At 41.2% G+C, this 144179-nt stretch overlaps 2 protein-coding genes across 3 annotated transcripts; both read right to left on the bottom strand.

The window, feature by feature from the left end:
- Positions 1 to 70404: 70404 nt before the first annotated feature.
- On the bottom strand, positions 70405 to 89657 carry SNRNP48 (small nuclear ribonucleoprotein U11/U12 subunit 48). Of its 2 annotated transcripts, XM_003417868.4 has the most exons (9): positions 89460 to 89657; positions 85323 to 85436; positions 84824 to 84884; positions 83916 to 83990; positions 78828 to 79016; positions 78098 to 78219; positions 74216 to 74304; positions 73343 to 73507; positions 70405 to 70602 (listed from the first exon to the last, which is right to left on the bottom strand). In XM_003417868.4, exons 1-9 carry the CDS (start codon positions 89613 to 89615, stop codon positions 70554 to 70556), a joined length of 1020 nt encoding a protein of 339 aa, XP_003417916.1. In that variant the 5' UTR covers positions 89616 to 89657; the 3' UTR covers positions 70405 to 70553. The 2 variants fall into 2 exon arrangements, with proteins under 2 accessions (XP_003417916.1, XP_023413445.1); XM_023557677.2 differs by lacking the exon at positions 85323 to 85436.
- An 8890-nt stretch (positions 89658 to 98547) lies between these two features.
- DSP (desmoplakin) lies at positions 98548 to 142007 on the bottom strand. The gene is made up of 24 exons (XM_003417867.3): positions 141698 to 142007; positions 130023 to 130125; positions 127926 to 128074; positions 126867 to 127041; positions 123000 to 123128; positions 121991 to 122041; positions 120572 to 120733; positions 119940 to 120044; positions 119084 to 119179; positions 118419 to 118544; positions 117642 to 117794; positions 116639 to 116793; positions 115387 to 115513; positions 114110 to 114311; positions 113381 to 113607; positions 112058 to 112224; positions 111478 to 111616; positions 110727 to 110920; positions 109318 to 109480; positions 108741 to 108824; positions 108210 to 108317; positions 106840 to 106938; positions 103447 to 105741; positions 98548 to 102461 (listed from the first exon to the last, which is right to left on the bottom strand). The coding sequence occupies exons 1-24, from the start codon at positions 141901 to 141903 to the stop codon at positions 99225 to 99227; spliced, it is 8652 nt and encodes a 2883-aa protein (XP_003417915.2). The 5' UTR covers positions 141904 to 142007; the 3' UTR covers positions 98548 to 99224.
- Between the last annotated feature and the right edge of the window lie 2172 nt (positions 142008 to 144179).

The raw sequence follows: 144179 nt of genomic DNA, 5'->3' as shown, positions 1-144179 counted from the left end.
GAGCTGATGCCCTGAATTTGGACCTTTAGCTTACTTTACTGTGAGAAAATAAACTTCTCTTTGTTAAAGCCATCCACTTGTGGTATCTCTGTTATAGCAGCACTAGATAACTAAGACAGTGGCTTAAATAAATAAAGAATTTGATTGACACAACAAGAAGTCAGAGGTAGGCTACCCAAGGTTGGTAGTGGCTCCATAAGGCCACCAGAAGCTCCGTCCTTAGTGCATGACTTTCATGTTCACAGTTACCAAATGACAACTACATTTCTAGCCATCACATTTGTAATCTAGTCAGGAAGAAAAGGGAAGGAGCAAGAAATCTGATGGGGTACTCTGGTCTAGTTTGCACCTTTAAAACTCTTTCTTGAAAGTCCAATCAGTGATATTAACTTACATGTCATGGACCAGGACTGAGTCACATGGTTAGCTACAAGGCAATCTGGGAAAGTGAATGTTTTTGCTTTCAAATCTCTACAGTTGAGGAAGGCAAGGGGAGATGTAAGTGACATTGGGTTTGCCAATAGTAGCTATATAAAGCATGTCATTGCTCTGTTCAGGGCACTAGTGTTAATACACCTCCCATGTTTCTCCCTCCCCTCCCCCACCCACTCAATGCATCTTTATGTGAACAAATAAATACTACGTTCATTGTGTCTTAGAGTAAAACTCTCAGACTCTGTTAGAGTAAAAACAAAGAGATTTATTGAAAGCATAAGAAACACTCAAATGGGGAGATGTTAGCCCACACAGAGTGAAGACCAATAAACTCAAGAGGCGGCTGCTTCACAGGGGTAGTTATTGGGCAAAATCAGGGAACTTCCAGCAAGATTCTCATTGTTTGGCCCTCCCTGGACTTGCCCAGACTTGTCTAAGCATAGCCTGGGCTTGCTTGGAATTGTCTAAAGACAGCCATATTGTCTGTTGGTCCTGCCCAGCCAGAGGCCCAAGTTCATATGTATATGAATATGAAGAAATCAAAGTTACATTCTCAGGAATGCAGAAGCAGGAGCTTGTAACAAAAATGGAGTTGGGTTTACTCCTAGGCCAGCCAACCTAAATATGCCAGGCATCTTTGTTCTGAAGCTTTTTTTCATTCCCTCCTTTTGATCAAGAAAGAATTTCCAGGAAATTCTTTAATCACATTATCAACCACCATTTTGGGGAGACTGCTTTCTTCTGCATGGACTTGGATTTATATTTCCCAGTAGGATAGCATTTTTAGAATAAGTTGGAAGAAAAAACTTTATTTTGTTGCTATCCTTCAGAAGTTCTTATAGATGGCTGCTTACTATAGTAAGCATTTAAGACCTCAGATGCTACTTACAAGTTGCTGGGCACCATTTAAAATCTTCACCATGCCATAGCTAGAGCCCCTATTTCTGCAGTGTTAAACTTGGGATGATGTATAGAGCAAGTTGGCTTTAAAGGGGCTTGTTTAAGGAGTGAGTTCGAGTCCATCTGAAATATGAATACTCTTAATGTACATAATTCTTTTCATAATCTTTAAATTGGTATCTTGAGTAACAGCATTAGTTATACATTTCATACAACGTTGTCTTGAAGAACAATTAAAATAATTGCTATTCTTTGGAATCTGTTTCCCAAAACAGACTGAATTCTTCAAAAGAGCACAACACCCAGAGCAAAATGGTCTTCTAGTTTATCTGGACTGTTGTTTGACTCAAAAGTGGTTTCAGTTATGTTTTCAAGGTTCAAGGTTTAAAAGGATGCCTAAGGGCAGTGGCCTGTATGAGTTGCCTTAACTTCCATGATAGTCAGAAATCTGGATGATGAACTAGGAGGTAGAACAGAGACATTAATAACAATATTAGGCCAATTGTCTGAAATAACCCATGACACTATAACATGACAGTCACATGATGTTGTGATCATTTCCTTGATGAGATTTGTTATAATGTGATGGGATTTGCTGTGAGTAGCCAAATAATTGAAAGGGAGTTTCTGTGGGTGTGTGGCCTGCATTGAATATAAGTGGAGATTCTGGCAAGGTTCATGGGCTTTTGCTTGTTCTGGATCCTGCAGCTGGCTCCTGTTCATCTAATCTCTGGTTCTTGGGACTTCAACTAGCAGCTTACCTGCTATCTTGCCTGCCAATCTTGGGAATCACTGATCTTCACAGCCTGTGAGTAAGAGCCCTGCTCTCTGACCTGCCAATCTTGTGTTCAACAGCCCCTGCGCCACATGATCCAGGAGAACTCTCTATCCTGACCCATGTCCTTGGGAGGCTCCAGCCTTTACAACCCTAAGGCCTTTGAACCAAAGAAACCAGTCCCATGATGCACTCGTTTATATATAAGTAGCATCAGTAACTGCTTTCCATGTTCCTCAGCAGCAAGGACATTCTGTAAAACCTCAGATTGCACATTAATATAAACACAGCAACATTCACCTATTAAAGCACTAACTGTTCCTTGGGAGACTAACAAGAAATCTAATATCATTCTTTTTTGTAAAGTCCTAGCTCCAGCTTCAGACACTTCTCTGGTTATGGTATTTACAACTTTGTTAAGTTTATCAACAGAAATTTCTAAATTGAAAGTTACAATATCTAAGTCTGATTATTTCCTTTCACTAACTAATAGCACTGTGCTGACTATAAAATATTCCATGGTAAGAACTTTTCAGAAAATAGAACATTAATACATCAGCAGAGGAGGCAGAGCCAAGATGGCGGACTAGGCAGATGCTACCTCGGATCCTTCTTACAACAAAGACACGGAAAAACAAGTGAATCGATCACATACATAACAATCTACGAACCCTGAACAACAAACACAGATTTAGAGACGGAGAACGAACTAATACGGGGAAGCAGCGATTGTTTTCAGAGCCTGAAGCCAGCGTACCAGTCAGGTACGGCACAAGCACAGAGAGCTGCTCCACCCCCCTGAACTAACCCCGGGAGGGGGACCAGCCGGTTCCGCGGGCGGCGTGGGATGCAGCTGGTAGGAGAAGTCCCCGGGAGGCAGTGACTGGTCTTGGAACGGGGAGAGCAGCGTCCCAGCTGGGGAACCGTCCCGCTGGGATTTGGACTGGACGCAGGTACGCCATAAACACGGAGAGCTGCTCCACCCCCATGAACTAACCCCAGAAGGGGGTCCAGCTGGTTCGGGAGGGCGGCGTGGGACGCAGCCGGTAGGAGAAGTCCCCGGGAGGCAGCGACTGGTATTGGAGAGGGGAGAACAGCGTCCCAGCCGGGACACTGGGTCACGGCACAAGCACGGGGAGCTGCTCCACCCACCTGAACTAACCCCGGGAGGGGGCCCAACCGGTTCTCAGGGGCGGCACGGCAACGCGGCTGGAGGGATGAGAAGTCCCCAGGAGGCAGCGACTGATTTTGGAGTCGAGAGTGCACCGTCCCAGCAGGGGAGCCGTGACGCTGGGCGTGGGGCTGGAAGCGGAGCATCTGACCATGACTCCAGCGGGCCAGACCCCCCGGGGGCAATCTCCACACAGCCAGCACACATAGGCGATGCGCCCGGCGGAAATCTCAGATATAATAGTCATTCCAAGCAAGACAAGCAACTCTGGCTATATTCTGAGGTGCTACTCTCCTATCTCTCTGTTCCCTCCCCCACCCTCCCCAGGCGGCTTCATTAACATCCGAATAGACTGAGCCAGAGGGAGAAATCTGATAGGGATCTGACTGCATTTTTTTTTAGCAGATTTTCTGGAAAAACTAGTTTCCCAGTGATGATGGCTCGGAGACAACAATCCATATCAAACCACTTAAAGAAGCAGACCATGACAGCTTCTCCAACCCCCCAAACAAAAGAATCAAAATCTTCCCCAAATGAAGATACAATCCTGGAATTATCAGATACAGAATATAAAAAACTAATTTACAGAATGCTTCAAGACATCACAAATGAAATAAGGCAAACTGCAGAAAAAGCCAAGGAACACACTGATGAAACTGTTGAAGAACTCAAAAAGATTATTCAAGAACATAGTGGAAAAATTAATAAGTTGCAAGAATCCATAGAGAGACAGCATGTAGAAATCCAAAAGATTAACAATAAAATTACAGAATTAGACAACGCAATAGGAAGTCAGAGGAGCAGACTCGAGCAATTAGAATGCAGACTGGGACATCTGGAGGACCAGGGAATCAACACCAACATCGCTAAAAAAAAATCAGATAAAAGAATTAAAAAAAATGAAGAAACCCTAAGAATCATGTGGGACTCTATAAAGAAGGATAACTTGCGAGTGATTGGAGTCCCAGAACAGGGAGGTGGGACAGAAAACACAGAGAAAATAGCTGAAGAACTCCTGACACAAAACTTCCCTGACATCATGAAAGACGAAAGGATATCTATCCAAGATGCTCATCGAACCCCATTTAAGATTGATCCAAAAAGAAAAACTCCAAGACATATTATCATCAAACTCGCCAAAACCAAAGATAAACAGAAAATTTTAAAAGCAGCCAGGGAGAAAAGAAAGGTTTCCTTCAAGGGAGAATCAATAAGAATAAGTTCAGACTACTCAGCAGAAACCATGCAGGCAAGAAGGGAATGGGACGACATATACAGAACACTGAAGGAGAAAAACTGCCAGCCAAGGATCATATATCCAGCAAAACTCTCTCTGAAATATGAAGGTGAAATTAAGATATTTTCAGATAAACACAAGTTTAGAGAATTTGCAAAAACCAAACCAAAGCTACAAGAAATACTAAAGGATATTGTTTGGTCAGAGAACCAATAATATCAGATATCAGCACAACACAAGGTCACAAAACAGAACGTCCTGATATCAACTCAAATAGGGAAATCACAAAAACAAACAAATTAAGATTAATTAAAAAAAAAATACACATAACAGGGAATCATGGAAGTCAATAGGTAAAAGATCACAATAATCAAAAAGAGGGACTAAATACAGGAGGCATTGAACTGCCATATGGAGAGAGATACAAGGCAATATAGAACAATACAAGTTAGGTTTTTACTTAGAAAAATAGGGGTAAATAATAAGGTAACCATAAAAAGGTATAACAACTCTATAACTCAAGATAAAAACCAAGAAAAACGTAACGACTCATCTAACATAAAGTCAAACACTATGAAAATGAGGATCTCACAATTCACTAAGAAAAACACCTCAGCACAAAAAAGTATGTGGAAAAATGACATTGTCAACAACACACATAAAAAGGCATCAAAATGACAGCACTAAAAACTTATTTATCTATAATTACCCTGAATGTAAATGGACTAAATGCACCAATAAAGAGACAGAGAGTCACAGACTGGATAAAGAAACACGATCCATCTATATGCTGCCTACAAGAGACACACCTTAGACTTAGAGACACAAACAAACTAAAACTCAAAGGATGGAAAAAAAGTATATCAAGCAAACAATAAGCAAAAAAGAAGAGGAGTAGCAATATTAATTTCTGACAAAATAGACTTTAGACTTAAATCCACCACAAAGGATAAAGAAGGACACTATATAATGATAAAAGGGACAACTGATCAGGAAGACATAACCATATTAAATATTTATGCACCCAATGACAGGGCTGCAAGATACATAAATCAAATTTTAACAGAACTGAAAAGTGAGATAGATACCTCCACAATTATAGTAGGAGACTTCAACACACCACTTTCGGAGAAGGAGAGGACATCCAGTAAGAAGCTCAATAGAGACACGGAAGATCTAATTACAAAAATCAACCAACTTGACCTCATTGACTTGTACAGAACTCTCCACCCAACTGCTGCAAAATATACTTTTTTTTCTAGCGCACATGGAACATTCTCTAGAATAGACCACATATTAGGTCATACAACAAACCTTTGCAGAGTCCAAAACATCGAAATATTACAAAGCATCTTCTCAGACCACAAGGCAATAAAACTAGAGATCAATAACAGAAAAACTAGGGAAAAGAAATCAAACACTTGGAAAATAAACAATACCCTCCTGAAAAAAGACTGGGTTATAGAAGACATCAAGGAGGGAATAAGGAAATTCATAGAAAGCAACGAGAATGAAAATACTTCCTATCAAAACCTCTGGGACACAGCAAAAGCAGTGCTCAGAGGCCAATTTATATCAATAAATGCACACATACAAAAAGAAGAAAGAGCCAAAATCAGAGAACTGTCCTGACAACTTGAACAAATAGAAACTGAGCAACAAAAGAATCCATCAGGCACCAGAAGAAAACAAATAATAAAAATTAGAGCTGAACTAAATGAATTAGAGAACAGAAAAACAATTGAAAGAATTAACAAAGCCAAAAGCTGGTTCTTTGAAAAAATTAACAAAATTGATAAACCATTGGCTAGACTGACTAAAGAAATACAGAAAAGGAAACAAATAACCCGAATAAGAAATGAGAAGGACCACATCACAACAGAACCAAATGAAATTAAAAGAATCATTTCAGATTATTATGAAAAACTGTACTCTAACAAATTTGCAAACCTAGAAGAAATGGATGAATTCCTGGAAAAACACTACCTACCTAAACTAACACATTCAGAAGCAGAACAACTAAATAGACCCATAACAAAAAAAAGAGATTGAAACGGTAATCAAAAAACTCCCCAAAAAAAAAAAGCCCTGGCCCGGACGGCTTCGCTGCAGAGTTCTACCAAACTTTCAAAGAAGAGTTAACACCACTACTTCTGAAGGTATTCCAAAGCATAGAAAATGACGGAATACTACCCAACTCGTTCTATGACGCCACCATCTCCCTGATACCAAAACCAGGTAGACATTACAAAAAAAGAAAATTATAGACCTATATCCCTCATGAACATAGATGCAAAAATCCTCAACAAAATTCTAGCCAATAGAATCCAACAACACATCAAAAAAATAATTCACCATGATCAAGTGGGACTTATACCAGGTATGCAAGGCTGGTTTAATATCAGAAAAACCATTAATGTAATCCATGACATAAATAAAACAAAAGACAAAAACCACATGATCTTATCAATTGATGCAGAAAAGGCATTTGACAAAGTCCAACACCCATTCATGATAAAAACTCTTACCAAAATAGGAATTGAAGGAAAATTCCTCAACATAATAAAGGGCATCTATGCAAAGCCAACAGTCAATATCACTCTAAATGGAGAGAACCTGAAAGCATTTCCTTTGAGAACGGGAACCAGACAAGGATGCCCTTTATCACCGCTCTTATTCAACATCGTGCTGGAAGTCCTAGCCAGGGCAATTAGGCTAGACAAAGAAATAAAAGGTATCCGGATTGGCAAGGAGGAAGTAAAGTTATCACTATTTGCAGATGACATGATTATATACACAGAAAACCCTAAGGAATCCTCCAGAAAACTACTGAAACTAATAGAAGAGTTTGGCAGAGTCTCAGGTTATAAAATAAACATACAAAAATCACTTGGATTCCTCTACATCAACAAAAAGAACACCGAAGAGGAAATAACCAAATCAATACCATTCACAGTAGCCCCCAAGAAGATAAGATACTTAGGAATAAATCTTACCAAGGATGTAAAAGACCTATACAAAGAAAACTACAAAGCTCTACTACAAGAAATTCAAAAGGACATACGTAAGTGGAAAAACATACCTTGTTCATGGATAGGAAGACTTAACATAGTAAAAATGTCTATTCTACCAAAAGCCATCTATACATTTAACGCACTTCCGATCCAAATTCCAATGTCATATTTTAAGGGGATAGAGAAACAAATCACCAATTTCATATGGAAGGGAAAGAAGTCCCGGATAAGCAAAGCACTACTGAAAAAGAAGAAGAAAGTGGGAGGCCTCACTCTACCTGATTTCAGAACCTATTATAAAGCCACAGTAGTCAAAACAGCCTGGTACTGGTACAACAACAGGCACATAGACCAATGGAACAGAATTGAGAACCCAGACATAGATCCATCCACGTATGAGCAGCTGATATTTGACAAAGGACCAGTGTCAATTAATTGGGGAAAACAAATGGTGCTGGCATAATTGGATATCCATTTGCAAAAAAATGAAACAGGACCCATACCTTACACCATGCACAAAAACTAACTCCAAGTGGATCAAAGACCTGAACATAAAGACTAAAACGATAAAGATCATGGAAGAAAAAATAGGGACAACCTTAGGAGCCCTAATACAAGGCATAAACAGAATACAAAACATTACCAAAAATGATGAAGAAAAACCCGATAACTGGGAGCTCCTAAAAATCAAACACCTATGCTCATCTAAAGACTTCACCAAAAGAGTAAAAAGACCACCTACAGACTGGGAAAGAATTTTCAGCTATGACATCTCCGACCAGCGCCTGATCTCTAAAATCTACATGATTCTGTCAAAACTCAACCACAAAAAGACAAACAACCCAATCAAGAAGTGGGCAAAGGATATGAACACACACTTCACTAAAGAAGATATTCAGGCAGCCAACAGATACATGAGAAAATGCTCTCGATCATTAGCCATTAGAGAAATGCAAATTAAAACTACGATGAGATTCCATCTCACACCAGCAAGGCTGGCATTAATCCAAAAAACACAAAATAATAAATGTTGGAGAGGCTGCGGAGAGATTGGAACTCTTATACACTGCTGGTGGGAATGTAAAATGGTACAACCACTTTGGAAATCTATCTGGCGTTATCTTAAACAGTTAGAAATAGAACTACCATACAACCCAGAAATCCCACTCCTCGGAATATACCCTAGAGATACAAGAGCCTTCACACAAACAGATATATGCACATCCATGTTTATTGCAGCTCTGTTTACAATAGCAAAAAGTTGGAAGCAACCAAGGTGTCCATCAATGGATGAATGGGTAAATAAATTGTGGTATATTCACACAATGGAATACTACGCATCGATAAAGAACAGTGACGAATCTCTGAAACATTTCATAACATGGAGGAACCTGGAAGGCATTATGCTGAGCGAAATTAGTCAGAGGCAAAAGGACAAATATTGTATAAGACCACTATTATAAGATCTCTTGAGAAATAGTAAACCTGAGAAGAACACATACTTTTGTGGTTACGAGGGGGGGAGGGAGGGAGGGTGGGAGAGGGTTTTTTATTGATTAATCAGTAGATAAGAACTGCTTTAGGTGAAGGGAAAGACAACACTCAATACATGGAAGGTCAGCTCAATTGGACTGGACCAAAAGCAAAGAAGTTTCCGGGATAAAATGAATGCTTCAAAGGTCAGCGGAGCAAGGGCAGGGGTCTGGGGAACATGGTTTAAGGGGACTTCTAAGTCAATTGGCAAAATAATTCTATTATGAAATCATTCTGCATCCCACTTTGAAATGTGGCGTCTGGGGTCTTAAATGCTAACAAGCGGCCATCTAAGATGCATCAATTGGTCTCAACCCACCTGGAGCAAAGGAAAATGAAGTACACCAAGGCCACACGACAACTAAGAGCCCAAGAGACAGAAAGGGCCACATGAACCAGAGACCTACATCATCCTGAGACCAGAAGAACTAGTTGGTGCCCGGCCACAATAGATGACTGCCCTGACAGGGAGCACAGCAGAGGACCCCTGAGGGAGCAGGAGATCAGTGGGATACAGACCCCAAATTCTCATAAAAAGACGAAACTTAATGGTCTGACTGAGACTAGAGGAATCCCGGCGGCCATGGTCCCCAGACCTTCTGTTGGCACAGGACAGGAACCATCCCCGAAGACAACTCATCAGACATGAAAGGGACTGGTCAGCGGGTGGGAGAGAGATGCTGATGAAGAGTGAGCTAATTACATCAGGTGAATACTTGAGATTGTGTTGGCAACTCTTGTCTGGAGGGGGGATGGGAGGATAGAGAGAGAGGGAAGCCGGCAAAATTGTCACGAAATGAGAGACTGAAAGGGCTGACTCAAGAGGGGGAGAGCAAGTGGGAGTAGGGAGTGAGATGTATGTAAACTTATATGTGACAGACTGATTGGATTTGTAAACGTTCACTTGAAGCTTAATAAAAGTTAATTAAAAAAAAAAAAAATCAGCAATATTCTTACAGAAAACCCATCGTATGTTATTAGTCTACTCAGTCTTATGTAGTTAATTTCTGTTCCACGGGATCCTGGATCAGCTACAGCTTATTCAGTCTATTGGTATCCACATTAAAAAATCAGTCCTTTTAATAAGTCCAATACAATCCATGTTTTGTTGAAATATTTTGTTAAAGCATTTTCAGCAAGTCAGCAAAGTAAAACTTACCTGCAGATGACAAAACTTAATATTGTCATGATTATCTTATAATAATTCTTCTTAAAAATGGAAGACCTAATAGAAGTTAATTACAAAAGCAAAACAAAGCCAAATAAAATAAATTTTAAAAAATTTAGACAAAAATATCTCTAAACATAATAATTAACTTTATTTTCAAAGAGCTTCAGATATAACACATGATAATCTTGAGGCATAATACCATATATCAGGATATACCAATAATATACCAAGATTGTTAAGTCTAAATATCTGAATGGTACAAAAAAAACAAACTCCATTGGGGAATGATGTGAACTCCTGGTTAAAGCCATTAGCTTTGATGACGCTGGATTCAAAAAAAATCAAGTTGCAAATTAGGAATTAAAAAATAATAGTTTTGACAAATAATATATACTTGTTGTCTAATGTCAAGCAAAAACATAAGAGGAAACGCTAACAAAATTTTTTAACCCAAAGAAAATCAAGCACTTCTCTTGATTTGTCAACGTTTCATGTAACTCATAACACATTAAATAAATCTTTTAAGTATTTTTCCTTTTATAAAGCAGAAACAAATCTTTTGTGGATTTCCATGAAGTTTCAGAGTTGTCAGGAGTTTATCATAGATCGCCAAGAAACAATACCTCTGTTAAGTTTACCAAAGATCTTAAAGGTAAAAACCTTAGCTTCCCTCTTTTTTTTTTTTTTTCAATGCCATGCAGCTTGGGTTTTGACTCAGGAATTTTTATTCTAATAAGAGGTCGAACATTGCCTTCAAGGCTGATAACAAAAAGAATAAATTAACTCTTCAACCCAGTAATTAAAGAAAATTTTGTTGTTTTAACAGTGACAAACCTAGTTCTTTGTTATATGTTATTCGATACTGAAAGTTCTTAAAAATCTCATAAATTAACCCATCAAATTTTAGCCAGATAGATAAAAAGTTCAAACATACCAAATAAATTCCCCTTTAGTAAACCTTTCAAACATTGTCTTGTTGCATATTTCTTTTAATATAATCATTTAAGTGGCAAAAATGAACACACTCATTAGCAGACCTGAATTTCTCTGTGGCATAAAAAGCAGAAATATATAAACTTAAATTATATGAAAAAACCAAAAACCAAACCCACTGCCATCAAGTCGATTCCAACCCATAGTGACCCTATAGGACAGAGTAGAACTGACTGATAGAGTTTCCAAGGAGCACCTGGAGGATTCGAACTGCCAACCTCTTGGTTACCAGCTGTAGCATTTAACCACTACGCCACCAAATTATATGAATATCTATTAGCTCAGTTTAATATCCTAAGGACCTTGGAAGTTATTTTAAGCCTGTATACCATAAAACATAACTACTACTGAAATAAAGTTTGTTTCCATTCAGAATTTTACCATTTCCCATATAGTCCTGAATCTAACTTTAGCTCTTCGAGATTTTATCAATTGGTTTTGGAAATCACAAAGTCTCAGCTCAACCCAACCAATTCATTGGTATGAATATAACCTTAAGTCTCTGGCTAGGGGTGGAAATATTTTCCTAGGCCATTTCAAGTGTCTCATTGTGATTTCTATCTGTCAGCTTCTTAGAACTCCTGCACGATAAAGAGACATGTTTACAGTTCTTTTATGATGCGGATCCACCTGATTTCCTATGAGTGATAACTATAGTAAGGCAGTATTTTTATTATTTTCTTTTGTCTTAAAAGATCTCCACCTAGTTGGAAGGGGTCCTTCAAAAGCATCCCTGGAGCTATATGACCTCAGAGGCTAGAGGCTGAAGAGGCCTGATTGTGCCTTGCCCTCCCTGTATTTTGGCTCATGGTTGAAGAAGTCATCCCAATCAATTTACGTATGTTCAAGTTGGTCTAGATATTTTGAAAGACAAAAGATAATCAAATTCTTTTCCTTTTATTATTCTCATGGTGAGCAGTTTTACCTTCTTTTAGCACTTTTTTTTTTTAATCTACCCAGTAAATACCAAAGCTTTTTAGCAATTTTGTAAAGGAATACATCCTTTCTTGGCTAGTCACTTTTTTTTTTTCCTCTTCCTAGGTTTGTCCTATGCCTTTTTGCATTTTGAAACTAATTTTACCTTGAGACAAAATTATCTCCTTCCAGAAGACATGCTGTAAGGCTGGAGCTGCTGAAGCCATCTTGCCACCAAGAGAGAAGAACTTGCCCAAGAATGAGGCTGAGAGAATGGACACCACATGAGACATAGTGAGAGGGCAACAGAGCCCTGGTTTCTGTGGTAGAGCCCTGGTTTCATGCAGCCAGAGCATGTCTACTCCTGCCTTTTTCAGTTACAGAAGGCAATATAATGTGATAGGAAAGCATTGGATCGCTTGGGTTCAAACTCAGGCTTTACCATTTACTAACTGTATGGCCTTGGGCATGTCACTTAACCTCCTCCTCATCTATAAAATGGGGGTAATAATAGTACTTACCTCATAGGATCAAATGAGGTAATATTTATAATAAACATACACATATCTGCATATTTATATCTATGTATAAGAATAGATGAATATATCTTAACATACATACATATTTGGAAACCCTGGTGGCGTAGTGGTTAAGTACTACAGCTGCTAACCAAAGGGTCGGCAGTTCAAATCTGCCAGGTGCTCCTTGGAAACTCTATGGGGCAGTTCTGCTCTGTTCTATATGGTTGCTATAAGTCAGAATCAACTCGAAGGCATTGGATTTGGTTTTGGTTTTTTTGGACAATTATATTTATATATTAAAAGCTAGTTTACATTTATTTATATCCTTAAGGAATAATGAATAAGTCTTAAAAAAATTTACCCCTTTCCCTTTAAATAAACACAATTCTTATAATATCTCTTTTAAATTATATAGAAAGTTTTACTTTTAAGATTGACATACTAAAGAACATAAAAATCTTTGTCAGAATGAATTCACTTTAATTAATTTCTGGCAATATTTAGACTATTAAATTTATACAATCACTTGTTTATCATTAAACCAATCAGAGTAAGTTCCCTGAAGAAATCTAATTTAATAATACCATCCAGGGGTAGGAAATTATTATATTTTCATAACCTCATCCTTGCATGTTTTATAGGATCTATTAGAGAAGAAATTTAGAATAATTTGTCTTTTTTAAGGCTTTGTTATACTGATTAAAATAAATGATTACTAAAAGTTCAAATCATATGGCAGACACAAGAAGCACTCTTTTGTGGAGGATAAAGGAACTGAGATTTAAACAACCCATTGAAAAACACTAGCCATGGCCTTTAACCTAATACAAGACAGAAATCTAAACATAAATGCTCTAGACTAGTGGCAAGCTCTCAGAATAAAATGAAACTAACAAACAAAAAACATAAACTCACCAGTCTGTGTGGCTAGGTCAAAAACCAGGCTTATACAATATCACAAAAGACGAACATGGCAAAACTACATTTTTAAAGTACATGTAGAAATTTTTTCTAAGGTCAACTCAATTCAATGGAAAAAACAATTTCTAGATAAAAGCTATTAACTTGCCAGAGCCTCAGATGGAGGACTCTCAGACACTCTGACAAACCTAAGCACCAAATGAAAGTTCCCCAAAGAAGAAAGAGAAGACAATACAAATGGAAGCTCATTTTTTCAAAGTGGAAGGAAGAAAAAAAAATAGAGAAGATGGGAATTCATTTTCCCAAAGTGGCCACTGAAATTTCAAATTACTTCTGGTATATTGACCTTATAGTGTTTTTAAATATGAACCTCCAAGGCAGCATCCCAGTGGGGGGGTGGGGGGAAGGGGGAGGGAATTCAGTTGCATTCATCAAAGATGTTAAGCTCTAAGGTTGAAGCTTTTGTTTTCCTTGTTTCTGAACTTAATTTGTTCCACTGACTAGAGACATAGTCTCTTATTTTAGACCTTAGATATACTAGTTCCTCCAGCAGGAAACCACTTTGAAGAGGCTATTGACTTTTTAAAAATTCTTTTCAAAGTTCTTGATATACTAATTAAAATAGGCAGAAAACTAATTCTTGACTAGTAACCCCCATAATTTTAGAAGTTTTTGTACTATGGGGTAGCAGTTTTTCTAAACATGTGGGGTTTATCACAGAGAGGGTGGCACTAGGGTCAATTAAAAGTTTATAGTTGTTGTTAGGTGCCATAAAGTCAGTTCTGACTCATAGTGACCATATGTACAACACAACAAAATGCTACCCGGTCCTGCACCATCCTCACAATTGTTACGTCTGAGCCATTGTTGCAGCCACTGTGCTGATCCATCTCGTTGAGGGTCTTCCTCTTTTTCGCTGACCCTCTTTTATTTTTCTACTGTACCAAGCTTGATGTTCCTTACTTGATGTCCTTTTCCAGGGACTGATACTCCTGAAATTCCCATTCTGGAATTCCCCTATTCTGGAATCCCATTCTTTGCAATGTTATCCGTAATTCATTATGATCCACAGTCGAATGCCTTTGCCTAGTCAATAAAACATAGGTAAACATCTGTCATGGATAGAATTGTGTCCTCCCAAAACATCTGACAGCTTGGCTAGGTCATGATTCCCAGTATTGTATGATCATCTACCATTTTGTCCTCTGATGTGATTTCCCTGTGTGTTGTAAATCCTATCACTATGATGTAGTGAGATGAATAAGTGGCGGTTATATTGATGAGATCTACGAGATTAGATTGTGTCTTAAGCCAATCTCTTTTGAGATATAAAAGAACCAAGCAGAGAGACAGGGGACCTCATACCACCAAGGAGCAGAGCTCGTCCTTTGGAACTGAGGTGCCTGCACTGAGATCCTCCCAGACTGAGGGAAAACTGGTGACAAGGACCTTCCTCCAGAGCTGAGAGAGAAAGAAAACATTCCTCTGCAGCTGGTGCCACAAATTGAGACTTCTCGCCTACTGGCCTGTGAGAGAATAAAATTCTCTTTGTTAAAGCCATCCACTTGTGGTATTTCTGTTACAGTAGCACTGGATAACAAAGACAACATCTTTCTGGTATTCTCTGATTTCAGCCAGGATCCCTCTGACATCAGCAATGATATCCCTGGTTCCAGGTCCTCTTCTGAATTCAGCTTGAATTTCTGGCAGTTCCCTGTCGATGTATTGCTACAGACACTTTTGAAAGATCTTCTGCAAAATTTTACTTGCATGTGATATTAATGATATTGTTTGATAATTTCCACATTCTGTTGGATCACCTTTCTTGATAGTGGGCATAAATATGGACCTTTTCCGGTCAGTTGGGCAGGTAGCTGTCTTCCAAATTTCTTGGCATAGATAATTGAGCATTTCTAGCACTGCATCCATTTGTTGAAACACCTCAATTGGTATTTGGTCAATTTCTGTAGCCTTGTTTTATGCCAATGCCTTCAGTGCAGCTTGGACCTCTTCTTTCCGTACCATTGGTTCCTGATCATATGTTACCTCTTGAAATGGTTGAATTTCAAGCAATTATTTTTGGTATAGTGATTTTGTGTACTCCTTTCATCTTCTTTTGATGCTTCATGCATCCTTTAATATTTCCTCCATAGAATCCTTCAGTCATTTGTGTCAAATCTGTTCTTGAGATGGCCTTTAAATTCAGGTGGAATATACTTAAAATCGTACTTTGGCTCTCGTGGATTTGTTCTAATTTTCTATAGCTTCAGCTGGAACTTGCATATGAGCAATTGATGGTCAGTTGTATGGTTGGTCCCTGGCCTTGTTCTGACTGATGATATTGAGCTTTTCCATTGTCTCTTTCCACAGATGTAGTCAATTTGACTCCTGTGTATTCATTCCATCTGGTGATGTTCATGTGTATAGTCACCGTTTATGTTGTTGAAAAAGATATTTGCAATGAAGAAGTCATTGGTCTTGCAAAAATTCTGTCATGTGATCTCTGGCATCATTTCTATCACCAAGGCCATATTTTTCAACTACTGATCCTTCTTCTTTGTTTCCAACTTTCACATTCCAATCACCAGTAATCATCAATTGCATGTTCAATCAATTTCAGACTGCAGAAGTTGGTAAGAATCTTCAGTTTCTTCATCTTCGGCTTTAGTGGTTGGTGCGTAAATTTGAATAATAGTCATATTAACTTGTCTTCCTTGTACGTGTATGGCTATTATCCTATCACTGATAGCATTGTACTTCAGGACAGGTCTTGAAATGTCTGTCAATTTGTTGTATGGTTGTAGCTTGAGTGTTGCTGTGATGCTGGAAGCTATGCCACTGGTATTCAAATACCAGCAGGGTCACCCATGGCAGACAGGTTTCAAGTGAGTTTCCAGACTCAGACTAGAAAGAAGGACCTGGTGGTCTACTTCTGAAACCCTTATGAATAGCAGGGGAACATTGTCTTACATAGTGCTGAAAGATGAACCCCTCAGCTTGGAAGGCACTCAAAAGATGACTGGGGAAGAGCTGACTCCTCAAAGTAGAGTCGACCTTAATGACGTGGATAGAGTCAAGTTTTGTGACTTTCATTTACTGTTGCGGCAGGACTCAAAACAAGAATAAACAGCTGCAAACATTCATTAATAATCAGAATGTAGAATGTATGGTGTATGAATCTAAAAAAATTGGAAATCATCAGAAATGAAATGGAACACATAAACATCAATATCCTAGGCATTAGTGAGCTGAAATGGACTAAGACTGGACATTTTGAACTGGACAATCATATGGTCTACATACCAGGAATGAAAACCTGAAGAGGAATGCCAATGTACTCATCATCAAAAAGAAAGCTTACGGGGTTCTCCATTAATATGGATAATTTTCTGGTTCTGAATTTAAAGCCGCTGTTGGAAAAGCCTCTAAGTTATTCTTCATAGCTCCCCCATTCAGTCTTATTAGAAGGACTGTTAAAGGGTGAGGTGCCCATTATTATTTTTAATTTTATGCAATCTTTTATAAAATGTCCAGGTTTTTTGCAATAGAAACAAAAAGCAGACTGCAGGTTCTTTGGTTTAGGCCCTGTATAAGCTCTAAATTTATTGTGGTTAAGAGGTTGCAACTGTTGTCGTTGCAAAGCCATTAATTTATCTGTGGCAAATTAGGTAGACCTGGATGATAAGTGACTGTTAAAATCTTAAATTCTTCAGTAAATTTGTAGGGATCTCCACACAGGTTGGGGAAATCTTTTACAATGGCATAAAGTTTAGCTCCGAATCAGGGAGTAAAGGTAATTGTAAAACATCTGTCAGCAGGAGTGTAAGAATGGAAGGGTGTGCAAAGGGGTATAACTATGGGAGAAGGATCGGTAATTGGAAAATATGGCCTTGGTGATAGAAATGATGCCAGAGATCACATGATAGAATTTTGCAAGATCAATGACTTACTCATTGCAAATACCCTTTTTCACCAACATAAATGGCGACTATATAGGTAGACCTCATCAGATGGAATACACAGGAATCAAATGGACTACATCTGTGGAAAAAGACAGTGGAAAAGCTCAATATCATCATGAGTTTGAACAAGGCCAGAGGCCAACTTTGGGGACAGACCATCAATTACTCATATGCAAGTTCAAGTTGAAACTGAAGAAAATTAGAACAAGTTCATCAGAGCCAAAGTAAAAACTTGAGTATATTCCACCTGAATTTAGAGACTATCTCAGTAATGGACTTGATGCATTGAATATCAGTGACCGAAGACCAGACTAGCTGTGGAATGACATCAAGGACATCATATATGAAGAAAGCCAAGAGGTCATCAAAAAGACAGGAAAGAAAGGAAAGACCAAAATGGATGTCAGAAGAGACTCTGAAAGTGGCTTTTGAACATCAAGCAGCTAAAGCAAAAGGAAGAAATGACAATGTACAAGAACTGGACAGAAGATTTCAAAGGGTAGCTCGAGAAGACAAAGTAAAGTATTATAATGACTTGTGCAAAGACCTGGAGATATAAAACCAAAAGGGAAGAACACGCTTGGCATTTCTCAAGCTGAAAGAACTGAAAAAAAAATTCAACCCTCGAGTTGCAATAGTGAAGGATTCTATGGGGAAAATATTAAACAATGCAGGAAGCATCAAAAGAAGATAGAAAGAATACACAGAGTCATTATACCAAAAAGAACTGGTCAATGTTCAACCACTTCAAGAGGTAGCATATGATCAGGAACCGAAGATGCTAAAGGAAGAAGTCAAAGCTGCACTGAAGGCGTTGGCAAAAAAACAACACCCCAGTAATGACCACATATCAATTAAGGTGTTTCAACAAACGGATGCAGTGCTAGAAGTGCTCAATTGTCTATGCCAAGAAATCTGGAAGACAGCTACCTAACCAACTGACCGGAAAAGGTCCATATTTATGCCTGTTCCCAAGAAAGGCAATCCAACAGAATGTGGAAATTATCAAACAATATCATTAATATCACATGCAAGCAAAATTTTGCTGAAGATCATTCCAAAGCAGCTATAGCAGTATAGTGACAGGGAACGGCCAGAAATTCAGTCCAGATTCAGAAGAGGATGTGGAACCAGAGATATTATTACTGATGTCAGAGGGATCCAGGCTGAAAGCAGAGAATACCAGATGTTTACCTGTGTTTTATTGAGTAGGCAAAGGCATTCAGCTCTGTGGATCATAATAAATTATGGATAACATTGCAAAGAATGGGAATTCCAGAACACTTAATTGTGCTCATAAGGAAACTGTGCATAGATCAAGAGGCAGTTGTTCAAACAGAATGAGGGGATACTGCATAGTTTAAAGTCAGGAAAGGTGTCCATCAGGGTTGTATCCTTTCACCATACCTATTCAATCTGTATGCTGAGCAAATAATCTGAGAAGCTGGACTATATGAAGAAGAATGAGGCATCAGGATTGGAGGAAGACTCATTACCAACCTTCCATATGCAAATGACACAACCTTGCTTGCTGAAAACGAAGAGGATTTGAAGCACTTACTGATAAAGATCAAAGCCACAGCCTTCGAGTCAAAATTCACCTCAACATAAAGAAAACAAAAATTCTCACAACTGGACCAATAAGCAACATCATGATAAATGGCAAAAAGATTGAAGTTGTCAAGGATTTCATTTTACTTGGATCCACAATCAACACCCATGGAAGCAGCAGTCAAGAAATCAAATGACACATTGTATTGAGCAAATACACTGCAAAGGACCTCTTTAAAGTGTTGAACAGCAAAAAACATCACCTTGAAGACTAAAGTGCACCTGATCCAAGTCATGCTGTTGTGAATTGCATCATATGCATGTGAAAGCTGGACAATGAATAAGGAAGTCCAAAGAATTGATGTCTTTGAATTGTGGTGTTGGCAAAGAACATTGAATATACCATGGACTGCCAAGAGAACAAACAAATCCGTCTTGGGAGAAGTACAAACCAGAATGCTCCTTAGAAGCAAAGATGGCAAGGCTGCATCTTACTTGCTTTGGACATGTTGTTAGAAGGGATCAGTCCCTGGAGGACATCATGCTCAGTAAAGCAGAGGGTGAGCAGAAAAGAGAAAGACCCTCAACGAGATGGACTGACACAGTGGCTGCAACAATGAGCTCAAGCATAACAATGATTGTGAAGATGTTGAAGAACCAGGCAGTGTTTCGTTCTGTGGTACATAGGGTCCCTATGGGTCAGAACCAACTTGACAGCACCTAACAACTACAACAAATATAGGAGAAGCAGAAGAGACAGAAGGATCAGAGATGGGTCAGACAGCGGAGTGGGAGTAATGGCCAAAGAAGTTATAGAGCTCTAACGTTGCAATTTTTTAACTTATTTGAAATGCTTAGAAACAGTGCCTTGTAAGCATGCAAATTTACTGGGCTGATGCCTTATAGAGACTTCTCAATACCAATTAAACTACACTTCCCACACTGGCTGTTTTATGCAGAAATTTTAGGTTACAATTTGCTGCACAGAAAAGTTAATTCACCTAGATTAAATGAGTTCCATGATGGCCATTGGTCCTCCAAATTTCCTGTAGTATGCATATGCCAACGATCAATGTACAAAACTGTACCAGGGACTTGGATATGGCAATTCCCATTCTTACTAAATAATCTGCATATGCAAACAGTCTGAAGGAGCACCAGTAGCCTAATGTGCCCTGGAAAAATAGAGTTTGGACTGTTTCTAAACCCAAGTTCTGATAATGTTCTGCCACTACACTGCAGTCTGAAAAAAATCATCAGCGGGGGCAGAACCAAGATGGTGGAGTAGTCAGAGACTTCTGGTGGTCCCTCTTACAACAAAGACCCCCCAAAAACAAGTGAAACAATTATATATATGATAAGCTAGGAGCCCTGAACATCCAAGGCAAAGTTAGAAAATTGGACTGAGCAGCAGGGGGAGGGAGAGACATTTCAGAAGCAGCGAGGAGTTGCTGGACCTGACATGGCAGGAACCAGAGCCCCTCAGGTACAATTCCCTGGAGTGACTGCGGTGGGGCTGGCAGTAGCATTCTAGATGCAGTTTCCTCAAGGAGAGGTAGCAAACCTCACAGTCTACTCATACCTCCAGAACCAGAGAAGAACAGCACTCTCAGAAAAAGCGGACTACTTCCAATTATTTTACCATGCCCCCAGCCCCCAAGTTGGCTTCAGTGGCTGTTGATTTCCCTGGGCCTGAAATAGGTCCTGCTGTGCATCCTGAGCCATTCTCCTGGCCTTGGAGAAGGAATAAATTATCAACTGGGAGAAAAGATAATCTGCCAGCTCCACTAAGCTGGGGAGCTCAGGACAGAAGCAGCTCCTGTCCAGGTACAAATAGTCCATGGATTTGAATACCCCTACATGGACCTGTGTGGGCCCATCTCAGGAGATTCAGCCCTTGTTGGCAGACCGCAATGGTGTATGTGCTTCGGATCTGACTTCAGCTGTGTGATGGATAGATGGGTTTTTGATGTTTGACACCACTTTGCCTATTAAGCAGGGTCCTCACCTACCCACATCAGGGGCCTGAGGACTGGTGGCTGCACCCACATCACCTACCCACCTGCCTCAGAGGTCTGAGAATATGTGGTGCCTCCCAGTCCTTACAACCAAAAGCATTGGGTGTCCATGGTCTAGCCACAGAACCCACCCACTTGTTAGCTGTAGGAAACAGGGACACACTTTCCTCACAGAAACTCAGGGGACAGGTATCAGCGCCCTGCCTTGTTCAAAGTGTGCCCCCTGATGAAACCAGGTACCTGCGTCTACACCAGTCACCCCTGCCCAAGACTGTAGGACAGAGCCTATACCACAGACTTGATGACCAACTACCTGGACACCTAAGCAGAACGCATACATGAAAAGTGAATGGATTCCTGGGCTCATATACCTGGTAACAGCTCTAGCCATCTGGTAACAGGACGTTAGAGCTTCAAAGGTGAAAATAATCAAGGTAGGTCACTCAAGCAACGCATTTGCGCATATCAAAACAAAACAAAGCAAGAAGCTAGGATACAGTAAGCAAACATAAAAAACTAATACAATAACTTAAAGATGGCTCAAAGACAACAGTCAATATCAAATCACATAAAGAAGCAGACCATGATCGCCTCAACAAGCTCTCAAAACAAAGAATCAAGGAATCTTCCAGATTAAGGTGTCTTCCTGGGAATTACCAGATGCAGAATACAAAAGATTAATATACAGAACTCTTTACGAGATCAGGCAAAATGCAGAACAAGCCAAGGAACACACAAATAAAGCAGTTGAAGAAATTTAAAGGGTTACTCAAGAACATAAAGGAAAAATTTAATAAGCTGCAAGAATCCATAGAGAGACAGCAATCAGAAATTCAGAAGATTAACAGTAAAATTACGGAATTAGACAACTCGATAGAAAGTCAGAGGAGCAGAATTGAGGAAGTGGGAGGCATAATTAGTGAGATTGAAGATAAAAGAATTGGCAATGATATATTCGAAGAAAAATCAGATAAAAGAATTTTTTAAAAATGAAGAAACCCTAAGAATCATGTGGGACTCTATCAAGAGAAATAACGTATGAGTGATTGGAGTACCAGAACAGAGAGGGATAACAGAAAACACAGAGAGAATTGCTGAAGATTTGTTGGCAGAAAACTTCCCTGCTATCATGAAAGATGAGAAGATATCTATCCAAGATGCTCATTGAACCCCACATAAGGTAGATCTCAAAAGAAAGTCACCAAGTCATATTAATCAAATTTGTCAAAACCAAAGATGAAGAGAGAATTTTAAGAGCAGCTAGGGATAATCAAAAAGTCACTGTCATAGACTGAATTTTCTCCCCCCAAAAATGTGTGTATCAATTTGGCTAGGCCATGATTCCTAGTATTGTGTGGTTGTCCTCCATTCTGTGATTGCAATTTTATGTTGAGAGGATTAGGGTGGGATTCGAACACCACCCTTACTCTAGTCACCTCCCTGATGCAAGGTAAAGGGAGTTTCCCTGGGGTGTGACCTGCACCACCTTCAGATATAAAAGGAAAGGAAAGCAAGCAGAGATTTGGGGACCTCATACCACCAAGAAAGCAGTGCCAGGAGCAGAGTGTGTTCTTTGGATGTGGGGCTCCTGTGCAAAGAAGCTCCTAGTCCAGGGGAAGATTGATGAGAAGGCTGACAGAGAGAGAAAGCCTTCCTCTGGGAGCTGACACCCTGAATTTGGACTTTTAGCCTTCTTTACTGTGAGAAAATAAACTTCCCTTTGTTAAAGCCATTCACTTGTGGTGTTTCTGTTACAGCAGCACTAGATAACTAAGGCAGTCACCTACAAAGCAGAGTCAATAAGAATAAGCTTCGACTACTTGGAAAAACCATGCAGGCAAGAAGGCAATAGGGTGACTTATACAAAGCATTGAAGCAAAAAAGTTGCAGGACAAGAATCATATATCCAGCAAAACTGTCTCTCATATATGAAAGTGAAATTAGGACATTTCCAGATAGAAGTTTAGGGAATTTGTAAAAACCAAACCAAAACTACAAGAAATACTAAAAGGAGTTCTCTGGTTAGAAAATCAATAATATCAGGTATCAACCCAAGACTAAAACACAGGGCAGAGCAACCAGATATCAACCCACATAGGGAAATCACAAAAATAAATCAAGATTTAAAAAATGCTCAAAACAGGGAAACAATGATGTCATTATGTAAAAGATGACAACATTAAAACAATAAAGAGGGACTAAAAAATGTAGTCATAGATCTTTCATATGGAGAGGGAGTCAAGGCAATATAGAAAAATAAAAGTTAGGTTTAAACTTAGAAAAATAGAGGTAAATATTAAGGTAACCACAAAGGAGACTAACAACCTGAAACATCAAAATAAAATACAAGAAAAACATAAAGACTCAGCAAAAACAAAATCAACAACAACGAATAAGAAGAAAAGACAACATATAAAGATAAACTACTCAGCACAAAAAATTAAGTGAAAAAAGGAACTGTCAACAACACACAAATAAAGACATCAAAATGACAGCACTAAACTCATCCCAGTGAAAAACCCAGTGCCGTCGAGTCAATTCTGACTCATAGTGACCCTACAGGACAGAGCAGAACTGCCCCATAGAGTTTCCAAGGAGTGCATGGCAGAAACTAAACTCATACCTATCCATAATTATGCTGAATGTAAATGGACTAAATGCACCAATAAAGACACAGAGAGTGGTAGAATGGATTAAAAAACAAGTCCTGTCTATATGCTACCTACAAGAGACACACCTTAGACTTAGAGACACAAACTAAAACTCAAAGGATGGAAAAAATATACCAAGCAAACAACAATCAAAAAAAAGCAGGAGTCGCAATATTAATTTCTGACAAAATAGGCTTTAAAGTTAAATCCACCACAAAGGATAAGGAAGGATGCTATATAATGATTAAAGGGACAATATACCAGGAGGATATAATATCAATATTTACGTACCCAATGACAAGGCTGCAAGATACATAAAACAAACTCTAACAGCACTGGAAAGTGAGATAGACACCTCCACAATAATAGTATGAGTCTTCAACAGACCACTTTTGCAGAAGGACAGAACATTCAGAAAGAAGCTCAGTAAAGACATGGAAGATCTGAATGCCACAATCAACCAACTTGACCTCATAGATGTATACAGAACACTCCACCCAACAGCAGCCAAGTATACTTTCTTTTCTAATGCACATGGAACATCTCAAGAATAGACCACATATTAGGTCATAAAGCAAGCCTTAGCAGAATCCAAAACATCAAAATATTACAAACCATCTTCTCTGACCATAAAACCATAAAAGTAGAAATCAATAACAGAAAAAGCAGGGAAAAGAAGTCAAACACTTGGAAACTGAACAACACCCTGCTCAAAAACGACTGGGTTATAGGAGACATTCAGGATGGAATAAAGAAATTCATAGAATCCATGAGAATGAAAACACTTCCTATCAGAACCTTTGGGACATAGCTAAAGCAGTGCTCAGAGGTCTATTTATAGTGATAAATGTATACATCCAAAAAGAAGAAAGAGCCAAAATCAAAGAATTATTCCTATAACTTGAACAAATAGAAAGAGAGCAACAAAAGGAACCCTCAGGCACCAGAAGAAAGCAAATGATAAAAACTACAGCAGAATTAAAAGAAATAGAAAACAGAAAAACAATTGAAAGAGCTAACAAGACTAAAAGCTTTTTCTATGAAAAAATTAACAAAATTGATAAAGTTCATTGGCCAAACTGAAAAAAGAAAAACAAGAAGCAAATAACCTGAATAAAAAAATGAGATGGGTGATATCTAAACAGACCCAAATGAAATTAAAAGAATCATATCAGATTACTACAAGAAATTGCACTCTAACAAATTCGAAAACCTAGAAGAAATGGATGAATTTTTTAGAAACACACTACCTACCTAGACTAACACAAACAGAGGTAGAACAACTAAATAAACTGATCCCAAAAGAAGAAATTGACAAGGTAATTTAAAAACTCCCAACGAAAAAAAGCCCTGGCCCGGAGGGCTTCACTGGAGAGGTCTACCAAGCTTTCAGAGAAGAGTTAACACCACTACTACTAAAGGTATTTCAGAGCATCGAAAAGGATAGAATACTCCCAAACTCATCCTATGAAGCCAGCATATCCCTGATGCCAAAACCAGGTAAAGACACCACAAAAAAAAAAAAAAAAAAAAAAAAAAGAAAGAAAATTGCAGACCTATATCCCTCATGAACTTAGATGCAAAAATCCTCGACAAAATTCTAGCCAATAGAATTCAACATGTCAAAAAAATAATTCACCATGACCAAGAGGGATTCATACCAGGTATGCAGGGATGGTTCAAGATTAGAAAAACAAGCATAGCCTGGGCTTGCCTGGATTTGTCTAAGCACAGTCACATTGTCTGTTGGTCCCACCCAGCCAGTGGCCCAAGTCTATATGCATATGAATAGGAAGAGGTCAAAGTTACATTCTCAGAAGTGCAGAAGCAGGAGCTTAAAACAAAAATGGAGTACAGCCTGATCCTAAGCCAGCCACCCTACATATGCCAGGCATCTCTGTTCTGAAGCTCATAAGAGCACTGTGGTACAGCTGACTGGTTAGAATATTACAATTAGGAACAGGTCTTTCATAAATGGTGGATGTGAGGATGCGGCAGATGATAAATATCCCTATTTCCTCTCTCAACTCATGATGAAGCTACAATGAACTCTGTAGAGGAGGAGAGCTTGAGGAATAGAACTGAGAGATGCACTCCCCACCCAACCATCTCACTGGGCCTCTTCTCCAACCACTGATGTTTCCCTGCCTGCTGCTTTCTATACATACCCTGGTAAAACTTGTAAATAATCATTGAGTTTTTTTTTTTTATAAACTAAGCTATTAATACACCAGGTCAGAAGTGCCTGCAATCCTTAGTGTTTAGTTTGTACATTTTAAAAATTATACACAAAAAGGAATAAAAATTTAACAATTCCAAGATCTATAGAATGAAGTCTCTGTACATCAGCAACCTGCTATCACCTGTCTCCAAACACATGTCCCTTCAAAGAAGCAACCACTATTTTTTTTTATAATTTTTACTGTGCTTTAAGTGAAAGATTACAAATCAAGTCAGTCTCTCACACAAAAACCCATATACACCTTGCTACACACTCCCAATTACTCTCCCCCTAATGAGACAGCCTGCTCTCTCCCTCCGCTCTCTCTTTTCGTGTCCGTTTCACCAGCTTCTAACCCCCTCCACCCTCTCATCGCCCCTCCAGGCAGGAGATGCCAATATAGTCTCAAGTGTCCACCTGATCCAAGAAGCTCACTCCTCAGCAGCATCCCTCTCCAACCCATTGTCCAGTCCAATCCATGTCTGAAGAGTTGGCTTTGGGAATGGTTCCTGTCCTGGGCCAACAGAAGGTCTGGGGGCCATGGCCACTGGGGTCCTTCTAGTCTCAGTCAGACCATTAAGCCTGGTCTTATGAGAATTTGGGGTCTGCATCCCACTGCTCTCCTGCTCCCTCATGGGTTCTCTGTTGTGTTCCCTGTCAGAGCAGTTATCTGTTGTAGCCAGGCACCATCTAGTTCTTCTGGTCTCAGGATGATGTAGTCTCTGGTTCATGTGGCCCTTTCTGTCTTTTGGGCAACGGGCTCATAACCGCCTTGTGTCCTTGGTGTTCTTCATTCTCCTTTGATCCAGGTGGGTTGAGAACAATTGATGTATCTTAGATGGCTGCTTGCTAGCGTTTAAGACCCCAGACGCCGCTCTTCAAAGTGGGATGCAAAATATTTTCTAAATAGATTTTATTATGCCAACTGACTTAGATGTCCCCTGAAACCATGTTCCCCAGACCCCTGCCCCCTGCTATGCTGGCCTTCAAAGAGTTCAGTTTATTCAGGAAACTTCTTTGCTTTTGGTTTAGTCCAACTGTGCTGACCTCCCCTGTATAGTATGCTGTCTTTCCCTTCACCTAAAGTAGTTCTTATCTACTATCTAATTAGTGAATACCCCTCTCCCACCCTCTCTCCCTCCCCCCCTCTCGTAACCACAAAAGAATGTTTTTTTCTCAGTTTAAACTATTTCTCAAGTTCTTATAATAGTGGTCTTATACAATATTTGTCCTTTTGCATCTGACTAATTTCACTCAGCATAATGCCTTCCAGGTTCCTCCATGTTATGAAATGTTTCACAGTTTCCTCACTGTTCTTTATCGATGCATAGTATTCCATTGTGTGAATATACCGTAATTTATTTATCCATTCATCCATTGATGGGCACCTTGGTTGCTTCCATCTTTTTGCTATTGTAAACAGTGCTGCAATAAACATGGGTGTGCATATATCTGTTCCTGTAAAGGCTCTTATTTCTCTAGGATATATTCCAAGGAGTGGGATGGCTGGATCATATGGTAGTCCTATTTCTAGCTTTTTAAGGAAGCGCCAGATTGATTTCCAAAGTGGTTGTACCATTTTACATTCCCACCAGCAGTGTATAGGTGTTCCAATCTCTCCACAGCCTCTCCAACATTTATTACCTTATGTTTTTTGGATTAATGCCAGCCTTGTTGGAGTGAGATGAAATCTCATTGTAATTTTGACCTGCATTTCTCTAAAGGCTAACGATCGTGAACATTTCCTCATATATCTGTTAGCTACCTGAATGTCTTCTTTAGTGAAGTGTCTATTCATATCTTTTGCCCATTTTTTAATTGGGTTATTTGTCTTTTTGCAGTATCATGTAGATTTTAGAGATCAGGCACCGATCAGAAATGTCATAGCTAAAAACTTTTTCCCAGCCTGTAAGTAGTCTTTTTACTCTTTTGGTAAAGTCTTTGGATGAGCATAGGTGTTTGATTTTTAGGAGCTCCCAGTTATCTAGTTTTTGTTCTACATTCTTTATAATGTTTTGTATACTGTTTATGGCATGTATTAGTGCTCCTAAAGTCCCTATTTTTTCTTCCATGATCTTTTTCGTTTTAGATTTTATATTTAGGTCTTTGATCCATTTTGAGTTAGTTTTTGTGCATGGAGTGAGGTATGGGTCTTGTTTCATTTTGTTGCAGATGGATATCCAGTTATGCCAGCAACATTTGTTAAAAGGACTGTCTTTTCCCCATTTAACTGTTTTGGGGCCTTTGTCAAATATCTACTGCTCATATGTGGATGGATTCATGTCTGGATTCTCAGTTCTGTTCCATTGGTCCATGTATCTGTTGTTGTACCAGTACCAGGCTGTTTTGACTACTGTGGCAGCGTAATAGGTTCTAAAATCAGGTAAAGTAAGGCCTCCCACTTTGTTCTTTTTCAGTAATGCCTTATTTATCCGGGGCCTCTTTCCCTTCCATATGAAGTTGGTGATTTGTTTCTCCATCTCATTAAAGAATGTCATTGGGCTTTGGATCGGAATTGCATTAAATGTATAGATCGCTTTTGGTAGAATAGACATTTTTATAATGTTAGGTCTTGTTCTTCCACTTAAGTAAGTCTGTTTTGGTTTCTTGTAGAAGTGTACTGTAGTTTTCTTTGTATAAGTCTTTTACATCTCTGGTAAGATTTATTCCTAAGTATTTTATCTTCTTGGGGGCTACTGTAAATGGCATTGATTTGGTGATTTCCTCTTTGATATTCTTTTCGTTGGCGTACAGGAATCCAACTGATTTGTGTATGTTTACCTTGTATCCCGATACTCTGCTGAACTCTTCTATTAGTTTCAGTAGTTTTCTGGAGGATTCCTTAGGGTTTTCTGCATATAAGATCATCTCATCTGCAAATAGAGATACTTTTACTTCTTCCTTGCCAATCTGGATGCCCTTTATTTCTTTATCTAGCCTATTGCTCTGGCTAGGACTTCCAGCACAATGTTGAATAAGAGTGGTGATAAAGGGCATCCTTGTCTGGTTCCCGATCTCAATGGGAATGTTTTCAGGCTCTCTCCATTTAGGATGATGTTGGCTGTTGGCTTTGTATAAATGCCCTTTATTATGTTGAGGAATTTTCCTTCTATTCCTATTTTGCTGAGAGTTTTTGTCATGAATGGGTGTTGAACTTTGTCAAACGCCTTTTCTGCATCAATTGATAAAATCATGTGATTCTTGTCTTTTGTTTTACTTACGTGGTGGATTACATTAATTGTTTTTCTAATGTTGAACCATCCCTGCATACCTGATATGAATCCCACTTGGTCATGGTGAATTATTTTTTTGATATGTTGTTGAATTCTATTGGCTAGAATTTTGTTGAGGATTTTTGCATCTACATTCATGAGGGATATAGGTCTATAATTTTCTCTTCTTGTGGTGTCTTTACTGGTTTTGGTATCAGGGATATGGTGGAGAAGCAACCACTATTAATAGTTCGTGTGTTTCTTCTGCTTTCCCCACATGCATGCATTTATACACACATACACACACACATATAGTTTGTATATTTTGTAAATGGAATTACATTGCCCATCCCATTTGTTTCATTTTACAATATGTCCTGGTATTGTTACCAATCGCCTATCTGACACAAAGGGTCCTTGTCTTTTCCTGAGTAAGAATACACGCAAAAGACAAACTTTATTTTGCTTGAGTCAAGCAAAAGGAGTCAGTGGGGATCTAAGCCTCTCCAAAAGACCAACTCGAAAAGGGAAGCAAAGCTAGGGCTTATATGGGTTCAGTGGAGACAACAGAGTAATGAATATTTAGTGGGCTTCTTTCAAGTGGCGGGTACTTCTCAGAATGGTGGTGCATGTTAATTAGGTTGCAGGCACATCTGGAACCCAAGATGGAGCCCGCTGATATTCAAGATGGAGTCCTTTGGCAGCCCTTGGCATCACTTATTATGGGATATAGCGCAAGCACACTGATTTGAGGCACTACATCACCATCTTCGGAGGGCTAAAGAAGGTTAATCAGCAGTCATACTTTGTTCTTCTGCACATGCCTGTAAAGGGGGAAAGGACTAGAAAAACACTAAGAAGGAGATAGTAATTCATGGGTCCTTTCAGGCTTATCTCATGTTGACAGGGTGTGGTTCCTGTTTACCCAGCTTCCAGATGGTAATCTTTTAACAGTTCTTTCGTTCTACCAGCACAGTTAACCCTATCTGTTTCAGTATTCCTTGTAAGCATTTTCTGATTTATTTAACCAATCATATATTTTTTATACTAAAAGGCTATTAGGCCAGATAACAAGTGGTATAGAGCAGAGACTTGCACCAGACTCCCTGGGTTCTTATCACAATTTTGCCTCCTGTTAGCTGTGTGACCTTGAATAAATTGCTTCCCCATTTTGTGCCTCAGGTCCTTCATCTGTGTAATGGGGATAATAAAAGTACTTAGGGTTGTCATCGAGGATTAAATAAGTTCATTTACTCAAAGTATTTACAAAAGTGCCGGCCCAGAGAGACCTTATGTAAGTGTTGCAGTTCTTTTGTTGTAAGCTGCCATCACAACTGGACCAATAAGCAACATCATGATAAACGGAGAAAAGATTGAAGTTCCAGGCATTTCATTTTACTTGGATCCACTATCAACATACATGGAAGCAGCAGTCAAGAAATCAAAGGATGCACTGCATTAGGCAAATCTGTGCAAAAGACCTCTTTGAAGTGTTAAAAAGCAAAGATGTCACTTTAAGGACTAAGGTGTGCCTGACCCAAGCCATGGTGTTTTTAATCACATCATACGCATGTGAAAGCTGGGCAATGAATAAGGAAGACTGAAGAAGAACTGACGCCTTTGAATTATGGTGTTGGCAAAGAATATTGAATACACCATGGACTGCCAAAAGAATGAACAAATCTGTCTTGGAAGAAGTACAGCCAGAATGCTCCTTAGAAGCAAGGATGGCAACACTTTGCCCCACATACTTGGGACATGTTATCAGGAGAGATCAGTCTCTAGAGAAGGTCAATGAAAAGAGGAAGCCCCTCAATAACATGGATTGACACAGCGGCTGCAACAATGGGCTCAAACGACTGTGAGGATGGTGCACGACCGGGCAGTGCTTCGCTCCGTTGTACGTAGGGTCTCTTTGAGCCAGAACCTACTTGATGGCACCTAACAACAACAGGCTGCCATCGAGTCAGCCCCCAACTCATGGCAACCCTATACACGATGGAAAAAAACACTGCCTGGTCCTGCACTATCTCCATGACTGGCTGCAAATCAGATCGTTGTGCTCCATAGGGTTTTCAAGGGCTAATTTTTGGAGGTAGATTGCGAGGCCTACCTTCCTAGCACATCTCAATCTGGAAGGTCTGCTAAAACCTGTTCGGCATCATAGCAATAGGCAAGCCTCCGCTGACAGACAGGTGGTGGCTGCCCGTGAGATCCATTTGTCTGGAATCGAACCCAGGTCTCCTGCATGAAAGGCAAGAATTCTGCCACTGAACCACTACCGCCCCCTATTTTAAGTGTTACCTGTTATTAATAGTATTACCACTATTTCCAATTTTTAGGATTATAATCCTTTTTTTTTAAATTGTGCTTTAGTTTCTCATTCAAAAATTTATACACAAGTTGTTTTGTGTATAAATTGGTTGCAATCCCCACAAGGCATCAACACTCTCTCCCTATCCACCCCGGGTTCCCATGTCCACTTTTCCTGTCTCTTCTGCCTTCTCATTTTTGGATTTGGTCTCATATACTTGGTTGTCCTAAGAAGCACGTTCCTCGCGTGTGTTATTGTTTGTTTTATAAGCTGTTTAATCTTTGTCGGAAAGGTGGATTTCAGGAGTGGCTTCAGTTCTCTGCAGGGTGACCAGGGGCCAGTCTTGGGGGTTCTTCCAATCTCTATCAGACCAGTAAGTGTGGTCTTTTTGTGTGAATTTGAATTTTGTTTTACATTTTTCTCCCACTCTGTCCGGGACCCTCTTTTATGATCCCTGTCAGAGCGGTCAGTGGTGGTAGCTGGGCACCATCTAGTCCTTCCGGGCTCAGGTTGGTGGAGGCTATAGTTCACATGTTCAATTAGTCCTTTGGACTAATGTTTTCTTTGTGTCTTTTTTTTTTTTTTTCATTCTCTTTTTTTCCAGGCAGAACATGACCAATAGATGTATCTTAGATGGCCGCTTGCAAGCTTTGAAGACCCCAGACGCTGCTCACCAAAGTAGGATGCAGAATATTTTCTTCATGAACTATGTTATACCAAATAACCTAGGTGTCCCCCAAGATAATGGTCTCTAGCCCTTGGCCCCAGTAACTTGGTCCCTCAAGGTGTTTAGATGTGTCTAGGAAGTTTCTATGACTTTCCTTGTCAGGTTGTGCTGATTTCCTCTATATTGTATATTGTCCTTCCTCTTACCAAAGTCATCACTTGTCCACTATCTAGTTAGTGATTTTCTTTCCCTACCACTTCCCTCCCTCATAACCATCAAAGATTGTTTTTTTCTGTGTGTAAACCTTTTCTTGAATTTTTATAATAATGATATCATACAATATTTGTCCTCTTATAATTGACTTTTTTCACTCAGCATACAGCTTTCCAGTTTCATCCATGTTATGAGATGTTTTGCAGATTCATCATTGTTCTATATCATTGCATAGTATTCCATCCTGTGTATGTACCAGAATTTGTTTATCCATTCATCTGTTGATGGCACTGAGGTTGTTTCCATCTTTTTGCTATTGTGAATAACACTGCAATGAACATGGATGTGCATATGTCTATTCCTGTGATGGCTCTTGTTGCTGTAGGATGTATTCCTGCTAGCGGGATTGCTGGATCTTATGATATTTCTATTTCTTTCTTTTTAGGGAGAGGCCATAAAGTTTGCCATAACGGTTGTATCATTTTACATTTCCATCACCAGTACATAAGAGCTCCAATCACCCCACAACCTCTCCAACCTTTGTTATTTTCTGTTTTTTAATTAGTGCCAGTAATGGTGGGGTAAGATGCTATCTCATTGCAGTTTTGATTTGCATTTCTCTAATGGCTAATGACTGTGAGCATTTCCTCTTGTGTCTGTTAGTCTCCTGAACATCTTATTTGGTGAAGTGTCTGTTTATATCCTTTGCCCATTTTTAAATTGGGTTATATGTCTTTTTCATTGTTGAGGTGTTGAAGTAGTTTATAGATTTTAGAGATTAGGCCCTTGTCATATATGTCATAGCCAATTTTTTTTTCCCAGTCTCTAGGGTCTCTTTTTATTCTTTTGTTGAAGTCTTTTGATGAGCATAAGTGTTTAATTTTTAGGAGCTCCCAGTTATCTAGATAATCTTCTGCTGCTTTTTGCATTGTTAGTTATAGCATGTATTGTATTTATGCCATGTATTAGGGCCCCTAGTGTTGTCCCTATTTTTTCTTCCTTGATCTTTATCATTTTACAATAGGTCTTTGATCCATTTTGAGTCAGTTTTTGTGTATGATGTGAGGTATTCTTCCTGTTTCATTTTTTTTACAGATGGACATTCAGTTTTGCCAGCTCTGTTTGTTAAAAAGACTGTTTTTTTTTTCCTATTTAATGGATTTGGTGCCTTTGTCAAAGATCAGCTGACTTAAAATTTTTTTTTTTCTCGATTCTGTTCCACTGGTCTATGTGTCTGTTGTTGTACCAGTACCAGGCTGTTTTGTCTACTGTGGCTGTATGGTAGGTTCTGAGGTCAGGTACTGTGAGGTCTCCTACTTTGTTCTTTTTCTTCAATAATGCTTTACTTATCTGCGACCTCTTTCCTTTCCATACAAAGTTAATGATTAATTTTTCCAACTCATTAAAGAATGCTGGTGGTATTTGGATCAGAAATGTGTTTTATCTGTAGATCACTTTGGGTAGAGTTGACATTTTCACAATGTTGAGTCTTCCTGTTCATGAGAACGGTATGTTTTTCCATTTATGTAGGTCTCTTTTGGTTTCTTGCAGTGGTGTTTTGTAGTTTTCTTTGTGTAGGTCTTTTACAGCTCTGGTTAGATTTATTCCTAAGTATTTTATCTCTCTAGGGGTTATTATAAATGGTATAGTTTCCTGATTTCCTTTTTGAAGTTCTCTATATTGTTGTACAGGAGTCCAACTGAGTTTCGTATAGTGATCTTCTATCCTGCTACTCTGCTGAATCTTTCTATTAGTTCCAGTAGTTTTCTTGTGGAATCTTTGGGGTTCTCTTTGTATAGGATCATATCATCTGTAAATAGGAATAGTTTTACTTCTTCTTTTCCAATTTGGATACCTTTGTTTCTTTTTTCTTGCCTTATTGCTCTAGCTAGGACTTCCAGCACAATGGTGATGAATGGCATCCTTGTCTCGTTACATTCCAAGGGGGAATGCTTTCAGCCTCTCTCCACTGAGAATGATGTTCGCTGTTGGTTTTGTACAGATGTCCTTAATATGTTGAGGAATTTCCCTTTTATTCATATTTTATTGAGAATTTTTATCAGGAACAGGTATTGGACTTTACCAAATGGCTATTCTTCACCAATTGAGATGATCATGTGATCTTTTGTTCTATTTATGTGGGAATTAACATTGGTTGATTTTCTAATGTTGAACCACCCTTGCATACCTGGTATGAATCCCACTTGGTCATGGTGTGTTTTTTTTGTTGTTGTTTGTTTGTTTTTCTTTTATATTGCTGAATTCTATTGGCTAGAATTTTGCTGAGAATTTTTGAATCTACATTGATGGAAGATATTGTTCTGTAATTTTCTTTTTCTGTGGTGTCTTTGCCTAGCTTTGGTATCAGGGTTATCCTGGCCTCATAGGATGAATTCAGGAATATTCCTTCCTTTTTCTATGCACTGAAATAGTTTGAGTACTGCTGGTGTGAGCTTTTCTCTGAATGTTTGGTGCAATTCTCCAGTGAAGCCATACAGGCCAGGACTTTTTTTGTTGTCGTTGGAGTTTGTTTATAACCTCTTCAATGTCTTCTTTTGTTATGAGTCTGTACAGATTTTATCTCTTAGTTTGTGTTAGTTTAGGTAGGTAATGTGTTTCCAGAAGTTTGTCCATTTCCTCTAGTTTCCCAAGTTTGTTGGAGTACAAATTTTCATACAATTCTGTTATGATCTTTTTTATTTCAGTTGGATCTGTTGTAATTTCCCCGATCTCATTTCTTATTTGGGTTTTTTGATTCCTCTCCTATTTTTCTTTTGTCATTTTGGCCAATGGTTTGTCAATTTTGTTGATCTTTTTCAAAGAACAAGCTTTTGATCTTGTTGATTCTTTTTATTGTTTTTCGGTTCTCTATTTATTTCTGCTCTAATCTTTTATTTATTTCTGCTCTAATCTTTATTATTTCCTTTCTTCTGGTGCCTGTGGGTTTCTTTTGCTGTTCTAATTCTATTCGTTTGAGTCGTTGGGCTGTTTTGATTTTGGCCTGTTCTTCTTTGATATGTGCATTTGTTGCTATAAATTGACCTCTGAGCACCACCTTTTCTGTGTCCCAAAGGTTTTGGCATAATGTGTTTTCATTCTTATTTGATTCTAGGAATTTTATTCCCTTTCTGATTTCTTCTATTACCTAGTTGCTTTTAAGCAAGGTGTTATTAAGTTTCCATGTATTTGATTTTTTTCCTTGCTCTTCCTGCTACTGATTTCTACTTTTATGGTATCGTGAACAGAGAGAATGCTTTGTATTATTTCAGTGATTTGAATTTTATTGAGGGTTGCTTTGTGGCCTAAAATGTGGTCTACTCTGGATAATGTCCCATGTGAATTGGAAATATTTTGTAGACTTCACTGCTGTTGGGTGGAGTGTTCTATATATGTCTATGAGGTCAAGTTGGTTGATTGTGCCCTTATATCTTCTGTATCTTAGTTGAATTTCCTTCTAGATGTTCTGCCCTTTACCAAGAGTGGTGTGTTAAAGTGTTCTTCTATTATTGTGGAACTGTCCATTTCTCTTGTCAGTGCTGTTAAATTTTGTTTTATGTATTTTGAAGCCCTGTCATTGGGTGTGTAGATACTTATTAAGGTTATGTCTTCTTGGTGGACTGTCCTTTTAATCATTATATAATGTCCTTTTCTTTTACTGTGAATTTTGTCTTAAAGTCAATTTATCTGAAATTAGTATTGCCACTCCCACTCTTTTTTCATTAATATTTGCTAGATATATTTCTCATCCTTTATTTTTAATATATTTATGTCATTGTGTCTAAGGTGTGTCCTTGTAGACAGCATATTGATGCATCATATTTTTTTTAATCTATCCTGTCACTCTCTGTCTCTTTACAGGTGCATTTAAGCCATTACATTCAGAGTAATTATCGATTTTTTTTTTATGAGTTTATTGCTGTCTTATTGTTGTACCTTTTTGTGTGTGTGTGTGGCGCTGACATTTTCTCTGTTCTTGTTACTTTTCTGTCCTGAGTTCCTTTTGTTTGTGGTTTTCTTTTCAATACTTTTGTCATCAGAGATTTTGTGTTCCCTAAGCCTTTTTTTTTTTAAGCCTTTATGTTTTTCTTTTTTGTTTTGATGAGGTTTGCTAACTTTCTTTGTAGTTACCTTGAAATTTACCCTCATCTTCCTAAATTTGAACCAGTCTTTTATTACTTACTATCACCTTGACTTCCTCTCCATTTGAAAGTTCTATACCTATACCAAGGAGCCCTGGTGGTGCAGTGGTTAAAACTCTCGACTGCTTACTGAAAGGTTGGAGGTTCGAAACACCAGCAGCTCCATGGGAGAAATATGTGGCTGACTGATTCTGTAAAAATTTACAGCCTTGGAAACCCTATGGGGACATTATGAGTTAGAATCAACTCAACGGTAGTGGGTATTTACCTATACCATTAATTCCCCCTTTTATTGTTTTCATGTTGTTGTCATTTACAGATCGATGTCTCAGTTTTCTGTTTTAAGATTTTTAGCTATGTTTTACTATTGAGAGTTCTTTGCCTAGGTTGGAATCTGGCTAATGGTGTCCTGTGTGCTAGACTCTGGTTGTTGTCTGATGTTGCTGGTTCTCTAACCAAAGGACTCCCTTTAACATTTCTTGTTAGTTTCGTTTTTACAATTCCCTTAATTTCCGTTTATCTGGAAATGTCCTGATTTCACCATCGTATCTGAGAGAAAATTTTGCAGGATATATTATTCTTGGCCGGCAGTTTTTTTTCTTTCAAGGTTTTATATATGTCATCCCATTGCCTCTTGCCTGAATAGCTTCTGCTGGGTAATCAGAGATTATTGTTTCCCCTTTGTAAGTGACTTTTCATCTTTCTCTAGCTCCTCTCAGGATTTTCTTTTTCTTCAGTTTTGGCAAGTGTGATTATGATATGCTTTAGTGATTTTTTTTGTGTGGGGGCGGGGAGGGGACGGCTCTGTCCTGTATGGAATTCATTGAGCTTCTTGAATAGTCAGCTTTTCTTCCTTCATGGTATTTGGAAAGTTTTCTACCAACAAATCTTCAACAATCTTCTCTATGTTTTCCATTTTCTCCCCCTGTTCTGGAACTCCAATCACACTCAAATTTTTCCTTTCAATTTTGTCTCGTGTAATTTTTTACTTTTATTCAATATTTTCTCTGATTTTTCCTCAAATAAAGTGGTGTCCATGGATTTGTCTTCAACCTCACTGATTCTGTCTTCCATTGTTTTAAACTTGCTCCTGAAACCTTCTTTTGAGTTGCCCGTTTTTGAAATTTTCTTGTTTATATTTTGGGTTGCTAGTTACTGTTTTTGTATGATTTCTAATTGTTTATTTACTTTGACATTTTGTTCTTGTATTATTTTCCTGAATTCTTCTATTGCTTTGTCTGTGTTTTCCTTTATTTTGGCTATGTTTGCATTGGTTTTGGCTGTGTTTTCCATGATTTTGTCTATTTTTCCTTAGTTTAGTCTGGGTTTTCCTTGATCTCTTTCCTACTCTCTTGGAGATCCCTAAATATTAATCTGTTAAATTCCATATCAGGTAGCTTCAATGCCTTTGCTTTTACTGAAAGGTTATCGGATTCTTTATTTTTGTTGCTTGCTGAAGTTTTCTTGTTCTGCTTTTTAATATATTTTGATGTTGTCTACTGTCTCTGAGACATTAAGGTATACTTTCTTTATTTCTTGATTGTATGATCATTTGTTTTGTCCTGTTTTTTGTTTTGTTTTGATATGGCAAGGCAGTGGGCCAGGTGTGCTTTGCTGCTTGCTTCTCTATGAGCATGATAACCCTCACAACCTTGTCTGGTTGGGCAGGGAGGGGAACAGCAGGCAGGGCAAGTCCATTTCACTGCATAATGGTTTGGCTAGGTGGCTAAGGGCAGACCAGGCAGGCACTGTCTGCCTTCTTTTATCAGTCCAGCGTGTGGGAGCATTCAAAGCCCCTCCTCAGATGTGCAGAGGTATCGGGCAGGGAATGGCATGGGCTTGCTCTCACCATTCTGTCATTTGTTGAGTGGCAGGAAGGAAGGGACAGTGCAGTCCTGGTACAATGGCAGGTCTGAGCACTGGGGCACTCTAGCCACAGTGGGACAGTGGGGGCCAGCATGAAGGGGGGTGGTGTACAGGGCTAGGTGGGAGGGAGAAAGAAAATAAAGAAAAAAAGAAAGAAAAACACAGCAGCACAGCAGGAGCCCATAGCTGGGTGTGGGGCAGACCTGGGGTGGTGGCTGACCAGTGGCTCTCTAGCTGCAGCAGTGTGGTGGGGACGTGGGTAGGGGGGAGGTAGTATGTGGGGTTAGGTGGGAGGGAGAAAGAAAAGGAAGAAAGAGCAAAAAAAAAAATGGCACCATGGTTGTGGCTGGAGAGTGGGGACAGTGTGGACCTGGGGGCCAGTGGGGAGAGGAGGTGGCATACGGGGCTAGTTGGGAGGGAGAAAGAAAAGAAAGAAAAAAATGGTGTCATGGCAGGAGCTGGTATGTAGAGGTGGGGTGAACCCGGGGTGGCAACAGGCTGGTGGCTCTCTAGCTGTGGCAGCACAGTGAGGGCTGGTAGGAAGGGGGCACGTGGCATATGGGGATAGGTGGGAGAGAGAAAGAAAACGAAGAAAAAAACTGCAGAGCGGTATGGGCCAGCGAGTGGGGGCAGGGCAGACCCAAAGGCCAGTGGAGAGGGGAGGTAGTGTACTGGGACAGGTGGGAGGGAGAAAGAAAAGAAAATGAAAAAAAAAAAAAGGCTTCAAGGTGAGGGGGGTGGGACCCAAGGGGCTAGGGGGAGGGCTCATATTGTGGACCCCGGTGGTGGGGGCTATCGGGATTGGGGGGTGTTGCTTCTACTTACTAGAAGCGTGAGGGGTGAGAAATCATGTTTCTTTGGTTATCAGATGCTGTGTCTCCTGTTGGGAGCTCTGTGAAGTTGCCTTCTCGTAATCCCTGTCTAGGTCATTGCTGGTTGTGCTTCAAGACGGCGAAGCTGTGCCATATTAGTTGGTAGGGGACCTCCACTCTGTATCTCTCCTTGTTCTCTGTTTTCTGTCAGTTTCTTCTTCCATTTGGTGTTTGATCTAGTCCTTTATCCCTTCGTTTGATGCTCAGGTTTCTAGGATTGACGTTTGTCTCTGTTTCCTTAGTTTTCAGGTCTTTGCTGCAGAGGGATGGCATGGTGCTTCTGTGTAGGGCACCATGTTGGCTCCATCCCTAAGATTGTAATCTTTCAATAAACAACTTGGAAATAGTTCTGTAGGAGCTTGTATGAGTATTTCTAGGGGATACATTCCTATTCCTAGAAGTGGAATTGCTACATCAAAGGGCATACACATTTAAAATTTTTTTTTTTTGTAGTTGTTGGTAGGTACCGTCGAGCAGATTTCAACTCATAACAACCCACATGACAGAGTAGAACTTCTCCATAGGATTTTCTAGGTTATAATCTTTACAGAAGCAGAACACCAGGTCTGTCTCCCATGAAGGCACTGGGTGGGTTCGAACCACCAGCCTTTCAGTTAGCAGCCAGGCACTTAACCATTGTACCACCAGAGCTCCTTTTTAAATTTGCTAAAACCAAAAAACCAGACTCATTGCCATCGAGTTGATTCCGACTTATAGTGACCCTATAGGTCAGAGTAGAACTGCCCCATAGAGTTTCCAAGGAGCACCTGGTGGGCTCAAACTGCTGACATTTTGGTTTGGAAACCGTAGCTCTTAACCACTGTGCCACCAGGGTTTCCTTAAATTTGCTATACACTGCTCAATTGTGTCTCCAAAAGGGCAAAAGTGTGTACGACAGTGGATTTATTTGCACCCAAACAAGTACTGGATGTTATCTCCAAGTCTTTGTCAAGCTGTGGGTTGAAACGGTGTTTTCATGTTTTACTTACATTTCTCTGATTACTGCTAAGGGTGGATATTCCTTCATATGTTTGCCAGCCATTCCCATCCCTACTCCTCTTTTTCTTCTTCTGTAAATGGCCAATCAGAGTTCTTGTCAATTTTGCCACTTGATCACTTTTTTTATTATTATTGATTTGTAGAGTAGTTATTAACTTCTGGTGATTATATATGGTACAAGTATCTTTACCCAGTAAATTGTTTATTATTAGTTTGTTATGCAAAAGTGTCAAAACTTTAGGTGGTCAATTCTGCCAGCCTTTTCCTTCTGCAGTTTGTGTATTGCTTGGATTGGAAAGATTTTTCCACCCCAACGTTATTGAAAACAATAACTGGTATCAAGGAAAGCCCATTTAAAGTGAACTCAATTAAAAGGGGGAACAGATTTTCATAACCAAAAACATGAAAAAATGTTTAGGGTGAAATTTTATCTTAAAAACAAAATTTTAATAGTGTTTATTTTCTTACCAAAACGCATTGCTGTCAAGTTGCGTCCTACTCATAGTGACCCTTAGGACAGAGTAGAAGTGCCCTATAGGGTTTCTAAGGAGTGGTTGGTGGATTTGAACTGCTGACCTTGTGGTTAGCAGCCGAGTTCTTAACCACTGTGCTGCCAAGGTTCCATTTATTATCTTCTGCCTAACTAAATTTCCATTATAATTTCAACTGTAAGCTAATTTTTTAATAAATGAGAAATAAATCAAGCTTTTTTGGAGGGCAATCATTTTTGTGATAAAATTCTATGGCTGCACAATACAGTCGCCTTCATTTTTTTACAAAAATATTCGCAAGCTTCCTCGTTTCTCCAAAGGTCTCTCTTAATCCTTTGATAGTCATATCATCCCCTTTGAAGAACCTGTCCTGATTTTTCCTGTCAACTTTCTCTGCTGCATTCCTTAGCTGATCTCACACCTCCAGAGCCTCGTATGTGGATGGCTTTGCACGAGAGCTGAGCAATTCTCTTCCATCATTTTCATCAACTTCATGAAAAGTCCTCCTGCTTTTGCTAGACTCCATTGTCATTCTGTGGTCCATTTGTTTTGGCAGCAGGTCACTGAGTATTTGTAAGTCCAGACTGTAATCAGAGATACTTGGTGTATCTGACAGACGTTTGAGTGGAGGAAAATTTTACATGTGGTTAGCATACTAGTTAACGTTGTCATGCTGTGTGCATATTTTAACTTTTCTGTGCAAGTCTAGAACTCCAGAAGTCAGATGAAGAGTACTGGGATAATGAGGACTCCTTGGACTTACCATTCCATTTAATTCATCTAATATTAAGGACCCATACTGAGCACTATTCTAGGCACAAAAAGGAAAGCACCTGTGGCAGGCAGCCCCCTTCACCTGCAGTGCATACACACTGAACAACTTGCTTCCCTAGCCCCACCCTGCATCCCCCACCAACAGCCTAGTTCCTCCTAATCATGCTCATGATAACCTTGAAAGGCGACACCCAAAAGCACTGGGGACAAACCCAAACTTCACACTTGTGGAAGTAAAATCCTAGTCAGGGCAATAGGAAGGTATAGAAGTGAACTGCCTAAGAAACAAAAGGGCCTCATTCTCACACCTGAAAAACTGGTGGGTGGCCGTCGAGTTGGGAAGAAGACCAACTCCAGTTCTCTATGGCTCAGCATCTGGCTGTCCTGAGTCAGGGACTGACTCACATTAGATCAAGTTCCCAAACATATGGCATGAAACAGCTGTGACTGAGCCTCTGTTGATATGGGAACGATGATGAAGGAGGAAAGATGAAAATGCCGTGGTTCAAGCTCTCAAGGATCTTACAGTATAGCTGCAAAGGTAATGAGTAACATTACAGCCAAATGTAGTGAGAGTCATTTATGACATGTTAGGGAGAAGCAGCGGAGGGCGGGGTGCCATGGAGAATTCTGTGAAACTACCATGAAAAGGACTAGCTCTAGGCTGCCCCCCACCTGCCCAAACTTCCACTGTAGCAACTGCTTTTATCATGACTATACATTAGGTTTTATTGAAGATGTTATTGGAAGAAAAGATTTTGGTTTTTAAAATTAAAAATCCATGATCTAGAGCATGGGTCAGCAAATTATGGTGTGCGGACCAAATGTGTCCCACGACCAGCTTCTGTAAATAAAGTTTTATTGGAACACAGCCATCCTCATTAGTTTACATATTCTCTATGGCTGCTTTCTCGATGGAACAACAGAGCTGAGTAGTTTCGAAAGAGCCCATATGGCCTGAAAAGCCTAAAATATTTACTCTCCGGCCTTTTACAGAAAAAGATTATTAACCTCTGATTTAGAGGAATGGCACCTGGAATTGGATAAGCTCAAATATTTGTGAGTCCATAGAGGTAATAAGTCATGATTCAAAGGGGCAGGAGCAGCTCCAATGGCTGAGAACTTCCTCCCAATGAATACTCAACTTTTGTCACTAAAGTTTCATTCTTCCAGCCATCTGTTAAAATGTGCACAAGTCTATCATCTCCAGGAATGATGAGGAAGTAGCCTCTATCCTCTTTCTGACCTACCTGTGCTCTTTCCCACAGATAGATTTTACTGAAAGGTAATGAAGTTCAATGAGGCATTGGAGGTACGTAGCAGAATTCTCACCTTCCATGCAGGAGACCCAGGACTGATTCCCAGCAAATGCACCCCATGCACAACAAACACCTGTCCCTCAGTGGAGGTGTGCATGTTGCTATGACATTGAACAGATTTAGCAGAGCTTCCAGGCTAGGAAGAAAGGCCTGGCAATCTATTTTCAAATATCAGCCAATGAAAACCCTATGGATCACAATGGTCTGATCCAAAATTTATCATGGGAATGACACAGGACCAGGCAGTGTTTCATTTGGTTGTGCATGGGATCTGAGTCCAGCGTGACTCAACAGCAGCTAACAACAACAATGAAGCTTAAGCTCAGAGTCTCTCACTTGTGTGGATCCCTTTCAAGGCCTTGTACCTAATTTTGTATTTTTTTCTTAAGCATAGTTCCCCCAAAACAGGACCTGCCCCCAGTTCTATTTACTGTGCTCAAGGTAGTACCCGGAATTGTGTAGCATGGCCTTTTGTCTTTCACTCCTTTAGGCCTCCTGAGTTCAAGGTCAACGAGCTTTCCATGTCCAGCCTCCATAGGTAACCCTATCCTGTCATATAGGGCCTCTTGTTGGGGAGGCGGCTTGTCCACACAGGTTCCATTTGGGGACAGGTGTGGGGGTTCAGCTGCATTCTCCAATCTGGCACTGTAGGGCCAGCCCCTTTGAGGGTCGTGGGGCCCTGGTCTTGTTGCCATTACTAAGCTTAATACTCCATCTCCACTTGGACTCCTTATCTGTTCCTTGCTAGTCAGAGAGGGAAGAAGGATAAGCAGTTGGAAGACTGGCCGTAAACATTTATCCAGCAGGTTTCACAACAGATTACACAAAGGTGTAAATGACAGCAGCCTACAGTGTTCCTTTTCCTGGAGATACCTAAATTTTAAAGGGGAACAAATTTTACTGGTTTTCCTTCTTTATACTTTTGTGGGTATTCCTTAAATTCTTCAATTCACAGCTATTATTTTCGTATTGGAAAAAATAAAATTTAGATATAAATGTACGGTGTTTCACCACTCCCTCCCCCCAAAGAATTAGTGTTATTTTCCCCTTGTGTTTGATATTGAGTCACCAAGCATTCCATTCTAAAGCTAGAGATGAGCCTTCTTATTTCTGCAGGTTCATTTATTCGTATACTGATTCATTCAACACGTTTTTACTAGCATCCTCTGTGCTTTTGTGCTGGGTGCTGTGGGGCCTGATGGTCTGAGTTTCTATCCCAGTTCTGCCCCTAACTGGTTATGTGAACTCAGTCAACTTACTTAATCTCTCAGCCTTGGTTTTCTTTTAAGTAAACAGAGACAACAAAGCACTGAGGACAACAGCTGGCTCTAGCAAGCTCTCAATAAGGATCAGCTATTGTTATTACAGGTGCAGATAAGGGAAGAGTTTTGGTGGCAGAGGCTGAAGGAGTTTCTGTTTGTTGGTTTTTATTTTCAGTGAAGGGAAAAATGGTCAGGCTGCCAGTTCAAGGAAAATGAAGATGTGAAGAAAGGGGGATGCTGACGTGGTGGGAAGGGTGGTGTGATTTTCTGCAGTGGTACAGAGCTACAAACAGAGAGAGACAGTTGGGTAAGTCCAGGCTGGGTGCTACATGGATGGTGTGATGGAAGGCCATTGGAACATTTAGGCATTTAGGGTATGGACAGGAGAATGGCTGGTGTGACAGGCTGAGGAGGAAGTTGACACAAGAGTGCCTCCGCTCCCTTGCATCTGTGGGAAGCCCCAGGTTGTGACGTCACCAGGAGGAACCACCCCACCAGCTTAGGGTACAAGGAAGGCAGCAGCACTTTATTTTTCAAGTTGGAACCGGCTCAGACTACAACAAGCCAGACTAGCAGGAAGCTAAGTATCTCCCACCTGGCGCTTCCCACTAACGTCCATATGCTTATTTGGGTCTCAAAGGCTAGTCCAGTCTAGTCACTGGAAGCAAAACCCAGACATATGCCCTTGAGGCTGAAGGAAACCACAGCGACCACCAGAACCCAGCTGCCCCAGGTTGAGCTGCCTTGCCAGGAGTGTCATGACAGCTACAACTGAGGCCTCATTTCATCTGATTCAAAGAAATAATGGTGGTATTTTGGGTTCGAGGACACAGCGATTCTGCAGGCTTTAAAATCCCACTCTCCCCATATCTCTACCCAGGAAGCTCCATATCCAAAAGCCTTTCAGTCCCTACTCACAAGCACACATTGAACCAGGTAGGTAGGTACCCACCCCAACACTACCTCAGAACATCTTTACCCCATGACAACCCAGACCGCCCATTGAGCCCAGGTTGCCTGGCCAGACTGCCCCCTCCCTCATGGTCATCAGTGGTTCCTTCTGTCTGCAGACTTACCTCAGCAAGAGCCATTTCAACCCATCAGAGGTTCCATTCAACCTCAAAATGAAAGGACTGGGGTTTCCATTTGTTCCTCACAGGAAGTTCTTTACTTTCCTATACTTCTGCTTGTCTTCCTCTTGGTGAACAGAGGGATGGACTGGCAGCCTTTATCAAAGTCACAAAAAAGCCCTGTCCCATCCCCCGGCAAATGCTTGCCTACTTGCCTTGCATTTATACAATCAAGCACTCCCCAGATTCTTCCCAGAACAAAGAAAATCTCATTTGTTGTTTCCACCTGGACAGAGAAACGGCTAGCAACTAAAACAATTATTTAATTAAAAATACCATTGCCGTTACTTTACTCAAGCTGAAGTGAACTGGTTTTTTGAAATTGGATTACCTCAGACACTGGTCCTCATTTACTCATTAACAAATACTTATTGAGCGCCCACAATCTGCCAGCCACTGTTCAAGGCACTGGGAATAGAGCAGTGATCCAAAAAACAAGGTTCCCTGCTCTTGTGAAACTTCCATTCTGGCAAGCTACCTCAGGTAATCAAGTGCTGTAGAAAATAGTAGAGTAGGGGCAAAGGAGGGGAAGATGCAATTTTAGATAGAATGGTCTAGCAATGCCTCTCTGATAAGATGACCTTGGAGTAAAGAGCTGGAGGATGTGAAGGCTGGGCTTTTCAGGCAGAGGGAGAGGTGAGAGCAAAGGTCCAGAGGTGGGAATGTGCCTAGTGTGTGTGAGGACAAGCAAGGAGGGCCCCAAAGGGGGAGTGAGGGAGATGGGGGGAGGGGTCAGAGAACTGGGGGTGGGAATGGAGCAGACCATATAGGGCCTTGAAGGTCCTGGCAATAACTTTGTAACTGACTGCAGAAGATGGAGAGCAGCTGTGGGGACTTGAGCAGAGGAAAGACAAGATCTCACTTTATTTTAAAAGGATCATGCTGGCTCCCGGCTCCTGTGTGGACTATGAGAGACAAGGTGGAAGCAGGGTGGCCTCTTAGGAAGCTTGTCCAGTAGTCTGAGAAGGATGCTGGCTTGGGCTAGGCTGGTAATAGTGGTAGTGATAAGAAAACACTAGATAAATTTTCCAGATAAAGCCCATAGAATTTGTCAGTGGATTGGATGTTAGCATAAGAAGAGTGAAGATGAGCCATTGGAAGAATCAAATTGCAATGTACTGAGATAAGGAAAACCAGAAAAGGGCTGATTAGGATAAGCGGTTGGGAAGAAATTAAGAGTGTGCCTTTGAATACGTTTGGTTTGAGGTATTCAAGTAGGGATGTCAATTCTGAGATTCAAGGTAAAAGGTGGAGATAAACAATTTGAGTAGTCAGCATATAAGCAGTTGCTGTTGAGTCGATTCCGACTTATGGCAACCCCATGTGTACAGGGTAGAACGGCTCCATAGGGGTTTCAAGGCTGTGACCTTTTGGAAGCAGATGTCAGGCCTATCTTCTGAGGAAACTAACCGGGTTCTAACCCCAACATTTTCATTGGTAGCCCAGTCAGCATATGTTGTTGTTAGGTGCCGTTGAATCAGTTCTGACTCATAGCGACCCTCTGTACAACAGAACAAAACCCTGCCCAGTCCTGCTCCATCTTCACAATTGTTGTTACACTTGAGCCCATAGTTGCAGCCACTGTGTCAATCCATTTCATTGAGGGTCTTCCACTTTTTCACTGACCCTCTACTTTACCAAGCATGGTGGCCTTCTCCAGGGACTGATCCCTTCTGATAATATGCCCAAAGTACGTGATACGTAGTCTTGACATCCTTGTTTCTAAGGAGAATTCTGGCTGTACTTCTTCCAAGACGGATACGTTCATTGTTTTGGCAGTCAATGGTATAATCAATGTTCTTCACCACCAACATAATTCAAAGGCGTCTATTCTTCTTTGGTCTCCTCTTCCATTGTCCAGCTTTTGCATGCTTATGAGGTGATTGAAAACACCATAACTTGAGTCTTTTGCAGCAGGTTTGCCCAATGCAATGTGTCACTTGGTTTCTTGACTGCTGCTTCCATGGGTGTTGATTGTGGATCCAACTAAAATGAAGTCATTGAAAACTTCAATCTTTTCCCTATTTACTATGATGTTGCTTATTGGTCCAGTTAACCTAACTGAGGATTTTTGTTTTCTTTATGTTGAGGAGTAATCAATACTGAAGAACGTAGTCTTTGATCTTCATCAGTAAGTGCTTCAAGTTCCTCACTTTCAGCAACCAAGGTTGTGTCATCTGCATAACGCAGGTTGTTAATGACACTTCCCCCAATCCTGATGCCCCATTCTTCTTCATGTAGTCCAGCTTCTCAGATTATTTGCTCAGGATACTGACACACACCTTTCCTGACTTAAAACCACGAAGTATCCTCTTGTTTTATTCGAACAACTCCCTCTTGCTTTAAGTACAGGTTCCTCATGAGCACAGCTATATGTCCCGGAATTTCCATTCTTCACAATGGTATCCATAACTTGTAATGATCCACACAGTCAAATGCCTTTGCATAGTCAATAAAACACAGGTAAACATCTTTCTGGTGTTCTCTGCTTTCAGCCAGGATCCATCTGACATCAGCAGTGATATCCCTGGCTCCATGTCCTCTTCTGAATCCAGCTTGAATTTCTAGCAGTTCCCTGTCAATGTACTGCTGCAGCCACTTTCGAATGATCTTTGGTAAAATTTTACTTGAGTGTGATTTTCATGATATTGTTCAATAATTTCCACATTTGGTTGGATCACCTTTCTTTGGAATAGGCATAAATATGGCTCTCTTCCAGTTGGTTGGCCAGGTAGCTGTCTTCCAAATTTCTTGGCATAGATGAGTGAGCACTTCCAGCTCTGTGTCTGTTTGTTGAAACATCTCAATTGGTATTCAGTCAATTCCTGGAGCCTTATTTTTCACCAATGTCTTCGGTGCAGCTTGGACTTCTTCCTTCAGTACCATTGGTTCCTGATCATATGCTAACTCCTGAAATGGTTGGATGCTGACCAATTCTTTTTGGTATAGTGACTCTGTGTATTCCTTCCATCTTTTTTGAGGTTCCCTGGGTCATTTAATATTTTCCCCGTAGAATCCTTCAATATTGCAACTTGAAGCATGAATATTTTCTTCAGTTCTTTCAGCTTGAGAAATGCCAACTGTGTTCTTTACTTTTGGTTTTCTAACTCCAGGTCCTCGCATATTTCATTTTAATACTTTACTTTGTCTTCTCAAACCACCCTTTGAAATCTTCTGTTCACCTCTTTTACTTCATCATTTCTTCTTTTGCTTTAGCTGCTTGACGTTCAAGAGCAGCTTTCAGAGTCTCTTCTGACATCCATTTCGGTCTTTTCTTTTTTCCTGCCTTTTTAATGACCTCTTGCTTTCTTCACATATGATGTCCTTGATGTCATTCCACAACTCATCCGGCCTTCGGTCATTAGTCCACATATAAATGGTCCTTAAATGGAAGGGATGGGATAAGCTGGCCTAGAAAGGGAGTGCAGATAGAGAAGAGAAGACTGAGCTCCTTAGCATTCCAATGTTGAAAGCTCTGGGATAGAGAAGGAGCCAGCAGCTGATCCAGAGAAGGGATAGCCTGGGAAGTGCAAGAGAGAAACAGAAGCAAGTAGTCTTGGGAGTGAGCAAAGTGCTTTGAAGAGGAGGGAGTCAGCAACAATGTCAACTACAGTTGAGTCAAGATGTGGACTGAGATTCGAACGATGAATTTAACAATATAAAAGTCATTTTGGCCTTCAAGCAATTTGGGCACAGTGTTAGGAACAAAAATCTGATTGAGAATAGGTTTAAAAATCTGATAAGGACGTGAGGACAGCAAGTACAAAAGACTCTTTGGAAGAGGTTTGCCATAAGGGAGAGCAGAGAGACAGATGGTAACTAAAGATAAATGCAGGGTTGCAGTAACGTGTTTGTTGTTGTTGCTGATGATGTTTGTTTTGTTTTAGGATGGATGATATGGATCAGAGGGTTTGAGTGCTGATGGGAATGAGTCAATAGGGAAAGGAAAAATGATGATACAAAAATCTTCTTAAAACCAAATAGTAGTTTAACCAGTAAAAAATGTCTGCCTTGAGTATTATGCCCTTTTAAGAACTATCTATATGGGAGCCAATCAACAATAGCAGCTTGAATGATTAGGGGGCAGCAAGTTTATTTTAATGAGGGAGGAACAACTCAAAAAAGGGGGGTAAGAATGACTGTACAACTCAAAGAACGTGATCAGTGTCACTGAATTGTACATGTAGAAACTGTTGAATTGGGGTGTGTTCTGCTGTGTATATTCTCAACAACAAAATAAGTAAAATTTAGGGGGAAAAAAACAGAGGGAAATAGTATGGGCCAAGTCTGTGAGTAGGTGAGAGAGGACAAATTTCAATGCGTGGAAGTGGTGTTTTTCTTAGACAAAGCACAGAACGATTCATCCATTGTAACAGGAGAAGTGAACTGGAAGATGGGATCAGGCTTTTAGAAGTCAGCTGAAATTTTATGGGCCAAAGTTTCTTTTCAACCTCTTGCCGTGAGGTGGCAGTAGACTGCTTCATATAAATCAAACAACCCTTAAAGGACACCCCCGGGAAAACAGCAAGTTGCTTTTGAATACTTTTTTTAAGACTGGACGAGTGTTCCAAAAGACCAAAAGACCATACTGCTGCCTCTTCCTCCTTTTGGTCTCATCTTCACCAACATCTCAGAGAGTCACCCCTTCCCTGTCCAGTCTAAGTAGGTCCATAAGGTTTTCTTGAGGACATGATACCTGAGCAGGCTCTTAAAGGATATGTGCTACTATCCAGGGGAAGAACACCAGGCTAGAGGAAGAGGACAGTTCAGGCAACTACTTAGGAAACGATATAGCTCGGATGATTTGAGAACCAGGCTAAAGGCAGACAGGACAATTAGGAGGAGATGGTTGCAGTAGTCTAGGCAAGAGATGCTTGTCTCCTGAACTAGACCAGGTTGGTATACGTGGAAAGGACAAAACCAGTGGTCTTCCAGTAGACTCTAACTCAAGCTGACCCCATGTGTGTCAGAGTAGAACTTTGCTCCATAGGGTTTTCAGTGGCTGGTTTTTCAAAAGTAGATCACTAGGCTTTTCTTCTGGGGCATCTCTGCATAGACTCAAACCTCCAATCTTTCAGTTAACAGCTGACCGTATTAACCATTTGGACCACCCAGGGACTCAGTGGAAAGGATAGAATGCACTTAATGTTTAGAGGTAATACACAGAAAAAAAGTATCTTAGGCTGGACCCTCTAGAGAAGTAAAACCAGTAAAACGTATAAATATATATGTAGAGAGATTTATATCAAGGAAACGGCTTGCACCGATTGTAGAGGCTGGAACGTCCCAAGCCCATGGATCAGGATAGAGGCTTCTCTCGATTCACGTCGTCACAGGAGCTGGTGAACCCAAGATCTGCAGGTCAGAGAGCAAGGCTCCCACTCTCAGGCTGTGAAGATCGACGAATCCCAAGATCTGCAGATAAGCTGACAGCTCAAGTTCCCAGAGCCAGAGGTCAGATGAACAGGAGGCAGCGGCAGGATCCAGAGTTAGCAAAAAGATACAGGCCACACCCCCAAGGAAACTCTCTTTCAACTGATTGGCTACTCACAGCAGATTCCATCATGGGAATGATCACATACAAAGACTGAGAATCATGGCCCAGCCAAGTTAACACACGATATTAACCAACACAAAAAGGAAAGGGAGAAATCCAGAATGACTCTGAGGTCTCTAAAGCTAAAATGAACAGGACCATGGTCAAGTAAACAGAATAGCAGAAGAAAGAATGTAGGAGGCAGAAGTAGTTTGGGGGACAAGGTGATGACTACAGTTTTGGGCTGTGGATTCTGAAGTATGTGGCTAACATTTTAGGGCGAGGTGTGCGATTTGACAGATAAACATGGTGCTGGGAGAAGTCTAGGCTGAAGTCATAGATTTGCTCATTGTCCACAATGAGTAGGTGACATCTGCTGGGCAGAGCATATAGAATACAGAAGGACATCAACCCTGAGACTCACCAGTATTTAAAGAATGGGCAAAGGACAGGGTGCCTGTCCAGAACAAACAGTCGAAGAAGTGTGGAGAGAACCGTGAGGTGGAGCCGTGGGAGGCCACACAGTAGCAAATTTCAAAAAGAAAGGTTTGATGGAGTCAAACACAGCACTGAGGCCCCGGAATTTAAAGGTGGAAAGTCCTTTAGATTTGGTAATGCAGAAATCATTGATTGTCTCAGTGGTGCTTGCTGAAGCCAGAGAGCAGTGAGTTATGGGAAACTCTTGAATGGAAACAGATACTCTCTGGAGAAATTTGGATAAATGCATATGCATAGAGAGTTTCCAAGTAAAAAACAGAAACAGTTGCTGTCCATTCCGACTCATAGCAACCCTAGCACGTGTCAGAGGAAAACTGTGCTCCACAGGATTTCTAATGGCTCATTCTTCAGAAGTGGATGGCCAGGCCTTTCTTCCAAGGCACTTCTGGGTAGATCTGAACCTACAACCTTTCAATTAGCAGCCAACCACATGAACCATTTGCACCACCCAGACTTTAGAAGAGTAGTTATTAAGGTATAAAGATATTTGGTATGAAAAATTGAAATGTTTTAAATATTAGTAAGATGATCTCTATGGCACAATAAATTCATATATCAAGTACTTTTCAGTGCCAGACAAATTAATTTAATCCTCACAACAAATCGATGAAGTAGAATTTATCATCCTCATTACTGAGTTAAGGAGCTAAGATTCTGGGGTGTAAGTAATTTGCCCCAGGTGCCACTGCTGCAGATAGCCCTGCGGACAGTCAGCCTCATAGCTGTCTGCTCTTAATCACTTCATTATACTGTCTCTTTTTAAAGTAGATAGTCATCAAATTACAGACAGATTATTTACTGAAAGTTTTTATGTAAGTAATTTGCTTGGATCCTGAAATACATTTTCCTATAGAAATGTGATCAGTGGTGACTGGGTTTCCAAACCACCCCACAAAAGCATGTTTAAAGTATAATGTATGAGCAAGCGATTTATGTACAACCAAACAAAGAAAAACCCAAGGCTTCTGCCATACTAGTGATTAAATAAAACGGCAAAACAATAATATCATCGAGCAGGAGGTTTCTCAAAATTATCTTAATGGCTAAGGCTTGATTAAATGTAGCTAAGGCAGTAAGTAGGGGATGGATAGGCTCTAGGCATTTTCAGAAACATTCGAGTTTCAAACCCTTGCTTTTTTGTCCTGTCCAATTTACTTCAAACATATGGCTTCCCCATCCCCTCTTGATTCAAATCATTCATTGGCCATGATCAGGGAGTTTCTTGACTCATAAATGTATTTTGAGATGAACAGAATATTTTCTTTAAATTTAGTTAAGATATATAAACACTTAGAACTGTGTCTGGCATACAGTAATTAGTTTATATGTGCTGTGTACTCTTCTAGGCTTTTTGAATATGTTAATTCTTTCAATCCTTATAACCTTATTGTTGCCCCTGGTTTATATGGGGGAAATGGAGGCCTAGAAAGTTAAGCAACTTTCTCAAGCTAGCACAGCTAGTCAACGACAGAGCCAGAGTCTGAACCCATACTTTTAACCTCATTAAATGGGAGAACAGGAGCTAATGAAGATATGTGCATTCATGTGATAAAGGATGGCCCACATTCAGCCATAACGCTGTGAAGGTGAAAGACAGATGCAAAAGGAAAAGCTTAGTACATGCCCCTCTAACTATGAAGCGGGGCAGTGATAGTTCAGTGGTAGAATTCTTGCCTTCCACATGGAAGACCCTGGTTTGATTCCCGGACAGTGCAACTCTTGTGCAGCCACCACTCATCTGTCGGTGGAGGCTTGTGGACTGCTATGATGCTCAACAGGTCTCAGTGGAGCTTCCAGACTAAGACTGGCTAGGATGAAAAGCCTGGAGATCTACTTCCAAAAATCAGTCAGTAAAAACCCTATGGATCACGACAGTTTGATTCACAATCCATCCTGGCGATGGCACAGTGTTTCGTTCTGTTGTGCATGGGGTAGCCATGAGCTGGGGCTGACTTGATGATGGCTAGCAACGACAACAAGGAGGGGAGGATACAGTGGGGAAGGAAGGCTGGTTCCTGTTGTACTTCCCGCCAAAACCAAAAACCAAACCCACTGCTGTCGAGTCGATTCCGACTCATAGCTACCCTATAACACTTAATAGGGTTGGACCTAGACAGTGGAGGGCGAAGGACTGAGCTGGGCAGAATGCTGCCACCTAGAGGCTGAGTAGGAAAGAAGAGGAAGAGAGGCCAGAGATGGGAAGGGGGGGTGGGGGGAACCAAGTGATGTCATCCTGGAAGCCAAGAGAAGAGTGAGTTGCCAAGAAGGAAAGATGGATCTGCTGTGAGGAATGCTGCTGAATGATTACATGGGATGGGGACTGACTATGCTGGATTTGGCAAATGGAGGTCATAGGTGCCATAGCCATAAGCAGTTTGAATGGAGTCAGATATTTGAGCTAATGACACCCAGGCCCCAGGAAAGTCACTTTGACCAGTGGGGTGCCAATGCCCAAATCCACAGTGATGGGCAGAGATATCTCAGTGGCTGCCCTCCAAGACGGTATTGCAAGCACAATTCATAATCATTGCCATGAAAGTGGAAACGAATGACTAGCCACCTGCAATATACTATACATCCTCATCCCATTGCTCCTACCTTTTCCTTCTTCCCACGTTTTCTCAATGTCTGAACGTGAGTCTAGCCCCTGCTCTTTCTCTGTTGCATGAAGAAGCTAAAAGACGTATCTGTAGGAGAAAAATGCCCAAAACCCCAGTCTGCATTGCCATCAGAGATGACCCCCTTCTGGGTGTGGCTTCCCTGTTTTCACTCTCCCATGAGCCTCTTCTCTTTGAACTAAGAATGCTCGTGGATTCTGGGTGAGCACTTTGAAGGCAAATTATAAGACTACAGGGTTTCCTGAAAAGTCACCGCCTTTCCCAAACAGAATGTGAGCAGATGCTTACCCCTTTTTCATTTGGTATCAAAGGTTTCTAAGAGTTTCGTGCGTTTGTTTTTCCCTAAAATGTGAGTTAGGGGGCAGTGGTGGTTCAGTGGTAGAATACTCACCTTCCATATAGGAGACCTGGGTTTGATTCCCGGCCAATGCACCTCATGTGCAGCCACCACTGGTCTGTCAGACGAGGCTTACATGCTGCTGTGATGCTGGACAGGTTTCAGCAGAGCTTCCTGACTAAGACAGGCTAGGAAGAAAGCCTTGGCCATCTATTTCTGAAAGTCAGCCAGTGAAAACCCTATGGATCACAAGGATCTGATCCACAACAGATCATGGGGATTGTGCAGTACCAGGCAGTGCTTTGTTCCACTGTACATGGAGTTGCCGTGAGTCAGGAGCCAACTCAATAGTAGCTAACAAAAAAAAAGTTATTATTAACCATGTTACAAATATTACTCTTTATTGGCAGGATAACTTTTACAGTATTAATTTACATTTTCCTTCCTTGTAGGTTTCCCTTGTCTTCTCCAATTCAAGTAGCTAACAGGTTTTTGGGTGGAAAGTAGAAATTATCTGTCTCCAAAAGATTTTATTCCTCAGTTTTGGTTTACAAACCTCTTTGAGAACTGAGTTCTAGTTCCCAGAGATGGTAAAACCCCAGGGAGGAATAGGGGCAGAATGGGCAGAATGAGGGATCCTCAGCCTTGCCAAACATTCCTTGCCCCAAGACTCTCATGAAAGTATCAAGAGTGCTTGACATGTGGAACTACTTAGACCAACAGGGACCTGCTGTCCTAACTCCTCCAAGATTGGCAGAAATGTCTGAATGATGCTGAGCTCATGGGCTGAAAAAAGACATATGTTAGCAGCTGGCATCAGCATCCTCTCACAGGGAAGGTGTAGAGGGGTTTCCTCTCAGCTCCCACTGCACTTGGTCTGTATTTTTAACATGGCACTTGTTATGGACTGAGTTGTGTCTCTCCAAAAGAGGCTAAAATCCTAACCCCTGTACCTGTGAATGTGACCTTGTTTGGGAATAGGGTCTTTGAAGATGTTATCAGCTAACATGAGGTCATACTGGAGTAGGGTGGGTCCTGATATGTAGAAATGGAGCCTACCATTAATCTCACACTTCTTTTCCTCCTTTATGCCTTTTCTTTTTTATTTTTACTAAGCTACAGCAAGCTATTATTTTCTCCTGTTCTCCGTCCCTCTTGTTGCAAGTGAAAAATGAAATACAACCACTCCGGAAAACAGTTTGGCAATTTCTTATAAGGCTAAATATACACTTAACACTTGACCCAGCAAACCACCTGATATTTCCCCAAAAAGAAATTAAAATACATGTCCACCCAAAGGCTTATAGTGGAATAGTCACAACAACTTTATTCATAAGAGACAGAAACTGGAAACAACCCAGATGTCCAGCTGGTAAATGGAAACTAAATTTGGTATACCCATACAATGGAACACTACTTAGCAAATTAAAGAAATAAATTGATATGTACATTAACACAACAAAGAAAAGGCATAAAGGAGGAAAAGAAGTATGAGATTAATGGTAGGCTCCATTTCTATGTGCCATTCTTTTCCTTTGGCCACAAGATCAAAAGTTGATTCTGTGAATAAACCGAATGCTTTGAAGGCCAGAGTAGCAGGGGCAGGGGTTTCAGGACCACGGTTTCAAGGGATATCTAGGTCAACTGGCACAATAAAAACTATTAAGAAAACATTCTGCATCCCATTTTGGAGAGTGGCATCTGGGGTCTGAAATACTAGCAAGCAGCCATCTAAGATGCAACAATTGGTTTCAACCCACCTGGAGCAAAGGAGAATGAAGAACACCAAAGACACAAGGTAAGTATGAGGCTAAGAGTCAGAATGGGTCACATAAGTCAAAGACTACATCAGCCTGAGACCAGAAGAGCTAGATGGTGCCCGGCTACAACCGATGACTGTCCTGACAGGCAACACAACAGAGAAATCCCTGAAGGAGCAGGAGAGCAGTGGGATGCAGACCCAAAATTCTAGTAAAAAGGCCGGACTTCATGGTCAGACTGAGAATAGAAGGACGCAGGTCATGGTCCCCAGACCTTCTGTTAGCCCAAGCCAGGAACCAGTCTCAAAGCCAACTCTTCAGACAGGGATTGGACTGGACTACAATACAGAAAATGAACTGGTAACGAGTGGGCTTCTTGGGTCAAGTAGACACACGAGACTATCTGGGCAGCTCCTGTCTGGAGGGGAGATGTGAAGGCTGAGGGGGACAGAAGCTGGCTGAATGGACACGGAAACACAGGGTAGAGAGATGGAATGTGCTGTCTCATTAAGGGGAGATCAACTAGGAGTATACAGCAAGGTGTATATAAAGTTTTGTATGAGAGACTGACTTGATTTGTAAACTTTCACTTAGAGCACAATAAAAAAATTTTTTTTTAAGTTGATTCTACTCTGACTCCTTCAGATTAACATGAGGGACAGGTATGACTGTCCTTAGACATCAAATTTAAATACGCCAGAAAAAGTACATTTCTTCATTTCCTTTAGATCAAACTCATTTTGATTCAAAGCCCACATTCTCTGGGCTGGAGGGAAATTCAACTTCAGTCATTCTTCGGGATCTCGCCCTGTCTCCAGAGAGATGAAAAGATCTCAGAGTCTAACTAGGGTCAACCCACAGGTATTAAATGAGATCATGAGGGAATATGTGTTGAATAAATCTCAAATTAAATATAATATGCACTCTTTCCTTCTCAGTTCAGTTCTGACACCAGCCACCCATGTACCACATCTTTCTCTGACCCTTAGGTCAGATCTCACAAGTTAAAAGGAGACTGTCCTTCAGACTGCCAAATGGGCAGATGGCCAGCCTCAAGTTTGGGAGTCCACAGGACACCCTCACTTCTGACTCGCTGGCTACAAATTCGGGCTTTCAGGGTGCCAGCTGCAAGCTCCGGAGTCCCCTCTGGGCTTCCTCATTTCTGACTTCCTGGCTCCCACTACTCTTTGGGTTCCACAATTCACTGGAATGACTCACAGAACTCAAGGAAATTACAGCCTTATTATAGCAAGAAAGAATACCAACAAAGAGGCACGTAGGGAGAGGTCCAGGAGGGTTCCCAGTGCCGAACGTCCTGGTCCCAAGGGATAGGCTACCCTCCCATGTGCCTCCTGTCTTTTACCAACCAGGGAGCCTCCACATCCAGAGTCTTTACTGGCAGTATCATGTAGTCCCAAGGTCAGCTGGTATCAGGCCACCACAGTGGTCTTCCTGGTCAGGCCAGCCCCCCACCATTAGCGCAACCCCCCAGGTGTGGTCTAGAAGATAACAAAGGCATCTCAATTACTCAGGAAATTCCAAGGGGTTAGAGTTCTCTCTCAGGAGCCAAAGACAAAGGCCAAATGAGGTGAGGTAAAATAATTCTTTACTGGACAGCGTGTTTCAGTAATTTAGTGAAAGACTGACAGCAGGAAATGTCACTTCACCAAGTGTTTTTCCTGTGCCAAGGTCATCCTGAGGAGGCACAGAGCAACAGTTCCTGAATAAAAAACCGAAACAACCTATTGTCAATGAGGTGACTCATAGTGACCCTACAAGACAAAGCAGAACTGCCCCTTAGAGTTCCCAAGGAGCACCCAGTGGATTCAAACTGCTGACTTTCTGGCTAGCAGCCGTAGCTCTTAACCACTACACCACCAGGGTTTCCAGCTTCTGAATACCAAAACCAAAACCAAACCCGCTGTCATCAAGTCAATTGCAACTCATAGCGACCCTGTAGGACAGGGTAGAACTGCCCATAGAGTTTCCAAGGAGAGCCCTGTGGATCCGAACTGCTGACCTTTTGGTTAGCAGCTGTAGCACTTAACCACTATGCCACCAGGGTTTCCAGTTTCTGAATAGCAATCTCAAATTCCAATCCTGAATCTGAAGGGTCTCACTCTGCCTGTAGGGGGCCCCATTCTCATTTTAACATAAGCACAGTCTGACGTGGGTCCCCTGAGTTGTTCATTTCTAGAGCAATTCACCAGGCAGAACTAAACTGGTCAATTACTTTGCTGTTTTCAAATCGTGATATTTTTCCATTTCAAAGAAAGCAAGTTTTCCTGTTACTGTCAGTTTCCATTACTACTTAACCATTCAATGACCTCAAGCATCCCAATGTTCCAAGAGGACTGAAAACATTCACCCTGCACATGTGTGCAAGACTCCACAGCAAAAGAGAAACACAACATAAGGGAGGAGATGGCAGTCTCCTCAGATCTCTTCCATGAGAGCCAGGCTGTGGTGGTGATAGTGGTTGTTATTAAAAATGATATCCTCGGAGCTAGATAAATAATAAATGCACTCTTATGTGTTCCTTCTTTTTGCCTTCCACTTTCTCTTCCACTGCATTTGTTTTGTAGGGCTGCCTTAACAAAGTGCCAACAACTGTGTGCCTTATAAGAGCAGAAATTTATTGCCTCACAGTGTTAAAGGCTGGGAGTCTGAAATCAGGATGCTGGCTGTGTTTATCCCTTCTGAATTCAGGGTGCTCGTTCTCAGGGAATTTTTGTCCTATGTCTCTCTCCTGGCTTCTGGCGGCTCCTAATGTCTTTGGTGCTCCTTGACTCGTAGATCACTTGAATTCTGCCTGTTTTCACATGGCATCCTTCCTCTGCCTCTTCTCCTCTTTTATAAGGACATTGCTCATACTGGATAAGGGCTCACCCTACTTCACTGTGACCTCATGTGAACTGATAACACCCTCAAAGACCCTATTTCCAAATCAGATCACATTCACAGGTACCGTGGGTTAGGGCTTTAGCCTATCTTTTGGGAGGACACAGTTCAATCCGTAACACCAACCAAGTGAGCACAGCAAGAGCACGCATGAATTTACACGACCACAGGAGTAACAGTGTTATGATGAAGGAACTCCACAACGCACACCTGCTGACAGCACAGCACAGCCGGTCTTAGGATGGTTCTCACAGTAAGAAAGCAAAAGACCGTTATGCCTGATCACCAGCCCAGTTGCCGTCTAGTCGCTACCAACTCATGAGGACCCCATGCGTGTCAGAGTAGAACTGTGCTCTATACGGTTTTCAATGACTGATATTTCAGAAGTAGATCACCAGGCCTTTCTTCGAAGGTGCTCTGGGGGGACCCAAACCTCCTACCTTTTGGTTAGCAGCTGAGCATGTTAACTGTTTGCACCACACAACAACTCCATAAAGCAAAGTAATTTTGAAGATGGATTTACCATACGTATTTTTCCCTCACAGGTACGCCGTATGAGGAAACACACAGGATGCGCAAACACCCAGCTGACCAGTGTAGCCTGTGCAAAGTTGTTCAGGTAGGATGACAGAGTGGGAAGGGAACAGGCCAACTTACTTGAGTCCTCTGAGTTCAGATTTTTCAGCTGTAAAACTGAGACTAGGAATGCCCGCCTCTCAGGGTGGTAGTGAAGATCAATTGCATCAGGCACCATGCAGCTGCTGCAGAAAAAAACTGCTGGAGCTCTTGTGGGTAGGTGGACAGTCTCTCAGGGAACTTGACCAATGACATGTATGCAAAGTGCCTCATTCACAGGAAGCACTCAAGAAAGGGAAGCTGCCCTAGTTCACGAAATCCGAGAGACATCAGTCATAAACACACATTTCAACTGAGGGATTGTTGGTATTAGTTGCCATTGAGTCAGCTCTGACTTACGGTGTCTTCATGTGTAACCGAATGAAACGTGGCCTGGTCCTACATGATCTTCATGATCATTGCTGTGCTCGAGTCCGGTGTTGTGTCTGTTGTGTCAATCCGTCTCACTGAGGGTTTCCCTCATTTTCGCTGACCCTCTACTTTGCCAACCGTGATGTCCCCTTCTAGCGACTGGTCTTTCCTGATGACATGTTCAAAGTAAGCAAGCCGAAGTCTTGCCATCCTTACTTCTAAGAAGCGTCTGGTTGAATTTCTTCTAAGATTGATTTGTTCATTCTTCTGGCAGTCCACAGCATACTCAACTAGGTGCTTATGAAATCATGTAAAGGGCTGGAGGAGTGGGCTCACGGCAGGGCTTTCAGAAATAACTCCAGAAGGACACTCCTGAAGTGCTACCTCCATCGTATAATCAGGGACCAGGTAAGGATCTGATACCTTACCAGAGGCCCAGGGATGAGAAAACTCTGCCACTGTGGCTCCAGGAGCAAATACCCTGGGCTTAAAGAGCACCAGAAAAGTTCCCCAAGAGCTGGTGGTCCCAGAGCCACCCTGACCTTACAGAACCTCACATGCCCCACCCCTACCTGAGCCATCTGCTAATGTGGGAACAGCTCCTCCAGCCCACTTGCCAACAGCAGCAGAGGCAGCAGAAGCAAAGCCCCCAGTTGGCTTCTGCCCACCAAATCTCCACGAGGTCATCTGATTGGTTGAGCCAGCATCACGTTGTACCCCTGGCTGCAATGGAACCCAGAACTGTGGTTTTTAGCCTCTGATCCCTACAGCTGAGGAGGGCGAACTAAACCCAGCACCCAGTACCAGTTCTGACTCATGGCGACCCCATGTGTGTCAGAGTAGAAATGTGCCCCGTAGAGTTTTCAATGGCTGATTTTTTAGAAGTAAATCACCAGGCCTTTCTTCTGGGTGGACTCAAAACCTCAACCTTTCTGTTAGCAGCCAAGCCTGTTAACTGTATCACCCAGTGACCCCAAGCAAACTAGGAAGGTAGAATGAGTCCCAGGACACCACGCCAAGTTGTTTACGTAAAGAACCCAGCACTGAGCCTGGCCCCTAGTAAGTGCTCAGTAAATTTACAGCTGGAACAAACTACATGAAAATGGTACACATTTTCTTTCTTCGCTGAGGAAAGAATCAAATAAAAGGGGGAAACTAACCTGGTTTTTTTCCCCCTGGGAGGCTTTCATCCCCAAACAGGAATGTCTTCCACTGTTGATTTTACCAGCGGTAATCCAGATGGTCACGTGAAGCAGATGGCTTGCAAAGTCACTGAGCAAGTGAAATTCTTAGATAAAGCAAGCAAAAGAATGCTCTCTTCAACTAATTCAGCCACCTTTTATGGCTTTCATAGCAGATCCATAGCAGAACTTTTTTTTTCCTGCAAATATAGTACTCTTCCTTAAAGATAAATTAAGTTACTAAAAAGCTCTAGGAATTTCAGAAGTTTTCTGAATTGGTTTACTTCTTGCTTCCCATGACTCCTAACATTCGTTTCTTCGAGAGGATGAAGAGACTGAAGGGATTCATCTAATCAGCATCTGCCCTGCTCTACTCCAGATTAAGGAGAAGGGTGCAGGAGCCTGGGCTTCTGTTCCAAAGCGTCCTCTGACCTACGTGTGGAGAGCGCCAAAGTGGCGGCATGCCCGCGCTCTGGGCCTAGATTTACCCTTCTCTGCATGATCTCAAGCAAGCTATTATCTTTCCATGCCTCAATCTTCTCACCTTGAAAATGGGGATGAATATTATTCTCTCTACCTGCCACCCTCCCTTGGACATTAGGGCAAATCACAAAACACAGGTACAGACTGCATACGAATCTTCACATCTAAAGAAGCAGCTAACTTGCCCTGCCCTACCCCAGGGTAGTCTAAGTCCTTGCTATCCCCTCAGCATCGTTCTATGGAACCTATTCTTGCTGCTTTCCTTGTTGTCCCAGAGAAATTCTTACCGTGGCTACTTTGGAAAACCACACACTGCCCTCCTCCTTGCCTAAGAAAGAAAATAATACCAGATGCTAGGAGCACAGCATCCACTCCCCATGGGGGTGCCTTAGCAGTGAGGCTCCAATGGGGGATGCACTGGCAGTGAGGCGCCCATGGGGCAGTGCACTAGCAGTGAGGCTCCCGGGGCGGAGGGGTGCACTGGCAGTGAGGCACCATGGTTAAGAGCTAGGTCTTGGTGTCAGGAATGAATTTTAATTCTCTGCAACCAACTGTGGGATTTTGTAGAAGCTACTCAGTCTCTCTAAGCCTCAGTTTCTCATCTTAAATGGAGACTGATAATAACAGCATCTACACATAGAGTGAAGAGTACATGAGATAACTCATTGTAGTGGATGCTTGGTGCACAACCCAGATCTCCCCGTCCGGAATGGAAGTACTCTATCACTAGCTGCCAGGAGCACCGCTAAGGACAGCTGACATCTGAGAACCATCCCCCCACCCCCCAACTGCCCTTCATCAAAGGGAAACCTCACCCAGGGTTACATGACCTGGGGAGCCTTGGGAGAAGAGTCAGAGCTTGCATCCAATGAATTGTTGACGTGGAGGACAACGCTGAAGGGCCATCCCAGCCCAGAACTCCTAACACGGAATAACATGTTCCTACAGGACCGGCTAATGCTTTCGCCGTGACTGCATTGTAGCTAAATTTCTCCCCCTCCGCAGTGACTGCATTGTAGCTAAATTTCTCTCCCTCCGCAGTGACTGCATTGTAGCTGACTGCATTGTAGCTAAATTTCTCCCTCTGCCCATCCTGCTGATGTCACTCCCTGACTAGTGCAATCCTGGAAGCACCCTCCAATAAAGATCCTGCATCAAATCTGGGACTCAGAGACTGTTCCCAGGGAACCTGACCTAGGACATTGATGCAAAGCAGCTCATTCATAGAACACACTCAATAAAGGGAATTACCAGAGTTCCATCAAATCTGAGAGGCAGCAATCCTAAAATGCACATTATGCTATGTACCACTAGGAAAGAAAAAATACCCTCCAAATAGAGCCGGGACGCCAACCAAAGGGTTCTTCCCCACAGAACAGAATGGCCAGAAACGTGCAGGGCTCAAGCCTGGCGCTGGGTGATGAAAGGGGAACTGCCCTGATAATCTGCATTGAGCTCTCTTCAAATGCCTGGCAGCATCCCCAGGATAAAGCAAGTATAAATTTTCTCTGGAAAACTCCACTTCAATTCTTGGCAACAGTGATCGTAAAACTCAACCAAGTTTCAGACATGTTAAATGTGAGATGTGAGAATCAATGAAGCATGGTAATATCATGTTTAGCAAAGACATGCCCACCTCCAGGTGTCACTCTGCAGTGGCGGCAATTCCAATCATCACCTGTGTGGCTCACCACAATCAAAGCTGGCCAGGGCAAATGACCAGATCTCCTGTGAACCCTGAAGCTTGCAAATCCAAAGTAGAAATTACTGAGAAAAAGCACAGCCCACTCACTACAGCCAGAAATATCATGTTCCAATCAGACCGCTAAGGGTAGGGAAGCCCTCAGGGCAGAAATTGGGAGAACAGGTCTCCAGTCTCCTCCTACTCCTAATTAGCTATCAGCACTTCTGAGACTCATTTTTCTCACATCTTCTCATCAATGACGGGAAAAAAATAGCTGTCATGCCTGCTCAAGTACTATATTGCATGAACAAGTACTCTGAGGAGTTACATAAAAATACACCATGCCTTTGACAATGGATTCTTAGATGATATCAAAAACATGAGCAATAAAAGACAGATAAATGGGACTTCATCAAAATTAAAACCTTTTGTGCCTCGGGACTATATCAACATAATGGAAAGAGAACCTACAAATTGGAAGAAAATATCTGGGGATCCTATCTGATAAGGATTTAATATCCCGAATATGTAAAGAACTCCTACAACTCAACAAGACAGCCCAATCCAAAAAATGGGCAAAGAACTTGGCATAGATGTTGCTCCAAAGAAGATATACAAATGGCCAATAAGCACATGAAAAGATGCTCAACATTACTAATCATTGTTGTTATTATTGTTAGCTGCCTTCAAGTTGGCCCCTACTCATGGTGACCCCATGCACAGCGGGATGGAACCTAAAGATTAGTCATTGGGGAAATGCGCACCAAAGCCACAATGAGGTACCACTTCACACCCAATGAGATGGCTATTATTAGAAAAACAGAAACTAACAAGCGCTGGCAATTGCTGGTAGGAATATGAAACAATGCAGCCTCTGTGGAAAACAATTTGGTTAAACATAGAATTACCATGTTAGTTATACATTGAATTGAATTCTGACTCATGGCAACTGTCTTCTGACATGCCTTGGGATGACTTAAATCGCCAACCTTTCAGCCAATAGTCCTGTACTTAACCAGGGCTTAACTGCACCACCCCGGGGGCCAGTTACTTATGTGCTAGAGGTAGGTACTGTAAGCACAGACACATTTCTTTATAAAATCTTCAATGACATAAGGTGTGTTTGCTAATACAATAGTGTGAGAACTCTCTGAGGACACAGGAAGAGGTATCCAGGTTGACCCATAAGCAAAATCAGGCATAGGAGCCAGGGGAGAAAGAAGCAGCTCCATGCATGTTACAAACCATAACAATGGCAGGTATTCAATACTTGCCATATTTCAGACACTATGCTTAAGGGAAATCCCACTCCTTATCTCTAAGCCTCACCGCAACGCTTTGAGGGAGTATAGCCTCAATCTACAGGTGAGGGAGAGGAAGCAACAAGAAATTAAGAATTTCCCCAGGTCACATTCTAACTCAAAAAGAAAGACCAGACTTTCTGGCCTGACAGAGACTGGAGAAACCCTGATAGTACGGAACCCGGACACCATTTCAGCTCAGTAATGAGGCCACTCCTGAGGTTCACCCTTCAGCCAAAGACTGAACAGGCCCATGGAACAAAACAAGACTAAAGGGGTGCACGAGCTCTGGGGTGGGGGCTGGAAGGCAGGAGGGAACAGGAAAGCTGGTAATAGGGAACCCAGGGTTGAGAAGGCAAGAATGTTGACATGCTGTGGGGTTGTTAACCAATGTCATACAACAATGTGTGTATCAACTGTTTGATGAACTAGTTTGTTCTATAAACCTTCATCTAAAGTTCAACTAAAAAAAAAAAGAGAGAAAAAAAAATTTTCCCAGGTCACACAGCTAAGAGGCAGGACCTGCATTGTATCTGACTCATCCTTCTGTTCCTTTTGATCAAGATTATTCCTTCCACTCTGTGATGAATTTATTACTTAAAAGTGTTTCATTTGTACTAAATAGTGTCAGCAATTAAAGCCCGGGCTCAAACTTCTTCTCTCTGTATCCCTTTAATTACCTTCTCATCCCAGAATAGCATTGAGCTGGAGGGACAAACAGGCTACCAAAGTTCTGGGATTCAGGGAAATTAGCCTCATAACGCCACACTCAAGCACCCAGATTCCTCAATTGGTGTCACCAACTCCCTGGAGCCAGCAGCCTTTCTTATTTTCACATTGTCCAGATGGTATGTGTAGCAACTCTTTAAATTGGGAGCACCCCCTGCCTTGTATTACTTAACCAAATTAAGCATAGGAATATATATTCTGTCCTAAGGCAGCACCCCTTTTCTTACATGGCTTTATTTGTTTTGAAGTGGAAAGTGACAGCTTGTGCAATAAAGATGAATCCAGCATATAGCCCCTCGAGGCTGGCAAATCCTGTTCTCTACGAAAGGGAGCACTAGAAATTACTGGTCCCAATCCAGATAGCCAAAAGCTGTGAGGCCCTTTTATATATATCCAAAACTCTCAAACTCAAATCCAGAGCAGGAAGTAAAATCACTAACGTGATAGAACAAGTGTGGTTTAGAAGAGCTTTAACAACTAACGCACCTGCTGGTTTATGGCAACTGCACAAGCAAGCTACATGAAAAAATTGACCTTATAAACATAGTCGAGCAAATATAAAATGGGTTTTAACCTTACCCACGCAGACTGCAACAAAGCTTTACACAAAAACTCTTGGACTTTCTTCATGAACTCACTGAACATACAGAGTCCTCAGAAGACAGAGGGAAATACCGTACACACGGTTTTTATAGTGTTAATATTTCTGCACTACAGAATATATTGATTAGAAAAGATTAGAAAAATGTCCTTGCCAATTTAGAACGTTTCGGCTAAACTTTACCCCTTGACAACCAATTTTCACCAAAAGAGTTTGAGATTATCCAATCAACCATACTAAACAAAGTGGCAGGTAGAGTAAAACCTGTGACAGCCAGAGCCTGTATAAGGTGGACACCTGCCAGAGAAGGAAAACTCAAAATGTTTTCCACTAAAACGAGCAACAGAAAAGCAGTAAGACTGCACCTGGCCAAAGGGGGAAAACTTGGGAGATTTGGAAAAACAAGGCAGTCCCATCAAGTTCCAGCTCTCACAGGTTGCACTGTACTTTGAGATTATTAATCTAATTTAAAATTCTGAGTGATGAGTTCAGATAATTACTTTTTCTTATTTTGTTGTTGTTGAGAATACAGCAAAACATACATCAATTCAACAGTTTCTACATGTACAATTCAGTGACTCTGATGACATTCTTCTAGCTGTGCAACCATCTCACCCTTCTTCTGAGTTGCTCCTCCCTTATTAACAAAAACTCATTGTCCCCTAAGGTTCCTATCTAATCTCTCGAGTTACTTTTGTCAATTTGATCCCTTATTGATAGTTCTTACAAGAGCATACTCCTCAAGGCAGGCATTTTTTACTAGTTAAGCTCAACTATGGTTTGGTTTTAGGAAGACTTCAGCGGATATTTGTGGTTTAAGGTTTAAAGACTGTCAGGGCAGAGTTCAGATAATTACTGAAAACAGTGTCAATATCTAAGTTAAAGTCACCAACCTCAGTCGAAATATTTGAGACACTACCTTAATTTTTCTGCTCACGAATGCCTCCCCTACTGAAGCCTCATTTTCCTAGGGCAGACTGGGGTGTCACACTTACTTCTTCTTCCTCCTGAAGATGAAAAGGAAGAGAGATGGGATGGGGAAGAATAAAACGTGGACGACAAAGCAGGTTCTAGCTTTTCTCAGTCTGATTCCCACTTCCTTACATTGGCTGAGAATCCTCCAGGACTCTGGCATCTAATTGTTAAGTAGTCTTAAACTTAAAAGGTGTTGTGAGATCTAGGCTTTTGCATCTTCATGTGAAATCTTGGAATGGAAAGTCGACCAATGCAGTCAACTTTGGTTTATGACTAAATGGTATCAAGATACAATGCGAGTTCATCTGTGGGGCAGTTTGATCTATTTTAACAAGTGGCGGGTGGTAAAATGCTCAAATTCTCTGGAGTTCGGGGAACTCTGGTGTATATGAAGAGACCGCCAAGAAATGGCAGAGATCTCATGATGTGAATCCATTGAACAGGGTCCGCAGATAGTAAACATCTACACAGTGGTTAAGAGCAGGGATTCCAGTTCCAATTCTGGTTGAATTCTGTGTATGCTGGGGAGCTAACAGCTTTTCCATGCCTATACTTCCTATCCATAAACACTTATCACCTGCACCACTCAAGGAATTATGCTAAGCACCTTGGGGATTCAAAGATAATCATATATCTTACAGAAATCTTAAAACCTAGTTAGTGATAAAAGTAGTACGTAACTGAAATACAAGGTTAAAAAAAAAAGTGTGTGTGTGGGCTCTGGAACAGAGTGGCCTGGGTTTGAAGTCTAGCACCACCACTGTCTTCAAGATCTTGGGGAAGTTATTTAACTCTTGGAGCCTCAGTTTCTTCATCTCTAAAATAGGGATAGTAACGTTTATACCTCTGAGGGTCATGAGAGAAGTTTAATATAAAGAGCTTCAAACAGAGTCTGAGACAAAAAAAAAAAAAGTGCTCAATAAATCTTAACCATTATTAGTATTGTTAGTTCAGGAGAGAAGATTATTTACAGCCAATAGATTACAGCCAAGAAAACTCTATGGAGCAGTTCTACCCTCTAACAGTTGGAATCAACTCAACAGCAAATAACAGATCAGAAACGTTGGTGAGGAGTCATCGTGTGAGCTAGGCCTCAACGGATGGGTAGGACAAATAGTAGTAATAGTAATTGCTAGTGGCACTTTATAAATCAAAATTAGATCTTAGAGACTGGGGTTTGCAAATTCTTTTGTCAAAATTTAAAATTACAAATTAATAACTATTATGATTTTTTTTTATGTTACACTGAGGAAACCCTGGTGGCATAGTGGTTAAGTGCTATGGCTGCTAACCAAAGGGTCAGCAGTTCGAATCTGCCAGGTGCTCTTTGGCAACTCTATGGGGCAGTTCTATTTTGTCCTATAGGGTCGCTATGAGTCGGAATTGACTCGACGGCACTGGATGTTACACTGAAGAAGATATAAACTCTGTTTTCAAGTAGCTTGTAATCCTGTGAAGGAGTTTGAAACACAGCTAAGCACAGAAGATTAATACTTCCAAGAATCAGACAAATGACTCTTCACATCTGATTTTACATTTTATTAGTTTACAGTAGTAGTTGATGCCACACTTAAAATCTGGACTTTAAAGAATCCTGGCTGCATTTTAGATAATTTCCTTTCCACTTGTTTTTCTCTTCTACTAAAAACCCAAGTATTCCATTTAATTTTGCTCTTTAGTTTTTCTTCCAGTTAGTGAAATCATAATTAAAAACAAAATTATAAATTAAGCTATGATATGAAACCACCAATAATTCAAGTGGTTTTGACCTATAAAACCAGCAATTTCACATAGTTCAACATTATAAACCCGTTAACCTGTTGCCATTGAAGTCAACTCCGACTGAGCCTATAGAACAGAGTAGAACTGCCCCATAGGGTTTCCAAGGAGCGGCTGGTGGATTCGAACTGCTAACCTTTTGATTAGCATCTGAGCTCTTAACCTCAACATTATAGTAATTCCAAAGTCCTTTCTTTTATGATTTTATGTTTTATGGCACCAGCAGGACTACATCTTAGCAGGTGACCTGCTGATTTCCAACTTATAAATCTCAGAGCTGCTTCCCACACCTGAACCCTAACACTTACTCAATGTAATCCAAATCCAATCAACCTCTCTGCCCCAAATAATTCAGGTTTCATTTTTATTTGGAACCCACAATGGAATCTTTAGCCTGAGTTTCCAAGATTCAAGACCATGATATTGCCATTTGGACATGAGGTGCTTAATATTTAACACCAGAGTTTCACCTGAATGATCTATTATACAACAGAATATACGACTCGTAACACATACAACATGGACAAGTCTGAAAAGTACTCTGAGTGGAAGAAGGCAGAGCACATACTGCATTACTCCATTTACATGAATTCTAGAAAAGATAAATCTAATCAACAGTGACAAAAAGCAGATCTACAGACATATGTATCACCACGAAAAATAAATACTAAAAAAAAAAAAAAAAGGCAGATCTGGGGTTGGGGGTAGAGGGGCTGACTGCAGAAAGGGATCTAGAGAATGTTTCGGGGTGATGAAAACATTATCTTGATTGTGGTGAAGGCTACATGGGAGCATAAATTTGTCAAAACTCACTGAAACGTACTCTTAAAATGGGTGCATTTTATTGCATCTAAATAATACCCAGCAAAGTTGATTTTTTAAAAACAGAAGACAGTATATTTTTAATTAACAAATGAAACACGGACACCTTCTTATTTAAAAAAAATTAATGTATTATGGATAAAGCTAGAGTTCTCGCTGACCATCAATCACCTCAATCCTAGTCTCCTCCCCTAATCTTTCCTATCTAAATTCTATCCCCCAAATAACCACTGTTATGACTTCTGTATGCACTCTTCTACACCTTTAAGATACATTTACGTATGTATATAATCACAAAAAATGTATACTAATATTTTTTACACGGATATAAATTATATGTATCTTTCTGCACCTTGGAATTTTCCATTTCTGAGATCTGTCCATGTTAATATAAACCCAAAACCAAACCTGTTGCCATCGAGTTGATTCCAACTCATAGCAATCCTACAGGGCAGAGCAGAACTGCCCCATAGGGTTTTCAAGGCTGTGATCTTTATGGAAGCAGACTGCCACATCTTTCTCCCACAGAGCAGCTGGTGGGTTCAAACTGTCAACTTTTTGGTTAGCGGTCAAGCACTTAACCACTGCCCACCAGGGCTCCTCCATGTTAATAGAGATCTAGCTTATTTCTTTTAATTCCAATATAGTAATCTATCCCACGACTATGCCACAGTTTATTCAGCCAGACCATTCCCCTTCTGGTAGATTTTTAGGTTGTTTTTCCCTACTATAATACACTAGTATTGTGCTAAATGGCAGTAGCCATGGGGGTGGGCCTATGGATTACAGATGGTGCTCCCAGGGTGCCATAACCTCATCTGTGAGGTTTAATGTCTACAATAAGAATGTTACTCATGTGTTATTCTAAAAGAAATCTTACCATGCATAAATTACCAAGAAGAATGAAACAATCAGTAACAGGAAACAAATCATCTATTAAAATAAGGAAAACAAAGCTGTAGGAATAGTGTACTCATGGTTTGAGGCTAAGTGTTTATTTAGAGATAATGATCTGAACACCAAACAGATCCACTCAAAGCAATTCCAGTTAAAATTTCAGCATAAAATACCATGGCATAAGCATAATTAATACATGCACAAATACATCATTTTTTTATATTTTTTGCTTTCTTCTTTTATGGCTACGATGTCTTTCTCCATCCCTGAAATAAAAGGGATTAAAAAAAAAACACTATTATAACCATGGGTATTTTAATATCAGAACCTTAAAATAATTCAACAGCAACATAGTTCCATGAGATATAAACCAGAACAAGTTAAAACACACATTTAGAATTGAACAATTAAAACTGAACAGATTTTTTTTTTTATATTGTGCTAAAGACATGTAACAAATCACTTGCCTTTTCAACATCCTTCGCCTGTACAGCTGAGAGATGTTAATTATGTTGATCACGTGGTTCAACCATTACCACTGTTTCCAAATTATCCCGTGACCTACACTCAGTGCCCCCTAGGCTGTGAGTCCCCCAGTCCCCTTCCTCCCACCCATGAACAGTGATTTTTTTTTTTTTTAAGAGTAAATGAATTATTAAAATTAAGGGACAAAACAGAAATAGGGATAAACGAAAAATTTTTTTTTCAATTGTGCTTTGGAGTTCTGCGTTAAAATTAACTTGGAATATAGGTATATATGACTGATAACCAGGGATTTAATTTCAAATAGAATACTGAAATCACAGAAGGAATTCAAAAACTTAATGCCTTATCCTGGCTCCTATCTCAACTCCCTAAAATTCACTCCACCTTGGGATGGATATCAAAGATTAGCCTTCCCCTATTGAGAAGTACACTTCCTTCTAATATCTAGTTTATACCCTCTAAAGAAAAATTATTTCATGTTTAGATTTTGAGGGCTTCCATGTATTTAAGCCAATAGTGACTGCTTACCAAAACTAGTTGCTACTGAGTCGACTCTGACTGGTAGTGACCCCACGTGTGTCACAGTAGAACTGTGCTCCATAGGGTTTCAACGGCTGATTTTTCAGAAGTAGATCACCAGGCCTTTCTTCTGAGATGCCCCTCTGGGTGGACTCAAACCCCCAACCTTTCGGTTAGCAAAAAACTGTTTGTACTACCCAGGGATTCCTAGGGATTGATTAGAGACGTCGAAAAACTACTTAAGTGGAAGAAGCACTAACAAACTTGAAAGAAGCGAAAGTGCCCAATCCTTGATAGAGAATCAGATTGTGTGTAATCATCATAAAGTATCATTATATGAATCAAAAAGAAATACTCCACTTGAAGAGGAGAAGGATCACAAAGCTTTAAACCTATAAACTGAATGACAAGAAGACAAGCAAAACTCCCAAACCAATAAAAAATAAGCCTTATCATTTCTGACCATCAGTGGCTCTGGGAGAGACACAGTATCCTTTCAGGGCCAATTATTTGACAAGCACTGTGCATATAAAACTAAATAAGACATGGATGCTGCTCACAGTCAGGTGGTGAGAACTGTAACTATTAAGTATAAGAACAAGTATGTACCAGGTAAGGGGGTGATAAAATGGAAAATGTAATCAATTCTGCCACAATAAGTGAGAAAAAAAGCCTTCACAGAAATGACTCAGCTGGGTCTTAGAGGGATGAATACCCGTTGCTGTCAAGTCAATTCCGACTCAAAGCGACCCTACAAGACAGAGTAGAACTGCCCCATAGAGTTTCCAAGGAGCGCCTGGTGGACTCACACTGCCAACCTTTTGGTTAGCAGCCGTTGCACTTAACCACTACACCACCAGGGTTTCCAAGAAAGATGAACAGGAGTTTACCAAATGGTATGTTAAAAAAAAAAAAAAATTAGGCAAGAGAACACTACCTCTGGAAAAGCACAGGTGTGGCACAGTGTGGATGAGGAACCATAAGTAATTTAGGCTATCTAGGATATAAGTTATGAATTTTCCAGGGTAACAGTTGAAAAAAAAAAAAAAAAGTCTAGGTAGGCAGGATCCTTGGCCCTGGAGGGTCTTAAGAACTATTCTAAAGAATTTGAATTTTGCCACTGAAGAGTTTTTAAGAGGTGAAATTCTCTCTGCAGCAGAGTAGGGGATGGATTCATATGGGACAAGCTGAGAGACAGGCAGAGCAATTGCGAAAACTAAGATCATTTTCCAGATGGAGAGAACAGAGACAGAAAAAAGGAGGTACATGAGGGTGGAACTGACATGATGGTAAGGAACAAGAAAGGAGCATCTCAAACAACTCCTTGATTTCTAGCTTAGGTGACAAGATGGGTAGTCAACCCACTGATCAGGATAGGAATGCTGGGAAAAGAACAATGGACTGAGAAAACGATATTAGTCCAGTTGTAGGCCTGATGAATTTGAGAGGCAGGAAGTTATGTCCGGGAAGCAGCTGGAAATTTAAGAACAGACCTTAACTGACTAAAATTTATCATTTTAGTATTAGTTCTTATCTCTTCAGATATCAAACTTTTTATCAGGGATATTAACAAGGATAAAACTGAATGATATTAAACTTTGAATCTGCTCTCAGACCCTGTACATCTTTTTAACTGAGGAACCAACAAGAGAGAGAAAATGAGAAAGAGACAGGGAAGAAGAAAGGAAGAAAAGAAAGGGATCTAGGCAAACACCTTTGACATAATTAACTCCCTACCTAGACCTGACTCTCCTATATCCTAGTCAGGACACAAGCGATTCAAAAAAGTGAAACTAAAATCAAACACACATACAGAGAACCATGTCATTAGAGCTACAGTTATTTCACCTGAAATATGGGGAATGTTAAGAATCTTCATCAATTTACTCTTCTTACCTTAACTCACTCTTAGAATCTATTTCCTTGACACGGTCTACAAAGAAAAGATCTGTTCTATTTGTCCTAAGAATCCAACATCGGATGACACAGTATTAGACTCACCTCTCTTTCCTTCTTCTTGAGTCCAAGTTTCTATCCTTATCTTTACTTTTCTTTCGTTTGTGTGGGCTCCTGCTCCGATCCCTTCTATGCCGTGAGCATTCAGCATCCAAATAGCTTCCACCAGACTGCCACGAATCTACTGAAGCTGATCGCCTTTCTTCCTTCCTGAACGAGAGAAAGTAGCATTAGTCAGTCAGTTTTAACCGCTGGTTTTCAGTATGCATGCACACGTGAACGCACACACGGGCCTAAAATTCAATATTCAATACTGTGCCAATGATAAGCCAGTTGCTGTCAAGTAGACTCCAACTCATGGCGACCCCATGTGTGTCAGAGTAGAACTGTGATCCACATGGTTTTCAATGACTAATTTTTTTCAGAGGGAGATAGCCAGGCTTTTCTTCTGAGGTGCCTTTGGGCGGACTCAAACCTCCGACCTTTCTGTTAGCAGCCGAGCATATTAACCGTTTGCGCCACCCAGGGACTCCATATGAATGATAACAAAAACCAAATCCATCGCCATCGAGTCAATTCCGACTCATAGGACAGAATAGAACTGCCCCACAGGGTTTCCAAGGAGCAGCTGGTGGATTCGAAATGCCAACCTTTTGGTTATACAGTCTAATTAAATGTGCATAATAAGAGGATAGTCAAAGTGACACGGCTCTTATATGCTTCATTATTTCATTAACTATTTTACTAATATGGTTGCACCCCCCAAACTGTCAAAAGGCAATGTCATAAAACAACTCTTGTATAGTAATCCTGAGCAATTACAACAAACAAGCATTTTGATGAATTATAATGTGTTATTAACGGTCTCAGAAAAGCCAAAACAAATAACTATAGGTAAGAGATTAGAAAAGCACACACTTTATAACACCATCCTCTGCTTTTTCCTGCTCTTCTTGCCACTGACTGCTGAGTTCTTCCATGTGTACATTTATCACATCCCGGATCACCTAGGAGAATTAAGCACAGAATTTCTGGTAAGAAAGCTGTTTACAAAATTAAGAGCATAAAGCTAGAAAAAATACTGCTAACAAGCAGTCAAATATTTACTAAGGGCTATGACACATCAGACTGCGGAGCGTGTGTAGTTAAGAGAACAATGTTCAAAATGGAATACAAATGGTAGATCAAATTATCATATCAATGTTAAATTTACCGAAGCTGACGATAGTACTATGATTATGTACGAAAATTTCCCTATTCTTAGGAAATACATACTAAGTATTTAGAGATAAAGGGTATGCAGCTTGCCCTTAAATAATTCAGAAAAAAAATCTCATACAAATGAGAATGAGAGAGTGAGGAAAAGAGTACCAATGATGAGCAAATGGGGTAAAACGTCAACAAGAGGTGACCTAAGGAAAGGGCACACAGGTGTTCTTTGTATTATTTATAGTTCTGCATCTTATCTGTAAGTTTGAAATTATTTACATGTAGAGTTTTTCTAACAAAACTAGTAATTAAGCCAAAGAGATGACAGAATCTGACATCTTACAGGCAATTCAGATCTTTCCCACTTAGATGACACACCCCTTACCTGTCGGAACCATTAGAAATGTTTCCTTTTCCAGTTATCCAGGCCACCAAGCACTGGACTAATCACTAGGGAGACACACATGGAACTAAAATACATGTGTATGTCTTCCTCATGCCTAATTAGTGAATCTCTTCAGGAAAAAAAAAAAAGGATGAAAGACAAGGGAGAAAAATATCAGAACGATGTATGCCATAGTTCAGGTCGGACTGCATTTCTTCTCTGCTCACATAAACTTTCAACGGCTCCCTAAGTAAAATAAAATAATGTCCAAACTCTTTAACGTAACTTTCAAAGTCCTCCATGATTCTACCACAACATGTAGTAGATTCCAGCTTTATCTCTCACTATATAGTTCATCAGAAACCCTGGTGGCGTAGTGGTTAAGTGCTATGGCTGCTAACCAAAGGGTCGGCAGTTTGAATCCTCCAGGTGCTCCTTGGCAACTCTACAGGGCAGTTCTACTCTGTCCTATAGGGTCACTATGGGTCGGAATCGACTCAACGGTACTGGGTTTGGTTTGGTTTGGCATATAGTTCATCAGAGTCCTGGTGGCACAGTCGTTAAGAGCTTAGCTGCTAACCAAAAGGTCACCAGTTCGAATTTACCAGCCACTCCTTGGAAACCCTATGGGGCAGTTCTACTCTGTCCTACAGGGCCGCTATGAGTCGAAATCGACCTGACGGCAACGGGTCTGGTTTTGGTTTATATAGATCGTCAGAAGCTCTAAGCTCTAGTCACCCTGGATTATTAACGGTTCTCTGAAAAAACTCCTGTACTTGTATTTATTTTTAGGAATGCCAATCCTCCTGCCTGAAAAACCCTTACACACGACTTCCTCTCCCTCAGTTCATTCTCCTGTTGGACACCTAAGACACTTGAAGGTTCCACCCAGAGGAGTGACGTAAATCACACAGCCCTGAACTCCAATTCCAGCTCTGGCACTTCTAGCCTGTGAGCTCCTTGAAGACTGCGTATTACTGGATGTTGTTTCCACAAAGCCTGCTAGCCAGGCTCTGGCACACGGAAAGCAGTCAACAAGCAGACATTCCTTTTCCACTTCCTGCTTGCCCCTTTCCCACAAATGCTCCCTTCTCTATGAAGCCTATACCAAGCTCATCTTTAGAAAGAACCTCTCCTTCCTTCCACAGCACTTGGATCTCACCTATTTTAGCACTTAACACAATCTCTATTTTGAATATGTCTGTTTTGCTTATTAAACTATAAGCTCCTTGAGGGTGGGATCTGTGTGTCATTGGTATCTGCTCACCCCATTTAAAAAAAAAGGTTGCCTTCAAGTCAATTGACTCATGGCGACACCATGTGCTGCAGAGTAGAACTGCGCTCCATAGGGTTTTCATGGCTGTGTCCTTTTGGAAGCAGATCGTCAGGCCTTTCTTTTGAGGCACCTCTGGGTGGATTCAATCTGCCAACCTTTTGGTTAGTAGCTGCAGGTTTAACCATTTACACCACCCAGGGACTCTCTTACATACCCCGTAACGGTGTGTTATGTGGTGTGTTATGCATAGTAACTAAGCATTTGCTAAAATTTATCAAAGTTCAGGTTTTGGTTCAGAGCAAACAAAAAAATATGCAGGATATGAATGAAGCTAGGAATGCATTAAAATGTCAAAAAAGCCATGACCAGAGATATGGCAAATCATTGAAAGATTTCTAAATACTGAAGTATTTATGAATGAAAAGATATTCGGGTTTTCCTTTCAAAACGACCAAGTGTGGGAAGTGGGCTATGAGATGAGTGGGAGATAGCTAAAACAAGACGGGCCGGTATGCTGGCAACTGTGCAAGAGAGGTATGGGTCCATGAGGGTTCATTATACTATGCCGTTTACTTTGGAATATGTTTAACTGTTTCCATACCACCAGTTAACAAACACTATCAGCACCATTTAAAACTGATTACAAGGTTATGAGTCCAAGAAGGAATACCTGATGAACCAACCACCAAGTATCTGAGGGATTGTGAGAATCACAAAGGCAGTATGACATGTCCCCAGAGCTCTACTGGCTTAGAAAAGTCTGAAACACATACTTTAATTTCAAAAAAAGACAGCATAAAATTAAGCACTAAGCTGTGTCCAAGCCTGAGCCTGATGCCATCTAGTTGATTCCGACTCACAGCGACCCTATAAGAAAGAGTAGAGTTGCCCCATCAGGTTTCCAAGGAGCCGTGGGTGGTTCTGAACTGCCAACCTTTTGGTTAGCAGCTGGCCTCCAAACCACTGCACCGCCAGGGCTCCCTGGGCTGTGCACCACTGAGCAATTGTGCAATAAGCCAGTGGAGGGCTAAGAGCCAACAAACACCCCGTGGAAAGAGTGGGCCTTAGGCTCATTCAGATTCACAATGGCAAAACCAAACAATATTTCAGGTGAGAAAACAGCATCCACTGAGGCACAGAGCTAAGGAAAAAGATGTGTAATCACAATGTAATTTAAAAGACATGACTGACTAAAACAAAAGAAAATGCTTGGTAAATGGCGCCAGGTTATGGAGGGTCTCCAAAATCACAGAAGTAAGAAATAATACGGGTAAATTAGGGATTCAGTGAGAAAATTATTTGTAGAATTTGGGCAGGGTAACTCATGTACCAAAAAAAATTCATCCACTCTAACTCTATCCATTCAACAACATTTGAAAACAAGTCTAGCTGCACACTAAGAGACAGAGTACATAAAGAACCCTAAGAATTCTGCAAAAAGGATGATAGCTAGTATTTATTGAGCAATTTTTGTGTTCACGTGCATTTTTTCAATCTACTCATAATAATCCTACAAGATTTGTACTATTACTATAAAGTGAAAAAAACTCAACCTTAAAAAACTCAAATATCTCACCCATGTCAAACAGCCCAGGACATCCAGGAGAACCAAACTTCAAGCCCAGGTATGTCTAAAGCTAAAACCTACACTCTCCTCACAATGCCATACGACTTTCTCAAAGGTAAACATTTTACCATATGGTCAAGCCTCTTTACTTTACATAAGGTTTTCGTACCCTGAAAAGCCTTTTCCTGGGAAAGAGTGAGTCTGAAAGTGATGGAGCAAATACAAGTTCAATACGGCCACCCCGAAGACACTTACTTCAGAAAATCTCCCAGGAATCGTGGAAACCCACAGAAGAGACTTAGAAAACTATCTAAGGGAAAGTTTTGTTCTCAACAAAGCTCTTCAAGCTGATGTAAAACTTACCTCAGTATATGATTTCTTGGTTATGTGAACATTCTTAGCTCTATAGGACTGGCGTCTTCTTTTATAATCTCTCACTTCTGCCAGGATTTCAAGGTAAGATTTTGGACATTTTCTACTATTATCTAATAGGAGAATAAAATGTTATATCCTTAGGAGCTTTTCAATCCTTGTGAGTTAACAGGCAGCAACACCACAACCATCCCATGTTTCAGTGTAGCACACAAAACATTCTAGAAATTCTATGATACATAAATAGGTGATAAGTAGTGTTGTATCATTCCTTTTCTCTGGCTACAAAACAAAAAAGAAAAACAAACTTTGCAACTGAGTCAATTCCGACTCTTAGCAATCCTATAGGGCAGAGCAGAACTGCCTCACAGGATTTCCAAGGCTATAAATCTTTATGGAAGCAGACCGCCACACCTTTCTCCCACGAGTGGTGGATGTGAACGACCAATTTCCCAGCTACCCACAGGTTGAACATAACAGTGTTCAGGTACATAGATTAAAGTAACAACACAATTTTAAGCAACATCTTTACAGAAGGAAGACATGCTTAAATCAAAATTTTATACACTGAATGTCTTAATACATACATAAACATCAGAGGATGCAAAAGCATCCTATTTCAATTTGTTTTCAAAGTGGTTTGACAATTCCATCATCTTAATAACTCTCAAAGCATGGAAAGATAATTGGGAAACGTAAAGATATGATATTCATCTCAAACCTTGGTTGACTTTAGCGGCCAAGTCTACAAAAAGATCACTGTCATTTTCAATGATCTGAGAACTGGAGCGCTTTTTCTTTGTTTCCTCAACTACAAAATCGTAGATGGCAAGACGATCGGCTTGGGTTAGATCACAAACAAAGCGCTTGTGATTCAGAGGAACTTCAACAGGCAAGGAAGAATAAATCTCTAAAGGAAAATAAAACCACAAAAATAAACAATACATGAAGCAGTGTGAACTTAAAATCTACCCCTTATTTTTAAAACACATGCTGTAATAGTGCAATATTAACAATTTTTTCATAGTAATCTCTAACATACAAAGTATCCATCTACGAGCTAAATGGTAGTGACAACTCTATCCTGAACGCTCCATAACCACAGAAAGGGTATACTCTGGATGTCTGCTAGTCGCCCGGCACAATGGTGAGAGAGGACCCACAAGGAGATGCATAATAACCATAAGAAAGAACATGCTCACGAAAAACCTTTTGGGTGACAATTTTTAAGAAGACCATCCACATTACAAAAGTAGGTATTAACTTTATGTTTATAAGCTTTTTCCCATAAAAGCTGGAAAAAAATCAGCTTTTAATAGTTAGAACACATTATCACCTCTCCCAAAACAAATTGTGGAAATAAGAATAATGCATTTTTTAAAAAATGTCTTTTTAGTTATGAGACACCAAGCTGATTTTCAATACTCAAAACACTTCCCACTAAGCGAGGGGCCAGAAACAATAAATTAAGTAGCAGAAATCCCAAACTTCCACAGACCAGATTTGCGACTAAATTCTTCTCAATTTCCTGAGGAAGAAGCATATTTGTTTAACCGAATTAACTGAAAAATACTTCATAGCAGTGCCTCCCACCCCCGACAGTCATGGAACTTTCTAAAATCTGTTCATTAATGAAAAAAAGTATATACAATACCTGGATATGATGTATTAAACAGTGAAGAAAATTTTTGTTTTAAGATTCAAATTTTCTCAAAGGAACAAAAAATGATTTTAACTGTAAATAAAGCAATTTAATACAACTCTTTCTGGACTTCATTATTCACTAATACACACAAAAAAACGTGAGCTACTCAAGTATTCCTTTTATTGTGTGCTGGGTTACCCTAAAATAATAACAGGTTCATAGCACAATGTAAAATTGGTAACTCTTCCCAAACACTAGTATTTGATATTTCATAAAGTCTAACCTCTTTAACATCCTAAGTAAAAAGGCAAAAAAAAAAAAAAAAGAATCCAAATAAGAGCATACTATGAACTAAGCACTACAACTCAAAAGGGAGATGACTTTACATTTGCCGACAATTTACCAGGAGCACTACACTGAGCCTGAGTACCCAATTGAGAGTCAGGGATAACAATACGTGGCCACTGGTACTACTCAAGGCGAAGGAGGGGCTCCCTTTCAGGTCAATCAATTTCACTAATTCTGGTAGGTACTAGGAAAAGTCCTTTTATGTAGACAGGTGTTAAAACACTTAATTTTACAATAGCAAAGTGAGTTAGCTCTAAGAAGCCTAATTCCTTTGAAAATAGGCTATAAAAATCTAAGAGAAAAAAAGATTAGACAAGAACAATGCATTATGTAATTCTTGGCGTATTCATTACTTTTAAACAAAGAAATATAATTTCTTCCTTAACATATTTTGGCATTTTCTTTATTCATCTTAAATTTCTTTATGGTGAAGACTGATTCTTAAATTTCTTGAAACTCAACCAAAATTCCAAGTCAAGCCTATAATATTGTGACAGTTATTAAAATAAAGTTCAGAAAGTTGAGTGATACTTTTAAAAGGATATCATTTGCAAAAAGGATATTGCGTATCTTTAAATAAGGAGCACAATCAGGTTCCTAATTCCTCTTTATACTCACCCCAATTACTGAAAAAGAAGAAGCGGAAGAAAAATTAAACAACAAACTACATTCAAATCATTCAGAACATAGATATGGTAAACACACTAAAATAAGCTATGTTTACATAAAATGTAAATTTTCAAAACTCAAGTTTCTATATGATTTAGAGATACAACTGAATTGCTAAAATCATAATAATTCTGTAACCCTCTATCTTCTTCTTTAGTAATTTCAATTCTCATTCTTCCTTGGTAGTCACTTTTGCTATCATAAGGTATCTTAAACATATACAATATCAGTAAGAGGTACTGTTTCAAAGTTATAAATTCAGAATTTTAGAGCTGAAAGACTGCATACAGGGTGAATTTCCTAGTATTAGAGATAAAGAAATTAAGGGCCCTAGAAGTCAAATGACTTGCCCAAGATCTCATACATGGTAGAAGACTGTATCTAGAACCATTATATCCTGTCTCTGCAGGGTTCTTTTATAGCATACTGACCCTCAAGTCATGTCCATGACTCAAATATACTTCACGAAACTGAAGTACAGCAATTTGAATCTTTAATACTGAAGGAAAGCAATAAACCACTGAACAAAAAATGATTGTTTATGACTGAAATTAACATTTTGGTTACAAAATCAACCAACATAACTCCATCTGAAAACAAGTAAGGAGATCTAATGAGTTATTCAAGGTTTCACAAAAGTTAATGAGCTGAGAATTGTGTACCCAGAGTTTAGACTTGATATGACTGATGAAAAGATACATACAACCTCATAAAAACTTACACTTTAGTACCAACAAACATAGTATTAATTGAATGGGGATATGTAAAATCTTCCATGTTAGTCATTCTTCCTTCCAAGTAAATATATCAATGCAAAAGAATATATTAAAAAGATTAGTATCCTAGAGTAAGAGGTTTAAAATGTCTAAGACATAAGTGGGCCACAAATACCATCTGTTTAGAAATTGCAGAACCCTACATATGATGAAAAAAAAAATTTAAGAGGGTTACAGATTATATAAAAAGTGTTAACAATTAAATCTTAATTTAAGACAGTATAAAATTTCAAAATCAAATAAAAGTTCCTCTGAACTATCTACTGAAAGAACCTCTCATTCTATGTAATTATTTGCTTTTATATGAACTAAGTTTTTTTTTAAGCTCAATGTCCAAATCTTCCTTATTAATCAATTATATAGATAAAAACTTAGGACATTTTTCTAAATTACATATATAAAATCCTCACCCATTCATCACCTTAATGATGTTTTCTAAACATTAATTTATACTTAAAACACTAACAGCTGCCAATTATTAAGCTAGGGCTAGTTTAGCATTCACTCTCTCTACTGAACAACCCTGTACCAAAAACAAAAAACAAAAAAACACACCCATTGCCATCCAGTCAATTCCGACTCCCAGGGACCCTGTAGGACAGAGCAGAACTGCCCTATAGGGTTTCCAAGGAGTGGCTGGTGGATTTGAACTGTCGACCTTTTGGTTAGCAGCTGAGCTCTTAACCGCTGTGCCACCAGGGCAACAACTCTATAAGATAGTTTTATATTACAGATAAGAAACCCAGAGATGTCATTTGTACAAGGTGAAACAGCTAATTTCTCTTTAAAACAGCCTTAATCAAAGTAGAACAGACAATGAACAGCACTGATGGCAGCAGTGAACACATACAGATGTGAAGTTCATGATATTCTACTTAAATTAACCTGATGACATAAGAAATAATGAATACAACTGAACAATATCTAGAATACTGATCCAGATTTCACTAACGTAGAAAGTTTCTAACAGAAAGCAGAATAACTCAGTTCAGAGTTTGTGCCAAAATTCAGAACTTGGTTCTACACCCAGCAGTGCTATTATCTAGCAGAAGCATGTTACTAAACTGTGTGCCTCCATTTCTTCACCTAATATAGAGGAAAATATTGTCTAACCAATCACAAGTTTGTTCCAAAAGAGAAATGAAATACATAAAAGAGCTTTGGAAAAAAAAGAATTTTTAAAAAATAAAAGAATTGAGGACAAATACACCAGAACTTAATCATACTGCTATCAGACAGGGATTATTTTCTTATCTGTAAAACACAAGGGCTAGATGAGATGATCTCCAAGTTCCCTTTCAACTAAAATAAAAATTTCAGTAAATATAACAAGTTAAAAGTCCAAGTCCTTTAACCATTAATCCCTCAAAAAAAAAAAAAGTCTATTAACTAAACACAAGCAATAACAGGGGCTAAGAAAGGTTACATTGATCAAGGTCAGTCTCGCCAGGTAAGACAAAATTGAATGTCTCCCTCAAGATAAAACCTGAAATTTAACTGACAGTCACAAAAATGGGAGCTTCAAAACAGGAAATACAAGAAATCTGCTTCTGGTTGTTGTAAAGGGCGAATGTAAATGAGTGAGGGAAAAGGTAGTGTGTCCAGAGAAAGCAACTTCTAGGGGGTTCACAGAAGACAACTCATGCTGTGGCTAGATGTATACTTAAGCTCAGAAATCTGAACTCTGTTAACTCATTTACTTCTATGCTTTTGATGGATTACGCTTTCTTCCAATTTCCTAAAAGCACATGCTTAAAAATTCCAACCTAGTCTCTGTTGAAGTCAGTCCCAGGTAGAAATTGTAAACCCAGTTCCAAAGCTGGGCATGAAAAGATCCCCAAACTCTCTGAAATTATATTTAAGACTTTGTGTCTGAGAAGAGGGTCCCTAACACACATCAGATTCTCAAAGGAGTCCAACATCCAGAAAGATTGGAAATCCACTCACTTAAGGGGTAATACTCTGAGGGCAACTGTGGATACTGATCTCTTCTAGCCTAAGTCTTTCCTTGTACCTTGCATTTTAACATTCTCAAGAGAAGGAGAGTCTCAGGGCAAGACAGTCTCACCCAATGCAATTTATTTACTAAAAAATTTTTAAAATCGTTTACATAACAATCTCATCTACTAAGTAACTCCAAAGCATGAACACCTAGCTAGCATAGTATCCTAGTGAAACTGGTTTATTTAAGCGGGAAACATCGATTAAATGAAGTTAAAGCCAAGCAGATAAGCCCAGTGTTAAACGTAAAAGCTAACCTTTCCCAAGTAATTGCTTACATAAGATTTTTCTTGAAGAAAATTAGTAACTAGTACTTGTAAGAAAAACATAATTTGCTTCATCAGTTAGCTCAACCTATGATGTCACTTACTTTGATCAGAATAATCACCATCTTTTCCATCTGTAGTTCTAGCTTGTTTAATTATCTGTAATTGTGAGTCCTTATCTGAAAAAAAAAAAAAAAATCCATGAACACAATATGAATCTCCAGCATTCACTATTAAATTATTAATATCTTTACTGGTTTCCAAACCAAGCTCTTTGGACGCACTGGCAAACCTTTTAGAATCTTAAAACATCCAAATCCCTGCCAACCGATTCTGAATACAGAATTCTTTCAGGTCTAACATAGTATGTAACCCAGACTTCAAGCAGCTTAGAAAACACTGTATTAGACAAGCAGCCAGGAGTGCTACAAATTTTGGCAACCAATAAGAGCTAACATTTCTCCAATCTCAACTGTCAGGCACTATTCTAAGCATATTACATATATTATATAACTTAATCCTCACAAAGATACTATTATCATCATCCCCATTTTATAATGAAATTTAGGCAACAAACAGGTTAATTAACTTACTGAATGTCACATATCCATTAGTGACAAAACCAGGAGTTGAATCAGTGCAACCTGATTCCAGAGCCCCTGCTTTTAATCTCTGTATGTACTGAACACCTGGAACATATTTCCATCCTTGGTCCTAATTTCTAAGTGCATTGTGTGGCCAGATTTTTATTATGACCAAGAGGGACGACAACTGCCCTTTCTGTATAAAGCTTTACAGGGTTTCACTATCAATATAAACATGGTCTCTAAACTTCATACTGAGAGATTTAGTTTTCTTGTGTATTAATTAATCCTACATTCTCTTAGGGTACAAACTTTCTTCCTAATCAAAAGTATGCTTCTAAAGTTCATTCCTTTTATATTTCGTAAAGAAAACATCAATACCTATACTAAGATATTTTAAAATTATAATCTAATAATTTAATACTTACTCAAAGTAATTGAAGGTATATTCACATTCTCATAGAAAAATTCAGGATTATACATTTCATCCTAAGCAGTGAAAAAGAAAAAAATCTCAGTATTCTTGAGTACCAGATAATTGACTGTTTTAAGATCTGACATAAACAACAGATTAAACACCAAAAAAAAAACAAGCCCGTTGCTGTCCATTCCGACTCATAGCTACCCTCTAAGACAGAGTAGAACTGCCCCTCCCCACCAAGGAGCACCTGGTAGATCTGAACTGCCAATCTTTTGGTTAGCAGCCATAGCACTTAACCACTACACCACCAGCATTTCCAAACAACAGATTAGTATTGTTTAAATACTTCTTGCAATAATTTGTGAAATCAGGCAAGTATTATTCCACCCTACAAACAAGGGCTATTATTGTATGTCAGAAAACCACACATTATACCTTCCAAACACTGTGAATTTATGAATGCATGAGCTACATGACATACACATAATACACTAAACATAGGGTACCTCTTCATCTTTGGTGTAGCCCAGTTTCCTCAATCTACATGATACCATGTGCTTTGCTAAAGACGATTTAGGCATATGATGATTGGAATCATAAGGACAGATCACCACTTCATCCTATAAAAAACAAACAGACGCAAAGAAAAAGGTACCTAATATTTAAAGAAATAAAGGGGTGCTATTCAGTTTTTTTCGGCATACCTCTCCCAGCCCTGTGTGTATGCGTGCGTATATTTAAAAAAAAAAAACAAAAAACTCCTTCAACCCTCCATCCCCTTAAAGTCTATGCCCTCTTTCTATCCCTTCAAAGCCTAACTCGAAAAGTTTTGTTCACACTGTCAACAACCTCACCTACCAGCCATTCCTCACCCACTGCCACTATCATGCCACTGAAAACACTGCCAATAAGTTATGGACAACCTTATTCTTACAAATAGCCAAGGGACATGTCATAGCCCTCATCTGAACTCTTGGAAAGTCATAACCCAGTTGTCCATTTCTGTCATCTTGATACATACTTCATATTCGTTACACCTTTGTCTCCTTCTGCTTGGTCTCCTTCAAAGATCTGTCTTCCTTGCTCTACCTGGTCCCTTTTAAATGCTGCTGTTTAAACATGTAGGTCAAACCATACTACATACTGATGACTCTCAAAATCTAAATCTTTAGTTAGATCTTGTTTCTCTCTTGAGTACCTTATATCAAAGACACTAAAAATTCAACATGACTAGAAATAAATTTATTATGTTCACAGTCTCCTGATCCCAAAACTTTTGTTTTACAATTTCAGTGAAAGGTACCATTTGCTCAAGCAAGAAATCCCTCTTCTCCCTCATTACCCACATCCAATCAATCACCTAGTCCTGTTAATTTTACTCTCATATATCTCTGAAATCCATCCCCATACTCCATCCCCACTGCCACTTCTCCAATTCAGTCATCTTCTAACTCTTCTCTCTACTTCGTCTTACTGTCCTCTACTCCATTCTCCACACTGTAGCTACTTCGAATCCTAGCTCTGCCACTTACTGGCTGTATGAACGTGGGCAACTTACTTAGCCTCTCTTTGCCTCCATTTCCTCGTCTATAAAATGGGCATAACAACGGAGGTATGATTGAGGTATTGGGACAATTAAATAAGCTATACACATAAAGCAATTAGAACAGAGCTCAGTACACACTAAGCAGTCAATAAAGGTTATGCAATTATTTTATTAAAAGGCAAATATGCTTATGATATACCCTGGCTTAAAAGGCTTCAATGCCTCCCTTATTGGGCTGACAAGGACCTTTAAGATCTGGCTCTTAACCACCATCATTGGCCTCCATCTCCACACCCTCTGCTCTAGCTATCCTTAATGACGCCCTTGTCTCTGGGCTTCTACACAGACTGCTGATGCTTCCTTCATGCTTTACCTAGTTAACTCCACTCATGTTTTTAGGTATCAGCTTAGAATTTACTTTGTCCAGGAAGCCTTTGCTGTCCCACCCCAGCCTATAATAATCTCTACTACGGTACTTCCAACCTCCCCCATTGTAGATCTTATCATGTATAATGTAATAAATTATGCATTTCTCAGTATTCCTCCTCACCACCAGACAGTAATCTCCATGAACAGACACTGTGACTACTGTTCACTAAACTTCGATATTAAAACATTCTAGTGGAAAAGTGAAGACTCAGAAACTACCTGGATGGCACGTATTCTAGAAATGATGGATGTCATTTATCAGGATTTTTTAAAACAGTAACTCTTGAATACCAGCTATCAGTTTTGCAAAAATTCGAAGTAAACTCACAAATGATTTTTGGAATTTTGGAATTTTCCGAAACAGTTTTAGAGAGAGAGCATAGCAATTAAGCACACAGACTCAGGAGTCTGAATGTCTGGATTTAAGTACTGGCCATCATTTGCTATCTCTTCATCCTTGGACAAATTACAACCTGTGTTTGGGTTATTAACTGGAAAATGTGGAAAACAGTACCTACTCTTTAGGATTATTCTGAGTATTAAACAAGCTAATGCATAGTAACATGTGAAAAGTGCTATTTGAGTGTTTGTTAATACAAGGAATCCTCATTTGCTATGCTGCTGTTAGGTGTCTTCGAGTTGATTCCGACTCATAGCAACCCCGTGTACAACAAAACAAAACAATCCCTGGTCCTGTGCCATCCTCACAATCGTTACTATGTTTTCGTTGCTATGTTTGAGCCCACTGTTGCAGTCACTGTGTCAACTCATCTTGTTGAATGTCTTCCTCTTTTTCACTGACTTTCTACTTCATCAAGCATGATGTCCTTCTCCAGGGACTGATCCCTCCTGATAACATATCCAAAGTATGTGAGACATAGTCTCGCCATCTTTGCTTCTAAGGAGCATTCTGGTTGTACTTCTTCCAAGACAGATTTGTTCATTCTTTTGGCAGTCCATGGCATATTCAATATTCTTCACCAACAGCACAATTCAAAGGCGTCAATAATTCTCTGGTCTTCCTTATTCATGGTCCAGCTTTCACATGCGTATGAGGCAACTGAAAACACCATGCCTTGGGTCAGGCATAACTTAGGGTTCAAGATGACACCTTTACTGTTTAACAGTTAGAGGTCTTTTGCAGCAGATTTGCCCAATGCAATGTGTCTTTTGATTTCCTGACTGCTGCTTCATGGGTGTTATCTGTGGATCCAAGTAAAATGAGATCCCTGACAACTTCAATCTTCTCTCGATTTATCATAAGGTTGCTTACTGGTCCAGTTGTGAGGATTTTTGTTTTATGTTGAGGTGTGATCCATACTGAAAGCTGTGGTCTTTGATCTTCATCACCAAGTGTTTCAAGTCCTTTCTGCTTTCAACAAGCAAAGTTGTGTCATCTGGTACATTACTAATGAGTCTTCCTTCCATTGTGATGCTGCATTCTTCTTTATACAGTCCAGCTTCTCAGATTATTTCCTCAGCAAACAGATTAAGTAAGTATGGTGAAAGGGCACAACCCTGACGCACACCTTTCCTGACTTTAAACCACACAGTATCCCCTTGTTCTGTTCGAACGACTGCCTCTGTACATGAGGTTCCACATAGCAGAATTAAGTGTTCTGGAATTCCCATTTTTTGCAATGTTACTCATAATTTGTTATGATCCATACAGTCAAATGCCTTTGCATACTTAATAAAACACGGGTAAACATTTTACTGGTATTCTCTGTTTTCAGCCAAGACCCATCTGACATCAGCAATGATGTAGTGGAAATTTGCTATGATGCTGAGTGAACAAGTAGGGGTTCCTCAATGCAATTCACAGCTTCAAATACCCCTCTAAAGGAACAATGAAGACTTTTTTATACAATTTCCACCACTTTTAATACAATAAACTGTGAGCCGATTTGCATACAAATCAAACATACTTGTAAATGCCTCTGAGGAGCCAGTTATGTCACTTAAGCTGGAGAGAAATTAGGGTGCTACAGCATGGTAAAACCAGAATGAACATGACAGACCACGAATTACCCACATTAGAGCACTTCCCTTCCTCCCACCCACCAGAACAAACAAACCAAAAATCAGGGCTGTTCGCTCTAATATGCTTGCCTACATCTTTTAAAAGCAATTCTGATGCCCAGGAGAGTTGCTGGGTAACATCTCTTAGAGGCACCCTTTAGTAACCTATACTCGGTGCTGTCCCAGCCATAAACGCACAATTCAAGAAGTTCAGGGATTAGTTCACAAGCTCTCCTGACAGCGGATTTGGTGCAACTGTGGAACCCATGCAACAGATGACAATGCAAATCGCCAACACCTCCGCCAGCAACACTATGCAACCCAGTCACTTATTCTCTAAATAAACTCGGACCTGCCGTCCCCTTCTCGCCCACCCGCTGTCAAGTTTTCTTTAAACCCGGAGCTGCGTCGGCGGAAGCGCTAAGGCGGCCCGTGCAAGCCCCAGCCGGGGGCTCGGGGACTTCAGGGACACCTGGGGCCTGCAGCGCCCTGCTCCCACCCGCCCCGTTGGGTCCGGACGCTCACCAGGCTCTGCAGACGACTCCGGGGCCCACGCCCTTCCCTCGGCAGCACCCCGCGCGGAATTCTCCTCCACTCCAGCACGTCACAGGCCGAGGTCCCCCAAAAGCACCCAGCAGCCGCTCACCTCCGCCGCCTCCTCTTCCCCGGGATCCAGCTGTTCCAGGCTCCAGCCCAGAGACGCCGTCACTTCTTCCAGCGTCCGGCAGCAGCTCTCCACGAACTCGCTCAGCTCCTCCTGCAACCGCCGCCGCTCCTCCACCGGCGGATGAACGTCCTCCATGGCTCCCCGCGCCCCACGAGTAGGAAGCGGCCGAACCGAAGAGGGCGCGCGCGGGCCTCTGGGAGCGCGTGGGCGGGGCCTCGCCACCACGTGAGCGACGCAGCCTATAGCCGGAGGGGCGGGGGAAGCTGTCACTTTGAGAGGCTTCTCAGTCCCTTTTATTCCTGAAAACTTTTGCCCCTACCTTCTCTAGCAGTATTTACTCCTTCAACATTTTTTAAAATAATTTTTATTGTGCTTTAAGTGAAAGTTTACAAATCAAGCCAGTCTCTCACACAAAAACTTACATACACCTTGATAAAAAAAAAAAATACTCCCAATTACTCTCCCCGTCATGATTTTATTTTTTTTCATGAGACAGCCGGATCCCTCCCTCCACTCTCTCTTTTTGTGTCCATTTCGCAAGCTTCTAACCCCCTCCACCCTCTCATCTCCCCTCCAGGCAGGAGATGCTAACCTAGTCTCAAGTGTCCACCTGATCCAAGAAACTCACTCCTCACCAGCATCCCTCTTCAACCCATTGTCCAGTCCGATCCATGTCTGAAGAGTTAGCTTCGGGAATTGTTCCTGCCCTGGGCCCACAGAAGGTCTGGGGGCGATGACCACCGGGGTTCTTCCACTCTCAGTCAGACCATTAAGTCTGGTCTTTTTACAAGAATTTGGGGTCTGCATCCCACTGCTCTCCTGCTCCCTCAGAGGTTCTCTGTTGTGTTCCCTGTCAGGGCAGTCGTCGGTTCCTTTAACATTTTTTTAAGAATTGTTTCTATTAACAGAAAATTTAAAGAGAACTACAATGAACATTTGTATATTCTTCCTCCAATGCATTAATTGTTAACATTTTGCATGTTTTCTTTCTCTCTGTCCCCACACACAGCTCCATGCACTTATTTTTGCTAAATTATTTTCAAATAAGTTGCAAATACTTCACTTCCAAGTATATCCCTGTTTATCTCCTAAGAATAATGACATTTCCTATATACCGTGGTACATAAGCAAACCTAAGAAAAGTAAAAATTCCATGATATCATCTAATAAACAGTTCCTATTCGGACTTCCTCAATTGTCCACTAAACAACTATTACAGCGATTTTATTACTTTTAAAATCCATGATCTGTATTTGGTTATTATGTCTTTTAATCTAAAACAGTCTCCTCCGTGCTCCTTTTTTTAAATTTTTTTAAGTCACTGAATTTTGTGAAGAGCCACAGATAGTTGCATTATCCCTTATTCTGGATTTCCCAGATTTTTTACCCTCATGATTAGATGCAGTTTGAGCATTTTTGCAGGAATACTACATAGGAGATGTTGTGTACCTCTTACCACATTTCATAGGAGACACATATATTAGATTCTCTTGCTATTAAACCAGTTGCCATACTCACGGCAACTCCATATGTATTAGAGTAGAGCAGTGCTATTTGGAGTTTTTAATGGCTGATTTTTTAGAACCAGAATTTGAGGCCTTTCTCCCAAGGCACTTCTAGGTGGCCTCCTACCTCCAACCTTTTGGTCAGCTCATTAAACATTGGTACCGCCCGAGACTCCCTCTTGCTATTGTTGTTGTTAGATAACTTCGAGTTGGCTCTGACTCATAGCAACACTATGTACCACAGAACGAAACACTGTCCAGAGCTGCGCCATGCTCACAATTGTTATTATGCTTGAGCTCACCGTTGCAGCCACTATGTCAATCCACCTCGTTGAGCATCTTCCTCTTTTCCAATGACTCTGTACTTTACAAGCACGATGTCCTTCTCCAGGGATTGATCCCTCCTGACAACATGTCCAAAGTATGTAAAACGCAGTCTCACCATCTTAGATGTCCTCACCACATGGACGGGCAAGTGCGGGGGCAGGGCGTGGCCTGCAGCCAGGGTCCCCTGCGCCTGCAAGCAAGACCTCACTGGAGGAGCCACCATGGGCCAGATGAGTGACAGGGGAGCACACTGGGTGGGGATGCCAGAGCGCTGAGTCCCAGGCCTACAATGACAGCACCAACATCTTCTGGTGAGCCACGCCCTCACTGGGCTATTTATCCTTACCTGTGTGCTTGGCTATGTGACCCTGCTGGAGGGGATGCCTCAGTACATGGCCTGCACTACCAAGAGCATACGATGTGAGGCATAATTTGCTGATATAACATTCTCAGATGTTCACTTGCAGGTGTTCAATTATGATTCATTGTTGAAAACACTTCTGTATAGATCTAGTTTTCTAAACTAAATCAGGGACTTCAGTTGCTTGAAAACATAGACCCAAATGCTGGTCGCTTTGCTAAAGTCGATAGGCAAACTCAGGAAGCAGTGAGATGTAGTCACAAAACATATGAAGAAAAAAAGAAAAGTACCATACAGACAACTTTCACTATTTTCTGACTAGAAAAGCCATCCCCATTCCCAGGGATAATCCATAGGATCCAGAACCTTCCACAAATGAAGCTATTCCTGCAACTGACAAAATGTCAACGTCGTCCTACTCTTCTTCATTGTTGGAGTAAATCTTATGATTTGTGTATTTTTTAAATGTATGTATGTATATATTAAAATATATCTGTGTATTTATATGTGATGTTTCCAATCCCAAAGACAAATAAAGATTGGATTTATAAAGATATTGATGATGAAAGGCAGTAATAATAAAAACTAACAAAACAAGGCACTCAACTTCTGTGAGAAACTACCCATGACAGAGTCGTCAGAACAGGTAGTCGGGGACTGCCTGTACTTGTCAGAAGTTGGAAGCAATCAAGAGATCCTTTAACAGGTGAATGAATAAACAAACTGTTACATTCATACAATGTAATATTACTTAGCAATTCAAAAGAAATAAGCTATCAAGCCACAAAAAGACGTACTAGTTGCCCTACGGTGGACTCTGACTCATGACGACCCCATGTGTGTCAGTGTAGAGCTGTGATCCATAGGCTGTCAATGGCTAATTTTTCAGAAGATTGCCAGGTCTTCTGAGGAGGCTCTGGGTGGACTCAGACCTCCAATCTTTCCATTAACAGCAGAGTGCCTTAACCGTTTGCACCACCTGAATCTTAAATGCATATTGCTAAGTGAAAGAAGCCAGTGTGAAAAGGCTACATATTGTATGATTTCAACCAAATCATATGACATTCCAGAAAAGGCAAAACTATAAGGACAGTAAAAAGATCAGCGGTTTCCAGGGGCTCAGGGGTGGGAGGCAGAAGACTGAACGAGTGAAGCCCAGGAGATTTTTTGGTCTGTGAAAGAATTCTGTATGATCCTATGATGGTGAGCACAAGAGATTAATCATTTTTCAAACCCTGTAGAGCTTTACAGCACAAAGAGTAAACTTTAATGTATGCAAATTAAAAAAAGAAAAACTATTTGGGAGGTCAATGTCAGGGGCTCCCAGGATGAAATGCAGGCTGTGACAAGAGAATCTGGCTGTATTACAAATGTGTGAAACCACCTCACTGAAAGGGGTGGGGGAGTGAGGTGCTGACCTCAGTAACTATGGAAATGAATGGCATCTGTAAGACTTCAGGCAAAAGGAACGGCACATAAGCACTGTACTCTAGTGGAATAGTAGATAAAGCTATTTCCCATGAGGGTTATCCAGTTGCCATCAAGTTGATTCTGACTCATGGTGACCCCATGTGTGCACAGTAGAATTGCTCCATGGGGTCTTTATGGCTGTAACTTTTAGGAACAAGATTGCCAGGGCTTTCTGCTGAGATACCCCTGGGCGGGTTCGAACTGCCAACTTTTCGGTTAGTAGCCACATGCTTAACCATGTGCACCACCCAGGTACTTCCAACCAGTAGGGTACAAGTTAATGTACTGAGAATGAACAATTAAGTAAATGGATAGTAGGTAATGGCAGTCAGGTTTCTCATTGTAGGCATGGGAGTCATATTTAGCTTAATATCTATACAGATGATTACATATGGAAACATTTACAAGCGTGTATTATTTTTTTATATGCACAGGTTAGCGTACACATATATCTCCTTGCTCTGTCCTCTGAGAGGGCTGAGGAGCAACGACACTCCAGTAGCAATGAGCACACCCAGCACCCAGATCTTGGTCTCTATACTGTTCACTCGTAAAGGAACCAGGGCTTCTTGGAGACACATCTGAGTGGAGACTAAAGCAGGAAATGCGCAAGATGACCCTGGAGTGTCTTCTAGATCCATAAAGCAAGGACGAGCTCAAAAACAAATCACACCCACATCAGAAGAACACAGGAGCTGAAGGAAAGATGGAGTGAAGAACAAGTATCAGTCAGCCTGGAGGAACCTAAGAAGACGTGAGGACGGAATGTGGCATGGTGTCCTGGAGGGATCCTGGAGGAAAGGAAGTGCATTCAGGGCAAACTAAGGAAATCCAAATAAAGTATGGATTTTAATTAACAGTAGTGTATCAGTTCTGCTTAATTGCGACAAACATGCCAGGCAATCGGAAGATGTAGAAACTGAGTGTAGGGTATAAGGGAACCCTGTGTCATCTTTGTGATAATTCTGTAAATCTAACACTGTTCTAAAATAAAAAGATAATTTTAAATGTTTTAAAAAAAAAATCTATCCTCAAGTACAACACTGTCAGTGATCGGACGCTATCCACACACGTATAAAGAAGACCAGTTAATATGACTATTGTTAAAATGTATGCAGCAACCACTAAGGCCAAAGATGAAGAAATTGAAGATTTTTACCAACTTCTGCAGTCTGAAATCAATCAAACATGCAATCAAGATGTGTTGATAATTAATGGTTATTGGAATGCGAACGTCAGAAACAAAGAAAAGGGAACAGTGGTCAGAAAATACGGCCTTGGTGACAGAAACGGTGACGGAGATCGCATGATAGAATTTTGCAAGACCAATGACTTCTTCATTGCAAATACTTTTTTTCAACAACATAAACAATGACTTTATACGTGGAGCTCGCCAGGCGGAATACACAGGAATCAAATCGACTACATCTGTGGAAAGAGATGATGGAAAAACCCAATATCATCAGTCAGAACAAGGCCAGGGGCCAACCGTGGAACAAAGCCTCAATTGCGCATATGCAGGTTCAAGCAGAAGCTGAAGAAAATTAGAACGGGAAGTTCACCAGAGCCAAAGTACGACCTTGAGTAAATCCCACCTGCATTTAGAGACCATATCAAGAATAGATTTGAGGCGTTGAGCACTAATGACCAAAGACCAGATGAGTCGTGGAATGACATCATTCATGAAGAAAGCGAGAGGTCATTAAAACGACAGGAAAGAAAGAAAAGACCAAAATGGACGTCCGAAAAGACTCTGAAAGTTGCTCTTGAACATCAAGTAGCTAAAGTGAAAAGAAGGGCAGCTCAAGAAGACAAAGTATTATAATGAAATGCGCAAAGACATGGAGTTGGAAAACCTAAAGAGAAGAACACACTTCGCATTTCTGAAGCTGAAAGAACTGAAGAAAAAATTCAAGCCTCAAGTTGCAACAGTGAAGGATTCTATGGGGAAAATATTAAACAATCCAGGAAGCATCAAAAGAAGATGGAAAGAATACGCAGAGTCACTGTAACAAAAAGAATTGGTAGATGTTCAACCATTTTAGGAGGTAGCATATGATCAAGAACTGATGGTACTGAAGGAAAAAGCTCGACCTGCACTGAAGACATTGGTAAAAAACAAGGCTGCAGGTATTGACAGAATACCATCTGAGATGTTTCAACAAAAGGATGCAGCGCCGGAAGTGCTTACTCATCTATGCCAAGAAATTTGGAAGACAGCTACCTGGCCAACCAACTGGAAGAGATCCATATTTGTGCCTATTCGAAAGAAAAGTGATCCAAGAGAATGCAGAAATTATCAGTGTATCATTAATATCACACGTAAGTTAAATTTTGCTGAAGATCATTCAAAAGCACTCGCAGCAGTACATCAACAGGAACTGCCAAAAATTCAAGAGGGATTCAGAAGAGGACATGGAACAAAGGATATCATTGCTCATGTCAGATGGATCTTGGCTGAAAGCAAAGAATACCAGAAAGATGTTTGCCTGTGTTTTACTGACTACTTAAAGGCATTTAACTGTGTGGGTCATAACAAATAATGAATAAAAGTTCAAAGAATGGAAATTCCAGAACACTTAACTGTGCTTATGAGGAACCTGTATATAGGCAAAGAGGCAATCATTCGAACAGGAAAGGTGTGTGTCTGGGTTGTATCCTTTCACCACATTTATTCAATCTGTATGCTGAGCAAATAATTCGAGACGGTGGACTATGTGAAGGACGCAGCATCAGGACTGGAGGAAGACTAATTACCAACCTTCCATATGCAGATGACACAACCTTGCTTACTGAAAGCAAAAAGGACTTAAAACACTTATTCATGAAGATCGAAGACTACAGCCTTCATGATGGATTACACTTCAACATAAAGAACAGAAATCCTCACAAATGGACCAATAAGAAACATCATGATAACTGAAGAAAAGATTGAAGTTGTCAAGGATTTTATTTTACTTGAATCCACAATCAACGCCCATGGAAGCAGCAGCCGTATTGCATTGGGCAAATCTGCTGCAAAAGACTTCTTCAAAGTGTTAAAAAGCAAAGATGTCACCGTGAGGACTAAGGTGCCCCTGACCCAAGCCATGGTATTTTCAATCATCTCATATGCATGTGAAAGCTGGACAACGAATAAAGAAGATAAAAGAAGAATTGATGCCTTTGAATTGTGGTGTTGGCAAAGAATATTGAATAAACCGTGGACTGCCAGAAGAAGGAACAAATTTTGGGGGGAAGAAAAGCCAGAATGCTTCTTAGAAGGGAGGATGACAAGACTTTGTCTCATGGACTTTGAATATGTTATCAGAAGGGACCAGTTCCTGGAGAAGGACATCATGCTTGGTAGAAGGTCAATGAAAAAGAGAAAGACCCTCAACGTGATTGACACCGTGGCTGCAACAATAGGCTCAAACAGCAGTAACTGTGAGGATGGTGCAGGACCAGGCAGTTTTGTTCTGTTGTACATAGCGTCACTATGAGTCAGAATTGACTCACCAGCACCTAACTACAACAAATTGACTTAAGGTTTTTAAATTCAATATATCGTACTCCGTTGCCATAATTCTTGCTGGCACTCAAATCGTTCCAAATTTGGCCAGTGGAAGCTACAAGCTCACCCCCCTGCCTTGAACCTTTTCCATTGGTCCTGGAGTACTTCCTTGCTGTGATGACTCAAGCTTACTCTGTACACTTCCCGCCCAAGACCTGGAGTCAGCCTTACTTCCATTTTGTTTCTCTGAATGATTTTAACTCTAGTCTCTTGGGAAATCAAGAGTCTTATCTGTTTTATATGATTTTTTTCAAGCCTGATGCCAAATCTTTGCTTCCCTTTGCACTTGTTTCCACCTGATGAAGAAATCATGGAGGACGTTTTTTGTGAACAACTATTTCTAAAGACAAATAGCCGTTCTTGCCTTAAAAAAATGGTGCTACTGAGAGTAGACAGAAAGCATCACAAAACAATGGAAGCGGGCCAGTAGCTGCAAGTGGATGTGGGGTTGAGAAAAGTTCTATAAGTAACTTATTCACTCTGTCCACAGAATCTTTAGTCTTCATTTGTATTTACGTAATTAGCCAAGCGGCCTGGAAATGTGAGACTATCTTTGGGAATAAAATGATCACTCTCATTGAAGTCATGTGATTTTTCTTTTCTTTTTTATGGGTGCAATGTATGTGAACCAAATCAAAACTGAACCCAGGTCAAGCATGGCCTCCCCCACTTCATCTCAGTGTTTAATGCCTTTAGCAGCAGCTTGCAGGGAGTAGGAAAGATTTATAAATTGTACTCTGTGGTTACTGTCTCAACCTGGGGAACTTGCCATTGATGCTTGCTGATCTCTTAAACAGCACCTCCTTGGGGAGGCTTTCAGAGCCTGTTTTAGGGTAGGCCTCCCAACATGAGCATGAGACACTTCCTTCACTTCCCCAAACACATTATTTACCACATATATATTTTTTCCTTCTACGGGTTTTTTATTACAAGGGCTATTTTTGTCTATCATGGGATCCATCATGGGATCCATAGCTTCTGCTACAATGCGTGGCACACAGCAGATCTCAATATTTGGTGAATGAAATTAATTCCAAGTTCTTCTAATTTTGAGTGAGGATAAGTGGAAGAAAAGGTTCGGTGGGGCAACGAACGAATGAGTACTGCTGAGGAAAAATGGCCCAATCAATGGGGACCCAAAGTGCCGGCTGAAGTTCAGGGAGGACGGGAGTCACTTTGACCCTGAGTGCCAACTTGTCAATAATCAAATCAACTTTTATTTGAATTTAATGAAATTCTTTTTTTTATTCTACACAATTAGCATTTCATTATTTTCAATCTGTTGTAAAATTTGATTTTATTAACATATAATGCTGATATATGAAAATTATCTCTGATTGCTTTATGTGTGTCTTCTGTCCCTACTCAGAATGCAAAAGCCTTGTAGTCAGGGGGCTCATAACTTCTACAGAATTCTCATAGTACGAAGCCCAATACTAGACATAGTAGGTGTTTAGTAAAGTGGTGTTAATTCAATGATAAACGTCTGAATTTCAATGCTCTCTTCATTCCAAAAAGTAGGCTTATATCTCTTTGTCCTTCTACAGACTGCCAGAATTCTTCAGGAGTCATCTTCATTGATTCAAGGATGATTCTTTCAAGAATATACTAGGACTGGATAGTGACCTCTGGCTTAGCCTCCTTACATTGGCTTCCTTCCCAAGTGCTCAAGAGATGTTGAAAGAGTCAACAAGAATTCTAATAAGAATTCAGAGCTAAAATTGTTTTTTTAGTGATGTTTCTTAACAGATACTGAGTAAACAAATGGTTTTAGACATATATTAAAATAAATAAAAGCTATTTCTAAGTGTCTTTGTGTGCATAAATATTATTAAATCAAACCACAAGCACTTCCAAAGTCCAAAAGTTTATTGACAGAACAGCAAACTTCATAAAGACACCTTTTAAAAAGTACATTGAAAATGACAAGCAAAATAACAGAAAACTTTGACTTAAGCAAAGATTGCTGCCATCATGCACAGTCAAATTAATACCAAACCAAACAAGGACATTTAAGAGTATATGGTTATTCAATCCATATTCAAAAACTAAAAGATCCTCATTCCAAAATACTTGGGTTTTGGGTGGTTTTTTGGGGGAGTGGGGATTTCTCCTACTCCAGAAAAAGGTAACATTTAGATGAGAAACAGAATAATGACTAAAATATCAATTATCCATTTTTATCTCCAAGGAACAGAAATCTATATCATATGCCAAAGAGTTCAAGAAGAGTTAGTCAAAAATCTAAGCCCAGAAGAGAAAAACAAATTCTAAACTCAATTTGTGCTATCCTTACAATTGATTACCATTTCATATGTACTACATTCAAGGTGTATTACATTAGTTTAAGATAAGCTAACATGATCAAAAGCCAGAACAGCCTTCACTATTTGATTTCAAATGTGACTATATTTTCTTAAGTGAAGTTATATTATCCCTACTGCAAGTACTGAGTTTTCTTTTTTTATTACTTAAGTGAAAATTCATATAAAAGAAGCCAAGGTGTAGCAACCATTTCCAACTAACCACTAATGCCCAATAGAGCTACTGCTAAACGAGTAAGAGTAAGAGTAGGAAGAATTCCCTGTTGCATCAAAACTGCCCCGCCGGGACCCACTTCGGGAACCAGAACGAGAGCCGGAGCGAGAGCCGGAGCGAGAGCCGGAGCGAGAGCCTGGAGCAGAAGACACGTTATACGGGCTAGGCAAGCCCTTGGAGGAAACTGAGGCTGCTTCCAGAAGGCGTAACCCAGTGATATCTTCTACCATGGAACGACTGATGGCATCCTTATAGGATATTTTCAACTTGGTTTTGGGGCAGGTCAGGATTTTGGCATAGCTGCTGGTGTCTTGCAGCCTCTGAGCTGCTCGGCCATCAATGAAGCCTTTCCTGATGGCTTCCTCAGTGCTTATCCTCCCATGCACTTCTGGGTCAACGAGGCCTCCTGTGAGGTACTGGAACTCCAGGAATCGTTGCCCTGCCTCATAGGGGAGCCATTTTTCTTTCACAGCCTCTGCTGCCGACATCTTCTTCTTTCCTTTCACTCCTTCGAAGCCAATGTAGGCTTTCTGAGCAGGCTTCAGCCTGGTGGCCATATCCTGGTCAATCAGACCCTGGGAGACAGCATCCTGGAGTGACAACTTCTGACCAGTAGTAGGGTGAATGATGCCACCCGTGCAGGCCTGAGCTTCCAGAAGCCTCTGGCCCGTGATGCTATCCACAATGCCTCGCTCTATGCCTTCGGAAATAGAAATTTTCTCCAGGTTTTCTGTGTCAAAGATAGCAGCAATAGGGGTTGATTCTTCCAAGGGGTCAGACAGAGAGCTACTCCTGATGGTTAAATTCCTGATGCTGGATATGGTTGAAATTTTACTTACGGAATCATGCCGAGAGCTGCTAAAAACATCATCACTGATACTACCACCCAGGCCACTGCTATTGCCTACACCATTTTTCAAGGAGATCATATCAGCAAACTGAGTGAGGCTGAGGCTGCCAGACCGATACTGATCAAAGAACTTCCTGTCAACGAGGCCCTTTTCAATGGCTTCCTGAATATCGTACTGACTGCCTGTTTTCCTATCTACCAGGACCACCCTGGTAGAGCCGTCTGATCCAGTGATGGTTATTTCTTCCCACTCGCATTCCTGCTCACACAGTTCTTTGAAAGTTTCATAATCAATCAGGCCCTTCTTGTAGGCCTCCTGAACAGACATCTCCTTGTTGGTTTCTGGATCAACTATGACCACTCTACGCTTCCTGAGGGTATTCTTTTGGGACGTCTGCACCTGCTTCTTCTTTTCTTTCAGGGGCAGAAGACAGAGCCCTGTTGCTTCATCCTTAATGCATCTTTCCTTTAGCTGCAGATAGGTAAGGTTTTCTTCAGTGTTAGGGTCAAAAAATCCCTTTGTATCATCACTTGGATCCGAGAGAATCTCATTGAGCTCCTCGTTGAAATATCCCCTCTTGTAGGCCATGTCCACTGGTAAACGATGGCTCTCCTTTGGGTCAATGATGCCCCCAGTTGCAATCTGAGCTTCCAATAAGCGTATGCCATGGCCTTTTTCAATAAGTTCCTTGTTCATGGCTTGGAACAAGGAGATGATGTTTCCTGTCTCAGGATCATTGTATCCGGTGACAGCTCGTTCCGCGGACAGGAGCTTCTCTTTGAACTCAATGCCCACCAGGCCTCTTTTGTAGGCTTCTTCTACTGGTAACCTCAAGTTGCTAACAGGATCCACTATAAAGCCAGTAGCTGCTTGGGCTTCAAGTAACTCCAGAGCAGTACCTGGTCGGACCAAGCCAATTTTCATGGCCTCATAGATTCCGAGCTTCTGTTTTGTGGCCTCATTGTATATGCCCGCTATGCAGCTTGAGCCCTGGAGGAAGTCCTTGATTCTCTCACCAACCTCATCATAAGAAATCTGCCCTGATTCAAGTTCGTTTACAGTGGATGGTCTCAAGATGCCAGAATTGACTAGTTCGGTGATGGTCACAGGTTGTCTAATTCCTTGGAAGGACATGCTTCTCTTCTGAACTGTCAGCAAGAGCAGACCCGTGTGTGGTTCGATTCTGCACCGTTCCCTCAGGTACATGTAACTGACCTTCTTTTTGGTGACTGGATCCACAAAGTTTTTCTGACTGTCTCGGGGATCATTCAGTGACCGATACAAATCTTTGTCAATCAGCCCACGGGCCAAGGCAACATCTTTTGGCAAAAAGACACTGTTAACAGGATCTACGATACCCCCAGATGCAAGCTGGGCTTCCAACAGGCGTATTCCGGTTTCTCTATCAATCAGATTTTTCTTGATAGCTTCAGAAACAGATACTGTCTTGCCTGAAAATGGATCATCAAAGCCCGTGAGGGCCTTTTCTGCTGTGTATATCTGCTGGCGGTCATCAAAGTCGATGAGGTCCCGGGCAATGGCAATGTCGACAGTCAGCTTCTCGTTCCTGTGGGGGTCAATGATCCCACCAGTGGCTGCCTGGGCCTCCAGAAGCATGACCGTGGACTCTGGGGTGATTAATTTCTTTCTCTTGGCCTCTACCAGAGAATATTTATCCTTAGGAGAGGCAGAAGCTCCAGCAATTGCTCCCGCACCCCGAAGGAAAGGCTGGATTTCAGAAGCAACTTCTTCCACTGACTTCTTCCCCTTCAACAGCTTGTCCAAGGTTGTCTTGTCAATCAGTTGGCACTCATAGAGCTGCATTGCCGTCACCTTCTTCCTCAGTCCTTCAAACACCAGCTTCGAGGTGTCGACCGTCCACTCGTGCTCCGTCTGGGTCTCCCGATGGGACCCATAGGGGCGCTGTCTGAGCTTGTCAATTTCTCTCTGTAGCCGGGAGCGTTCTGTCTCCAGCTGGGACTGTGTCTCCCTGGAAGAGTCCTCCAGCTTACGCCTGCACCTCTCTTCAATCCTCTTGATCTCCGCCTGGAGTCTCTCAATCTCGCTTCTCAGGCTGTTCTTCTCTCGCTCGCTCTTTTCTCTTTCTGACTCGATCTTCCTAATGGTCTCCTCCTTGAGGGAATATTGAGTTTTCCACTGATTTAGGTCATTCTGGATCTGCTGCTTCTCACATTCAAGGCGTTGCTTCACCCTGCTTTCTGCCTCTAGTGTTGCTTTGGCGCGGTTCAGCTCATCCTCCAGCCTTTGCAGCCTTGCCTTGTCTTGTTCCAGGACCTTGATCTTCACCAGCAGGCTCTCTCTGTCCTGCACCACCTGAGTGCACTGATTTTTTGATTCCTGAATCCTGTTAGATGCCTGGAATTTAAAAAGAAGGAAATGGGAAAAAATAATGTTTTGATCACATCATATTACTATCATAATTTAACCTCTTTTCCTATATCTTAAAAAAAAAAAAGCTAGTTTACTTATTTTCCCTCTCTATGGTTTCCCTGCATATACTGTTAACTTGTTATCTTACAAATTCATAGAAAAAATTCTGTGTGTGCGTGTATATATATATCAAAGTGTTTATATATATATCATTTATCAAAGTGTTTATATATATACACACACACATATATATAAACACTTTCATAAATGGCTTAATATTTACTCCGCCCCTCCCCCCCTTAATTCTAAGTTATGACCCTGTCTTACTTGGTAATTGAGGTTTGAAAAAAAAATATGGGGCACTTTCTTCACACCTGCTATACCTTCATCTCACCTGTTATAGCTATACTAGCAGGTTTAATAAAGCAATACAAACATATGGATATATATACCACCCCATGCCCAGCCCCACACAAATATTGTCTATAGAAGTCAAATGTAGTAAAAGTTAAAGAAGTTATTTTTAAATAAAAGCCGAACAAAAAGAAATATATTAAGGTCATGATTAAAAGAAAAGAGAATAACGCATACAGAAAAATCATCTAAGCAAGCAAGAAAAAGTGATCTTAAAATTGCAGAGAAAACAGCTTTGTTAACTGTGTGGCTTTAATTTGGCAACTTTTTCATTACCAATGTATGTCGCAGCTCACTAAATAAGAGCTGTCTTCTAGAAAATAAAGCAGAACATTCAGCAGAAGCGATCTCAGATGTTATAAACATGCTAAGTTCTTAAAAACAGAGATTATCTTAAAGCACTTGTCTGGATTATGACATGTGCCAGTTCAGCAATTACAAAAAAGATGAGACTCTCTGTAAGCATGCCTCTAAGTAGCAAGAGCGTGATTCATATTAGATAACAGAGTGAATTATTTGAGAGACAGGGAAGCCATGATCAAATATTTGTGAATACCTCTAATGCCTGCTTTTGGAATTTCTCAATTTCCTGTCTCAAATTTTCCCTCTCTCTCTGTAAATCATTAATCAGCCCCTGCAGTTCCAGCGTTCGGTTGTTGCTGATTTGCAGTTGGCTCCTTAGTTCAGAAATGGTTGCATTTTTGTCAGAGTCGGCTTCGTTGCGGCTCCTCCTCAGGTCGTCATACTCCAGCCTCAGGTTCCGCAGCTCCTCCTCCAGCATCAGGTGCTCCTTAGTCAAGCTCTCCGTGAGAGACTGCAGCCGCTCAATTTCTATTTTGCTCTCATTTAAGCTCCTGCTTTTATCTTCTATTCCCTTCTGGAAGTGCTCATTCCTCAAGTGAGCCTGCTTGACATTCTCTTGCTCCTGGAACAGCTGCCGCCTCAGGGCTTCAAGCTCCAAGGACAGCCTCCTCAGTTCCTCCTGTGTCTTCTGCTTCTCTCTCACCTGGCTCTCTAGCAAGTCCCTCTGCTGGCGGAGGTCATCCTCACTCCTCTTCTTCACGATGGACACCTGCTCCAGCTGCTGGGTCAGGCTGGTGACTTTTATTGCTTGCTCTTTCAAGGACCGCCTCATGCCTTCCAGCTCATCCTCCAGCTTCTTCCTCTTGGCAGAGTCTTCTGAGGCCACCCTTTTCAGCCGATTCAGCTCATCTTCCACTTTCTGCTTCTGCAGCTGCAAGTCTTTCAGGGAGCTCTGGAATCTCGTGATATCCTGGTCCTTCACAGTCCTCTCCTGTGAAACCCTCTCATAGTCAATTCTCAGGCGTGTGAGCTCTTGCTCCTGGACCTTCAGCTTGCTGATGGTTTCTGCTGCAGTACTGTTGGCTTTCTGCAGATCATACTGGGCCCTTTGCAGTCTGGTGTTTTCGTCTTCCAGGGATTTCCGTTCATTTGTTTCTGTTTCTATCAGCTGCTTTAATCTCTCTATCTCCTTGTTTTTATCCTGAATGGTTTTGGCAGCATCATCCAGAGACTGCTTGTACCTCTGGCTCTCTTCACTTCGCATCTGTGTGACTTGTCGCAGCTCAATCTCTAGCTGCTGCTTTCTCTGCGACATCTCTGTGCCAGTGGCCTTCTGCTGTTGCATGTTTTCTTCGACCCTCCGAAGGTTCTCTGTGGTCTGGGCTAGCGTGTTCTTGAGCCTCTTTATCTCCTCAGATAAGTTCCTGTTTTCTCTGGTGAGGTTGTCGATTTGGGCTCGGTAGCCACTCGTGTCTTCTTCTTTCTGCATGGTGAGCTGGTGGATGGTGGTCTTGGTGATGTTGATCTCGGTCTCGAATTGGTTTTTTAAGCTAATGATCTCCTCGTCGTAACTGTTTCTTACCTTAGCCAGTTCATTTTCGTATTCACAGCGGCGCTTGGCCTCCTCCTTAAACTCAGCTTTGAGTCTCTCAATCTCTTTGTTTTTGTCCTGAATGGTCTTCGCAGCCTCCTCCAGGGACTGCTTATGCCTGGCATTGTCCTCGGAGCGCTGCTGGATGACCTGCTTGAGCTCTATCTCCAGCTGTTGCTTCTTCTGCAGCATCTCCGAGCCACTGGCCTTCTGCTGGAGGGCGTTCTCCTCTGCCCTCCGGCGCTGCTCTGTGGTCTGCAGGATACTGTCATTCAGCCTGACAATCTCGTCCTTCAGATCCCGATTTTCCCTTGAGAGTCTATCAAGCTGGTTTCTAAGGTTTTTGGAATCATCCTCCTTTTGCATGGATATCTCCTTGATGGTGGTCTTCGTAATGTTAATCTCTGTTTCATACTTGTTCCTTAAATTACTCATCTCCTCATTATAGTGGTTTCTTACCTTTGCCAGCTCATTCTCATATTCTCTCTTCCGGGCGCCCTCCTCCTGAAGAAGAACCCTCAACCTCTCTATCTCGTACTCCTTCTCCTTGATGGCTTTCTCAGATTCCAGTTTTTGCCAGCCAAGGTTCTCCTTTTCACACTGCCTTGCTTTCTGCAGCTGGTCATAGTCGTTCTTCTGTTGGTCAAATCTATCCTCCATGGTCTTTCTTCTCCTCTTTTCGTCTTCAATCTCGTAAGTGAGTCTGGTGATTTTCTCATTAAGTTCTTTGATTTGGCCATAGCACTTGTCGAGATTCTGCTTCGCCGTCTTTCCATCCAGTTCAGCTTGCCTCTTCAGCTCCTCCAGGCTCACAAGCTTGGCTTTGAACTGGGAACACTCTGCCTGGTATTTCTGCAGGTTCTGATCCAGGAATTTGTTCTTGTTGCAGTTTTCAGAGTTGGCATCTCGGGCCAGTCTGAGCTCCTCCTCCAAAACTTCAATCTTGGTATTTTTCAGCTGTCGAATTAAAATCAGAAATTATGGTGAGAGAAAAACACCTCACATCACAGGAAAGAAGCAGTACTTTCCCCCTCCCAGACCTATGTGCCTATCTATTTCCCCATTTCTCTTTACACATACACATAAACATACACATAAGACATGCATACACACAAATACCCCCAGCACACACACAGAAACCCCACCACCACCCACACACACAACACATATATACCCCATCTCACACGCACACACATAAAACCCATATACAAACACCCCCAGCACACACAGAAACCCCACCACCACACACACAAACACACAACCCACATATACCCCATCTCACACACACACACACACACACGTACACATAAAACACACATACAAACACCCCTGGCACACACACCACATACACACATACAAACACACATATACACACCTCCACACACAGAGACACACACACAAAGAAACACACAGCCATACACATACACTCTACCACACACACATACAAAGTGTGATATGAGGCAAAAACTATGTGAAAAAATTTAAGAAACCTGAGTTCTTGTCATAATTCTTCCATTAACTGCTTCTATTAACTATATAATCTTAGCAAATAATATTTCATCTTTGGGTCTCAGTTTGCTCATCTGCAAAATGAGGCGATTTTTCAAGATGAAAAGCATTTGATTTTATAAACTATGTTCCCTTTATTTCAAGGTATAAAGTGAGTTTCCATATAAACTCAAAAGTATTAGAAAAGAGGAGTAAATTAAATAACCACTCTATATTAAATAGCCAAATCCAACTATTCCGGGATGTTCTTATCCTTGTTTTAACACAAAGAATTAAAGCAAATTCCTTGATCAAATATTAAACAAAATTACTGTTTTGTGGCAAGAAAAAGTAGCTGCAATTTTGCAAGTATTGCAGAAGTCCATTTAGAACAGTGTACTAGAACATGGGACCAATCCCAGGCTTAACCCACGAACTGTATTATTATTAAATGTTTAGAGAAAATAGTTTTACCAGTGTATGTACAAATCCACGTTACAATAAGAGAGTGATAATAAACTTCTATTCTGTTTTCTGATGCTGCAAGGAAACAAAGTAATAATTTACCTTCAAATCTTCCAAGCTTTTCAGCATCTCACTTAAGAATCTGTAATAATCTCCAGACCTTGTAAGTAGTTCTATGTATCGAGCATGAATGTCTGCAGCCTTGGAGAAAAGAAGAAGGAAAAAAACATTAGATTAAAAAAAAATTCTATGCAAGTTGACTACCCTTATTTTCCAAAATAATAAAATACTGAAATTATAATTTAAAGAGTGAATTCCCTTCCTTTATGTGTGCTAGTTCCAAAAGGGAAAGGACAACTAAACGAAGGGCTAAAGGCATTGCATTCCACCCTCATGGCTCCGGACTGCTTCCCCTGCACCACCTGAGATGTAATGTTCTCTGACATCTTTGGGAAGAAGTTGTCTTTTAGAAACTTATTATACATTTTTCATTTTTTAGATGTCTCCCCCACTAACCCAGAAATTTAAGCCTGATTTCTGCAAACCCTCTAACATATCAATGACAGCTTCAGACTTCCACTGAAGAGCTCCTAAAATGTGCCGTGTATCAATGACTCATGCTGGGGGTGGGAGGGCATAACCTGCTATTAAACTTTTCTGAATGAGTCTCTGTGAGGTGCAGAAGGCAGTGTGGCCTTTTGTCCTGGGCTCCTGAAAGCCAGACTACCTGGGGGCCTGATGCCTAAGGAGTCATGATGTAATTGGTTATGGCCCTATGGTGAGGCCAATAAAGGCTCTGAAGATGGGGGCTCAGTGGATCTTCTGGGTTGGAATGGACCAGAGTGTATCACCTGCGGGCAAGGAAGCTCTATACTGGGGTCCTTCCCCAACCTCACTTTAGGTGTCTTACCCTATGTGTCTCGTCATTGGTATCATTTCTGGTTATAATAAATTGGTATGGTATACTTTCCATGAACTCTGTGAGCCATTCTGGGGAAACACTGAACCCACAGGGTGAGAGTGTGCAGGGGCTAGCATCATCTGCCTATTTGGCAGTCTGAAGGTCTGTGTCCTTTTAACTTGCATCCTCTGAACCAGCCCCCCATGCAGCTAGGAATGGGAGAGAGAAGGGGCTGGCTAGTCTGATGTGGAGGGAATCATGCTTGTAGCTGATATCCCCTGGCCCAGCCCCAAGTAGCTGGTGATGAGAGAAAGTACCACTTGGAGTGGCTGGAGACAAAGATGGAGAAGTGGGAAGGTGAGGACTGGATCCATTTCCAAGTGATCCTTATAACACAGTTAGCAATGAAGGTGGGATCTCCCCGCCATGCTCTTTGCTGTGCACAATTGGTACAGTTAGAGCAATATCCTACAACAAGGAATGAATTTCAGGGAAGACAGGGAAAAAGAAAAGGCAGAAGCAAAGGCAGATTTTAAAAGATATGTAAAGACATATATAAACACATATATACCTCTTGCAGAATCACCCCTGAAGGGGACTGTATCATAGTTCTCTTGATAGGTATGTTCAGTAGCGTTTCCAATCCTGAGGTGTACGATGCAAGCTGGAGCTCATAATCCTGGTAAGTAATAAAGTTTAAGAAAAACATTCTTAATGGACTTAAAAGGAGTCATTGACAGCTACAACTTCACACTTTTAAATCAGCAAGCTGTGTCTCTAATGACCAAGACCAAGGCTATCGTGTACTGGGAGGGTCCAAGCAGCCAATACTACATTCTCAACACCAAGCAGTACACCTTTATATGCTAATTGAGTATTTTTGCATATACAACCAGTTGAAAGAATAAAGACCATCCATTCCCTCGGATACTGCCAATTTGTAACGAATGCAAGTTAATGGAGAAGCTTTTTATGGCTTGTTCAGGAAAAAATAAGTAAAAGCCATAATCAACATCCTCAAGAAGTTCATAACCTTTAATCAGTAAGTAACACAACTAATAATATTCTTGCTGAACGAGAATTCTTTGCGTAACCAGCATACCTTAATTGAATTTGCACAAAGTTCAGCAATTTTCTGTACTTCTTCTGATTTGTCTCGTTTGCCACATATTTCGTTGTGCAAGTTCTGTGCAGAAATGAAATATTAACAAATGTTAAAGTATGTGAATATCTTCAGTGTTATTTCACTCTTCAACCACTGTCATTTGTTCTGTTCTAAGGTTTGTTAATCCATGCACTGACCTCATATTTTTACAGTTACATCTTTGAAGATAAGCATTTTTTTCATTCAGAAAAGATAAAGAAGACCTTCAACTTCTTGTTCTCCATCTAAGAGTTTACCTTCTAGTCAGCACTGTGTTCCGGTCCTACCATCTCAATTTATAAAGACGCTTACAATAGCATGAGAGGAATAACACTGCATTATTCTACAGTCATAAATGCGCTTCCTTGTAAATATCTCAATTGTTTTTCCTCTCAGCATTCTTTAAGCATTCACAAAATAGGCTAATAGCATTAAATAATTATTATTTCCAACCTAGGCTGTGAAAACCAGAGGAAAACACAGTTTACACCCAATTATTCCCAAAACTGCTATAGAATGACAAGGTAGCTTGTACCTTCTGCTCATTCAAAAATCTCATGACCGTGTTGGAATCACCAAATTTCATGGATTCTAAGGAATCCTGGCGACGTTTGGCATCATAGAGCCACTTGCAGAAAGCCTGATAATTATCACGATAATTCCTCAGTTGCTTGATTTGTTTCTCCAGGTCCCATAATCTGGGGAAAACCGACATAATAAAATTATAAACGCACTGCTATTGTTCCTCAAAACATACTAGCACGGAGTTCACATAGGACCCAGCAATTCCATCCCCAGGTAGAACTGAAAACATGTGTCCACACGAGATCTTGTCCACAAATGTTCATAGCAGCATTTCTCATGATAGACAAACAATGGAAGCAACCCAAGGGTCCATCAGCTGACGAAAGGACAATACAAAATGTGATATTTCTGTATAATGGAATATTATTCAGCAATAAAAAAGGAAAAAAAAGAACAGATACATGCTACAACATGGTAAACATTATTCTAAGTGAAAGAAGGCAGACGCAAAAGACCATATAGTATGATTCCGTTTACGTGGAATGTCCCAAACAGGCAAATCTACAGACAGAAAGTAGATTAGTGGGTTGCCCAAAACTGGGGGGCGAGGAGTAACAGGGAGTCACTGTTAACGGGTACAGAGTTTCTTTTCGGGTGATGAAAATGTTGTAAGATACGTCGTGGTGATGGGTTCACAACTCTGTAGATACAGTAAAAACTACTGAATTGTACACTTTAAATGGGTAAATTTTATGGCATGAGAATTGTATTTCAATACAGTTTTTTTTTTTTTTTTTAAAGCACTGTTAGTAAAGTGCACTACAGGCAAGGCAATTCAGAAGATGTTTTAAAATCCTTATTTGCTGTGAGGCCATTTCTTTGTTATAGGATTTAATTTTCCTAAGCTTTTGACAACACTCACTCAAAGCATCTCCTCCTTCAGGCAGTCACAACAAGAGTTAACAGGGCACAAAATGCATGCTAAATGGCTTCCACTATTTCTCTAAGAACCTGGATGGCCCCTGGCACGTGCTGGTTCAGACATGGGTAGTATGAGGTACTCTCTCTCCACATCAAACAAAGCTGGTTACATGCAGTCCCTGAAAGGAGCATCTATTATGCCTACCAGTACTGAGTTGCCTCCAACTCATGGCAGCCCCACAAGTGTCAGGGTAGAACTGAGCTCCATTGGGTTTTCAAAGGCTGATTTTTCAGAAGCAGACTGCCAGGCCCTTCTTCTTAGGCGCCTCCGGGTGGCCTCAAACTGCCAACCTTCAGGTTACCAGGTGAGCACATTAACCTATTATGACTTACTTATACACACAATATAAAACCACTACTTTTTACAGTCACCACTTCAAGTACCAATAGCTTGGGAACAACCAAATGAGAAGAAAATATGGGAGGAGACTGACTCACCTGTAGTCTATCTGTTTATCTATTCTCTGCCAGCGATCGGTCAGCTGTGTGACTTTATCGCTAAACTTCCCAAGATCCAAGTCATACAGTGGGTACTGCTGGGAAGTCTGGGAGTGGATCTGCTGGGCCTTCTGCAGCTCTGTCTTCATGGTGGCCAGCAGGGACTTCTTCAAGTTCAGGTCATTTTTTATTTTCTGCAAGAGAAACTGAATGAGTACAAAGTAATCTCTTCTCTCACCTTATGCTACGCTGTAAGACACCAAGAGAAAAAAAAAGTTTGTAAAACTCTTGGAATATTTGTATTTTTAGGTGATAACAATCAATCCAGGAAAATATGTTTACTGATTGCATTTCTCAATATTTGTTCCACTAATATAGTTCCCCATGCTACCCTGTTTCAAAGGGACTCCGCATGTAAATTTCAGAAGTGCTATATATCATACTGCATTCTTGAATAAGTACAATGTATATTAACATATTAAAGGTTCTGTGAAGTGCCATAGTATGAAAACTGATTTAACTGTGTATAACTCAGCCTTCTCCACATGAATCTCACCACAAACGACTTTCTCACATAGTTCCTGCTCTGGAAAACAGCATCCTAGAAAGAACTACTGATATCGACCGTGTGTGGTCACTAAAATCCAGTAATCCTCTGGACTCATGAAGTCCCAGCAGGCTTTATAGCTGGGAATTGAGTCCTACATTATTTCCTGTAAACTGGGACACTGGTAGTAACCTTTCCAGTTACCTTGAGTCCACAGCGGTAGGCTTCCACTTTATCCAGATCCAGGCTGACTGTTTCTTCTTCCGTGAGCCTGGCTTCGTAGACCTTCAGCATGTCTTCTGTCTGGAGGAGAGCCTGGAGGAGCGCTCTCACAGCGCATAAGCTGGAGGAGGAGAAAAAGGAGGCAAATGAAATTGCTGGTAACAGATGCAAACAGCAGCTCTTGGCACAATTTACGAAGAGAACAGTATCAAAGCACATAAAAAATTATTTTGTCTATTTTATAAGCTAAAGGAGTGGTAATTTTATTTTTTTTCTTCTCCATCATGATTCAAACCATCATTTCACATTCACTTAAGAATTCAAAGTTTGGGCCCTGAGAGTTTAACTTACTTCTAAGACACATTAGATTTCGGACAGTGGGATTAATACCCTAGGCTAGAGGGCACCCTCTCAAAACTACAGAATCATGTAAGTAAGCATCTAGTAAGAACAGAAACTAAGCCGAGGGCTCCAGCCAGCCAAGTATATAAATCCAATTAAATCTGAGAAAAGGTAGTTTAAGAAAAGCAGAGTATCTGAGATTAGCATTAGTTGTGTTTACCTATTTAAGTAGCCATCAGTAACACCGTTGATATTTTCCAGTTTCTGAAACAGTCCAAATACCTCATTCTGTAAATAGCAATATTTTTCAGAACCTCTGAAGTTAGCGAGCATATCTTTAAGCTGGTTGAGAACTTCGGCAATTGCTTGTGAATCGTTCTGCACACTCTGCCAGAAAAGAAGGAAAGCGCCTCTGATTTATTCTGTGTGATTCTTTATAGCCACTTTGCCCTTAAAAAGCCCAGTATTGAAATCAGGGACTCAGATGATTGTACTCTAATTTCACTGCAGCACAATTCACGATAGCCAAAAGGCGGAAACAACCCAAGTGTCCATCAACAGATGAGTGGATAAACACAGTGTTGTATATCCATACAATGGAATAGTATTTAGCCATCAAGAAAAATCAAGTGCTGACATGGATGAACCTTGAAAACATGCTCAGTAAAATAAGCCAAACACGAAAGAACAAATCTTAAATGACCCTACTTACAGGAACTTTCTAGATTGCAAGGACAAATGCATAGAAAAGGAGGTGAGTAGTTACCTGGGGCTGGGGAAGGAGAGGATGGGGAGTTATTGCTTAAGGGGTACAAATTTCTGTTTGGGGTAATGAAAAAATGTTGGAAACAGGCAGTGGTGATAGTCGTGAATGTAACTAATGCCACTGAAATGCACACTTAAAAGTGGTTAAAATGGCAAATGTTATGTGTATGCTTTACCACAATTAACAAAAAAAAGTCCAGTTAATGTAAAGAATTCAAGAGAGAGACAGAGTTGCCCTTTCATTTCCTTCTTCAGGGAGGCCTTCTCAGCCACAGTCTAAGTGTGGCCTTTCCTATAGCACGTACACCTTGGGCATTCCAAGGCCATGCCCAGGTTCGGTGGAGCAGAAAAGACCCCTGAGTTAGGAGGTGAAACGCTTGGCCTGTAGTCACAGCTCTTCGAAGGCTTTGGGATCTTACCCCATCAAATCTTGCTATGTCAGTTTCCTGTCTATTCATTTCATAGACTGTTTCAGGCAGAAGACAAATTAATGTTTGTGGGAACTCTTTGAAATCAACACAGTACTGTCTCATACGAAGGAAAAACACTATAGCTTGATTCACCGACCCACAAACCAACAGCAAAGGTGGTTTAATCCAGTATGGTAAGCTTCCACAAATTTAGAAGTACATGAAAGAAAAAAGGAAATCCTGCCAGACACCTGTGTCCTTAAAAATTAATTTCTTGCCTATAAGTATTTATACCAGGGAGTTTTGAATTAGTTCACAAATAAATACACATATACCTGGAATCTGGCAAAACATCCATCGTTACCTACCTTCAGCTCGTTTATTTTCACTGTGATGTGGTGTGCAGAGCCTTGGTCAGCCAAAAGGATGTTTTTCAGGGTCATTCGGCCCTCACAGAGTTCTATCTGCCTGCGGACCTTCTGAAGCTCGATCAGTAACCACGCCTCCTGCTTGTCATTCTCTCTGTTGGTTTCAATCACTTTATTATGATTGACATCTTGGCAGGTACCAACATGAGTGATTTCAGTTGTTGTGACTGTAAAAACATGTCAGGACCACAAAAGTCAGAGAATTCATGGCCAGAAGGCCTCAAAAAACATTCACACTGCATACAAAATATGCCCACTTCAAGTAAGTCAATCACCAAAGGACCAATATTGTATGATCTCATGCATATGAAACACCTGGAAGAGGCAAATGGATAGAGACCAAAGGGAGGGGAAAGGGGGAGTCATGGAGTTTCTGTTTATGGTGATGGAAAGTTTGGCAACAGATATTGGCAATGGTTGCACAACATGGTTGAGGTAATTGATGCCATTAAATTGTACCCATGAAAATGTTACACTGGCAAGCGTGTTATACAGGTATTTACAACGATACAGGAATATGCCCACTTCATTTGATTTCACTCTGAAAATTCAGTACATAAATTACTTTCAATGTATTTCTTTCAAAGAAATAGTTCTAAAAATACTTTACAGGAAAAAAAAAAAACTGCAAATATGGTTGGTACAAAGAGAAAGTTGCCACAAGCCCACCTGTTTGGTGCTGGGGATGGCCAGGCAGCTGTATGACCAGGGTCTGGTAATGCTTCTGAGCATCAGTGAACTGAGATTGGATTTTCCGCTTGTCATCATCCCCAAACATCTCCGAGCCTTGGCTATTTTTGATGAACTCTTGATAATGGAACTCAAGATCAGAGATTGTCTTTGTATAATCTTCCTGGCGCATCGTTTTCAGCTGAAAATAAACCAGCAAATGGTATTTGTGATTGACTGCCCCACAGTGGGAAACCCTGGTAGCGTAGTGGTTAAAAGCTATGGCTGCTAACCAAAAGGTTGGCAGTTCGAATCCACCAACCGCTCTTTGGAAACCCTATGGGGCAGTTCTACTCTGTCCGTTAGGGTCACTATGAGTCGGAATTGACTCCACGGCAATGGGCCCCACAATGATGCCAAGAGGAGTCCGTTGAAGAATGCCCCAAACTTCTAGAATGGGGCTTGAGGCAGTATTTGGGATGTGTCCAATAAGATATAAAAGTCTTTGAGGTAGGGGACACTGAACTTCTGTTAAGGGTGGTGGAAAAATTCAGGAATGGTTAAGTGTGATGGTTGAAAACATGATGAACATAATGTCACTGAATTGTACATGTGAAGATCATTGAAATGACAAACGTTTTGTTACCTATATATTTACCACAATTAAAAAAGTCTTTGAGGGTTTAGAAATTTTTTTCTTTTTATAGTAGGTGCTAAGAACCACAGCAGTAGGTTGTCAATTTTATTTTCCTACAGAACTCTTCAAATAAAATATTACTCAGAAGCCCCAAATGTAAAGCAGATCACAGCAAAGCTGCTCTGACTGAAGAAGAGAAAAAGGGGGTGGGGGAACCCTAAAATCTTCTCATTCTGTGCCTCTCCTTCACTTCCATCCTTGTCACCCTGAAGCACCCCCACATCTAAGATTCTTCAGATGACAATTTCAAAACCGCTGATTTCAAGAATTCCATCTCATCATTTACTTTTGCGCTACCCAATTAATACTTTACATCCTAACTTTCCATTACATCCAGAATACTGCAGGGCCACGTTCCTTTTCCACGGATACTTTCAACTTGTCAGGTCACTTTAATTAATACTTCTACTTGTCTCGTCACCGACCATGTGTTAATTCCTCCATTCTACACTGGATGGAGCAGAACCTCTAAGGAAGGCCATGATGACTTACTGATGAAAGGGACTGCCTGGTAGAAACGGGCACTGCAGGGAGAAGCTAGCACCTCCCTCCCAGCAGCCTGGCCGTCAGAAGGACATACCTTGGCGATGGTCATGGCCCTGATTTTCTCGATGTCAATCATGCAGTAGTGCCAGGACACCAGGCTCTTCATGTTGATGTAGAGCTGGTTCCACAGAGCCAAGATGGCTTCGTAGTACTGCTCAATCCTAGAGGCACAAAAGGAAAGGTTACTAGAGCCAGGCTTTCACACTTTATCCCAAACAGGGAACCTGGACACGCTTACACAACCACACAAAAACCTAAAGCAATAACTAACAGTCACAGGTACAACTTCTGAAACATTCAACTTTCCAATGGATTTGCTGACTCTGCCAAAGCACATTCTCCATTAACTACGTTAGCGCAGACAATTCAAATCGTTTCAGTTAAGCTGTTCAGTACGCTTTTTCATGGTGGCGGTTTTGTTTGCCAGCAGCTTTTTAACTGGCAGTGGTCTAACACTGTGTAGGAGGTGGGGAGAAACCTGTCATGGGGACTCTGATGATGGCTGGAGCTTGATAATGAGGTTCATTATGCTATTCTCTCTACACCTGCATATGGTTGAACGGTTCATTCATGTCATTGCTAAGAATGTCAAAACAATACTTTGGAAGTGACAAAATATTATTCATTCCTGCCCTTTGATATAGTCAAACATTTTTTTATCCTCCAGTAATAATTATAATATCTTTAACACAAAATTGCAAGACAAAGTAAGGTGACTGTTCTAAGGTTCGTTTTTAGGGAGGTGAATATTGGGAGGGCAGTCTGTCACATAGCCTTGTGACCCACACCTGGACCACTTAATCAGAGCCTTGGGCCTGGAACATCCCCTGTTGCTGGAGGCTGGGAACTGAGCCTCTCCCTCCATCCTAGTTTCTGCTTTTTCCTTAACAGGAAGGGTCTGCTTAGTACTTCTTTTCTGTTTATCTTTGTGTATCACATGTTACCTGGCCAGCGCCACTGCTCTATCTGTGGGGAGGGTACGGGGTCATTCATCTGAGGCACAAAAGGAAGTGTGCAGACCACAAGCCCAGCACATGAGACCCAGTGGCCATGGGGCACTGAGGCCCACTATGGAAGCTGACCTTGCTCTGTCTCTTCTCTATGTAAGTAAAGCATTATTCCAATCTGTGTTTGAGTAGGAGTCATGTCTTCCTTGGTGACCTCTGACCTTGGTTTGACAGTGAATATAATAAGGAAGAGTTTGTCTAAGTTTCTTACATAAGCATTGGCCCTTTTTCTCTTCACTCGTGTTCATGTCATAGCTATTAGCAACTTTAACCACTTACTTGCCAGAAAGGCCAACAGCCAATGGGTTTGGAGGTGGAATAATCAGACTGACAGAAGGAACCAGCATGTCGACGCCGCCTGGGCCTGTCACGTACCACTTGCTGCGCTCATTGTTGTCCTTCAGGATGCACTCATCCCCTTTGCGCACAATTTTCTGCAAGGCAAGCAGCACACGGGTTGGCTTTACTCATAAGTACACATTTTTACCTTTTTTCTCAAAGACAGAAGCAGAGATCCAAATGTGCAAACTGTTTGAGTTTTTATCTTTTAATTATATTTTTTCTCAAATGACGCTGATCTTTACACAACCCAACAATGCTCGTCTACCTTTCTTTAATTCATGGAAGTCTAAAAGATGTGCATCAAGTGAGCTATGTTTAAAGTGAATTAGATGATGTAACTTTTCAAAGGTAGCTTGAGGAATCCATTAGGAAGGTCAGAAATCCTCTGGTAAAGCAAAAACTCACCCCATAGTTTTTCTATTTCATGAGTTCATGTTTTACACATTAGATTTTATTATCTGGGCTCACTTGTCTGATTGCTTTGCTCTTAAAAAAAAAAAAAAAAAAACTTGAAAAGATATGCTCAAATTACCACACAAACTTTGCAACATTCACTTTAAATACAGCATAATGGCTCCACTTTCCTTTTATGGCAGAAATTTAAAGATAAGAGGGATCACAGATAAGTCAGTCTTATATGTTAAAAGAAAAAAGTACTAAGCTCTATAAAAAGAATAAAAACACAAATATCACGTATAAGAGAAAGGAAGTATTAAGCCTTAAAAAATAATTAAAACATTTTTAAAGAAATGCTATTGTCTTAACTACTGACAACTACCGTATGATAATGAAGCCGTAGCATTTGTTCATTACATTAAAGAAAAAAATGTTTACTGTGGTGCTCATTGACACTTAGACTAATTTGGCTCTTTGATTGCCAATAATCTATATGCTAAGAAAGGGAACACTTTTGTATCATTCTGAGTAACCGAGTGCACACCTGGTCTTGTTTGTAGTCACAAAGAGCCCTGAGAATAATGGGCTTATTGCTTCTATAGTCTGGGTTACGCGGTTTCAGCTGGACAATCTTCTTGGATTTGTTTACCAAATTCTGCACCTGACGCTTGTATTCGAGGATTTTCTCTCGTTCTTTCTGCAATTACAAATTAAAATTGTAGTTTAAAATAGATTCCCTGTGGATTTTAGGTAAGCTCTTCAAATCGCATTAATAGAATTCCTATGATACCACCAAAAAACCCACTGTCGTCAAGTCGATTCTGACTCATAGAGACCCTACAGGACCTAGTAGATCTGCCCCATAGAGTTTCCAAGGAGCGCCTGGTGGATTCATCACTATAGTTACATTAGCTACAAAGAGCCACAAATTCATCGTCGGGGAACACAGGAACCTTTCAAAACACACCTACCTCTCAAGAAGCTATCTGGCCATGAATTAAATAGGCTGGAAAGAGTACCCCTGTGTGAAAGAACTCCCTTGATAAAACTTGAAGTATGCTTTTCTGAAGAAATTTTTACGTTAAGCCATCAGGGTCCTTTCTATTTTTGTTTTGATAAAAACTCTAAGCAATTCACCCAGACACTATGAAGCAAAAGTAATTTTCAGCAGTAGTTGAGCATGTAAAGAAATTCACGCCAAGAAAAACCACCAGGAGACAAAGTGCACGCTTAAGCTGTGTTCCGTAGTAGAAAACAGCAGTGAACCGCGTTGAGCGTGGGCATGCCATTTCCCCAGCAGTGGGCTCGGGGTCCCAGTTACCTCCAACTCCTTGATCTGGTCCAGCAGGCGCTGCAGAGGCATGTTCTTGTCACAGGGGTACTTCTTCCTGATGGAGTCCTGCAGGCCCTTCAGATAGGCCTCGGTCGACTGGGCCTCTTCAAAAAACTAGCGAGGATGAGAGTGATTCCATGTAAGTAAAAAGCAACTCAGTAAACAATAAAACCAAAAAAACCAAACCCATTGCCATCGAGTTGATTCCGTCTCAGAGCAATCCCATGTGTCACAGAGTAGAGCTGCTCTGTAAGGTTTTCTTGGCTGTCACCTTTATAGAAGCACATCACCAGGCCTTTCTTCCAAGGCTGCTAGGTGGGTTCAAACTGCCAAACTTTAGGTTCATAGTTCAGTACAAACCATTTGTGCCATTCAGGGACCTCAATAAACAATATCTTCTAGTATTTCTATTTGAAAGAAAATAATCCTCTAAAGGTCTATCTGATAGGTGGCTAAAAGAAAATCTTACAGAAGAAAATGTATTAACTTATCCTGGTGACTGGTGACCAGGTTACAAATCTATACTCCTCTGAACTGAAAACCAATAACCATTGCTTATGTGATATTTTGAAGATTGTGTTTTTTAAAACACACACAAAATCTAAGGTATTAAGTCCTAAAAGACAATGAAAATTACTTCTAAGTGTAAATACCTGAAAGTAGGCAGCATTTTCTTTGAGATGAACATCAATACATTTGGTGATCTGAAGAATCCAGCTCCACTGGGTCTGAAGAGTATCCATATATGCCTGAAATAAGACACTGTGGTCAGTTGTCACCACCACTCAGCAGTATAAAGCCCACTGCCAACTGGAAAATCTTGGTATGGTAGAAACTAAATTTTAAAATTAGCTTTAAAAACAGATACCATTAGGAGTACCAGTCAAAATATTTACATACTTGAATGGCAGAGCCACTGACCAGTCAGAACAGACACTGGGGAGAGTGGTGAAGACCTGTACCAAGCCTTGTTCCTGTAGAGATGCAAGATCGTGGGGAGGCTCAAGGCATCCAGGATGCTGGATAAGGGGCTTGAGGCAGTGACACTTAAATCGTTGATTTTTCTTAAACAACCTACATGGCCATACCAGTGCTGCCAGCTAATGTCAGCCTTGAGAACAGCCCACAGATGGCAGTAAAGGGCAGAGGTCGGCAAACTACAGCCTAAGGGCCAAATGTGGCCCACTGTCTATATTTGTAAATAAAGTTTCACTGGGACACAGCCATGATCGTTCATTTACATATTGTCTATGGCTGTTTTCATGCTACAATGGAAGAGTTAAGTAGTTATGACAGAGACTGAATGGCCCACTAGTTTAAAATATTTATTTTCTGGTCCTTTCCAGGAAAAGTTTGCCAACCCCTGGTCTAGGGTGTTGATCCCAAAATATAAAATAAAGTTGGCATGGCTTTCTGATGGATAAAACTCATTCACTTGTATGGTCTTACTTTGTGAAAAGCTTCCTTTTTTTTTTTCCTAATAAAAAACATAAATCTCATGAAGCCTACCTCAATTTTGTCTGAAGCTGGATGCTGATTGAGCACAAGTTGGTCACTTTCTTGTTTGAGCTTATTGAGCTCTTTTTCCTTAACTTCCAGTTGACTCATCCGTATCTGTGAATGAAAGACCAGAAACAAATCCTTTAGAGCAAGTTGCCATTCACTTTCTAGCAATTTCACAGTATTTAAAGGAAGTCAAATACAAAACTGCATTTTAGAAATGAGAAATACCAAAGAATCATATAATTTTTCCTTAAGAAACACAGAATTTTTAATGCTGGAAAGGATGTTTTGAGATCCTCTAATACATAATTGAGGCCAGACCAGTGAAATGGCTTGTCCAAGATCACACAGATAGAGTGACATAGCTGCCATTAATACTGAGATTTTCTAGTTTCAGGTTTTTATCCACCATACTGCAGTGCTACACACACTCTGGGTTATCTGGCTGAACAAACTCTACCATACCTAAACCAACTACTGCCTTCTGGGATACTAAGCCATGTACTGTCCCCCTTAAGCCACTGAAAAGCTCCCAGAAACGAACGACCATTCCAACCAAGGCTGAATGACAAACAGCTGACTGTTTAGTGGTCTCAACAAGAATCTACAGCTATGGGGGGGGTGGGTGGCGAGCTCACGGAGAAGGCCTCCTGCTTCTGAGCAATGTTGGTGTTCCTATCGCTCCAGTCATACAGCAGCTCCTCCTCCTCGCAGTCGTTGATCCACATGATCTCCCGGGAAGTGGCTTGGATGATGCTCTGCAGCTGTCGCAGGTGGTCCATTCTCTCAAAGGATGCTTTCTGCAAGGAACATCCAAAGGCAGTATTTGAATAACAACATGCAGGTGAATAGTACTCTCTACAAACTTCACTGCTAAATCACATTAGTCCCTTTTACATGCAAATTACAAGAACAGGGAGGACATTAACCTCACAAGTTCACCACTGCCTGGTACATGAAGAGGGCTGATCCAGGCAGTGCGATGAACAAGACAGCACTTGCAGATGCAAAGAAACAGCCTACTCCAGAAGGGCTGTAATTTAATTTTAGACTACAAAGGGAAAATGGATTCTTAAAGAGGTAAATCAACTAGAATAGGCAAATGCATAGATACCGAAGTTTATTAGTAGCTACCAGGGGCAGGAGAAGAGGGGAATCACTGTTTAGGATGCACCGAATATCTGTTAACAACTCATTGCTTTCTGTTGATTCTGACTCATAGTGACCCTATAGGACAGAGTAGAACTGCTCCATAGAGTTTCCAAGGAGCAGGTGGTGGATTCCAAGTAACGGCTTTTTGGTTAGCAGCCATAGCTCTTAACCACCACACCACCAGGGTTTCCGTCTGTTAACAGTGGTAAAAAATTTGGCTATGGATCTAGGCGATGTTGCAGGGCGTGATTGATGTCATCAATGTCAGCGAATTGCACATGTAAAAACAGCTGAATTGGCAAATGTTGTGCTATATACATTGTTAGCATAAGAAAAAATAATGAAAAAATTTTTAATTAAAAAAAAAGATACATCATGTTTTTCCTGCCCTTTCCCTCTCCAAAAATTCAAGATGCCATCAGTCACGCCCCAACCCTAACTAAGGAAAAGTGTTGTGTCACTCTTAGGCCCAGTATTTAAAAAATACCATTGCCAGTAAGGGAATATTGAGAGTGAAGTCATGGATACACAAATAGATACAAGAATGGAAAGATCTATTCTTCTTATGCACCAAGTACTTGATCTGGAGTCCGTTGTCATATGGTGAGGACAGTTTGGTAAACCTCTAGTGGAGGAAAACAAGTCTTATTTTTGCTTGCACATCATAAAAAGTCTGCAACTCACAAGTGGAAAAGTTACATTTAACTGAAAGGATTTAACAAGCCCATCTATGCGACACTCGAAGAAAACCTAGCAGTAAAAGTGAACTTAGCATGTAGGAGCACCCAAGGGTCCTACCAGCATGGCCAGGTATAACACTGGGCAGCAGCCACTTAGCATTTGTGGAACTGATAGAACGGAACATGAACAGAGACTGTGTGCACTTCAGAGATAAGCTGACTTACCAGCAGATTTTCATACTCTTCCTCCAGCTGGTAGATGGCAGCTTTCTCACGCTAGAAGAAGACAAAAAGTGAGTAATTATTTCATTCCCTGGTGGATTTATGCACAAAGAACATCCTGGGCTCTCCTCAGTACAGTGCAGTACTTAACCTATGGAATCTTTTACTGCAGGGATCGTTTCCCAGGTGGTTTGAAGATGAACCCCTATTGGCTGGTAGAGCCACCTCCACAGTGTAAAGGCCTAGTAACTGTCCCACTTAAAGGTTCCCATAGGACAAAATAAAAAAGTTTAAAAATACGATTTAGGATTCCCTAAATCTTAAAGAAATAAGGGAACAAGTTGGCTGGGTACTTAAAAAAAAAAAAAAAACCGTTGTCATCGGGCCAATTCTGACTCACGGCAATCCCACGTGTCACAGAGTAGAACTGCCCAGGAGGGTTTTCTTGGCTGTAATCTTTATGGAGTAGATCGCCAGGCCTTTCTTCTGCCATGCAGGTGGATAGGCTCAAACTGCCAACCTTTAAGTTAGGAGGCGAGCACAAACTGTGCACCCAGGGTATAAGAGACATAAGGCCAAAAAAGCTGGAAGGAGAACTGAGGGTGAGCAGCTTTGGTCTAAGTGAAAAAAGTTAGTGATTTGAAGTACAAGGGGAAAAAACTAACCAAAAAATTGTAGGGAGACCAAACAATCCAGATCAGACTACTCCCTATTTGTGGAGATGCCCTGCTTTTTTTCCGCACGGGCAGAACTACCACGCCACAGCCTTTATTTACAGACTGGGCTTTAAGGACAGCATGTCCTTGCATGCCCTGAGCCTTCTGTCAGACGGTTAATAGTGGGTCCATCCCATTCCACATCCCCACTGTGACATGGGGTTTTAAAAAATTTCCAGTCTCTTGGGAAAAAAACAATAGACAAGTGTTTCAGACAAAGATGCCTGGAATAGACAGTAGTTACCCTACCCTTTAAAATGCTTTAGAAAGGCTCTAAAATGAACTGTTTTATTTACCAGGTCAGCTTTGACTTTGTCCAGCTGCCAGCGATAGTCACCGATGGCATTATGAATGGCCCTGTGGCTGTTGATATGCTGCTCCACGGAAGCCAGGTCCACGCCCCAGGTCACCATGTCCATCTCGGCCTGCAGGGCGGGGAGGAGGGGAAAACACCCTCAGAGCTCTGCTCCTTTGCACCTGGCTCACCATATCTACTGCCTCGGGGGGTCCAGGCACCAAAGAACAGGCATAGCTCTGATTCTGATCGAACTACAGACAAAAATATTCAGTATTTTTGAAGCCAAAATATTGTTAAGACGTTCAGGATTCCCAGATAGCCATTGGGGGTTGCCAAATACTTTCCTGGCCTTGTTAACCCCAGCCCAAGGTGGGCTGAGTAGGTAATTTTGAAATTGCATCCTTGAAATCTGGAGTTAAGTCCTCTGAAGAAAAAAAAATCTAGGTGTGCACATGCACGTGTGAGCAGATATTCGTACGTGCGTTACGTAATATATAACGATATTATAAAAACAATGGAGGTTTCTTTACTCAAGGCATTTAAAAATACACATCAAAAATAGTTCATTAAGTTCAATCACGCACTGTTTCCCAAGCAAAATAGCTAGCTTTTCATTGTTTATTTCTCAAATTGTTTTGATTAATATAATTGTTGATTCTTTAAAACCCAGCATTTATTATTCCCTCTTTTCAGAAGACAGTATTGTTATCAGTTGCTACCGTGCTGTGAGACATACAAAAATCTCTACAGTCCATTTCAAAAAGAAGTTACTATACGTACTCAGTGTCTTAATTTCAATTACTCTAAGCAATATCAACATTGTAGGTTATGTTAGTTTTTTTTTAATCAGACTAAATTTATTATTTGAGTGTCCACCACTTCAAATTCAAGAAAACCACATAATAGGAATCAAACACATTATTCCACAAATTCTATATCACGGCAGGTTGATAATTTTACCTTTCTTTCATATAAATTTCCAAGGCACCTGTATCATCTCTCGGACATGCCAAGGGCAAGCATTCCAGTGTGGCTTGCAACAAGAACATAATACACATTGTTCTGAGCCACAGCCATGTTCCAGTAGACTTGGCACACCTTCAGAAGGGGGAGCCACTTCAGGGTCAGACAACAAGAGAAGTCACCGGGGACTTTGACCCTTCTCTCCTGTGCTTATCTCTGCTTTAATGAAAGCCCAGAAACAGCCAGGCCAGTGCCCTAGGGAAGCCCCTGTGAGGAAGGGCTCCAGCTCACACCCCTCATTATCAGCCCAGTAGATAGTATCTGACCCTTCCACCAGTAGGAACACAAATCAAGGAAACTAAACAAAACCCTAGCAAAGGAGCTATGTGCCTGCTGTTGGTTGTGCTACTGGGGAGTTGGCCTTCTTGATCAGCTGGGCGTTGTGGCTCAGCCTCCTGGGAGTGAAAAGTAGAATGCAGGCTAGGCTCGGAGGAGGATGGGGTGAGAGGAAAAGCCCAGGGAAAATCCTAGAGCAAACCAGCAGTTGGTGATAAAACAGCTTTTAGTACCTTTGAAACCCTGGGGCTGTCTGAGCTGGAAAGTTCTGATTCTCATCAATTTTATCTGTTAAAAAACGCTGCTACACCAGGACATAAAACTGGGTCCATCTGATAACACCATTCTCTGAAATGTAAACATGTTGAGCCTTTGCTACAAAGTATGCTAACAAAGCTACAACCAACATGAACACAGAAAATGAGGAATTACGGGCTGTCATTTTCTGTAACTGTTCATTACTGACTACAGAAGAAATTAGGGGATAGGACGCTCACAGCTAATTTGGTTCAAAGGATGTTTCCCCTAATGGTTAAGATGCAGTTCAAACCCTAGCAGCTCTGTAGGTCTTCCTTTGAAAGCTTCATTCCACAGTAACCAGAGTACCTCGCTCTCCCACTCCTAACCAAGCGAGATTTCATCACAGCTCTCACATGGCAATTACTCACATGTTGCTCTGGAGAGAAATGTGGCACTTTGGGTGTGTGTGTCTCGTTTTATTCAAAAACTAGGTTTGTATTGAGGTTTCTGGAATTACAACTGACTTTTCTATAAACCCCACCTTCTGTAATAGCATTTTCCAGTTCCCATGGAGTCCATTCCAACTCATGGTGACCTCATGTGTGTCAGAGTAGAACTCTGATCTGTAGGGTTTTCGATGGCTGATTTTTCAGTAGTAAGTTGCCAGGCCTTTCGACTCTGTCCTATAGGGTCACCATGAGTCGGAATCAACCTGATGGCAACAAGTTTGGTTTTCTTTTTCGGTTCCTCCAAGGTGTCTCTGAGTGGACTCGAATCTTCAACCTTTCACTTAGCAGAGGAGTGTGTTAACTATTTGCACCACCCAAGGACTCCATACTTGTTTTAGATAGTCTTTATAATAAATGGGAGAAAATGTTAACCACATCAGTGAATGACCAGTCACATAGGCCCTCACCACCTAGAAAAGAACACATATAGGAATTTTCAAATGGCTGAGAAACTTCAGAGCCACTGCTGAATGGGTCCAACAATCACCAGTAAAGCTGAGCTTTCTTACAACAACAACCGCATCACCTAACAAATGATCTCGCCACAGCTTATCATTCTAAGTTATCTACCCTCTCAAGTGACAGGTCATGAGGAACAGGTATTCAGTATAAAGGATAATCTATCTACGTGATTAGGGCATATTTCAACTGCCACCTGTTCACTATAATGTCTAATTACTACATAAAACAACAAAACAACAATTAGGATTCAGAAATACGCTGTAGGCTCTAGTTCCAGGGAAAGGGCTGGCACATACTTCTGTGGCCATTGTTTTACTTCACTTCCTCACCAGTGACGTCATGGTTGCACAGCCAGGCAACAGACACTTCAAAAATACAGGGTAGCCGGCCAGCGAGCCCAAACTAGAATATCCAGTTTTATTGTGCTTCCAGCTCCTCAAACTTGGTACGTTCTAAATAAACCTCCACAATGTTCTTTTTTTTTTTTTAAAAAGTGTCTCTTAGCAACACTGAGGAGGTCAGGTATACCTCCAGCAGAACAATGAATTCCCATAACAGATTTTCCTGCTGTGAACAAGGAGAGCCAGATGTTCAAAACTTACTAAAACTGTATCTGTTAAACGTATGATCAAGTATGACTAGAAGGCAATGAGGTGGATTCCCTGAGACACACATAAAAATAAGCCTGATTAATGGTGAAACCAAGTGAATGTGCGTGGGGACTAACAAGACCCCACTTCTGGACAAACAGAAGGCAGGTACCTACCACGTGAGTAAAGGCTGCGATGGATATAAGCTGCATTATTTCTGACAGATACCTCTGAGCCTGAAAAACTGATACTCTGACTTCTTTGCTCTAAAGCCATCTGAGCACATCCAGCTGCCATCGAGCCAGCCGTGACTCATGGCAGCCCCATGAGCAGAACTGTGCTCACAGGGTTTTCAGTGCTGATTGTTTTGGATGTAGATCACTGGGTCTTTCTTCCGAGGAGCCTCTGGGTAGACTCAAACCTTGGTTAGCAGTTGAGCACATTAACCATCTGCACCACCCAGGGACATCTGAGTAACCCGAGAATGTCTTTATAACGTTTCATTTTCCATACCACGAACTGTAGAAAGTCAAGTTGTACAATGCCCGGGTTTGTGATGCAAAGCACCATATATCGTAGTATGACATCTGAAGTATGTGCAGAAACCACTTAAGTTCACTTATTTCAATTAGTAGTTCATTTTCAAATTATAAACGAGGAACATTTTGAAAACAGCATGTTGTTGCTGCTAACCTGGCCTGCCACGTTCTGTACACCTGGCCCACACGAGCTTGGGGTGTTTGAGAACCACCCAGGGCTGCTTACCCTTTGCTGTCTCATCCACCCCAGACACTCGCTGGTGAGGCGCTTGGTGAATTCGTCCCACCCGGAGCCGCTCTGACAAGTGTATCCTCCACCACCCTTGGAGCTGGCCCTTCGGACCCTTGGGGCACTGATGGCTTTGTAAAGGGCACGCATTTGCTCCTGAAGCTGAAGCAGTCTGAAAGGGAAGAAACACAATTACACCTTTGTAGCAAAACCTCATATGAAAACGTGTTCTGGGCAAAGGTTCCCTTTTCTGGGTCTCCTTTAAGTTACCCTGAAGACTTTTTATTACGTGACGTAAGAATCTTGATGACATACAAAAAAATAAACCTTACAATGATGCTCAAAGCTTGAAATATCACAGAAAGTTTAATTGCCTTTGCCTGATAGCGGAAACCCTGGTGGCATAGTGGTTAAAGTCAGCAGTTCGAATCTACCAGGCGCTCCTTGGAAACTCTATGGGGCAGCTCTACTCTGTCCTATAGGGTCACTATGAGTAGGAATCAACTTGACAGCAACAGGTTTGGTTATTGGTTTTAACCTGGTAGCACCTTTCTCTTTCTCATGAGTTTTATCCTGGGACTTCTTCCTAGTGCCCTGGGCACCATAACAGCAAAATCAGACCACATATCCTTGGTTTAAACTCTTGTGTTCCCAAGTGAAAGGGCCTCATTTTTGTATCCATTAAACTAAGCTGGGCTTGATATTAGACACTTAAGTCAAACACTGTATCATGGGGCTTTACTGTCCTCTACATAGAGGCACAGAACAAACTCAGCTCATCAAAGGAAGTACTTTCAAATGTTCACTCCCCTTTTGGGCAGGTCTGTTTAACTCTTTTCAGGGCAGCTTTGTGGTCTCACAAAATTCGAAGGTGATGATTTTGGTCAATTTATATCAGAGATACATAAAGTTGCAAAATACCAAGTAAGCAGGCCTTTCCTTAAGAATATTTGTGCTTCCTTCTAAGGTGGACTTGAGTCCCGGGACTGGACTATAACTGGGCATGCTACGCTCTTCCCTGCGCGGTCCGCCTGCACTCACACCTATCAGCTATACCTTTTCTGATAAGCCTCGCAGGGCTGGCCCATCTGCCGCATCTCTCTGATCAAGCTGTCAGTGATTTCCATCTGATCATTGGCCTGGGCAAAGCACTCATCCAGTTCTCTGCTCCGAGCAAGCTGTATTCCATCTCCATATTTCAGTTCCTAAAAGAAAGAACTCACATGAAGGAAATCAAATAGGATACTGGAAAGCAAAGTTCCACTGCAAACATAAAAAAGTATTATAAATTTCCCTGTTCTAATGGTGAAAAATTTCCAAGTGAAAATTATTAATTTGAGATAAGGAAGTAAATACAGAAAGATTCATGAACCAGGAACTTGTGGACTGTATTTTACATTTTCACCAAGCTATCAAAAGCATACTTACAGAATGCTAATCTTTTCTATGCTTCAATTAGTGCTGGGCATTCACATTGACATATAGCTCCCATCTTAATTTTAAGGGAATTTCACTTCGGTGAGAATGCTGCAGCATTTAGGCCATGATGCCAAATACGGTCTTTAACAAACAAAACAGCTTTTACTGCATCTTACGGGAATATAACTTTTGAGTTCTTTAAAAAATTTAAGAGTTTCCATCTAGTTCATTGTACTGCGCCAATTAATTTCCTGGCTTTTATGCTATGCTACAGATATGTTAGAGGTCACCATGGGGTAAAGCCAGGTGATGTGTACGTGGGGCCTCTCTGGACTATTTTTGCAACTTCTTGTAACTCTATAATTATTTCAAAATAAAAAGGTTTATTTATTCTGTTCATATGCAAAAGACTGCTGCTCCGCGGCCACCTCTGAGCTCTCCCTAGAATTTTCCATTTACTGCTTCCATTCTGCTTTAGGCAAATGAACCTCATGTCTCTAAACAGAAATGTCAGCAAATATGGTGCCATTTCCCTATCATGTTTTTGCTGCGCTTCAACATGTATAGTAAAAACAAACTGAGTACACGATACCATGAAAATTTCTAGAACCACGTGTAAAACGTATCCACAGCCACTCCAACTCATGTTCAGGGCTGGGCGTGAAGGTCCACTATGAAGACCCTGGGGCCTCCAACGCAGCGTTCTGTAAAGAAGTCATGGCACCATGATGGACATTTAAAGGAGTATGCTTCAAATCAGATAGTTCAACCAACCAGAACTGGACCTGAGCTAGTTTGTGGAGCCTCAGCTATCTCTTTACATGGACTAAAGTCAAGTTTATTTGTTTGTTTGTTTGTTAACCGGACGAAAGGAGTTGGAACCAGAACCCACACAATACGTAAAATTAGGAAACTGAAACATTAAAACGTCTTCAAACACAGCCCATAAATTCACTCAGTTAAAGTGCCTGCTTCAGTCATAGATGGCATTTCACAGAGGTGCTTGGAGGAGATTCAGACTGCAGGTTTAACCCTACATTAACATCACCCTAGGGCTCCATTCCCTTGCTGAAAAGAAACAATTCAGGGGAGTAACAGGAGAGGTGGCAACGGCCCCACCACTTTCTCGTCCGTTTTTTAGCAAACTCGGAGCAAATGTGAATGCTGCAGTTCAAAGTCTGATTTGATGAGATCCTAAGATAGCTCAGCTACCTCAGGAAACACCATGAGGTCCTACATAAATATTACCTCAATTTTCAAATTCATATTTTCCCACATTTTAATGTTTCTCAAATGCAGTGGTTCCCACTTTATGGTCATCCTTCCTGAAAAAAAATCTTATTTACTGGATGGTGCACATCACAACCCATTACAATCCAGTGACACGAACATGTCAGATTGCATTTCTAGGATAAGAACGTATTACATCCATAACAATAGGTTGGTGCAGTTCCAAAAGGGTGGCAATTTGTAGGGCAAATATTTGTTGGGGGAAACAAAAAAACACTTTGTGTGGGGACGGGTTCTCATTGTTAAACCAACAGACAAGTAGGTTCAGAAAATACACATCCCACTCCAGTCTGTTTTGAAAAAGGCAGTCTCTCAAGCTAGTGATGTGGATGAGGTCAGTGAAGAAAGACAGATTGGCCAGGACAAGGAGCGCCTAAGCCAGCCAGGAACAACATCCATGCTGACAACAGCTGGGAGGAACTGACCAGAACAGAGGCAACTCACCGGCTGTACGATCAGCTCCGCCCTCATCAGGCAGTCTGCACAGTTCTGCAGGTACTCCTGGATGGTGTTCTGGTTCTGGTGCCTGGACATCGTACCCATTTGACTAATGGAGCAAACACAAAGAAACCAGATGTGAAATAAGGTTTTCAAGTCTGAAATAAACATTCCTGTATATCTCTCACTGAGATTCACCAATGGTTAGCATTCTACCATGCTTCCTCCATACCCTCTCTCCCCTCTATGTATATGTCTTTTTATTTATGTATTTTTTTTCTGAACCGTGAGAGTAATCACAGCCCTTTACCTCCAAACATTCCAGTGTGTATGCCCTCAGACAAAGCTACTCACTTGTATAACCATAGTATAATCTCTCCACAATCACAGCAAAAGACAATGATGGTAAAGAAACAACAGTATAAGGAAAGTGATGGAAAATGTCAATCTTTCATGCAAAAACAAGCCCATTTTCCTTTGGAGAGGATCCTAGAATAAATATTTTTCTATACAACGATGCTCATCTCAAAATAGGCGTTGATCTGGAAGAAGCATGGCAGAAACCTTAGAACTTGGTGATGCTAAAGCAGAAGGTTGCAGACTTTCTGTAAAGAAAGGGATGTCTACGGTGGTTTAATTTGCTCCATGATGTAAGTGAATCCACAAAAGATCAAGGTTTTTAAAGTTGTTTGACTTTTTAATATGCCATGATTCATTATGCTGCATCACAACCTAGTATAACGTAGCTTAAGAGAGATTGTTTTTTAATTGTGGTAAAATATATATAACAAAAAGCTGCCATTTTAACCATTTTGAAGTATATGACTCACTTTCTTCCACTTCAGGGATATTAATTACATTCACCATGTTGTGCAACCATCCCCACCAGCCAGTTCCAAAAGTTTTACATCACCAGCAACAGAAACAGTAGTTAAGTGCTAGGCTGCTAACTGAAACGTCGGTAGTTCAAACCCACCAGCCACTCCTCAGAAGAAAGATGTGGCAGTCTTCTTCCGTAAATATTTACAGCCTTGGAAACCCTATGGGGCAGTTCTACTCTGTCCTACAGGGTCGCTATAAGTTGGAATCAACTCGACGGCAATGAGTTTTTTTAACAGAAGCTCAGTACTTAAGAGAGATTTAAAGCATATCAAGCAATTATTTAATGTTCATGAAAAAGCCTCTTTGATGTGCTCCAAGAAGATGGAGTTCCTTGTTGGGCTTCACAGCCACCTGGCCCTTCGCCAGGACCACCCTGGCCTGCTTTTATCTGTTTGATGTTCTGGACTTTCTCGTGTGTGCGTGTGTGTGCGCACCTGCGCTAAAGAAAGAATTCCACTGGTTATAAAAAAAAAAGGTTTGAAAAACTATGGCTGTATTGTGCATTGATGGAGTAAGAACATAGGTACATGGGAAACTTCTCCATCACACCATAGGGTCGGGCTGAATTTCTTTTTCTGACGTCTATTTGGGGTTCCTCCCTGCAAGCAAGACTCCCCCAACATGCCAGCACTAGCTGATGGTGGGTGAGGAACCAACCTTTCCCTGGAAAGCACTCCCAGTGATGACACCTGCTCCTCCAGGCAAGTCCAAGCACTGCGCCACCTGAGCTGTCCACCTATCAAAACCAGGACGCCCACCTGGCCCTCCCACATCAGCAAGTGAGTCTTTCTCCTCTCAGAATTATACAGGACACCTGGCGCAGTCTCCTACTCCTTGGATGTAAACCTGTTGTCCTAACTTGTGCAAAATTCCAATCGACTTAGAACTGGAATGCTTTCCAAAAACTACCTATTACAAAAAATAGAGGAAAGAAATCAAAGAGATAAAGGGGAAAAAAAATTAAGAAAGATAGGAACCTGATTTAGAACGCTTTGTGGATAAGGAATGCCAAAGGTCTTCTGTAATATTTGTCAAAACGTTTCCTTTGGGCATGACAGTACGTTTCTTCTGAAACTTAGAAATTCTGTTCAGTAATTTGTGGCAGTGGTTAATTTGGTTGAGAGGATGGTTCCCACAAAGAATTCCAGTCCCAAGCATAGAAAGTGAATTTGAGTGTCTTAAGCCAGCGTCCTGGGGGCATTTCATTTCTGAATGCCAGGTAACTAGATCTGGGCTGGGTGAACAGAAGCTGGGGAGTTTTATATTTCATTGTCAAATGACTTTGGGCTATTTCTTACCACAATGGAAAGCCAGAATTTCTTAAACGATTTAAACCACCTCCTCCAGCCCCTGGAACCACTAGTCTACGTTCTTTCTCTAGGCATTTGCTTATTCTAGAGAGAAATCTAATCCTCTTAAGGGTTAAAAAATGAAAAGCTAAAGTGTTGAAACAATGAAATTAAAAAATCTTTGCTATTTGCCCACAGGCAAATATGATCTGACTAACCAAATTTCATCTTAAACAGAACTTTTCACGACTGTGCCTGGTTTAGTGCAGTATATGTAGCTATCTTTCATTCATAAGAATCCCACTTCAGTTTGAGGTGCAACCAAGAATACCATTTAGAAACAAAGCTAGAAGAGAACAGTAACCATCCATCAAAAGCTCAATCCATCAAAACAAGGCGGAGAAAGGGAGATTCAGGCCAGTTGAGGGTTATTGGCTGGGGAAATGAGAATCCACTTTTACATACCAGTTTGTTCAGCCCCATGAAGAATCCCCAGAGATTCCCTGTGCTAAAGTCAAGGAGGAAGTGCAGGTAGAAAGGATTAGGACCCAGGTAAGTACAGACATCCCCCAGCTGTACAAGATTGGATTGTTCAACAGGTAAGCCAGGAGAGCTTGCTTCAGGGAACACACACATTTTTAAAAAGCTATGCGTAATTCAAAACTTTATAAATCAGATCATATTTTTTATTGACTACGTAATCATTTTAGATTTTTTCTTTTTATCCCATAAATTTTCAAGACCTGTTTTCTCATCTCTAGGGCTACATGACATGGAAGGTTTCTTCCACTCACTCATTCTGTAACTCCGTGAACCTGCCAAACTCATTCTTCCTGTTGAAAATAACACAGAAGTCTGTAAAGGCTAATAGTAACTTCATTTCTTCTTCAATTCATATAGTGCACTTGAAGAAGAATGGTAAAATTCTATCATATATGAAGAAATATTTGTAAATGAATGTACTTATTTAACAAAGGTATAAAGATTTTTAAAAATCCCGAGCCACAAAGAAATGTTCAATACTGGTATGTATTGGTGTTGGAGGTGGACATGTCAAACCGTGCTAAGAACTGTACTAACAAGCCGCAAGTTTCAACCTTTAAATCTCATTTCAGTAGCATGGTGGATGGAAAAAACGTCATGTGTGTTTTTTAAGAAAGTAGGAAAACAAAACTCATTTGGGTCAGATAAATCAAAAAAATATTGACTTTTAAACTAAAATGAATAGCTGTCTTTGAAAAAATAGTATTTGTCCTTAAAAATGTTTAACTTCTTTGAAATTCAGCTTTATCTTCAAACTCACATAGACAAATGATTATATTACAAAGAACCTGCCTGCCCAAACATATTTTTAAAGTTCATTCTAAACTTGTTTCAACAAGTAGTTGTTCTGACAGTTTGCATAAAGACTGATTTATCTGTGGCTAAAAGGAAAACGCGTTCTGGATTTTCATCCAAGGATGGACCACACGAATGTGCAAAAAATATTATAGCGCTTTCTATGTTTTATTTTACTACCTTCAAATAACACTCTTTCTTTAAAACAACAAGACTCCAAAATTAGCTGTCTTAAGGCAGTAGTTTAACACTTATTGCCAAGAATATTACCGGAAAAAAAAAAATACAAGACATATATTTTGAAGAGTATCAGCATTATAAGTGAAAATACTTTTTAAATAGTTTCTATCTTTGTTTTACAAACATCATAATGCTCTGTACCATTCATTAGATACTCGGCTGTGCCACTGAACTGTATTTATCCTTTCTCTTCAGTTGGACTTGAATTCTCTTAAAGGATTCCTTCTTTCCTTCCTTCCTCCCTCTTTCTCCCTCTCCACCCCTGTCTCCTCTTTCCTTTGTTCATTCAATCAACAGGGGGTCTTCCAGGTGTGACAGACTCTGAGTCTTGTATCTCTTTGCGTTCAAGTTCATGGAATAATGGCCTAGGAAAAGCTCAATAAATATTTGTTGGAAATTATAATTAAGTAATATATTAATATTGATTTTAAGGCCTATTTGCTTAGCTCGTTATACTTCCCAAAGCATTTTTCATATATGTTGTCTTGTGTGCGTTCCTTTAAGGATCTTAAGTAAAAAAAAAAAAAGGTGAATTTTGCATAAAAATGTTTTCTCTTTTTTATTTTAAAGATGATACCCTAACTTCAAGACTCACAAAACACATGACACCAGTTGAAATGTCATTTGTCCATTCTTCAGAAGTTATAGCTCAAAGCTGCCTCCTCTACTGAGCTTTTCTGATTACCCCTCTGCCCCCCAAAGTCTGTTCACCCTTCTTTGACTTATCTCCTACTCCCTGTCACTCATTATTGACATACTTGCTGCCCCACTCCTGGAGAGCAAAGTCCCAGGGCTTAGTTATCTTCCACGCCTACACGCTCCTAACAATACAAGGTTCTGCACACAGAAAGTGTTTAATGACTGTTTGGCTTACTAAAAAAAAAAAAAAAAGCAGCAGAAAAACAAAGGCAAATAAAAGATTTTGATGGGAGGATATTACTACTCATCGCATTGCCCTGATTTCAAAAACTCAACCACAGATTACATCTATCCCCTATCACCCCACCCAGACAGGAGAGTCAAAAACCTATAGATTTTAGAGAGGTTGCCTCTGATCCACCATTTAGTCCTCACCCAAGAGCTCTGGAAGCAGCACTCTGGTAAAAGCTCAGCTTCCTTCTGTCAGTCCTCTCTTTTCATGCCATTGGGTGGATTGTGTTGAGGGAGGGCAAACTGATCACACATCACTAACTTTATAAAGACTTTGAAGTCAGGCAGCCTGGAGTCCACTCCCAACTCAGCTGCATCCAGATGTCCCAGCTAGGAGAGAGAGAGTTCCTTCAGCTGCCTGTGCCTGGTGTTCCTGCCTCGGTGACAAGGGGAACCCTCAGGTCCTGGGGTAAGGGTCGGAGGGACCAAGAATGTCTGCAGAGCCACGCACATGTTAGACTGTCCCTGAGTGATAACTCTTACTGTGATGGCTGCTGCCGTTGTTACCATGCAGTTCTGACATCTCATTTTTGTGTTTTTTTAATCTTTGCCCCATTCATAATATTGAGGACATCTTGTAGCAAATGGGGGTGGGCAAGAAGCAAAAAATGGAAAGAAGAGAAAGAAATAGATTTGAGCATTAAATGAGCAATTACAGGGGTTCCTAAGATTACCTACAAGACTAAAACAGCTGTTGGAGACCTTCAGAACAAATGCCACATTTTAACAGGGCATGAAAGAAACTTATTGAAGGGATAAGAAAATTGAGACAAAGATGCCTTCCTCTCCTGTATTAAGGAGGTCTGCCTATGAATATCTGGTCCTTACAAATTCAAGGCCAAAATGGGGATTTCTATTTTGAATGACTTCCTTATGCACAAATTTTGATTTCACTGAACCCTAAAAAAAATTGTTTACAAGGTTTCTGGTTATCAAGAAACCAACTCTTTCAGGTGCCAGACAAATTAGGAAGCAAGGGGTATTATGTTTGTGTGTCAACAATTTTAATTCCAAACAAAAACTTTATCGGTTTGTGCAGCTTCTCACTAACAGTCATTTTCACATTCTCGAGGTCTTTGAAGCACCTGGACCCTCCAGCCCAAGCTGTTTGTGGGAAGGTAAATTATTTGACTGCACTAGAATTTTACAGTATGTTGCTTCAAGCGAGTAGATGATTGTCTGAGTCTTGGGGTCTCTGGGACCCTTGCTTCAACATCAGCACCACAGTGACCCTTGGGGCCAGCCAATCCAGAGCAAGAGGGAAAAGAAGAAGAAAAGATGTGGCAGCATTCCCATGCTCTCTGGCCACATTAGCGCCAAAGCCTCCACACTGAGATGGTCTTCCAGAACCTCTTAGTCTGGAAAGACAGGTTGGCCAAGTGCTGAGTTAGACTCATAAAGTCACACCCAAGCCCTGCTCTGCCCCACCCTGAGAAGTCAGTCAGCATCGAGGTACACATACGGGGCATCAGCAGTTTTTCCTTCCAAAGACATTTCAGTCAGCTGAACACAACGAAATCAGGCCCATATTTAGAGAAAAAATTAACTTCTTGTTGAAACTGCTTTGTCCTATTTAATAGATATAACCAGCAATTTAAAAAACGGCACTGGTTTTTTTTTCTGGGTTAACCAGCAATTAGTTTGCCTTCTGCGTCATATTTTTTTTTCCCCCTAAGCAGATGAAAACTCTACAAGAGCATTCATGAAGGAATAGAATGATTTTGAAACAAACATTTCACAGGACCAGAGTGCAACTAATTAAAAAAAAGTAAAAACTTACTAGAAAAGAGTTTACAAGTAGAAAACATAAAGTCTAACAACTAAAGTTTAATATTTTTCTGGAGCCATTGTGGTATACTGGCTTCAAATCAAACTCAACCACTTACTGTGTGTGTGACCTTGGCCAAGTCATTTAACTACTTTAACCTCAGTTGCCCATTTGTAAAATGGGAAGTTTGCTGGGAGGCTTGAGACAACACACAGAACACATCTAGCACATCATGGGTGTTTAATAAATGGTAATTATTACTAACCGATATTGAATATATTATATTCAATATCGGTTAGTAATAATATTATATTTAATATTATTCAAGAATATTGAATAAACCATGGACTGCCAGAAGAATGAACAAATCTGTCTTGGAAGAAGTACATCCAGAATGCTCCTTAGAAGCCAGAATGTTGAGATTTCATGGCATGTACTTCTCCAGGCCCTGGAGAACGACATTACACTTGGTAGAGGGTGAGCAAAAAAAAGGAAGACCCTCAATGAGATGGATTGACACAGTGGTTACAACAATGGGTTCAAACATAGCAATGGTTGTGAGCTGGCACAAGACCCGGCAGTGTTTAGTTCTGTCGTACACAGGATCGCTATGAGTCGGAACCGACTCAACTGCACCTACCAACATTACTAACCACTGGTTTGCTATTTTCATAAAATACATAATTTCCTCAAATTTAATAGCCATGCAAATGGTATCAGCCATGTATTAAGATAAACTGTATCTTGCTTTGCAACTGTTTCCCAAAAAAAAAGACTTACACTATCCATTATACAAGTCGCCCGAGCTCAAAGCCTGTTTTCTCAGATTCTCCCTTGTCTCTGACATCCAGTTCTGGCCTGAGGCTGTCACTCCACCCAGGTAATACCTCCTTTCCCATCCCATCACTGCCTTCACCGTCATTCCATAACAGTGCAACTGCTTCCTTAAGCCAACTCCCTCCCGCAATCTCTCCCCACTGCATGCCACCCTCCACACCACAGAAATAGTCCTAAAGCTCAGCTATGATCATCTCATTTCTCCATTCAAAAACCTCCAATGGTTCCCCCCTGCCCCAGCTATGCGAACACCTCACGGCAGCATTCAGGTACTCCCATGCTGTGGCCCCAACCTATCTTCCTCCTTTCCTCTTATTGCTTCCCCTTTTAACAAATGCTCAAAGACCATGCCATAGCCTTAAATTTGCTCAGATTTTCTCGTGCTCTTCTCTCCCCCTAGAATGCTCTCTGCTCACCCATCTTTGGCAGCCGCAATACTCCAAAGCCAAATTCAACACCTGTGTCCTTTGTAAAGGAGCCGTGGGGGTACAATGGTTAAATACTTGGCTGCTAACTGAAAGGTCGTCAGTTGGAACCTACCAGCCTCTCTGTGAGAGAAAGGTGTGGCAGTCTGCTTCCTTAAAGACTGAGAGCCTCGGAAACCCTATGGGCAGTTCTACTCTGTCCTATAGGGTTGCTATGAGTCAGAACTGACCCTATGGCAGTGGTCATGTCATCAGGGTAACCACTCAGGTCTACTCTGTCCTATAGCATCACTATGGGTCCAAACGGACTGACAGCTGTGCACTTGGTTTGGGTTTTCCTTTATAAAGTCTATCTAGTGCCCCCACTGCCAGGTGTTATGTGTCCTTATGAAGCCTGTTAGGCTTGTACACTCCATCAGCCTCTAGTATTGCAGTACTTGTGTACTTACTGTCCTTTAAAGAACATACCCTCCTTTCATAAAGTCCTCATATTTTCACCTTTACGTCTCCCGCAGTGCACACGGTAGATGCTCAGTAACTGTTTCCTGAATGAACGAATTTAAGATGCATTCGTTGTGTCATTACGGAACTGTCCCATCTAAAAGACAAGCCATGAAGGCACAGGATTACGTGAGTGCAGAGCGCTGGCCAGCGGCCAACTCAGCCAGGAGTGAACTGTGGGAGCTTGGCAAGGCTCAATCTTCTGTCTCTAAAGTGGGCTTCTGTAGACTAGGTGATCCTTCACTCCTCCTCCCTCAGTAAAATTCAATGCAAGGAGACCTGCCTACCTCATGCTAAGAAATAGGCTTCTTTTCAATAGTAGTTTAAAACAAACTTTAAATATACATCCACTGGCAATCATATGAATTTTGATTTTCAAATCATGAGATTGGGAGAAAAGTATGAACATTATAATCACATATTTCTGAAACTTAATGAGCATATCTGCTGAGCTGTGGGGGCTTGTCACTTTGCTACCATCCTCACTTAGGTAGCAAATTTCACTGCAGATTTGCATTTTAACTGCAGGAATAAGAGGAGAACAATTCTGCCTTAATTGAAAACAGTGTAACATCCTACATAAGAAAAAAATCCAAAGTACAAATTCTCAAAAATATACCTATTATATTATCAGTAATGTAACATTTACCAAACATTAACAAAATATTAAGTAGAACAGAAGGAGCAAAATAAAGTAGCTGCAGAATTCATTCAGCCTAAATCAGACACAAAGGATTAGGGGGAGGGTGAGAGAATGACAAATGAGATATAATGCTGACCCGGTTAAGCCTTTGGCTGCTAACCAAAAGGTCGGTAGTTCGAATCCACCAGCCACTCCTTGGAAATCCTATGGGGCAGTTCCACTCCATCCTATAGGGTCACTATGAGTCAGAATCGATTCAATGGCAATGGGTTTGTTTGTTTATTTTTAAACTGACAAGCATTTTTATTAATGTAAGAGACAGACAGAGGGGAGGTATTTAAAGTCACTTTGAAAGGAAAAATAAGATTTGGGGGTCTCTACATACTCAAATTATTTAAATTAAGGAAAGAGCTAAACTTACTATTAAAAAATCACCAATGTAACTCAGCCAATAATGTTGTAGTTTTTTTAAATAAATGAGTTTAAAACAGCCAGCAATTTCCATCTGGATTTTGTTCTTAGAAAGACTTTTGGTCAGAAAAGTGCTTATTAAATGATTAGCCATCATTCATTTCACACGGGCCAGCTGATACCTTGGTCAGTGCTCACATTCTACTCCTAAAACAATTGCATACCACAGGCGGCCAAATCCCCGCACACAAAACCACCAGAAAACCAGGAGCCGGTGCATACCCTCTCTGCCTTCCCTCAAAGTCATTATCTTAGAATGCTAAGGCCAGCATCTGTGGGATATTTTGTTATTAATTGCTCGGTTCAGAGGGGTTGGCAGTACCATTGCCACGTCACAGCTGCAGGTCCATACAGGCTGGTGGGGGAGGGGGCTCCATCACCTGGGTCAGGAAGGAACGTGCTGAGGCTCACTCAAGCCCTGAGACAACAGGGCAGCCCTGGGAAATTAACAACAGTGGGCAGGAAAAACACCCTTTCTCAGCCCTACGTAATTTTTCACTTCGATCTATTTTCCCTTCTCAGAGAGACGTAAAACCTGACAAGCTTTAAGTCAGGAAAATAGAACACAGGAAATTATGCTGTACTATGAAAAAAGAGAGCCCCCCAGAAATGATTCCATAAAGAAACCACTTGTCTTTATGCAGTTCACTGAACAATGAATTATTTTAAATATTACTTCTCTACCAAAGGGATGGAATAACCAATAGTACTAATTACTGTCTATTTAAAAGATAGGGGTCTAGGATAACAGGAGCATATTTTAAAAATAAAAAATTCTTGGTTCATAAAATGCCGAAGAATCCTTGCAAATTCTGACTCGGATTAAAGCAACGTGCTTCCCAAGTACTGGAATACTGGGAGGAAAAAACTAAGCTCTAGATTTAAACAGCTGGCAGAGTTTTAAAATATACTAAAAACCTAAAATGAAAACTTGCAAAGCGTCCTTTATTACTTGGCACATTTTTCCTGGAAATCCCCAGGTGCCTTTTGTTCACAAAACTAAGTTTCAATATTGAGACAGTTCTTTCCTAACCCAAAAAGTGAAAATAAATTAAGATGCTCCGAAAATAAACAAATATATAAATCTAAGCAAAGAACAGGTTGCAACTCGAGCAGTAATTGTCTTCAAAATTGCTTGCAAAACAAAAACCCTTTGGAGTGTATTTAGGTGGCTCCTCCCCAGCCTAAGGCCCCAAAGCAGAGCCAATAACGTTCCGGAGCCCTGAGCCGCCTTCCCAAAAGCCCTACGTGGGAAGGCCTTGCAGGGGGCGGGGAGGGGCACAGGCGGCCAAACTCTCCCGGCTCGCGTGGGCATCCAGAGTCCGGCTCTGGAGACCACGTTCACTGTCTCCCCCCACCCATCAAATGACCCCCTCGGTCTGTTTCCGCGATGATCCGGAGCAGATGGATCCATCCTTCATTCTGGTGCGCTTCTCCCGGCACCTTCGCCCCCGCTGCCCCGAGCGTGGCGGGCGGGCGGGCGCGCCCAGTTAGTCGGGGCGCCCTCGATACCACAACCCCCACACGTTCCCGCTCCAACAGCACACCAGGCGACCGCGCTCGCGACCAAAGCACTGGGGTCGTTCATAGTGTGCTTTTTAAAAAAGGAGCAAACAAAGGGTCAGCCGGTGCACACGCGGGCGGGGGGGACCGGCACGTCCCTGCCCCGCGGCCAACCCGTCTAACAAGCTCCGCGCAGGGGAGAGGGGACCGCGGCAGCCGGGCCCCCTGGAGACGGGACGCCACGCCGGCGGGACGCAAAGCTTCCAGATGGCCGCCGTCCGCGGCTCAACTCCCCTTGGTGACTCGAGAGCCCGGGCGTCGGCGGCACCGCGGTCTCGGGGTGGACGGGAATGTCAGACATCGCCCGCACAGCAAGGACCGACGGGCGCCGCCCCAGGGCAGGCCGCAGACCCCCTGCCTCTCCTGGTTTACGTTCGGTTGGCTTTTGTTTTCACAGCCACGCCTTGCCTGACCTCCCACCTGCCAGCCGGAAAGCTGGAACCCTGAGACAAAGGCGATGCGGCCGGCCTGGCAGAGGGGCAGCCCGGAGGCGGCAGAGACGACCCCCAGCCGCCCCCTCGCGCCCTCCTGGACCCCCCACAGGCGGGATTTGCACGCCCCTTCCCGCCCCGGCCGGGTTCGCGGGAAGGGAGCCAGGTAGGACCGAGTCCCCGCTCCCAGGAAAGGAGCCGCTCCTCCCCCGTCACCCATCCACCCTCCCCTCTCCGGTCAGCGAGCGCACGGGCGCGGGACAGGAAACGCTTTTGTGATCCCGGGCAGAAAAACTTTCCTCTTTCCGAACCCGGGTTCCCCTCCCTCCCGACCTCCTAAGAGCCGGCTCGGAGTGCACCCACCCGTAGCCATCCGAGTTGTACTCGGTGACCTGATAGCGCCGAGTGTAGTATGTCCTGTTGTTGGCGCCCCCTCCGCCGCCGCCGCCGCCGCCGCCGCCGCCCCCGCTGCCGCAGGTCAGCTCGTAGCGCAGGTCGGGGCCGGACTCGGCGCGCGTCATGCGGCCCAGCGTGTTGATCCGCGGGTGGGAGCCCCCGTTGCAGCTCATCTCGGCGGCGACACGCAAGAGCGGCTCAGCGCCGAGGCATAAGCGAGAGCTGCAGCCCGGGGAGTCCGAGGAGGCTTAAAAAGCTCACACGCCCAAGTGGAGGGGCGGTGCCAACGTTTCTCCGGAACGCTCCTCTCGGCGGGGCGGTGCCGGCCGCTGCGAGCGCCGCGCGGCCGAGGGGAGGCTGGGGCGCGGGGGAGGCGCGCTGGGAGCGCCGGCCGGTGGAGGAGCAGGAGCGGGCGGAAGAGCTGTGGCTCGGAGGGTGGCGAGAGCACAGAGGAGCTGCGTCGGGGCTGGGTGTTGGTGTTGGTCGGCGGAGGCGCGAGTCTCCTCCCCGCTGGCACCTGGCGCCGAGGCCGCACCTGGCCATTTTCTTCCCAGGGCGGGGTGCGGCCGCCGCGCCTCCCCATCCCCCGCCCGTGTCACCGACGCGCCCCGGCCGCCCTCCCCACCTGAGGCCGCCGGCCTGCGGCTCCACCCTGCGCCGTCGAGGCCTGAGCAACGACCAGGAGGGGCGACGGGGGACGGGCCCCGGGCGCTTGCGGGGTGCTGCGCTCGGCTCCTGAGAGTGGGGGCCCTCGCCTTTGAGGATTTCCTGGGTTCCCACAGCGGGAATAAGTTGGAAAATAAGGGCTTTTCGATTGGACAGTTACTTTTTAAACATCTACTTTTGCTTATACCTGGGAAGAATGCCAACCCAGCTTTGAAAAGAAACACAACTGATGAGAGAACGCTTAAGTGATGAGCTTTCGTTTTGACTTTTTTTTTCTCCCTATCCTCCTCCCCCAGCAATCCAGGCAATTGTCTCAAAAATTCGATTTTTTTACATGTAAAAAACGATTTTTACAGAGAACCATTACTCTCTAGAGAAGTTTTCACCATACATAATTTCTTGGAGATAAAAAGGAAAACATTGCAGTTCTTTTCCATAGGAGAACATGACATACAAATTGCAATTCCTTTTATTTTTTCTTTTCATGGTCATTTTAAACGAGAGACTGAAAGGCTTCAATCCCTAGCCCAAGTCTCCAAGTTTTGCAAAAGAATCCTGGGGACGCTGGTCTTTCTCCACCCCTGAGCCACCTTCTCCCCAAACGCGGACCCGTTTGGAACTCAGAGCTTTTCCCACAGCCAGTGGCAAAGGCCCTTCTGGGACTGAGCCTATCTGAGAGCGGCAAAGGGCCCTGGACAGAGATCGCCCGCATTGTAGAGATGAGTAACTCTGCGCCAGAACATTCCAGGGCCACTCCCAGCTAGTAGCTGAGTGTTAACTACCCTGTAGTCTCTGTGAGCCCTGTTTAGATATAGACACAGTCGCACCATCCCTCAGCTGTTTTTATAACTTGGGAAATTGTTACGTAACTCGTTAATAAGTACCATTTAAAGATCTTTATAATAAAATATTTTTCATCTTCCTAAACAATGCCTTCTTATACAACGTATTTCGAAAATGTTTATAAACTGAAAAGAACAAAGATCATGTACTTGCATGTTGGGAAAAAACCAAACCCCTCCCCCCTGTTGCCATTGAGTGGATTCCAACTCACAGTGACCCTATCCAACAGAGTAGAACTGCCCCACAGGGTTTCCAAGGAGTGCCTGGTGGATTCCAACTGCAAGCCTTTTGGTTAGCGGCGGTAGCTAGGAGTTTTCTAAAATTTATTCTAAAACCCCTAATTACACCTCACCTTTTGGGCACAATCTTTGGGAAAACATCCTGTCCTTTTTCTTCACAATAGACCACAGAATTGACTAGCTTAAATCCAGTCAAAAAGAACTGTAGCACACCCAGTAATTTTTCACTTTCCTCTCATCTTTAATAAAGAAAGGCAGAATGTGATAAAGGGTTCAAATAATTACACAAACATTGAGGTGTAGACAAGATAGTGTTTATTCTGAAGCTGTCAGTGTCTGAAGTCAGCCCACCATGAACAGCCCATGCCGTCCATTGGTTGGAGGGAGAAGGGACTGGGGGAATATTTCAGGATGTCAGTGTGCAAAAGTTTACATTACTGTGTGCAATATTTGAGTTAGGATGAGCTCCCTCTGTGCACGTCCTGTCTGCAGCAAACACTGATAATCCACTATATGGAAGGGCCAATGCCAGACTCTGGGAAATGCAAAGATGAGTAAGACGCAGTCATTGTCCTTTGAAACGTGATAGTAAAATTTCAATTAAAAAAACAAACAACAAAAAAAAAAGATTTCTTTTTTTCCCAAAGGTGTGTAATGAGAAGGGCATGCAATCGCACAGTAGATTTCTTGTAAACATCTAT

The sequence above is a fragment of the Loxodonta africana genome, chromosome 1, assembly GCF_030014295.1.
Source record: "Loxodonta africana isolate mLoxAfr1 chromosome 1, mLoxAfr1.hap2, whole genome shotgun sequence".
NCBI lineage: Eukaryota > Metazoa > Chordata > Mammalia > Proboscidea > Elephantidae > Loxodonta > Loxodonta africana.
Note: the sequence above shows the minus strand (reverse complement) of the source record. Positions and strands in the feature narration are given on the sequence as shown.

Bases quoted from the DNA above. Each gene is read 5' to 3' on its own strand.
- SNRNP48 (XM_003417868.4), bottom strand. From the start codon at position 89,615: ATGGAGGACGTTCATCCGCCGGTGGAGGAGCGGCGGCGGTTGCAGGAG. The intron at 85,437-89,459 runs GTGAGCGGCTGC...TGTTTTTTATAG, and splicing joins GGGAAGAGGAGGCGGCGGAG to GATGAAGTGGTGATCTGTCC. The intron at 74,305-78,097 runs GTAAGTTTTACA...TAATTCTCCTAG, and splicing joins CCAAGAAATCATATACTGAG to GTGATCCGGGATGTGATAAA.
- DSP (XM_003417867.3), bottom strand. From the start codon at position 141,903: ATGAGCTGCAACGGGGGCTCCCACCCGCGGATCAACACGCTGGGCCGC. The intron at 113,608-114,109 runs GTGGGCTTGTGG...ATGTTTTTACAG, and splicing joins CCATCCCCAGCACCAAACAG to TCACAACAACTGAAATCACT. The intron at 108,825-109,317 runs GTACAAGCTACC...ATTTCTGCACAG, and splicing joins GATTTTTGAATGAGCAGAAG to AACTTGCACAACGAAATATG.